The sequence below is a fragment of the Salmo salar genome, chromosome ssa24 (assembly GCF_905237065.1).
Source record: "Salmo salar chromosome ssa24, Ssal_v3.1, whole genome shotgun sequence".
Taxonomy (NCBI): domain Eukaryota; kingdom Metazoa; phylum Chordata; class Actinopteri; order Salmoniformes; family Salmonidae; genus Salmo; species Salmo salar.
Genome location: NC_059465.1, coordinates 30,706,367 through 30,843,378, shown reverse-complemented (window position 1 = coordinate 30,843,378; position 137,012 = coordinate 30,706,367). Strand labels below are relative to the sequence as shown.

At 41.4% G+C, this 137,012-nt stretch overlaps 6 protein-coding genes and 1 pseudogene across 13 annotated transcripts; 1 reads left to right on the top strand and 6 right to left on the bottom strand.

Annotated features, from left to right (window-relative positions):
* Positions 1–30,262: 30,262 nt before the first annotated feature.
* On the bottom strand, positions 30,263–40,375 carry ccdc180 (coiled-coil domain containing 180). 4 transcript variants are annotated; one of them, XM_014172066.2, is made up of 38 exons: positions 40,149–40,374; positions 39,824–39,914; positions 39,558–39,727; positions 39,246–39,334; positions 39,010–39,119; positions 38,680–38,808; positions 38,476–38,586; positions 38,297–38,392; positions 38,042–38,205; positions 37,739–37,858; positions 37,539–37,618; positions 37,357–37,445; positions 36,954–37,073; positions 36,682–36,855; positions 36,441–36,556; positions 36,180–36,312; positions 36,038–36,080; positions 35,808–35,935; positions 35,534–35,718; positions 35,262–35,437; positions 34,980–35,160; positions 34,708–34,854; positions 34,482–34,626; positions 34,247–34,363; positions 34,021–34,116; positions 33,780–33,866; positions 33,408–33,586; positions 33,114–33,184; positions 32,817–32,880; positions 32,594–32,671; positions 32,425–32,494; positions 32,124–32,268; positions 31,863–32,023; positions 31,315–31,452; positions 31,097–31,208; positions 30,907–31,012; positions 30,631–30,772; positions 30,263–30,495 (listed from the first exon to the last, which is right to left on the bottom strand). In XM_014172066.2, exons 2-38 carry the CDS (start codon positions 39,881–39,883, stop codon positions 30,361–30,363), a joined length of 4,467 nt encoding a protein of 1,488 aa, XP_014027541.2. In that variant the 5' UTR covers positions 39,884–39,914; positions 40,149–40,374; the 3' UTR covers positions 30,263–30,360. The 4 variants fall into 4 exon arrangements, with proteins under 4 accessions (XP_014027541.2, XP_045562962.1, XP_045562961.1 ...); XM_045707006.1 differs by having other exon boundaries at positions 33,408–33,544; positions 39,824–40,375; XM_045707005.1 differs by having other exon boundaries at positions 39,824–40,374.
* A 6,267-nt stretch (positions 40,376–46,642) lies between these two features.
* Positions 46,643–52,469, bottom strand: LOC106585631 (caspase recruitment domain-containing protein 9). Of its 2 annotated transcripts, none has more exons than XM_014172052.2 (11): positions 52,182–52,469; positions 51,788–51,925; positions 51,276–51,601; positions 50,947–51,126; positions 50,208–50,363; positions 49,741–49,866; positions 49,256–49,444; positions 48,737–48,782; positions 48,451–48,560; positions 48,132–48,205; positions 46,643–46,978 (listed from the first exon to the last, which is right to left on the bottom strand). In XM_014172052.2, exons 1-11 carry the CDS (start codon positions 52,378–52,380, stop codon positions 46,876–46,878), a joined length of 1,647 nt encoding a protein of 548 aa, XP_014027527.1. In that variant the 5' UTR covers positions 52,381–52,469; the 3' UTR covers positions 46,643–46,875. The 2 variants fall into 2 exon arrangements, with proteins under 2 accessions (XP_014027527.1, XP_014027528.1); XM_014172053.2 differs by having other exon boundaries at positions 50,208–50,360.
* A 974-nt stretch (positions 52,470–53,443) lies between these two features.
* LOC106585647 (snRNA-activating protein complex subunit 4) lies at positions 53,444–89,626 on the bottom strand. Its single transcript, XM_014172069.2, has 25 exons — positions 89,467–89,626; positions 72,730–72,870; positions 72,540–72,580; positions 72,347–72,452; positions 72,169–72,200; positions 71,916–72,056; positions 71,651–71,776; positions 71,486–71,564; positions 71,308–71,389; positions 71,020–71,121; positions 70,701–70,773; positions 70,437–70,601; positions 70,008–70,158; positions 69,517–69,623; positions 69,271–69,365; positions 67,076–67,167; positions 66,905–66,990; positions 66,358–66,813; positions 65,843–65,932; positions 63,546–63,726; positions 58,673–58,743; positions 58,262–58,318; positions 56,041–56,080; positions 53,969–55,503; positions 53,444–53,864 (listed from the first exon to the last, which is right to left on the bottom strand). The coding sequence occupies exons 2-25, from the start codon at positions 72,854–72,856 to the stop codon at positions 53,769–53,771; spliced, it is 4,131 nt and encodes a 1,376-aa protein (XP_014027544.1). The 5' UTR covers positions 72,857–72,870; positions 89,467–89,626; the 3' UTR covers positions 53,444–53,768.
* An 893-nt stretch (positions 89,627–90,519) lies between these two features.
* LOC106585650 (endosome-associated-trafficking regulator 1) lies at positions 90,520–104,299 on the bottom strand. 2 transcript variants are annotated; one of them, XM_014172077.2, is made up of 8 exons: positions 104,010–104,299; positions 99,896–100,002; positions 99,232–99,660; positions 97,020–97,093; positions 96,684–96,795; positions 93,337–93,399; positions 91,085–91,224; positions 90,520–90,896 (listed from the first exon to the last, which is right to left on the bottom strand). In XM_014172077.2, exons 1-8 carry the CDS (start codon positions 104,053–104,055, stop codon positions 90,806–90,808), a joined length of 1,062 nt encoding a protein of 353 aa, XP_014027552.1. In that variant the 5' UTR covers positions 104,056–104,299; the 3' UTR covers positions 90,520–90,805. The 2 variants fall into 2 exon arrangements, with proteins under 2 accessions (XP_014027552.1, XP_014027554.1); XM_014172079.2 differs by lacking the exons at positions 96,684–96,795; positions 97,020–97,093.
* On the top strand, positions 104,180–111,921 carry LOC106585648 (serine/threonine-protein kinase Chk2). 2 transcript variants are annotated; one of them, XM_014172075.2, is made up of 15 exons: positions 104,180–104,447; positions 104,995–105,245; positions 106,394–106,518; positions 106,622–106,754; positions 106,958–107,048; positions 107,157–107,256; positions 107,345–107,398; positions 107,652–107,716; positions 107,890–107,989; positions 108,560–108,646; positions 108,856–109,019; positions 110,004–110,122; positions 110,329–110,414; positions 110,555–110,647; positions 110,905–111,921. In XM_014172075.2, exons 2-15 carry the CDS (start codon positions 105,011–105,013, stop codon positions 110,962–110,964), a joined length of 1,512 nt encoding a protein of 503 aa, XP_014027550.1. In that variant the 5' UTR covers positions 104,180–104,447; positions 104,995–105,010; the 3' UTR covers positions 110,965–111,921. The 2 variants fall into 2 exon arrangements, with proteins under 2 accessions (XP_014027550.1, XP_045562823.1); XM_045706867.1 differs by lacking the exon at positions 104,995–105,245 and having other exon boundaries at positions 104,360–104,447.
* Positions 111,922–112,156: 235 nt separating this feature from the next.
* Positions 112,157–115,602, bottom strand: LOC106585624 (glutathione S-transferase theta-1-like; annotated as a pseudogene).
* A 3,338-nt stretch (positions 115,603–118,940) lies between these two features.
* On the bottom strand, positions 118,941–131,166 carry LOC106585651 (solute carrier family 2, facilitated glucose transporter member 11). Of its 2 annotated transcripts, none has more exons than XM_014172080.2 (12): positions 129,781–131,166; positions 129,171–129,269; positions 128,294–128,454; positions 127,863–127,987; positions 127,572–127,701; positions 127,311–127,459; positions 126,551–126,738; positions 125,848–125,958; positions 120,409–120,510; positions 120,062–120,137; positions 119,666–119,793; positions 118,941–119,525 (listed from the first exon to the last, which is right to left on the bottom strand). In XM_014172080.2, exons 1-12 carry the CDS (start codon positions 129,847–129,849, stop codon positions 119,328–119,330), a joined length of 1,536 nt encoding a protein of 511 aa, XP_014027555.1. In that variant the 5' UTR covers positions 129,850–131,166; the 3' UTR covers positions 118,941–119,327. The 2 variants fall into 2 exon arrangements, with proteins under 2 accessions (XP_014027555.1, XP_014027556.1); XM_014172081.2 differs by having other exon boundaries at positions 130,237–131,166.
* Positions 131,167–137,012: the final 5,846 nt, after the last annotated feature.

Genomic DNA, 137,012 nt, shown 5'->3' with positions numbered 1-137,012 from the left:
TGATGTGATTTGTGTCAAGGGGGCTATACATAGCAGTGAACATCACAGCAATCATAAGTGGACCGTAGGCAAGCATGTCCATATCAAGTCTCTCCCAAAGACTGAGGGTCTCCTCAATACCAAATGAAGCCCTTTCTAGCGCAAATACAAGATGGCACATTATCCCTTGACAGAATCAACCCTACCAGACCACAGATCCCTGTGCAAGTAAATAAAACCTGCAGTATTTCTACATGTGTGTGCATTATTTATTCCTCTGTCATAGTCATACCGTGCAGTGTGCAATTGGATGGCATCAAGTAAGCATAGAATGAATGGAGGGTCAATGGAGGTTTTCCTGATGAATAAAACATATTTCTAATGGCAATCATGCCTGAAATATGACAGTCAGAACATACTTGGAAAAATCTGTTCTGTGCCATTGGACAATTTTCTCCCCACTTCATTGAAGAAGTGAACCTTTGGAGTCTCAAATTGATTGCAGTACCAAAGACAGAGTAGAAGGAGCAAAGTCAGTGCACCGATGTATTCCAGTGTAACCACAGGAGATTCCCTAAAAACACACCACTTCGACACAGCTACAACCGGACGTGACTTTTTCGGAGCAAGTTAGAACTTACGCAGCAGGTTTGGAGAATTAGGTTAGGGTTAGCGAAAATGCTCTTCTAACCGTCTACAAAGGCACTTCCAGTCGTAGCTGTATCAAAGTTCCGTTTTTAGGGATTCCCTGGCCCGCAGGGCTGTCCATCCGTGAGACCATAAATTAGTAGTCGACTTGAGGGTCTGCTGCCGTGGAGACACCCTCTAATTGTCTAAACTTGGGGAGATTCTCATTTGGTCAAAAGACCATCCTCTCCTTGACGACTCAGTCCTCTCCTCCGTGACCTGGAAACCGATAAGTGGTCGAGTAGTGTCAATTAGTAGGCGAACAGAAGAGTGTCCTCACCTCCTCCCGCCGAGGAAGCACAAGGCCTTTCCTCATTTGGGAAAAAGTCTGTCCTCCATCTTTCCTCCGTAACCCGGAAACCGATAAGTGGTCGAGGAGATGTCAATTCATTAGTAGGCAAATGGAAGACGTCCTCCCCTTCTCGATAACTACCTGTCATCGAGGATATTCATGTGTATCCTGAGTCCTCCACAGAAGTGTTTTAAAATCTGCCACACACCCTTTGAATCAGCTTTTGTTTTGGTCGGAGGAAAGCATGCACATATTTAAAAACACATACTTATAGTTTTATCTATTAAATGTATGGCACAACTAACTTTTGTTTTTATGACTACACATTTATTCAGGGTTCTACCACTGTAAATGTAATTTGTGAGTTGAGTTATTTCATATAAGTGCATTTTCGTCCACATTCCGTCTCCTCGCCGCCTCTCCTTGATTGCCTTTGACCTTTTACAAATGGAGGCGAGAGGGGACGAAGGAGAGCGGACGCAGGTGTTGAGCAAATCAAATTGAGAAAAGGTGTAGTGCTATCTGGGATACCCTTCCCTCAAAATAAGTACTACTCAACACTACTTCCCAATATCTACACGGTTGCTTTTGAGATGTGTATAAACCACTGCTACTTAAGTCGTTTTTGTGGGTATCTGTACTTTACTGTTTATATTTTTTACTACTTTTACTACTTTTACTTTTTCCCTGACACCGAAAAGTACATTTTGAATGCTTAACAGGACAGGAAAATTGTCAAATTCACACACCTATCAAAAGAACATCCCTGGGCATCCCTACTGCCTCTGATCTGGCAGATTCACTAAACTCAAATGCTTAATTTGTAAATTATGTCAGTGTTGGCGTGTGCCCCTGACTATCCGTTAAAAAAAAATAAAAAATTGTGCGATCTGGTTTTCCTAATATGGAATTTAAAATGATTTATACTTTTACTTTTGATATGTAAGTATGGTTAAAATCAAATACTTTTACTCAAGTATAGCAGTTGGGTACTTTATCCACCACTGACCAGTAGTGATTTACACTACCGTTCAAAAGTTTGGGGTCACTTAGAAATGTCCTTGTTTTTGAAAGAAAAGCAAATTTTTTGTCCATTAAAATAACATCAAATTGATTTTTTTTATGGAATATCTACATAGGCCATTATCAGCAACCATCACTCCTTTGTTCCAATGGCACGTTGTGTTAGCCAATCCAAGTTTATCATTTTAAAAGGCTAATTGATCATTAGAAAACCCTTTTGCAATTATGTTAGCACAGCTGAAAACTGTTTTGCTGATTAAAGAAGCAATAAAACTGTCCTTTAGACTAGTTTTAGTATCTGGAGCATCAGCATTTGTGGGTTTGATTACAGGCTCAAAATGGCCAGAAACAAAGGACTTTCTTCTGAAACTCATCAGTCTATTCTTGTTCTGAGAAATGAAGGCTATTCCATGCGAGAAATTGCCAAGAAACGGAAGATCTGGTACAACACTGTATATTACTCCCTTCACAGAACAGCACAAACTGGTGCTAACCAAAATAGAAAGAGGAGTGGGAGGCCCCGGTGCACAACTGAGCAAGAGGACAAGTACATTAGAGTGTCTAGTTTGAGAAACAGACGCCTCACAAGTCCTCAACTGGCAGCTTCATTAAATAGTACCCGCAAAACACCAGTCTCAACGTCAACAGTAAAGAGGCAACTCCGGGATGCTGGCCTTCTAGGCGGAGTTCCTCTGTCCAGTGTCTGTGTTCTTTTGTCCATCTTAATCTTTTATTTTTATTGGCCAGTCTGAGATGTCTTTTTCTTTGCAACTGCCAAGTGCACGTTTTATTAACTCAAGTTTCTAACTAGTTATATCAAACAAGAAATAAGATTGTGCAAATGTATTTTTTTTATTTTATTAATTTGAGGCCTTGTCTTCATTCAGCTCTGACTTATGGTGCTGGTCCTATCTTGGTCCTGTTTCTTGTTGCAACCATATTTCTCCACCATGTAGCCTTTTAGAAAATAAAGACAAGTACAAGAGACAACCAACTAGAAGCCATTATCAATCATCTGCTAACAGAGATCACATAAGAAAACACAGAAAAACATTTGATAAACAATGTTAATCTTACCAACAATGGCCTCTAGTCTTCTTATGTGGAGGGCCTCCTTGGCAACAGGTAAACAAAAAAAGAGATAGTAGAATGGGTAAGTATACCAATATGAACATACTCTACATGTGCATAAAACACATAATTATTAGCTAGCGAACAGAAAACAGAGGCTACATAGCTACATTTCAATAGGTCCATGCTATCTGGGATCCTTGGGACATCCCTACCTCATTAATGTTGGCATAATGGGTAAGGGTTAGGGTAGGGCTGTACCTTCTTGATTACCTTTTAACTTTTTCAAAAGGGGGTGAGAGGACACAGGAGTTGAGAAAAACCAAATGAGAATCTCCCACGGAAATGCCTGGGGTAAATTCAGGCGAAAGTTTTGCGATGGTTTGAATGGTCAAAGATGGAAAAAGTACCCAATTGTCATACTTGAGTAAAAGTAATGATGAAATAATAAGTAAACAATTATTCAAGTAAAAGTGAGTCACCAAGTAAAATACTACTTGAGTAAAGTAAAAAATAACTGGTTTTACTATGAATCAAATTCCTTATAACCAGTTGAATGATATGTCAACATTTAGATTTCCCCCTAAATATACATACCAAAACGTCATTATTTTTCATGATGGCTATAAACAATAACTGGTCATGTTGCATAGTTTAAGAAAGGTCTTGAACTCACCTTCCTGGTACATTGTATAAATTGCTGAGGTGTACTCACTTTTGAGGACTCGATCTCAAGTACATAGTACAAATATTATGAAAAATGTTTTTTTTCCTTCCTATTCCAAAAAAAGTCAGCTTGAAATGACAGAAATTATTTTAATATAGTAACACCTTTCCCCTTTAATCATTTATTTTACGGTTATAACATACTTAGTGACAGTACAATTTTGGAACTATTTCATAACTGACAGCAGATCATTTTCTACTAAACGTCCTCCAAGCGGCGCAGACACCATTAAAATGTGTGCAGACTCGTTACAACTACAACTTTAAACAAGAAGTGCTTTTGTCCGTCTGTGACCAAGAGAAAGTGGTCTTACTCCAATTCTATTAAATTATTTAGTCATTTTTTTCATGTTGTGAGAGCTAAATCTGGCAGACAATATCACAGCGAGATGAAACCACAACTGTTGCATTCTCTAGACGGTTTATTTATTTAAACTAGGCAAGTCAGTTAAGAACAAATTCTTATTTACAATGACGGCCTATCCCGGCCAAACCTTAACGTAGACGACGCTGGGCCAATTGTGCGCCGCCCTATGGGACTCCCAATCACGGCCGGTTGTGATACAGCCCAGGATCGAACCAGGGTCTGTAGTGATGCCTCTAGCACTGAGATGCAGTGCCTTAGACCGATGCGCCACTCGGGAGCCCTTTTATATACTGCCTCCCAGGCTGGGCTCTGGCTAGGCCAGAAAGTCTGACATCACTCCCTATGCAAATGCAGAGGTAAGCAAACCGGACAGCACAATTATTAAAACATTTTTACATTTAAGGACAGCGAAGGGCATACTCCAACCCAGACACCATTTCGATCAGAGGCATTAGGGATGGCCGCGCGTTCTCTTGATAAGTCCATGAATTGCACCATTTTGCTGTCTTGCTTCAGAATTCTAAATGTAACAAGTACTTTTGGGTGTCAGAGGAAATGAATGGGAGTAAAAAGTACATATTTTCTTTAGGAATGTAGTGCAGTAAAAGTTGTCAAAAACATAAATACTCAAGTAAAGTACTTGTGCACCATTCTTCAACAGTATGAGGTATGTTGAGTATCTTTGCTCCCGTTTGATGGGTGTGGTGGGGAGTGCCCTGATCATATTGCTATTTACAGTGATGGGAAAGTACCCAATTATCATACTTGAGTAAAAGTCACCCAGTACAATTCTACTTGAGTGAAAGACAAGTATTTGGTTTTAAATATACTTAAGTATCAAAAATAAAAGTATAAATAATGTCAAAGTCCTTATATTAAGCAAATCAGACAGAAATATATATTTTTTATTTATTTATTTATTTATTTGCGGATAGACAGGGCCACACTCAGACATAATTTACAAATGAAGCATTTGTGTTTAGTGAGTCCGCCAGATCAGAGGCAGTAGGGATGACCAGGGATTGTCTCTTGATAAGTGTGTGAATTGGTAAATGTTCCTGTCCTGCTAAGCGTTCAAAATGTAAAAAGAGTACTTTTGGGTGTCAGGGAAAATGTATGGAATAGAAAGTACATTATTTTCTTCACAAAAGTAGTGGAGTAAAACTAAAAGTTGTCAAAAATATAAATAGTAGTACTTTAAAGTATTTTTACTTTACACCACTGGCTATTTATAAAAATCCCTCATCCATGCATGGATATGGATTTTAGTTTTCATGCCCAGTCAAATAAACAAAATCAATTATGTTTATTTAAATGTTTCTAAGAATATTTCTAACATAAAAGATAAAAAATGAGATGCCTACTTTAGAAAAGAAGAGGAGAATCTTTTTAAGTGTCAACTTTATTTGTCATCTCTCCTTAACCATTGAGGTTCTGCCTTCATTTTTCACACCGTCATTTTGATATGCCAAGTGAGTCCAAGTCAAAGCTTACATTTTATATGCATTTTTATGCTGGATAAAAAATCCAACGTCCGAATGTAGTGGAGGTGATTTTTAATTCCCACCAGTTTCCCAAGGTCAGTAGGACAGACATCAAATAATGCAGTGAGTTGAGTTCAAGTAGCATCTACAGAGGACTGCAGTCAAATATCCTGTATGTCAAACTAATGAGCAGGGACTCCTGTTGAAAAGAAATCCTCAAATATCTCTCTGTTGGACAACTATGTGGGCATCATGCAATATTCTCATAGATTAATCATTAATTTATTCAGCCCCCCCCCCCATAACCGTGTCTCCACTGGAAGTTGAAACATGTACTTCTCAATCTTCTGATGCCCACACAGGGTACAGTAATGTTTTGTGCATTCTCTCCATGCATCCTCTTAGGGTTTCATTTGTTTTGAAACATCAATAACAAATCACTGCACTTACATATTTTCTCCACAGTGTGTACTCTCCTATGACTGTTTAATGCACTTGCATCACTAAGCATTTTCTTCAGACAGGACACATAAACCCTGAGTGAATTGGAAACCAGTGGTGAAAGATTTGCCACTATTTTAGCAGTAATGTAGTTTCTTCCCCTCTGTGACTCCTCATATGCAATTTCATTATATGCTTATTCAGATTGGATTGCTGAGTGAAACATTTGTCACAATCCTGGCAGCGAAATGGTTTATCACCCGTATGAACCCTCAAATGCACTTTCAGATTACTTATTTCGGTAAAATGTTTGTTACAAAGATGACAAGGATGTGGTTTGTCTAATGTGTGGCTCTTCCTATGAGATTTCAGATTGCCCTTTTGAGAAAAACATTTTCCACAATGATGACAGCAATGCGATTTCTCCCCTGTGTGGCTCCTCATGTGCTGTGTCATGTGTGTACTCCTAGTGAATGCTTTGCCACAATCATGGCAGCAATAAGGCTTCTCCCCGTGTGGCTCTTCATATGACATTTCAGATTTCCAATGATGGTGAAATGTAGGTTGCAATGACGACTATGATATGGCTTCTCCCCTGTGTGGATCCTTATATGCCTTTTCAGAACTCCACCTCGAGCAAAACATTTTCCACAATCCTGACAGCGATGTGATTTCTCCTCTGTGTGGCTCCTCATATGGGTCATTTGTTTAGAGTTGGACCTGATAGGTGATTTCAGATGGGACACCACAGATTTCCTGCCCTCAGAGCTGATAAGGGAGCTTTGTACTTTTTCTGTCCGCATCCTTTTTGATTTCCGCGTCTTCAAAGCTGACAGAGGTCCTTCACTCTCATTCCAGTCAATAACTTCACTATTTTCACCCTGAGCTGCAGAACAGGCTGGATTTACTGCAGAGATGGGCTTATAGTCACTGGCTAGTTCTGATGAGTCCTCTTCCCAGGTTCTGTGATCTGTTCAGTGGAGGGGTCTCTGTCTTTGTATTCTTTACTTCGGGTTATGCTCAGATGTGAGGACTCGTCATACTCACTTTTCACACTGAAAGGAATGAATACAGAGTCTTTAGTATCATACTTCAGCTCTTGAAATGGCTCTTCTCCATGGCTGGTCATAAGTTCCTCCTGTTCCTCTTTAATCTGTGTGGGTTTTGAGTCCTGCTCCAGACTGAGGCTACATTCTTGTTCACAATGGTTCTGCTCAGGGGGAAACCTCTTCTTCAGAGACTGTGGTTTTCTGGAGATCTGAAGGGAAGGAGAAAGAATGTATTTGAAATAAGGGTTTCTGTAAACCTGGCAATATTTCAGGTGCAGCGAACAACTAAGTTACCATTAGAATGCACATGAAAAGCTTTGTATGCCTATTTGGACCATTCAATGTAAATTCTTCAATATCTACCTTCATATGTATGTTACTCGTTTGCAACGCTCATGGAATCACTAATGTAACGGAATGATCCCAAGGTTTATGTACACATCCACCCTCTAAAGCACCATAATCACAACGTTTTTCAACTGGTCGCCTCAGAACAGCATTGTTTCCGTTTAAACGTTGCATGTTGTGCCCCCTGGGTCATATTCATTAGAGCACACCGCAATAAACCGTAGCAAAACATTTTGCAATGTATACTCAATGTGGCCTTGGGTTCCCAAGAGCTCCCATAGCCATGTAAACTGGAACCTCAGCAGCAGAGCTAAAGCTTGTGTCTGAGGTCGTGCATTACTGTTTAGCCGCAATTAGGATATTTTCGATTAACCTTAACTTAGCGACGCTTTCTTCGTTCTCAATTTGAAAGTCGCCGATACTTGCTAAACTCCCATGGCTAATTGCAGGGGGAACGTTGGAATATAGAAAAGGATCTGTCATTAAATTTGTAGCAAAAATCTATTTAATTTAATAACATAGCATTTTCTAAGTCAAAACGTTCCAACTAGCAATGGGAGCAACACCGGTGTCTTCCAAGTCAAGAATGTAGAAAGTATTGCCATGTAAAGGTTAGTTGAAAAACAGCTGACGATGCTATTCATTACCTAAGCCACGGGTACTCAACTACTACTTGAGAAGGTCCGGTCACACAAATTTCCAAGATGGCAAAGTTCCAGATGGATATTGTTATTTATCGGCGTAGTAACAAACCCCCAACTCCTGACCCATGTGACGCCAAATTGTTCACACCCCTCGTTGGTGCAGAGAAGATTTAGCTATTTTAAAGCTAATTTCCTGCTATTCTACACACTTTGCCTATGTATTGTGTGTTCATACTGTACGATACGTGACACAACAAAATCAATGGGGGTCGAGGCCCCTGGACACAAAGGATGCATTCATCTGCCCAGGAGTTGCTGACGAATGCCAGATCTTACAATGCCAGGACAGGTATTTTACATATCAGCTAACTGCATCATAGTTATAGCAATCTGGTGCCTGACCGACAACACAGTCAATGACACGCATCCAATGACACGCATCCATTGGCTGATGCATGCAACGTCTGAGCAGGGGAATGCGACTGTAAACTGGTAATGATAACTACAAGATTTAGATAGTTGGTTAGCCCAGGGTTTCCCAAACTCGGTCCTTACTTAATTAGCTTATTTAGTTTTAACCAGCTAATCTGCCATGATGGATATCAGAAATTGGCTTCACTAAAGCACCCAAACAAAGCCAAAGGAGAGCAATGAGCAGCGATGCCGAGCTCCAGCTAGCTACGTGAGCAGAATCTAGCCCCCCTTCCACGAGCGCCAACATTTGTATTTATTAGGCAGCAGCTACTCTTCCTGGGTTCCAGAAAAATTAAGGCAGTTATACAATTTTAAAAACATTACAATACATTCACAACATATTTCACAACACATTAAGTGTTACTACCACATACAGTTGAAGTCGTAAGTTTACATACACTTAGGTTGGAGTCGTTAAAACTCGTTTTTCAACCACTCCATAAATTTCTTGTTGACAAACTATAGTTTGGCATGTCGGTTAGGACATCTACTTTGTGCATGATACAAGTAATTTTTCCAACAATTGTTTAAAGACAGATTAATTCACTGTATCACAATTCCAGTGGGTCAAAAGTTTACATACACTAAGTTGACTGTGCCTTTAAACAGCTTGGAAAATTCCAGAAAATGATGTAATGGCTTTAGAAGCTTCTGATAGGCTAATTGACATCATTTGAGTCAATTGGAGGTGTACCTGTGGATGTATTTCAAGGTCTACCTTCAAACTCAGTGCCTCTTTGCTTGACATCATGGGAAAATCAAAAGAAATCAGCCAAGACCTCAGAACAAAAATTGTAGACCTCCACAAGTCTGGTTCATCCTTGGGAGCAATTTCCAAACGCCTGAAGGTACCACGTTCATCTGTACAAACAATAGTACGCAAGTATAAACACCATGGGACCACGCAGCCGTCATACCGCTCAGGAAGGAGACGCATTCTAGAGACTAATGTACTTTGGTGCGAAAAGTGCAAATCAATCCCAGAATAACAGCAAAGGTCCTTGTGAAGATGCTGGAGGAAACAGGTACAAAAGTCTCTATCCACAGTAAAACAAGTCTTGTATCAACATAACCTGAAAGGCCGCTCAGCAAGGAAGAAGCCACTGCTCCAAAACCACCATAAAAAAGCGGTTTGGAACTACAGTTTGCAACTGCACATGGGGACAAAGATCGTATTTTTGGAGAAATGTCATAATGTCAAGTCCTCCTCTTGTTCACCATCCAAAGGACACAGGGACAACTCAATTTTCCAACTCAATCTTTTTTATTTTTAAGTTTGCCTTCAGTTGATTGGTTTAGCCAGTAAATTAGCCAGTAAATTAGGTTGTAAACCTTTAAAGAAAGAACAAAAAGTTACCATCTTAATTAAACATTTTAATGAACTTAAATTAGTTTAAACATTTAAATAACATTCTAAATAACTAAGATGAATTAACCATTTAAGCCTTTTACCATTGGCGTCTTTGGACTGAACCTGTGAGTGAACTTGGAGTTTTCCCTCTGAAGTTTGTTCTTCTGAATGACTGACGCCCTCCATGCCTTCACAGGTGCTCCAAATCAGTGAAAATGATTGATCAGGTGACAAGCAGCCGGTTTGCTGCTGCTGGTGCACTCTGGGAAGTGTAGTTCTTTGACTCACTCCTGATATTCAGCTCAACACCTCCGACTTGATCTCCTGGTTTATTTCAAATCCAGAGAGGTCACAAGCCCTTCACACCTCTGTTTGTTCTTCAATGGGTAGTAGAATGACAAGGCGTCTGACATCTCTATGAAGAATTGTGCCTGGGATTTTGGTTTGAAGCCTCTTTGTTCTTTCACCGTTTGCTCTTGTGGGCCCTTTTTTGCTGTTTGACTTTGATGTGAAAATGATAGCTGGGAAAAGTCTTCACAAGTACATCTCTAACGATGCCTTTGCTGTCAGCATTGACACCGACTACATCTCCAACAGCAACATTTCGCTTTTTGGTGTGCCATTTGTTCCTTATGAACAGATTAGGTCCAGCCAATTGGCTCCACTTCTTCCAGAAATGGCTTACCTCTGCTTGAATATGTTTAAGTCTTTTGTAAGGGTAGCCATCAAACTGGAAATCTCCAGGGTCTCCCTTTGGATTGGTACGTCCTAAAAGCAGAGAATTCGGGGTGATGTACTCTACACAGTCTTCTCTGCTTTGAGTTCTTGCATCGATGGGTCTCTCATTAGCAAGGTTGGCTGCCATGAAGAGAAAAGTTTGGAATTCTCCCCACGTAAAACCACCATCTCCACCAAGGTTGCTCAACGCCCGCTTCACTACTTTGACAGCTGCCTCTGCGGCACCATTCCTATGGGGAGAGTCTGCAGGGTGGATCTTCCATGACCATTCTGTACCATGCTTGGCAGCTGTGTCTTCAAGTTCAGACCTATTTTGTTGGTTAAAGAATTTTTGAAGTGCGGGTTTGGCTCCCACAAAGTTTGTGCCAGGGTCTGACCAGAGTTTCCTGGGGTGTCCTCTCAGTGAAGTGAACCTTTGATAGGCTAGCAGGAATCCTTCAGATGACATGTCACTCACCACTTCAGTGTCTATGGCTCGGGAAGCCATGCAGCAGAAGACTATTCCCCATACTTTGAGTCTAGTTTTCTTCTTGACCTCATCTTTCACTTCATAAGGGCCAAACAGGTCCATGGCGGTGAATTCAAAAGGTGCAGCTGGGCCTGTTCGCTCTAGAGGCAGGTCAGCCATGATTTGTTGACACTGTTTTGCCTTGTTTTTCCTGCAGACCACACAGCTGTCAACCATTTTCTTGGCAAGTCTACGGCCTTTTATTACCCAGGCTTTCTTCCTCATCCGGAGAAGGGTTCCCGCCACTCCCTCGTGGTTTGCTTTGTGGGATTCTTGTGCCAGCAGTGTAGACACCCATGCTTCAAAGGGTAAAACTGGCACTGCTGTCTTATCTTCGTTGAATATCTGAATTCTGCCTCCACAAACTAGCAGCCCAGACTTCACATCTTTGTACACTGTCAGTCTGCTTAGAGTTGTGTCTGAAAAATCTGTACCTTCTTGAGCTGCGAGAAAAAGGTATTTGAGTGCATCTTCATGTTCTTTGACAGTCGACACAGCTTGCGTGGGTGATCTTACCTCCTCTTTGCCTGTTTAGGGGCCCGGCCCTTCCTCTTCAGCCACTGCTTGGCTGCTAGACAAACCCAGGCAACGACTCTCACCAGTTTGGACAGGCTACTGAATCTTCTTACAAGATCTTTAACCCAACCAGTGGGCTTCCTTCTAAGAAGAGTTGGGTTCACCACAGGTATTCCCTCTTGAGTTTCACTCTTTGGACTTTCCTGAGTGCCTTGTAGGTCTTCTTTCTGCTGACTACTCCTCGCTTCAGCTCTTGTCAATGCACCTGAGAATGCCTTCCTCTGGAGCTTGTTACACTCTCCCTGGCATGAGCTGCAACCTCTCCAGCTGATTTTATAGGCCACTCCTCCACTGGCCACTTTAGGAACTCTGGTCCCTCTTGCCATGTGGAATTCTCCTTCAAATCTTCAGGAGCACCCCCTCTTGTTATGATGTCAGCTATGTTTAGATCCCCACGGATCCACCACCAGTCTTGCACTTGTCCAGCCTTCTGGATTTCACCCACTCTGTTTGCAAAGAAGGTTTTGTACCCATAACTGACTCTTTGAATGGCTCCCAAGACCGTTTGACTGTCAAGTAGATGGAACCATCTCTCGATCTTCATTCGAGCATGCTTTTCCACATACTTCCTGATCCTGGCTGCGAAGACGGCACCACAGATCTCAGCTTTTACAGCGTCTCCCTTCGGATCCAGGGGTGTCAGCTTGGCTTTTGATTCAACAAATCGAACTTTAGTGCCTTGACTTGTCTCCCATCTTAAGTACATTACAGCTCCATAGGTTTTATCACTTCCATCAGAGAATGTGATGCCAGCTGGTGTGAAGCTCCTGTAGAATTTCACCTCTCCAAGCTGCACATATTCTTCAAAAAGCTGGATGGCTTCTTCCCTGAGGCTTTCTGAGAGAGGTTGGTCCCAGGTTTCTTGGGTTAGTTTCCCACCCCCTCCCTCTTGGAATGCTTTTCGAACAAGAATTGCTCCCTTCTGTTTGGCAGGTGTAAGTAAGCCAATTGGGTCGTACAGTCCAGCCACTTGGCTTAAGAGGGCCCTCCTAGTCAGTGGGTTAGGTGTCTCAGTTCTCACCTCCTCCTTGAAGATTTTTCCAAACTGTCATCTTTTTCCTTTTTGAAAAGTTAACTGAGGTTAACATGTAGAGCTTGTCTTCATCCATTCGGTAGCCGATACCCAAGGCTTTGTTGTCTTCGTCCCTCATTTGATTTGGAAGAATTAAGGTTTTACTTTGTGCCTTTGATAGACCCTCCACCTCCATTCCTTGCCTCCCACTTTGCCCTGACCGGACCCATGGTTTGAGGAAGAACCCTCCAGCTTTCAAGATTTGCTGTGATTTTGTCAAGTTTATCCAGGTCATTTTGGGAGGTTAAGAGGTCATCCACATAACTGTCCTCTTCAATGACTCTGCGCTCATCCTCCAAGTGAAGAAAGTTGGGCAGGCGTGCTGTTTCCCTCATAGCCAACTGAGCAATGCAACCAGCAGGTCTGTCCCCAATGTTGACTCTGGTTATTGCATATTCACTTATCTCTTCAACTGGGCTGTCCCTCCAGAGGAACCTGTGAAGATGCATCTCACGCTCCTCCAGCCATACAGAGTTGTACATCTTTTTGATGTCTCCTAGAGATGCATACGTCCCCTCTCTGAACCTCAGCAAGACAGCTCTTTTAGGGTTGAGAACATCTGGTCCCTTCAGAAGAAGATCATTCATACTCACGCCTTTGTATTTCTGGCTACTATTCCATACAATATGAACCGGTGTTGTTACCGAATGAGGGTTTGGTGCCACCAGGTGGCTTACGTACCACACTGGTCCATTCCACTCGTCCATGATTTTGTTGGTGAGTTTTATGGCTGCGCCTCGCTCGACCATTTCATGGATTTGGGTAGCATATGCGACTTTCCAGTCTGGCTCTCTGCTTAGTTGTTTTTCCATCCTTAAGAAACAAGCCTGGACTGCACTTTTGTTATTCGGGAGAGAGGCTGGATCTACCGTCCAAGGATACTTTGCATCCCAATGTGGAGCCGGTGTGTGAGCATCCCCCTTCTCGTAGGTGAGGCCTCCTTTAATGATCTCCAGTTCCCTCTCCTCTGCCAGGGTCATTTCTTTTCCTCCCGGTGGACAGTTTCCACATAGGCATCCTCCACATCTTGGCTCACATGCAGCTCCGATGCAGTCCCAGTGCCACCACTCAAGGAACTCACGGTTACTGGCAGCTGTACATTTGGTCAGAGTCACATCCTCCTGCTGTAGCTGGGCTGTGTCAGTTGTTGGACTTGTGATTTCTTGATATTTGACAGCTGCTGTCCTCATGGAGCGAGCAAAGTGTGTTTTGGATTCATGGTGCAACCTCCACTTCTTCAAATAAGTCGGGATGTGCTCCACCCACTGTTTTCCCCAATGGACCCTCCCACAAGACGAGGTCTCCCATGATTTTTACCCTCTGGGGAGCGAGTTACCTCTCGGTGGCTAATGAGAAGTTCGACCTCTTCTGGCCTTTCCAATTCTGTAAGTTTGACTTCTGGGAAGAATTGTCTTCAACTTCTCAGGTTCAATTACTTGATGCACTCTGGCGATTTCATCCAAGCCGTAGCAGACCATTTCATGAGCTCTCTGTCCCTTTAGGTGTCTTGACTCTGACTTTGAGGAGATACCTTAGTGTGTTCACTTTAATGGGCATACCACCAACCCCATGAACAACTAAAGTTATCTTCTCATGTCTTAACCTCAGTCTTCCAGCAGCCTTATGGGTAATGTAGTTTGTCTGAAGCAAGGTCAATTAAAGTCCCAATCTTCTGCCCTGCGTTCGCCGTGACTTGCATCAACATCATGATGACAGGAAGTTCAGTGAGCCCATTTCTCTGCAGTAGCTCAGACTGGCCTGAAGCATCGAGTGTCACTGCGGTTTTGTTGGTGAAAGCCTTTCTGCATCGATCTGCCATTTCCTGGGAAAGTTCAGACAAGATCTTCTCTTGTTCCTCCGTTAGCTTGCTTTCACCTTTGCCGTCTCTTCCACTCTTTCTCTCTTCCCCTCTTTTGACTTCTCCTTTTGGGCAGAGGAAAAAATGGTGGTCTGGGGCACCACCTTCCCTTTTACAGTCTTTGTTTCTGCATAGGAAAGTGTCTCTGCAGTATCCATCTTCATCATGGCATCCGAGACATTTTCTGCATGCTCCCAGCTTTCTTAATACAGTTTTCTTTTCAGGTAGCTTAAGTCTTTTGAACTTTCTACAGAAGAATATCTTGTTGTTGTGCCCACTATCACCACATACACCATCAAGCTCTTCTTTCCTTGTGGTTTTTGTTGAGGCAATCTTTCTGTCATACTTCTTGTCCAAACGATCCGATTTTTCCACCTTCTCAGTTCTGAGCTGTTCGAGTCTCTCCAGTATTCCTTCTTGACTTTTCAGGAACTTCAAGAGCATGACAAAGTGGTTGTCTGATGTGAAATAATTTCTGGGTTCAACCATGAACATAACCCAGTCTCTTTTAATGAAGTCAGGCAACTTGCTTTCAATGGATCTAATTACCAGTGGGTTATTTATGGCTCCAGAGTTTCCTAACTCTGTGAGATCTGCTAGAGCCTTCTCCACTAACTGTATGAGATCAATGACCTTTCTTGGTTGGTTCCCTTTCACATGTGGCATCTTCTCCAGCTCTTCCAGGATTTCCACTATGATGGTACCTGTTCTCCAGGACTCTGAACATGTCATCGGCAGTGGTGTAGGTTGAAAGTCTGAGGTCTTTTGAGATTTTATCATCCACACTCTCCAGGAGTTGAATTTTCTTAACTTCAGTTGATCCAGATGGCTCTCCCTGCTTTTGCAGGCTTTCCCAGTCTTTCCTCCATCTGTGATATTCTCTCCTGTTTCCATTGAAGATAGGTAGAGAGATTGGCTTGATTCTCACTATTGGTGTGGATGTTGCCGGTTGGGGTAGTAGTTTCACTCCTGTGCCTCGCTCATTGGTCATCCGTGCAGTGGCAAATTCAGGTCTCCTTAACTCAAGCCTGTAGTAGAATGCTCTTACGTCCTTGACTCTTCCATCTAATTCGTCCTTTAATTCTACAGGGATCCATCGCTCCCATGATGACATTGCTGAGATGGCCTCTTTTATCCTCTTGTCCAAGAGAGCGAGGTGCACTTCATAGCCCTTTAAATTGGCACTGTCCACTGGTACATAAGCCGCTTTATCATTGGCTTTTTCTGCTTCCAGGATTGCCACCAGAAGTTCACCCCTTCCATACCTCGACCACAGGTTTGTTTGAACAATGTCTCTTATTTCTGCCAACTTTGTTTCACCTTCATTTACAGATCTATCAATGTCAGCCTCTTGCTGTTCATTAAGACCTGGTTCCTCAGTCATGTCAGCCTCCAGTCCAATCCTGTAGTCATCGTTGGCATCGAGCATCTTTCTGAAACAATCTGAAAGCTTAGCGAATTCCTCCTTTAACTCCACTTGAAGCATGCTGCTTGCTCCTCTTGAAATGAAGTTGGCTTGTCTGGTGAAGCTGCTTTTTGCAGTGGTCCTCTCCTTTGAGCTGCTGGACCGACTTCCCCAGGACATCTTCCGCCATCTTGACTTCCTCTGCGTCAACAGCATATTTCTGGATCTGAAGCCGTTTATCCTCAGGGCCAGGCCACTCCGCGTGGTTTACAACTGTCAAGTCCTCCTCTTGTTCACCATCCAAAGGACACAGGGACAACTCAATTTTCCAACTCAATCTTTTTTATTTTTAGTTTGCCTTCAGTTGATTGGTTTAGCCAGTAAATTAGGTTGTAAACCTTTAAAGAAAGAACAAAAAGTTACCATCTTAATACATTTTTTTAATGAACTTAAATTAGTTTAAACATTTAAATAACATTCTAAATAACTAAGATGAATTAACCATTTAAGCCTTTTACCATTGGCGTCTTTGGACTGAACCTGTGAGTGAACTTGGAGTTTTCCCTCTGAAGTTTGTTCTTCTGAATGACTGACGCCCTCCATGCCTTCACAGGTGCTCCAAATCAGTGAAAGTGATTGATCAGGTGACAAGCAGCCGGTTTGCTGCTGCTGGTGCACTCTGGGAAGTGAAGTTCTTTGACTCACTCCTGATATTCAGCTCAACACAATGACCATTTATGTTTGGAGGAAAAAGGGGGAGGCTTGCAAGCCGAAGAACACCATCCCAACCATGAAGCACAGGGGTGGCAGCATCATGTTGTGGGGGTGCTTTGCTGCAGGAGAGACTGGTGCACTTCACAAAATAGATGGCATCAGGAGGGAGGAAAATTATGTTGATATATTGAAGCAACATCTCAAGACATCAGTCAGGTTAAATCTTGGTCACAAATGGGTCTTCCAAATGGACAATGACCCCAAGCATACTTCCAGAGTTGTGGCAAAATGGCTTAAGGACAACAAAGTCTAGGTATTGGAGTGGCCATCACAAAGCCCTGACCTCAATCCTATAGAAAATGTGTGGGCAGAACTGAAAAAGCGTGTGCGAGCAAGGAGGCCTACAAACCTGACTCCGTTACACCAGCTCTGTCAGGAGGAATGGCCCAAAATTCACCCAACTTATTGTGGGAAGCTTGTAGAAGGCTACCTGAAACGAATGACCCAAGTTAATCCATTTAAAGGCAATGCTACCAAATACTGATTGAGTGTATGTAAACTTCTGACCCACTGGGTATGTGATGAAAGAAATTAAAGCTGAAATAAATCACTCTACACTATTATTCTGACATTTCACATTCTTAAAATGAAGTGGTGATCCGCACTGACCTAAAACAGGGAATTTTTTACTAGGGTTAAATGTCAGGTATTGTGAAAAACTGAGTTTAAATGTATTTGGCTAAGGTGTATGTAAACTTCCGATTTCAGCTGTATCTACAACACAAAATACACGTGTACATAGTGCGCGTGTGTGTATGCATGTGTTGGTCTCTTCACAGTCCCCGCTGTTCCATAAGATGTATTTCTATCTGTTTTTTTAAATCAAAATGTACTGCTTGCATGGCTCTGTAGTATTGTGCGCCTCCCATAGTGTGTTCTGGACTTCGAGACTGTGAAGAGACCTCTGGTGGCATGGGTGTCCAAGCTGTGTGCCAGTAGTTCAAACAGACCGCTCAGTGCCTTCAAGTCAATACCTCGCACAAAAACAAGTAGTGATGTAGTCAATTTCTCCTCCACTTTGAGCCAGTAGAGATTGACATGCATATTATTAATGTTCGCTCTCTGTATCCATCCAAGGGCCAGCCGTGCTGCCCTGTTCTGAGCCAATTGCAATTTTCTTAAGTCCCTCCTTGTGGGACCTGACCACACAACTGAACATCAATATGTTTTGACCATGACAGTTTACAAACCAAGGTTACTCCAACAGTTTAGTCAACTCAACTTGCTCAATTTCCACATTATTCTTTATAAGATTTAGTTGAAGTTTAGGGTTTAGTGAATGATTTGTCCTAAATGTTTTTAGTTTAAATATTTAGGACTAACTTATTCTTTGCCACCCATTCTGAAACTAACTGCAGCTCTTTGTTAAGTGTTGCAGTCATTTCATTTGCTGTAGTAGCTGGTGTGTATAGTGTTGTCATCTGCATACATAAACACTGGGTTTACTCAAAGCCAGTGGCATGTTGTTAGTAAACAATAAAAAAACCAAGGGGCCTAGACAGCTGCCTTGGGGAATTCCTGATTCTGCCTGGATTATGTTGGAGAGGCTTCCATTAAAGACCCCCCCTCTGTGTTCTGTTAGACAGCTCTCTTTATCCACAATAGAGCAGGGGGTTTAAAGCCATAACACATACGGTTTTCCAGCAGCAGACTATGATCGATAATGTCAAAAGCCACACTAAAGTCTAACAAAACACCCCCCCCGCAATCTTTTTATCAAAGATTTCTCTCAGCCAATCAGTCATTTGTGTAAGGGCTGTGCTTGTTGAATGGCCTTCCCTCTAAGCATGCTGAAAGTCTTAATTTGTTTACTGTAAAATAGCATTGTATCTGGTCAAACACAATTATTTCCAAAAGTTTACTAAGGGTTGGTAACATTTGAGCCAGTAATGGGAGCTTTACTATTCTTAGGTAGTGGAATGACTTTTGCTTCCCTCCAGGCCTGAGGGCACACACTTTCTAGTAGGCTTGAATTGAAGATATGGCAAATAGGAGTGGCAATATCGTCCACTGCTATCCTCAATTTTCCATTCAAGTTGTCAGACCCCGGTGACTTGTCATTGTTGATAGACAACAATTTTTTCACCTCTTCCACACTCGGAATTCAAAATGACAATGCTTGTCTGTCATAATTTGGTTAGATATACTTGGATGTGTAGTGTCAGCGTTTGTTGCTAGCATGTCATGCCTAAATTTGCTAATCTTGCCAATTAAAGAAAAAAAATTAAAGTAGTTGGTAGTATCAGTGGGTTTTATGATGAATGAGCCATCTGATTCAATGAATGATGGAGCTGGGTTTGCCCTTTTGCCCAAAATGTAATTTAAGGTGCTTCAAAGATTTTTACTATCATACTTTATATTATGCATCTTTGTTTCATAGTATAGTTTCTTCTTTTTATTCAATTTAGGCACCTGATTTCTCAATTTGCAGTACTTTAGCCAATTGGTTGTGCTTCAAGATTTATTTGTCATACCTTTTGCCTCATCCCTCTAGCCATGCAATTTTTAAATTCCTCATCAATCCACAGGGATTTAACCGTTTTTACAGTCATTTTCTTAATGGGTGCCTGCTCATTAGTAACTGGGATTAGCAACTGGTTACAGTTTGAAGCTTTTTCTTGAGTGGGCAGCTTGATGACCGGACGTGCTTGTTGCACCCTCGACAACTACTATGATTATTATTATTTGACCATGCTGGTCATTTATGAACATTTTAACATTTTAACATCTTGACTATGTTCTGTTATAATATCCACCCTGCACAGCCAGAAGAGGACTGGCCACCCCTCATAGCCTGGTTCCTCTCTAGGTTTCTTCCTAGGTTTTTGGCCTTTCTAGGGAGTTTTTCCTAGGGAGTTTTTCCTAGCCACCGTGCTTCTTTCACATGCTTTGCTTGCTGTTTGGGGTTTTAGGCTGGGTTTCTGTACAGCACTTTGAGAATATCAGCTGATGTACGAAGGGCTATATGAAAATAAATTTGATTTGATGAAAGCCAGTCAATATCGAAATCACCCAGAAAGCATACCTTTCTATTGATATCGCACATATTATCCAGATACTGACTGTTAGTACTTGGTGGTCTATAGCGGCTTCCCACAAGAATGGGCTTTAGGTGAGGCAGATGAACCTGTAGCCATATTACTTCAACAGTATTTAACAGGAGATTCTCTCTAGGCTTTAAAGGAATGTGGCTCTTAATATAGACCGCAACACCGCCCCCATTGGCATTTCTGTATTTTCTGTAGAGGTTATAACCATGTATTGCTACCACTGTAACATCAAATGTATTATCTAAGTGAGTTTCAGATATATGTCAGAATATGAATGTCATCTGTTACTAGCAAGTTATTGACTTCATGAACCTTGTTTCTTAGACTACATATGTTAATGTGGGCTATTTTTTAGCACTTTTCTGGGATGCTTGACTGTTTTCATTGCTTTACTGGGAAGCTTAGCAGAAGTAGACATGCTCATGCTATTTATGTTAATGCAGTGTGAGCTGCACACAGTGGACTTCCTACTAGGGCCCACCGCCTCAGTGTTAACAGCATAACTCTGGTTCATAGGCACATGATTACTGCATACAATAGCTGTGGGATCAGCAGAGGCATTCAGTTCAGTTAGAAAGACATAAATGATAATGGCTTCACAGCCCCCTGCACCTCTGACTGTTCCTGACGATCTTGGAACAGAGGAGACCGACATAGGTTAGCCTAGAATCCTACCCTACCCGCAGGTTCTGTCCAAAAAACGTTCACATTTTGACATTTGTCATGAGTCTTGTCCTGGAGGCAGAACTGAGCGATTTCCCCTTATATAGGCCAGCTGCAAAGTCAAAATTGGCTATATTGTAATACTCAGTTACTGCAGATGCAGTATTTTGTTTCCCAGGTCGAAAGTTCTGTTTTTGGGTCCAACGCAGACAAGGCCTTCACCCAATCCGGGTATTCTAACTGGAAGCATACTATTGATAGTACAAAAGGATTTGCTAGGCACACATCAAGCAAGAGAGTGCATTGCACTGTGGAAAGAAAAACAAATTCGAAATGCTATGGAACTGAGGTGTCAGCACTTAACGATGGCCAGCTGGCAAGAAATCGCATGTACTTGTTGGCAATTAAATTCCTTGTTTCAAACCAGCAACCAGTAAGGGGGACATTGAACGCGATACACTAGAGTCAAGGAGAGGGGGGAAATGGACTTTTGCTGTCTATGATAGAATATGCTCTCAGAAAAGAAGAGTAACTTAACAAGGGGTAAAACCATTTGAATTCAATCACTTTTTGACAGCATCCCTTTTGATTTAAACAAAACTTTCCATACATTTTGCCCATGGAAGAAGTGGTCAGAAAGTGACTTCTTGAACCTGAACACCAAAACATTCAGGAGATAAAAGGTTGACCCCAGCCAATCATCACTGGAAAAGATAAACGATTGAACTTGATATCATTTAAAAGCTTACAGAGTGTTGTCAAACAATTATTATTCTAGAACTGTTTTTATAAAAATGTCATTTTTAAACCTTTAACGTCAATTATCGAAAAACGTATAAACCCAAAAAATCATATGTCCATATGTTGTAGCTTAGACCCTGATTCACATCTTCTGAGGTTTTTGTGTTGTGCCCGCCATCGGTTGAGACAGAACATGCTCTTGAATACAGGGTGGGTGTAATTTCAGCATTCATAGACTGGACCTATCCCTTCAGTAACCGGAAGGTTGCTGGATCGAATCCCCGAGCTGACAGGGTAAAAATCTGTCGTTCTGCCCCTGAGCAAGGCAGTTAACTCACTGTTCCCCGGGCGCCGAAGACTTGGATGTCGATTAAGGCAGCCCCCCCGCACCGCTCTGATTCAAAGGGGCTGGGTTAAATGCGGAAGACACATTTCAGTTGAATACATTTAGTTGGACAACTGACTAGGTATCCCCCTTTCCTTTCCAACCACTGCAAATAAGCTGGTACACCACTGAAATGTACATTTTAACTTCTAATTACTACCACAAAGAAGATTGCCGGTCCAACCACCATCAAATGTCAACTTAAATAGTCATGTCTATTCTATTATCTATATTTCTATGATTTCAATAGGTTTCCTATGGAGTATTGAAGATTTAATTTAAAACAGGAATGTGCAACTGGCGGCTCCCCTTTATTAGAATACACAAGGTGCAATTTCAAAATTTAGTTGTGCATCAGCAGTTTCTCGTTACTGACAGTCACTCAATTAGCCCATGTCAGCAAAACATTTTTAGATTGGTAGTCTAGGGGCCAGCTATCTAAAAACTTGTAGTAATCATGATCGACTTACGGACCGGGCAACCCCCATTGGTTTTGCTAGTCACTCTCACTCAAATAAAACCGGCAAACATCTAAAACTGCAAATTTTTCTTTCCACCCAATGGCAAAACATGTAGAATTACATTACATGAGTTTTAAAATTGCCAAATTCTCTCTCCGCCCATGGCAAGTGTAGAATTGCAGAAAACGTACTTTAAAACTGCAACATTTTCTGTACCCCCCCATGGCAAATTGTGTAGAATTTCAGGAAATTTACTCTAAAACATCAATTTTTCTCTCCGCTAAAATGTTTTGCTTGCAAGGTGGCGGGGGCCCCTAAGCAACATTTTGCTTAGGGCCCCTCAAAAGGCTGGCTCTGAGTGCATGTGTGGGTATGGATGTGGGTACGCAGACCCGTGAGCCACTGCGGTCCCTCATGATGAGTTCAGATTTTTTGTGGCCCCCACACCCATCAAAGTTGCCCATCCCTGATTTACAACAATAGATATTCTCATTCAAGTCAACATTCTCTGATGTGTGGCCCTACAACCCTCTTTGTGGTACCATTTGAAAGTTGTTTTTAGAACATTTATCAGCTTAGACATGACACCCACCCTGTATTCAAGAGCATGTTGTTTCAACCGATGGTGGGCTCAACACAAAAACCTTAGATCTTTAAAATGGTCTAAGCTACAACAGATGCAGAAATTAATATTTTTTTGTTGTTGATCATTTTAAAAAGGTAAAAATAAATTTATATTTTTTTTAACTATTTGAGGAAATTCAGTCTCAACCGTTTTTCTTTTCCAGTGATGAAAAATGGTATGGTGGGTTATTATGCAAAATGAGTCAACTTTGGGCACCTCTATCTCATAAATGTTTTGGCATTCAAGTACAAAAAGTCACTTTCTGACCACTTCAACCATGGGCAAATATGTATGTAAAGTTTCATTCAAATCAAAAGGGGTGCAGTCAAAAAGTGATTGAAATCAAATGGAACGATCCCAAATGGATTATTTGCAAAATGGTCTACTGTAGCTCTGATTGGCGTAAACAGTTTTTATTAATTGTCCAAACGCACGGCCGCATTCCCACTCTATATTGCTATAGCATTTTCACAAACGCCTTAGTGTATGTAATACCCAAACATTAAGAATTGATGAACACTTAGATTTGGTCATTTTCAAGTTCTCGCCTGTCAGAAAATTATTTTAAAAAGTTTCATTCTTCCTGGGGCGTGTACATGAGCAGATTTTATCATATTTCATGCTGCTAAAACGCTGTCAGCTCCACTTTAAATCACTGTAGAGTAAGTGTGTATTTTGCATTTGAAATTATTTTGTAATGTGATATGAAAGTAGAGGGATTTATGTTTCTAGATACGTACCGCAATTGAGAATCGATTCATGTTTAGATGGAGTATTTGACTGTTTTGGCTTCCAGAGCCAACTCGCTTTTATAAAAGAATATGTAAGGTCCTTATTGGTACTAAAGGAGTAGCCTAACGTTAGGCTCCTTTAGTCCATTATTGGGCTAGGGCTACCCCGGTTCGACGCTACTGATCAACAAGAAATGACCCATGTTTAATAGCTAAATTAACGAATTGCCAATGTCTATGAAATTGTTTAGTGACGAGACGTAAAGTGTAACAAACCTGCTCTATGTAACTGTATCTCTGGTAGAAGGATGAAATCAAGCAGCCTCTTTACACAGTCGTTCTCCTCTTTCGATGGGGAAACATTTTCCTGGTACTCTGTTATGGTCTTTTCAACAGCTCTGAATAGTTTAGGACACGCTCTAAATCGTTCGTTGAAAATCAATCTCAACAACTCTATATTAGACATTTTCACACAATGGTTGGTAGCTATCTAGTTTGTTCTTTCTTCTTCTTTAAGCTTACATGGCAGACTACTACAACCTATTGGCGTATTGCCGCCCCCTACTGTGCGAGGTAGTGAATGAGATTATTTTTTTTAAACATTGCGGGAAATGGGAATGTTGTTCTTTTCCATGATATATAGAGAAGGGGGAAGATAGGAATCCCTGGGGCCAATGACACCCGATCAACATTTACTCTCTGTCTTTGGTACTGCAAATTCAGCGCTCCGATGTTTTCCAGACTAGCCAATCACAGGAGAGTCCCTAAAAACACGCCAATCCTGACCGGAAGTGACTTTTTCGTAGCAGATTAGGATAATGAACAATCCGTAATATTTTTAAAAGGAAGTCTCTATTTTTATATTGTAAGGGTAAGAGTGCCGACTTTTATTTAATTCAATAAACTCATGCCTGTTCCACAGATACTGCGTTTTGGAAGTGTCAATGGGGGAAGGATATTTGGTTTTCATTTGGTACCAATCGGTCAGCAGGTGTCGCTATTTTAAAAGGCAACTTTAAGGGTCATGGACAGTCATGAAGAAGATAATGCAGATATAATGCAGGGATGGATTATGCTATTGGTAGATGTCAACCAAATTAAATTCACTGTTGTGAATAATTATGCTACCAATAACAAGTTAAGTAACTGTATTTTATTTAGAGACATTGAGAGGAAAATAAGTCAAACTATGTCAAAATTTCTGTTGGCCAAAGTAATATGGGGTAGAGATTTTAATACAGTATTACATGATAATCTAGATAGATGGCCTCCTAAGGATAGCAACTAGGAATATATGTTTAAGGTTAGGTGTTTTAGATATTTGGAGACATAAGAACTTATATAAGAAGATGTTTACATGGAGTACCAAAGATGTATCTATTCAATCCCGTATTGATTTCTCGTTGATATGTAACGGCTGTCGGAAGAGAGAGTAGACCAAGGTGCAGCGGAGTTAGTGTTCATCATGATTTTAATTTAATAAAGAACACTACACAAAACGAGAAAACTGACAGCCAAACAGTCCTGTCAGGTGCAAAACACTCAACAGAAACAATTACCCATAAAACCCAAAGGAAAAACATGCTCCTTATGTGTGACTCCCAATCAGCAACAACGAACTTCAGCTGTGCCTGATTGGGAGCCACACACGGCCCAAAACAAAGAAATACAAAAAACCTAGAAAACGAACATAGAACGCCCACCCAATGTAACACCCTGGCCTAACTAAAATAAAGAACAAAAAACCCCTCTCTATGGCCAGGGCGTTACATGATATCTGAAGATATGGCTGACAAGATTGATACAGTCGCAATTTAACCATCGATTTTAACAGACCACAAAGGGATTTCAATAAAGATAAATATGCATGGTTTGTCAACAAAAAAAGTTAGTCAATTTTACTGAAAATGTAATAAGACTTTACTAGAAAATGAAGTATTTAAGAAGGAAGTAGCAGGAATTATTGATAAATATTGGATGCTTGTGAAATGAATACGTTTGGAAGTTACTGGGAACTAATGACATTTGGTATAAGGCTTTTGGCTATTTCAGTGTGGAAAGAAGTTGCTTGTGCCAAAAGAATATAACATCATAAATGGAATAATGGATTATACAAAAAAAATTGATCTAACTAATCAGGAATTACTGGAGCTATCATCCCTGCAAATGCAGTTAGACTGTATCTACGAGGAAAAGGCCCGGGGAGCATTTGTAAGATCAAGGCAAAAATGGATGGAAGAATGCGAGAAAAATGCAAAATATTTATTTAATTTAGAAGAAAAAGGCCGGCGAAATGAATTCCGTATGTAAATTAATGATCAATAATACTCCCAATGAAAATCCAAAAGAAATCTCTCAGCATGTTGCCCAGTTTTATCAGAATCTGAATACATTAGCCCAGTCAACTTCCAATATGGATTCTTTCTTAGACAATGTAGAAAGCATTGCTAAGAAGACAGATAATGATTTCAGGGATTTTTGTGATGATGAGTTATCTGAAATGGAAATAAAAGATTGTATTAAAAGCCTAAGGCACTGCATCACAATGCTTGAGGTGTCACTATAGACCTGGGTTCGAACCCAGGCTGTGTCACAGGTGGCCGTGACCAGGAGACCCATGAGGCAGCGCACAATTGGCCCAGCGTCGTCCGGGTTAGGGGAGGGTTTGTCCGTCTGGGATTTCCTTGTCCCATCGCGCTCTAGCAACTCCTTATGGTGGGCTGGGCGCCTGCAAGCTGACTCCGGTCACCAGCTGGTCGGTGTTTCCTCCAACACATTGGTGCGGCTGGCTTCCGGGTTAAGTGAGCAGTGTGTCAAGAAGCAGTGCAGCTTGGCAGGGTCGTGTTTCGGAGGATGCATGGCTCTCGACCTTCGCCTCTCCCGAGTCCATAGAGGAGTTGCAGCGATGGGATAAGACTGTAACTACTAATTGGATATCACACAATTGGGGAGAAAAAAAAACGTAAAAACTACCCACAAAAAATAAATCCTTAAGGACAACAGATTCCCTGGAAATGATGGTTTAACAAGAGTTCTATAGAACATTCAATGATCGATTGATTCCTTTCATTCTTGCTATGTTCCAAGAATCAATAGAAAAATGGGAGTTACCGGCATCTTTAAAGCAAGGTGTAATTACTTTGATTCCCAAACCTAATAAGGATAGTCTTTATATAGACAACTGGATGCCCATTAGGCTGTTGAATAATGATGGAAAGTGATTTGCCCTGGTATTTGCTAAGAGGTTGAAACAAGGCTTATATCATATAATTGATGAAGAACAATCTGGTTTTGTGCATGCTCGACACATTAGTCATAACATCAGGTTGATCTTAGATATGATTGACTATAATGACCTCATCCTTGATAATAGTTTTCTTATGTTTGTTGATACTTATAAAGCTTTTGACACTGTAGAACATGAGTTTATGTTCAAAGCAATAACTTTTTTGGGGTCTGGTGATTTCTTTTTTTTAACGCAGTCCCAACTTTATATAGTGGTTGTGCTAGCTCTGTGAAATTAGCTCACGGGACATCCCAACGATTTGATTTTGGCCATGGCATTAGGTAGGGCTGCCCAATTAGTCCATTTGTATTTTTATTGGCTACTCAAATTATGGCTCTTCATATCAAGAAAGGGAGTTTTCAAGATATTTCAGCACTTGGTAAGGAATTTAAATGATGTCATCTGGCTGATGATACCACCATATTTTTGAAAGACAGGAATGATGTTTCCTGTATTGACGACTTCCTTGGTTTCAGGTTTGAAAATTAATATCAATAAATCAGTCTTATTTCCACTCAAGGACTGTGTTTTACAGGAAGTATATGGTATCCCAATTAAAAACAAGATACACCGTGCTTCTTTGAGATATCAGCTGATGTAAGAAGAGCTTTATAAATAAATGTGATTTGATTTGACAGACAGTGACACATTCAATATCGCCTTGCACACTCTTGCGTGCATCTATCTGATCTAGGGTGTAATCATTAGTCCAAACAGTTGCAAAATGTAGTTTCTATTGGACAATTTCAGATAGGTCTATCCCGGTTTTGTTTGCTTCCGTTTAAGAAACGTTTTTCAACATGAATACACCCCTGATCAGGTCCTGACTGTTCTGCCGCCCTAGGCGAGACAAAACAATTGCTGACCCCCGCAAAACTAGAATAGTCCCAGCTAACTAACGGTACGCTTTAAATTCAATGAAAACTTTCTGACATAATTAGACACGTATAATATTTATGGGGTCAAATTGGGGTCATGATAGGGGCTGCACCAAATGTTTGATATATTATAATATATGATTATGCATATGTTGTATTAATAGAAGGGGAAGGGTTATAAGACCCCTCCCCCACTATATTTATAGGGTCCTAGACTACAGATTAACAATAAATATATATTCATTATAAGGTTTTAAAATTGTTCCACAGTCTTTTCTAAGTCTCTGCCTCTTATAAAGAAATGGTCTGAGATGTGTGTGATTATTGCATGGGTTCTGTGAGAAAGCACTTCAAAGATAAACATAGAGCCCTGCAGGGGAGTAGAAGAGATAAGATGCTAGTCAGACATACCTCTATAAATCAACTTGGGGGAGTGGACATTTACTGCTGAGGCCTTAGAAAACACTGAAACTATTGTATCTCTCTTGCAAGTTTGTATAGCTGTGTATGCATGGGCTTGGTCGGATGAGTAGCAGGTGATGACGTATGCAGTAACATCACTAGGGCTGGACTTCGGGCTTAATAAAATAACTTGGGACTTTTCCTATGGGGCAGAACTCATTAGAGACATCAGTTGTATATGTGATGTTTGATCTTTGACTGTCTACAGCTGTATTTTGATTAAAATTGTTATGATTTATAAGTGCACATTGAGTGTTCCTTATTTATTAAGTAAATAAAACGGAGCACAGAAAAACGGAACCAACAATATCTGGCAATGATCTCACTGCTTCCACCGGGCATTCCACTGTTTTCAAAACTCTATTAACTTCTTCCGTGGCAACTACACCGTTTCTTCCCCACCATTGTCATCAGAAGACTCCACAATGTCTGGTTCAATTAAAATGTTTTTGCCTAAATCAGGAATTTCCTCATGGTTCGATTCATTTTCAGAATCAGAGAGTCGGAAAATTATCCAGAAAGTAGTCCATCACAACTTCTTCCCACTGAGCTTTGTCAATAGCACTATATCACATCCGGCCGTGATTGGGAGTCCCATAGGGGGGCGCACAATTGCCCCAGCGTCGTCCGGGTTTGGCTGGCATTGTAAATAAGAATTTGTTCTTAACTGACTTGCCTAGTTAAATAAAGGTAAAATAAATAAATACAAATTCTGGTGACATGATGCTTGACTGCCGTTTTACAAATAAAAATATTCTCGCTCTTATCCATAATAATCTCATAATGTACAGTAGCCTACCAGCACTGTATCTGTGAGCTGTTGGCTAGAGTATATGTGCCAAGGCCAGCGTAGGCACATTTGCTATTTAATGCAACCGTTTTTGTGACAAAACTATCTGTAGAGTTGAAAATGCGATGGAAATACATTGAACTTTAGATTTTTATTCGGTATGTGAAAACTTAAGCGATAAAGTACATTTTGTGTGCACTGTCATCCTGCAATGACTTATCTGCAACAAGTCAGTTTGGTGGAAACGTACCACTGGTAGGAATGCGCATATTTACTTTATGCAGATTCTTATTGTTCTCCTTTTTCGTGATATCCAATTGGTAGCGTCCTCCGAAAACCTCCCATGGTGCACAGCTTCTTGACACACTGCTCGCTTAACCTGGAAGCCAGCCGCACCAATGTGTTGGAGGGAAGAAACACTGTACAACTGGAGACTGTGTTTTAACCCGGACGACTCTGGGCCAATTGTGCGCCGCGGGTCTCCCGGTCGCGGCCAAGAATCGAACCCGGATCTGTAGTGACGTCTCAAGCACTGCGATGCAGAGCCTTAGACCGCTGATGTTTTGGTCTTCCATGGCGACATCACCATGCGGTAAATTAGATAATAGACCAGGGGTAGGTAACCATGGTATGGAGTGTGCAGGCACTTAATGTTTTTTATTTAACCGACCTGGAAGACCAGGTGTGTTGAATTTAGTCAATCGCTGAACTGATCAATTAGCTCAGTTTGTCTGGTGTGGTGCCTAGTTAGATCAAAATTCTGTATGGTACATACCCCTGGAATAGACCCATAAGAAGAGTTCCAAACCTCTCTGCCAACAACATCTAATTTTCATTTTAGATTTCTTTTTGACCATTTTAATTGAAATCACAGTAAGGTACTTTAAATTGTTACCCAGAAATCATTTGATGATGGCATAAAAAATGGCTACATTGGACCTTTTAACCATTTCTTCATGTGGAATTATGAAGACCACAACACTTGAAATAAAAAAGAATGTATAACAACAACAAAGTTGCATTCATTGTAAAGAGTTAGTCCGGGATTCTATCCATAGCACAGCGCACTGGACAGTCGAAAATGCAGTTTTGATCTGACATATACAGCATTTACCGAACATTGCCTTTAAAAGCCATAGTCTACAATCTGCGATCTGATTAAATCCCGACCAGAATTAACAAAAATCTACGCTCTGTGTATTGAATATTGTGTTTTATAGCCAATCATGATGAATATAACGTTTTATAAAATACTAGTCACACATACACAATTTTGCCGAAGCAGTATTTTCAATCCCTTAGTGGCAGAAAGAGAAAGAAAAATGCAAACCATGAATTTATTTGTCACTGGAAATCTCATTTTAATCTAGTCTAGTCCTGCTGTAGAAAACGGTGAGCTCTGGTGCGGAGTTGCTAGGTGCTCACTCAGCGTTGAGCTGGGTCAGAGTGTTCAGTAAGCCTCTCCAGTGTTCCTCCCAGCACTGCACCTCCGTCCTCTGGACCTGGCTCTCCTGCACGGCCCGGGCCAGCTCCTCCCTGTACCGCTGCTCATAGCACTGTGGGCCCCAAACCAAACACACACATTACAACATCCTATTTAATTGAACATTCTAATATGTCATTCTATGTATTATATCTAGCCTCTGTGTGTGTCTGCTCACATGTCTAAGGTTAATGCCTTGGCCTCCTACCTGGTACATAGATTCACAGGCCTCCACTGCTCTCAGGTGGCCTAAGGTGGTCTTTGCAGTGGTGATGGAGGCTGTTTTGTTGCATGGTTGCTCCACTGGACCATCAGTACTGGATCCAAAGTAAGAGATTCCTGGCCACGTTCTACCACATAAAATGTCATATATGGTTACGTTTCCAGGACTGTATTAATCATATTTATTTAAAGAGGTGCACAATATGAACATATTACTGCAGTCTTTACTGTACCATCATATTGTGCTTTTCACTGCGTTTACCTGCTGCCTCGCTGTATTTGATGTGCACTTTGCTTCTCCTCTAGCGGAATACCAGCTTGTTTTCGGCGAATTAGAGTGGTGACATTTTCACTCTTCATTTCAGCTTCTACAATTCCAGATCAGATTAAACATAAGGCTGTTATTTAGACTTTTAAATCAACAAGGCATGCGAGGATGGATGGAGACTTACGGCCAACTTGGACCTCATCTACGGTCAGGAGGTTGTCCATCTGGAACAGCAGGTTCTCTGTCAGAGAGGTGAGTGATCTCACAAACTCCTCCCCATGTTTCCTCACACATGCCTGAAATCCACAAAATGATGTGCATCCATGAGACTCACAGCCACCGAATTGCCAACTCCCTACTGCTGATAAGGTGAAAACAGATGTGGATATGGTCAGTGCTTACTTGTAGCTCTTGCAGAGTGTTCATGATGGCATTGGTCAGCTCTCTTTGTCTCTCCTCTTCAGCACGATTCAAGGTCTCCAGCTCTTTCTCACAAGCAGGATGGCTCAGACGCACACTCAGCTTGTCACTGTGCTTTTTCTTGAAAGGACAAGTTAGACATGAATGCCTTTCCACACCAGGAGATTCACTAGCATGACTACCCCACCCCCAGTTGGAATATATTTTATAATGCATCTTTCCTCCTTTGAGATAATTACAGATTTCTGAGTGAATAGATTTAAAGGTGGCTCTATTCAATCCGCGCTGAAGGTCCGCTTTATAGCGCGATTGATAGTTAAAGACAATGTTCCCGCGGTCGCAGAGACTGAATTCACTGTAAATACTGCATATGTCGGCTCAATCGGAAATTGCCTTTAAATTTTAAACACAGACCTTTGGCGATATGGATTGAATCCAGCCCATGGTTTCCACTCTTTTGCTTTCACTAATCTTCCCTTGTCAGATCAGAGATTTCCTCAAGGAAAGACATTTAAACAAGGCGACAGTACCTTTCTCCCCTCGCTCTCATGCAGAGTGATGCCTAGCTGTTGACGGATGTTGTCCGTGTCTTGGCTCAGGCTCCCCAGGTGTTGTTCTCCCAGGTTAGAGATGAGCACCCCTGGCACCTTGGAAAGACCCTCCTCAATGTCTTTCAGCTGCTGTCGGAATTCTGTCCAAAGTCAGGGAACACGTGACAGGATGGAGAGGAAGGGGGAGAAAATGTGCCTCAACTGTACCCAATCGATGGAAATGCAAAAGTCCATGCTAACCTTGCAGACAGTTGTTGTGGTAGTCCTGAGTTTGGCCCTGGTAGACGAGCAGCCTTTTGTTAATCTCCTCAGCACATTGTTCAAACGTCTCCTGGAGGTACTGAGGCCTTGTGATAGGCCGGCGTTCCTTCTTCTTATAGAACTCCTGATCGCCACACACAATTAAATTAGTGTTACTGGCAATTAACATTAGGAAGATTGTGATAATTGGGAATATTAGACTTTACTATAAATAACATAGGATCAAATGACACATGGCAATATTGGGTTTAACTGCAGATTATAACGAATGAGCTGTTACCTCAGCAACCAGGAGAAGAATATCATTGGTCTTCCAAAGAATGCTGGTTATCAAACTTTTGAAAGTAGTTCTGAAAGAATGACAGATTTAAAGAGAATTTAAATCAGTATTGATCTGCAAAGCATTGATCTCAGTAAGGCATGCTGCTGTGCTATTAAGGACTACTCACACGCCATGTGTCTCTGGTTTGGGACCAAACACCTGGAATCTCTTGTCAAAGCGAGTGGGTTTAGAAAACCTCTTCACACTATAAAATAAATAGATGAGAGTGCTTAGGTCTCCATGTAAACTGACCAGCAATACTAAGCTATACAGTAACTCTACTGTTACTACAAGTGATTTCTGCATGATTGTGCTCCATTGATAATGACACAGAAAAGGTTCCCTCTGACCTTTGTGCACTGACAGATTCGGCAGAATCCCCTGACCTCTGCCCAATAGGAGACGACAACCTGACTACAAAGAGCACAGAGGGACAAAACATTACATTTTACTGGAATCAGCATGACTTTTGCATTTGTTCTTGGCTAGCCTTGGAGCCAGACAGACCACATAGTACGTTAGTATAGCTAAGTACAAACAGCAATATTGCTCAGAGTCTGGGCACCAGGCTAGGTCTTATTTGCTAGATTTAATTCCATCCTTCCTCTGAAGTATGTGACATCATTGTAAGCCAACATGGCTGGTACCTGTGACTGCTGCTGAGACCCTCTCTGTCGACTCTGAATTGGCTTCCTGGGTGACTTTAGGCTTGCTTAGCCTGAGGAATCATCAGAGTATGTCAGTTCTCCTCTTCACTGCATTTCTCATGTAAAAGATCAGTCATTAAATTGGCCTATTTGGACTTAATACTCGTCTTTGACCAGGGAGTTCTGACAGCCGCATTCCTAAATTAATACTGTCTGTATGAACATGATTCTCTATGGCCTTATAAACAGAGTTACCGATTATATTATTAGAGGCTGTGTGAGCTTCTCTCTGACCTCAGCAGTCCCCTGATGACCCCCACGGCCACATCATCCATGAAGGACACCCCCATGCGGCTGGGCTGGAGCAGACCGTCTATGGCAGGGCTTGCTGACTTGCGGGACTTGGGGCGTGCTGCTACAGCGAAGGCCCCCTGGAGAGGGCATTCAGGCATCAGTACTGCCATGGAAGGGTTCTGCACACAAAACACACTGCAGTAAACCCTAGCTGGACCTCAGCCATGGTCAATGCAACAATAAAAACTATGGATCAACAACAACATTGTAAAATCCGCTACATTCCATTTCTCATATAACAATGTGCTTTTGGGTAAGCTGTCTTTATGTATGTTTATATAGAAGACTTTATATCCATTGCAACACACTTACCAAAAAGCATTCAAGATAATGGCATCGTGCCCTCAATTCCTCTATTATAGACCACGTAAAAGTGAAAACATCATCTGTTGTCACTGTCTACAAGAGGGAAATTGAATGAACATATATTAGGACAATTAGTACAAATATGCTGTTATTGATGCGAAAAAATAATGTGCGATGCTCTGTCTAGTAGTCTTTTACAAGAGAAAAATATAAATCAATCAGCACACATTTGGATTGAGTTTAGTACCTTTTCTGGACTGCTTCTGGCACAAGTATCTACCATACTTTTTAACTCTGTCAGGAGGCTGTTGATTTTCTTATTTTGCATGTTGCTCTTTGTTGCCTGTAAAATAGAAGCAGACACATTTTGACCTGTGGGTGTATGTTAAGATATGAGTAATGGCAAGAGAGGGATGCAAGACGGTAAACGAGAGATATCATGAGAGGCGGGCAGAACAGATATAATAATGTACCTCTGTTTTTATCTGAACCTGTGTATTTGTTAGCATTCCTTGGATTTTCTCCAGAAATTTCAAATCCACTGTCAAAAAGTGGAATTTCTCCTCAAATCTGTTTATCACATCCTTCGCCTAAGGGGTAAATGCAACATTGGTATGGCAAAGCTCAGCACAAATATGTAACACTGAAATAATCTGGGTCAAAACAAATGTAATGTGACTTTTCTTTGGGCTTAGTTAAAGTTCATACCAGCTCCAGACACTTGGACTCTGTCCCCTCCATATCCAGCATTATAGCCTCATCGTTGGTGTCGATACGTTTAACCATTTTCTCAATCCGTTTGTGATGCGCCTCTATCTCTTTGGGTGTGAAGTTCCCTCCATCTGAGAACAGCCTGCAGGCATAAAGGCCATCATTTACAAAATAATCCGTACTTTGACACCCTATTAAAAAAGTATAGAGGAACAACTCCTACTTAAAGGATTTGATTAACTGGACGTTGGTCTCTCTTAGGCCATCCAGCTTGGACTCCAGAGTCTGTCTGAAGTTTCTCTGTGATGCCTGAATGATGTTCATGTGGCTCTCCAAATTGGATTGCAGCGTACCACATAGCCCAACCAGCCTGAGGACAGAGATGAGCAGTGATGCATTGATAAAGAGAAAAAGAAAAAGTACAACAAAATACATAATTACTGCTCGTAAATGGATGTTCTAAACGTTTTGTTAGATAACCACAAATGTCCTTACACGTCTGACTTGGTGGCATAGGTAAAGACATCCTCCATGCTGTAAATCTGGGATCTGAAGTCCTCAGTCAGTTTGTGCTGTCGAATCTGGAGTTCGTGGAAGTCCGTTCGGCAGTTGCCAAGGGCCTGCAAGATGCCTTTACAGTGCCTATCCACACGATCTCTGTGCAGTACCAGTTCTGCTAAAGAGGGCAGACAGACAAATGTACATTAATTTACAGTAAACTACTGGGACTCTTTATTTAGAGTGGACTTTGAAGGTGAGATGGGTTAATCTTCTCACCAGCACGGACATTGTGGATGTCCACCTCGATTCTCTTAGCCCGTGGTTGGTGGAGGTGCAGTCGGAGATCCTGCTCTGACTTCAGTGCTTCCTTCTTGGCTGCCACAATATTCATCGTGTTGGTGAGAGCAGTCTGATATCTCTCTTCGAGGTGGTTGAAAAACAACAGACGTATACTACGAGGAAAGAGGGACATTGTTCAGAAAGAGGCTATCCTTCAACAGTAACTAATGACAAGTACTACAGATAAATGGTTTTATCCAGGCCTGTACTCTTTTTGTAGATCCGCAAGAAGACTTCTGGGGAACACAACCAACTCCATCTCAGATGGAATGGGATCCTGCTCCGTGTCCCATTGAGAGACAAAGCTCTGACCGTTGTACACATTGCCTTTAGAGGTGCAGAATGACTCACTGGACTGAGAGTCAAGAAACTCCCAATGGGAATCAATGTCATCCTACAGCAAGGAGAAACAATTTATATTCCATGCCTACACTGCCATGGTAAAATAAAAGTAGCAGTTTGTGTTTTTGCATGGATTTGAACCTCAGTGTCAAATTCATCAAAGGATGAATGTGCTGGATTTGGACTTTTCTGGAATCCTCCCGGACAACGTTTCCTTCCCTGTACAGTGGTCTGTCTTGTCCTCTTCACACTGGCCCTCCCACTTAAATCTATTGATCCAACATCACACAAACGTTTGCTCATACATAGGATCCTGAAGTAATGTCACAGCATTGAAATTGACTGCTGCTAAAAGACAATATCCAACTCACCAAGGTTTATGACGGGATAAAGGGAGCGAAGTTCCTCAGAGTCCTGTGGTTAAAAGATAGACCCTTAAAGTGATTAACAAATCGTCTGTACAAGGCTAATCTTTATAGTAATAGTGGCTTGCTTTACATCTTAAATCCGTACCTGACTACCGGTATATATCTCCTTGACGTTGAAGAATCGACTGACAGCGGAGCTGTAAGAGTGCAGCTCCTCCAAGACCATGGCAGGATAACTCTCCACTGTGTCCACCTCTTCTTTGTAGAAGTGCATGTATCTACGGAAATCATACCACAGCTGTAGGAAACGCCTAGTCTGCATGTGAAGTTGGGACCATGCTAGGAAAAACTCCTTCTTTAGAGAAATACTATTACATTTCTGGAAAAACAGCCAATAGTAGCCTACACAAGTTTTATTTCATCCAGGGAGTGTAGAGTCTTCTCCAGCGTGATTTTGAGTGCTTCTTCAGTGCTCTCCTGTCTCAGTCTGTCCAACATAACATCAAGATGAGCCTCCTTCTTCTGGAAAACAGACACCAGTGGGAGTTATCAGGGGGCCTTGTTCTGCTATCAGTATCCTTGGTCCTTGTGGTGGCAGGGCAGTGCTGGGGGGGGGGCTGGTGGTGGGAACTGGGAATGAGGCTCACCTGGATTTCATGCTCCTGACTGTAGCGCACCTCGTCCAGCTGGTCTTGCAGCTGCTGCTCCCTCCTCTGCAGCCCGGCACTGTGCACCTCCCACAGGTGAGATGCCCCACGTGTGAATTTGAAAAGTGACTTACTTAGCACAGCAGCTCTCTTGGCCAAAGACTCAAACGCTCTCTGGGGTAAGAGACGGAAAGTCAGGGCATTACCAACCTTTAACAGGATGAATGAAAAACACAGTTCTGTTGTTGTCTTTGTCTTTTCCCAGGACTTACATCCATGGTGGCAAGGTGCTCCTCGGTCTGGCTCTGGCATTTCCCAATCAGAGGCAGGAACTCAGCATTAACAGTATGCTGGATCTCTTCTGGAGAAACCCCATATGTAGTAATCTCTTTCTAAGTAAACCAATGGAAAGGAAAATGTGACTTTGACATGGTTACAGGGTACATTTACAGATTAGCAAATTAAATGAGAAATATTTATTATTCAAAGATAATATAATAATATTTGATTTTATAGGGGCAGATACAATTAAAACATTGACACAATGAATTATCAAGAGTCAGGTGCATTGCACCATCATGCCTTAGCTCGTGCTAATTTCCAGAATCAGTCCCAAGATGGGCTTTAAATAAGATGATCTAAAAGGTGGAAAAGAAAAACATGACCGATATGTACCTTGACTTGTTCTACCTCAGCTAGGCATTCTTGCCAGGTATTTTCATAATAAGAATGTAGCTTCCTCATTGATTCAATGTGCATACAATCTGAGGAAACATAGAAATGTAAAACACAGAACGCGCATATAAACGTGTATATAAACATAATATTAAGAAAGTATAGAACAAGGATTTGCTCACCAATTTGCTCGTTGACAGATGACAAAGACTTATACCAGTCAGTGATTAGAGTCTTTGAACATCTTGGAGGTATCATGGCACTACAAATAAACCCAGACACAATGAATCAATCATTATCGTCATATCTGTCTAATGTATCCCGAACTAAGTGTGACATACTGACTCGTCTCACAACAAGGGGAAATTGCCTGCTGACTCACGTGAGTGACTGAAGAATTTTGATGCGTCTTTCTCTAAAAGATTGCTGTGCTGCACTCATGGTGTCCAGAATAGCTTGTACGTCCTTGGGACACTGGATTGGAGGGCTTCCCATGAAATCTCTAATGCCAAAAAGTTGATAGGATTTAGAAGTTAAGCAAGAATTATAACACCACTAAATATCACAACTCAAATATAAGGAGGCAGACTTTTTTTGGTAGTCAAAGTTAAAGACAGAGAATAGCCTACTAGATGTTCCATGGAAGAGATTAATGAATTTGTTGAACACTGAAGAAACAACCTACTTGAACCTGCTGACCACACCAAGGACCTTAAAGCTCTTCCAGTCTTGCAGTTTGTCCTCCCATCTGAGTCGGTGGAATACCTCCTTCTGTAGATCATTCTCCATCAGGTTCAGGTAGAGCTTGGCCACTGCTCGTCTATTTGCTAGAATAGCCTGGTTTATCATCTGCGGAGGGAGGCGACATGAGTGTCTCCGTGCACTGCAGTTAGTGTCATTTCTACACTACCTTGATGATAATGCACCAAGAACATCCTACCATGGCTTCTCTATTGATCAGTCGGTGGATATCCGAAGGCATTACGTAGCAGATCTTTTCCAGTTTCCCTGTGTATTTTCTCAGCAATGCTGCAATCTGGACAGCAATAGAAAAATGTCAAGAACAATATCAAGTAATTTACATAGTGATAATTTATAGTACTGTTGTATAAGACTCACCATGGCTGTTCTGTCAGACTCATACTTAGCCAGGGTATCATCCAGATCCTTGATCCACTTCCTCCTAATCACTGACTCTTGTTTCACTGTATCCCAGAAGTCATGAAGTCCCTGTAAGAGAAGTTGTGACAATTCAAATTGTTGCTGTTGGTTATTTATCCTATTGATGTCATGAAACGAGAAGCCATTTAAGGCTATTCTGACCTGTAAGGTGAACTTCTCCAAATCAGAAAGATTTTCAATCCTCTGCATTTGTCTCTCCACATTGCCATCATACACTGAGAGTTGGTGCAGCACCTCTTGCCCAGTTTTCCTGAATAATGTCTCATACTCCTGCGAGCAATAAGGCATTGTGTCACTTCTAAACTACTAGAATTATAGTAATAATTATAATTACTAAGCCATTACATTGAATACCTCAAAATTGTATTGTACTAACTTACAGTAAATCACTTTTTTTTTATTATACTATGCCTATGACTGCTTCAATATATAAACTCAAACTTGACACCGTAGTGAATATGAGGTGCCTACCACACTGAGCACAGAAAGGTCCCTGTACAACTGTGCCACAGCCTCTAGGTGGTTCCTCTGCTTTTTCTCCATCAGGCGTTCAATGATGTCTGACCCTGGCTTTTCTGCCACTGCGGAGATAAGAAGGAAGGGATCAATAACCTCAGGCAAAACAAGCACAAGTCTGCATTCGCCTACCATCATTCATCACCCACCCTCTTATGTTTAAGCCTGCAAAACTTTAGTGTGCTACTTGCCAACATGGTCAGGTAGTCCACGGATCTCCTCCTCAACAAGCTGCTCCTCAGTCGTCTGGCAATGCTTGATGCCTGAGAACAGTTGGTACCTGTGGTGTCAAACAGGGTCAGACAGACTCACACACCCTTCAAAAGTACATGCATATTACAAATTGACAATACGCGATGACCCACTGGGCACACACTGGTTCAATCAATGTTGTTTCAATGTCATTTAAATGAAATTAGGCATAGCATTTACATCTGTGCCCAGTGGGGAATGTGTTCTGAGTATGTATGAAGGATGCAACTTGTATTCCACAGTGCCTGTACCTAACAGCCATTTCCTCTGAGCATTGGTGGGTTTCAGTCTGAAGACTTCTAATCTGCTGCTGCAGACCAGTGTCTGTGTCCCTACTAAGAGGAGGGTTGTCCCTTGGTAAGAATCCTTCATTAGTCTCACGTTTCCTCCGAGTATCATGTAGAGACCTTGACAGCTGAACCTGAGGATAAAATTGATGCGTGGCATTAACGTGCAACAACATAGACACTACGAAACTTTTAAAGCATTTCATATCAATAAACAACCTATAGCCTACCTGGGCGTCAAACATCTGGCGGTAGACTTTCCCACTTGGAATGACACGAGTCTCAGCCATAATGTCGAGACAGGAGTTTTGCGTAGCTTACCTAAACATGCAATGTAATCAAGCAGCTACTGTAACGTTAGCTAACGTTATTTGCTACTTCAGTAACGTTACTTTGCAAAACAGCTCAAGCGCCAAGCCTAGTCGTAGTTGAAAATATACATTGCATGACAATACATTGTTCTCTATTTTAGCTTTATAATATAGAGTTAATACTTATTTGGCTATCACGTTATTAGCTCAAGTTCGATTGAGTTTAGCTAGGATGCGAACTCACGATTCCATCTGACCCAGGCAGAGCGTCCATTCGTCGCTATGACAACAGATCCTCGAAGCTATCTCGGGTTCATTTGTAACAAGTAAACACAGAGTTTCTAAACCCAGAGACGCAACATCGAGAGACTTCCAGGGAGGCTTAAGCAGACCAGGCTGGGCTTTGGGGGTTGAGAAATCATTTACATTTACATTTAAGTCATTTAGCAGACGCTCTTATCCAGAGCGACTTACAAAATGGTGCATTCACCTTATGATATCCAGTGGAACAACCACTTTACAATAGTGCATCTAAATATTTTAAGGGGGGGGGGTTAGAAGGATTACTTTATCCTATCCTAGGTATTCCTTAAAGAGGTGGGGTTTCAGGTGTCTCCGGAAGGTGGTAATTGACTCCGCTGTCCTGGCGTCGTGAGGGAGCTTGTTCCACCATTGGGGTGCCAGAGCAGCGAACAGTTTTGACTGGGCTGAGCGGGAACTGTGCTTCCTCAGAGGTAGGGGGGCCAGCAGGCCAGTGGTGGATGAACGCAGTGCCCTTGTTTGGGTGTAGGGCCTGATCAGAGCCTGAAGGTATGGAGGTGCCGTTCCCTTCACAGCTCCGTAGGCAATCACCATGGTCTTGTAGCGGATGCGAGCTTCAACTGGAAGCCAGTGGAGAGAGCGGAGGAGCGGGGTGACGTGAGAGAACTTGGGAAGGTTGAAATCAATAAGAGATGTGAAAATTCTTCCTTAGCTGTTCATTTTCTCAAAATCTGAAGGCACATCCTAGATTCGAGACAATGTCTTAAGTAGTTGAACATGTTATTACTCCAACCTTGTGAAAGTTACAAACTGACCCGTTTTCATTTTCCTCAAAAATAATGTTATTATATTGAAGGAGTGCATTTGTTTTGAAGGCCTGCATAAGCGGAGATTGATGCGAGAGACCCGATGACGTCAATCTACGCATGCGCTTAGCTAGCCAAAGTCGCCATGACGTCCCCTACAAAAGTGATCGGGGATTTCTATTGGAGAAGCAGTTTCTTCCTATCTTCATACTGTACTGTCTTTGAAGCAACGTTTGTGAAAATCTTTAATTCCGTGCCACAAAATTCAAACCAATGATGCAAACATTGCAACCGTTTGTGTGCATAAATTCCAAACAGTTTGCGCATTTAGTGCACTAGCTTTCTCCCTCACTAGCTTTAAGCACCAGCTATCAGAGCAGCTCCCAGATCACTGCACCTGTACATAGCCCATCTATAATTTAGCCCAAACTACTACCTCTTCCCCTACTTTATTTATTTTATTTATTTTGCTCCTTTGCACCATATTATTTATATTTTAACTTTGAACTTTCTTCAAATAACAAATCTACCATTCCAGTGTTTTACTTGCTATACTTTATTTACTTTGCCACCATGGCCTTTTTTGCCTTTACCTCCCTTATCTCACATCATTTGCTCACATTGTATATAGTCTTATTTTTTTCTACTGTATCATTGATTGTATGTTGTTTTACTCCATGTGTAACTCTGTGTTTTTGTATGTTGTCGAACTGCTTTGCTTTATCTTGGCCAGGTCGCAATTGTAAATGAGAACTTGTTCTCAACTTGCCTACCTGGTTAAATAAAGGTGAAATAAAAATAAATAAAATAAAGTGTGTACCACACCTCTTCACCAAATAATTCTATACAAATTGTAGTTTAACTTACATTTTACATTGACATTTTAGTCATTTAGCAGACGCTCTCATTCAGAGCGACTTGCAGGAGCAATTAGGGTTAAATGCTTTGCTCAAGTGCACATTGACAGATTTTTCACCTAGTTGGCTCGGGGATTCGAATGAACTACCATTCATGGTCGACGGGGTCAAGTCTGACTCCTTACAGTTACTTAAAGGGGTCCCTCAGGGTTCAATAATTGGCCCACTATTGTTCTCACTTTATATAAACAACATTGGTGATGATGTCAGATATTGTAAATTCCATTTATATGCAGATGACACAGTGATGTACTCTATTGCTCCAACAGCGGACCAAGCTTTAATGCAGTTGGAGTCTGATTTTAGGATACTACAGGGGTCTCTTTTACAGCTTAAACTTGTTTTAAATGCTAAGAAAACAAATGTCATGTTTTTTTCTAGGTCTAATTTCTCAGTTAGAAACACTTTTGTAATCACTAGCTTGGATGGTACTCAAATCAAACAGGTCTCTGCATATAAATATTTAGGGGTATGGTTAGATGATAGGCTTTCTTTTAAAAAACATGTTACTGAATTGGGAAAAAAGCTCAAATTCAAGATAGGGTTCCTTTACAGAAACAGGGCTTGTCTGTCCTTTGTAAATAGAAAACAAATTGTGCAGGCTACTTTTATGTCCGTTTTAGATTATGGTGATATTATCTATATGCATGCATCGGCAAACATATTAAAACCACTGGATGCTATTTACCATTGTGCACTCAGGTTTATCACGGGTGATAGTTACAAAACTCATCACTGTATCCTATATCAACATGTGGGTTGGGCCTCTCTATCTGTGAGGCGAGAGCAACATGCTCTCTTGTTTATTTATAAAGCGCTTCTTTTAAAACTACCTCCATATACAGTGCCTTGCGAAAGTATTCGGCCCCCTTGAACTTTTCGACCTTTTGCCACATTTCAGGTTTCAAACATAAAGATATAAAACTGTAATTTTTTGTGAAGAATCAACAACAAGTGGGACACAATCATGAAGTGGAATGAAATTTATTGGATATTTCTAACTTTTTTAACAAATAAAAAACTGAAAAATTGGCCGTGCAAAATTATTCAGCCCCTTTACTTTCAGTGCAGCAAACTCTCTCCAGAAGTTCAGTGAGGATCTCTGAATGATCCAATGTTGACCTAAATGACTAATGATGATAAATAGAATCCACCTGTGTGTAATCAAGTCTCCGTATAAATGCACCTGCTCTGTGATAGTCTCAGAGGTCCGTTTAAAGCGCAGAGAGCATCATGAAGAACAAGGAACACACCAGTCAGGTCCGAGATACGGTTGTGGAGAAGTTTAAAGCCGGATTTGGATACAAAAAGATTTCCCAAGCTTTAAACATCCCAAGGAGCACTGTGCAAGCGATAATATTGAAATGGAAGGAGTATCAGACCACTGCAAATCTACGAAGACCCGGCCGTCCCTCTAAACTTTCAGCTCATACAAGGAGAAGACTGATCAGAGATGTAGCCAAGAGGCCCATGATCACTCTGGATGAACTGCAGAGATCTACAGCTGAGGTGGGAGACTCTGTCCATAGGACAACAATCAGTCGTATACTGCACAAATCTGGCCTTTATGGAAGAGTGGCAAGAAGAAAGCCATTTCTTAAAGATATCCATAAAAAGTGTTGTTTAAAGTTTGCCACTAGCCACCTGCGAGACACACCAAACATGTGGAAGAAGGTGCTCTGGTCAGATGAAACCAAAATCGAACTTTTTGGCAACAATGCAAAACGTTATGTTTGGCGTAAAAGCAACACAGCTCATCACCCTGAACACACCATCCCCACTGTCAAACATGGTGGTGGCAGCATCATGGTTTGGGCCTGCTTTTCTTCAGCAGGGGCAGGGAAGATGGTTAAAATTGATGGGAAGATGGATGGAGCCAAATACAGGACCATTCTGGAAGAAAACCTGATGGAGTCTGCAAAAGACCTGAGACTGGGACGGAGATTTGTCTTCCAACAAGACAATGATCCAAAACATAAAGCAAAATCTACAATGGAATGGTTCACAAATAAACATATCCAGGTGTTAGAATGGCCAAGTCAAAGTCCAGACCTGAATCCAATCGAGAATCTGTGGAAAGAACTGAAAACTGCTGTTCACAAACGCTCTCCATCCAACCTCACTGCGCTCGAGCTGTTTTGCAAGGAGGAATGGGCAAAAATTTCAGTCTCTCGATGTGCAAAACTGATAGAGACATACCCCAAGCGACTTACAGCTGTAATCGCAGCAAAAGGTGGTGCTACAAAGTATTAACTTAAGGGGGCTGAATAATTTTGCACGCCCAATTTTTCAGTTTTTTATTTGTTAAAAAAGTTTCAAATATTCAATAACTTTCATTCCACTTCATGATCGTGTCCCACTTGTTGTTGATTCTTCACAAAAAATTACAGTTTTATATCTTTATGTTTGAAGCCTGAAATGTGGCAAAAGGTCGAAAAGTTCAAGGGGGCCGAATACTTTCGCAAGGCACTGTATATCATCATTAATTTCCACTAGATATACAAATTTTAAAACCAGATCACAGATGTGGATTACATTAGAGACTCCTGCGGTCTCCACAGAGTTGGGTAGGACTGCCTTTAGTTCCTTTGCGCCTTATTTATGGAACAAACTGCAGATCTAACTTAAGTTAGACACTCTGGAGGATCAATATGATGTTGTCTGTGATTGTTTCTGTTGAATTGTGTCTTTGTTTTGTATGTTTGAAATATTCTTGTCTGTATGCCTAAAACTGTACATGTCAACATGTTTACACAGGGCACAGCCGTAAAAGAGATCCAGGTCTCAGTCTGTTTTCCCTGTTAAAATAAAGATTTTTAAAAAATTCGGTTCCTGGCCCAACGCTCTTAAGCGCTAGGCTATCTGCCGCACCTCTTACGTCACTAGTTACCACAGACACAAGTCATAAACCACGGCCATTTCTAAAATGTATCATCTTAAAATATGATTTTAAAACAAAACTGAATCCTAACCTTAACCACACTGCTAACCTTATGCCTAACCTTAAATTAAGAGCAAAAAGCAAATGCTAAGTTTTCTTGAATTTTTACAAAATACCTAATTTTGACTTTGTGGCTGTAGTAACTAGTGACAAACCATTCAACTTTTCTTTGCCTTTCGTACTAGCTACATTATCCACTTTCCTCTGCTTTTGCATGACAAAAAATGCACATTAAGAAGTACAAGCAAAGATATTAGAGGAAGGCTTCTATACCGTCTCTGGTACAAGTAACTTGCATACAGAAACACATTCATCATGCAGTCACAGTTCAAAATATTGCAATTTTATTAGAACAATACAAAGAGTAAATATATACAGTAACATTCAAAAGTTTGGACACACCTACTCATTCAACGGTTTTTCTTTATTTAGACTTTTTTCTACATTGTAGGATAATAGTGAAGACATCAAATCTATGAAATAACACATACTGAATCATGTAGTAACCAAAAAAGTGTTCAACAAAACAAAATATATTTTATATTTGAGATTCTTCAAAGTAGCCACCCTTTGCCTTGATGACAGCTTTAAACACTCTTAGCATTCTATCAACCAACTTAATGAGGTAGTCACCTGGAACGCATTTCAATTAACAGGTGTGCCTTGATAAAAGTTAATTTGTGGAATTTCTTTACTTTTGAATGTGTTTGAGCCAATCAGTTGTATTGTGACAAGGTAGGGGTGGTATACAGAAGATAGCCCTATTTGGTAAAAGACCAAGTCCATATTATGGCAAGCACAGCTCAAATAAGCAAAGAGAAACAACAGTCCATTATTACTTTAAGACATGAAGCTCAGTCATTCTGGAAAACATTGAAAGTTTCTTCAAGTGCAGTCGCAAAAACCATCAAGCGCTATGATGAAACCGGCCCTCATGAGGACTGCTACAGGAAAGGAGGACCCAGAGTTACCTCTGCTGAAGAGGATAAGTTCATTAGAGTTACCAGCCTCGGAAATTGCAGCTCAAATAAAAGCTTCACAGAGTTCAAGTAACAGACACATCTCAACATCAACTGTTCAGAGGAGACCGTGTGAATCAGGCCTTCATGGTCGAATTGCTGCAAAGAAACCACTATTAAAGGACACCAATAAGAAGAAGAGACTTGCTTGCCAAGAAACACAAGCAATGGACATTAGACTGGTGGAAATCTGTCCTTTGGTCTGATGAGTCCAAATTTGCGATTTTTGGTTCCAACCGCTGTGTCTTTGTGAGATGCAGAGTAGGTGAACGGATATTCTCCGCATTTGTTGTTTCCACCGTGATGCATGGAGGAGGTGTGGTGGTGTGGGGCTGCTTTGCTGGAGACAATGTCAGTGATTTATTTAGAATTCAAAGCACACTTAACCAGCATGGCTATCACAGCATTCTGCAATGATACACCATCCCATCTGGTTTGCGCTTAGTGGACAATGACCCAACACACCTCCAGGCTGTTTAAGGGCTATTTGACCAAGAAGGAGAGTGATGGAGTGCTCTATCAGATGACAGAGCACTCCACAATCACCCAATCTCAACCCAATTGAGATGGTTTGGGATGAGTTGGACTGCAGGGTGAAGGAAAAGCAGCCAACAAGTGCTCAGCATATGTGGGAACTCCTTCAAGACTGTTGGAAAAGGATTCCAGGTGAAGCTGGTTGAGAGAATGCCAAGAGTGTGCAAAGCTGTCATCAAGGCAAAGGGTGGCTACTTTGAAGAATATATTTTGATTTGTTTAACACTTTTTTGCTTACTACATGATTCCATATGTGTTATTTCATAGTTTTGATGTTTTCACTATTATTCTACAATGTAGAAAATAGTAAAATAAAGAAAAACCCTTGAATGAACAGGTGTCCAATCTTTTGACTAGTACTGTACATCATTTCAACAAAATTATTATTTCAATTGATTTAATAATTCAAATATTTTTGTTAAGGAAAGTAAACTAGCCTATGATTCTGAAGGACCTTGCCATGTCCCCCAGCCACTCCTCTGCCCCCCCTCAGTCACATCCCATCCGTGTCAGTGTTGTCACTTCCACAGCTGTTGTCCAGGACACAAGGTTTGCATTCCTTGCATGTGGCCTTTGACCTCCTAAGGGCACGTTTCCTGTTGTTAAGGAATGAAATCATTATATATATGTATATATATACTACCGTTCAAAAGTTTGTGGTCACTTATCCTTGTTTTTTAAAGAAAAGCAAATTTTTTGTCCATTAAAATAACATCAAATATGATCAGAAATACAGTGTAGACATTGTTAACGTTGTAAATGACTATTGTAGCTGGAAACGGCAGATGTTTTATGGAATATCTACATAAGCGTACAGAGACCCATTATCAGCAACCATCACTCCTGTGTTCCAATGGCACGTTGTGTTAGCTAATCCAAGTTTATCATTTTAAAAGGCTAATTGATCATTAGAAAACCCTTTTGCAATTATGTTAGCACAGCTGAAAACTGTTGTGCTGATTAAAGAAGCAATAAAACTGTCCTTCTTTAGACTAGTTGAGTATCTGGAGCATCAGTATTTGTGGGTTCGATTACAGGCTCAAAATGGCCAGAAACAAAGAACTTTCTTCTGAAACTCGTCAATCTATTCTTGTTCTGAGAAATGAAGACTATTTCATGTGAGAAATTGCCAAGAAACTAAAGATCTCGCACAACGCTGTGTACTACTCCCTTCACAGAACCGCACAAACTGGCTCTAACCAGGATAGAAAGAGGAGTGGGAGGCCCCGGTGCACAACTGAGCAAGAGGACAAGTACATTAGAGTGTCTAGTTTGAGAAACAGACGCCTCACAAGTCCTTAACTGGCAGCTTCATTAAATAGTACCCGCAAAACACCAGTCTCAACGTCAACAGTGAAGAGGTGACTCTGTGATGCTGGCCTTCTAGGCAGAGTTCCTCTGTCCAGTGTCTGTGTTCTTTTGCCCATCTTAATCTTTTCTTTTTATTAGCCAGTCTGAGATATGGATTTTTCTTTGCAACTCTGCCCCAAAAAATTGCTTTTCTTTCCAAAAACAAGGACATTTCTAAGTGACCCCAAACTTTTGAACGGTAGTGTGTATATATATATATTTACAAAGAACAGGATAACACAAGCAGCAGAAAAGTCACTTTACATCACTCCCATACATAACCCATTGCAGGGCATAGCAGTTTTACCCCTATGGAGACAATTTATGACAAAATACAGATACTGCATTTTCAGTAAATGTCCTTATGTGGTGTTCTCTAAAACATATAAACTTGCCAACCTTCTGTAGTAGAAGTTACACCTCTCTCTGGGCTTGCTGCAGTCTGAGGGCTCATCCTCTGATAAAGCTCTTTCCTGTCACGTGGAGCAAAGCAAAATACATATACAATACACAGTAACCATAAACTTCATATTATTTTCCTTTTTAAACTGAAATATGTTTTTCTAGGGGCTAAAATGTGAAGTGTGTTCAATGCAGATAATTGAGGTTCAGTTGCTGTTACTACTATAACAAGTGGCTTATTATATAATAAGAAAACCTCACAGCCCCAGGCCAGACACATGTGAACTAGTCAAGAGAAACAATTGAAGGTACTTACTCCTGAGATATTATCCTCCGGGGACCCTTCTGCACACAACGGGTGGACTTGCAAAGCAATGCACACATCATACTCCCCCGATGTCTGACATTGCAGGTCCCCACTACTAGCTGTGATAAAGATTTTTTTAGTTAACAACATAGAATGCTGGGAGTTCAAAAAGCATGGTGAAATCGTATATCAAGCTAAGCTTATGATAACCATGAACACAAAAAGTATAACTTTTCTGATCATTGTTGAATTTTTTGTTGTCGTGATTATTTGTCACTTGTCATAGACTTCTTGCCTTCGGTTAATGTATCTCTGCAGTCTTCCTCACTGGTCTGGCTTTTCTGTTGCAGAGAACACACAGAAAGAGAACACTCAATAAAGTGGGTTGCAGAGACAAGCAAACACGAGCTGCCAAAGTGGATGGATTATTGCTGGTAATTTGTAATAGAGGAAACACAGAGAGGTCAAAAGTAGAAGTAGAATTATTCAGATCCCTGAACATTGCAAACATAATAATACTGCATGGACAACATTTGTTGTAAATCAGGAAGCAAATTACATTTACAATATCAGCAAGGAACCATTCTCAAAGTCTGACATCTGAGAGGGAAACCATAAATCAATATAAATACATTTCCAAAATCAATAGGATATCCTACGCTATCCTTTATAAACATAAAAAAACAGAAACAAAAGCGAATTAAGATAGAATCTGATAAACTAGCAATGCCAGTTCAGTGATTCTGATGACATATTTTATGTTTGAGTTAAAAGACAGATCTAAATGGAAGTGGTTGGTGGAATCCATTCTCACATCATGTGGGGAGCAGGTGTTAATGTGAAGCCTGGTCTGTAGAGCCATAACCTCTGCCTCAGTCCGGAACAACTGGACCTGCAGCTCATCACAGCGCTCACCCAGCTCCCGAATCTGCTTCCGGTACTGGTCCTTCTCCTGGAGGCTCCGTGAATTCTCCTGGTGGTACTCCTCTCGAGAGGCGATGGCCTACCGCAAAACAAAAGCTTTGGTTTGCTTTGCTGTAATGGTTTATATGAAACAAATGGCAATGGTGCGGATGAGCTTCTGATCACAACCACACAGATAGTCAACTCTTACATTTTTATCAAAAGAAGTCAAAATTCTTCTAGATGAAAGAAATACGCAGTATGGGGTGAATCCTAACCTTCACTGATGTTGAATTTTCACTTTGATGTCATTTGGAGACTAAGTAAAGGGGAAGTTGGGATTTCCAAAGACAGTGAGGTCCAAGAATCACAGTCCTAAAATCACACCATGTTCACCTTGTCTCTCTCCCTGATAACCTCATCCATCTGTTTCAGGATGTCCTCCATTCGGTCACGATACATTTTTGCATCTTTCTTTAATGTTGTGCACTTCAACTCAAGAACCTCCTTCGCCTCCAAGTACTGCAAGAACAAATCAAACCTATATATTACAATTGGAACACCATAACTTGTGACATTGGAAGACACCACTTGAACAATTTAACTACGCACAATCAGCTATTCCAATGAATGAGGAACACGCTTGGGCAGATTACAAAAATAAGGAAATATATTCATCCTGATGCTCAAGATCATCATTTTTGAGGAAATAATATAATTTGTGTTTGGAATTTTTTGTTCCTCCTGCACTTGTGTTGAAAGAGCAGTTGAATAGCTTATATTTTAGAAATTCAATGTAATTAGTAGTCTTCTCCTACAGCTATTCCTAAGCAGTGCTCAGTGCATCAGGCCGTGATGTGTACCCGATTCCGTAGTGCCTCAGCATCGTGCAGATCTCTGCGTAGGTTGTAGATGTTGTTGACCAGCTCCTGGTGCTGAGCCTGAGAGTGCTGCTTGTAGTTCTCCAGACTCTCAACGCTCAGCTTCTCTTGATCCAAGGGGGCTGGAGCTGTCCCCTGCTGGAACATATAGATTAATCCTGTCACACTACTCACTCAATCCAATACATTTTTCACACTACCGTACCGACATGAACTGTAACTGTGCTGGCTCATATTTTCTTTTCACGTTGTCCTTTTGAGCACAGTTCCAACAAACTATAGTGGATGCCTAACCAAGCCAGCACAACTTGGCTCGGCTTGGCTCAGTAATGTAAAAATGGTACAATTCTGCATCTGAACAATCACTTTATTTGTGAAGACATTTTTCTTGTGGTGCACAAAAGGCTACTCCTAGCTATTATTCCAAAATGTGTCCAGTGCAGTGCAGTGTCCTTTTTATTTCACTGCATATCTAAACATTTACTGAGAAATGATCACTGAAACAAAATCCCACTCCAAGCTGTTATTCTTTTTTTTTTTAAATTGTTGTCGACTGACTTTGTGCTGTTCTATAATGAATGTCTCAACATGTCCGGCAACAGAGGTCTTTCTATACTTAAAATGTAAACCAATAGTTAGTGGTTTTGCCATAAGTTGATGTGTTTGGGTTTGCCAGAGCTGCAGCCCCCCCCGAAACTGATTGAGAACAGATCAAACGTACCTGAGCTGAGCTCTCCAGCTCCTGGATGCGCACTGTGAGCAGATCGTTGTGTCTCTGGAGCTGCCAAATCATGTCCTGACTGGGTCTCTCCTCAATGGCATTCTTCAGGTTCACAGTTTGCTTGCGTTGGATTTTCGAGTCACTCTCTGCCTTCATCAGGCTGTGCTTCAGCTTTTCTATCTAGTGAGCAATGAAAATCCCATCAAAACTGTTTTCGTTGTTGCGGATTGACTTTGTGCTGTTCTATAACAAATGTCTCCACTGGTCGGACTGCAGAGGGTTTTCTATACTGAATGTAAACCAATAGTTATTGCCCCCCCATATCTCACCTCCAATTGCAGATCCCGGTTGGACATGAGAGCACTATTCTTCTCTTCGCTCAGCTTGGTTAAGTTGTGCATCAGGCTGTAGTTCTCGTCCTTCAGGTGGCATACCACCTCCCATTGCCGGTCCCTCTCCTCCCTCATACACTGCACGCGCTCCTGCTGCTTCCGCAGCTCCCTCTCCTTAACCTGCTGCTGCCGTAAGGAGTCCTCCTGCGTGGCTGCAGCCCATGTGGCCTCTTGTCTGCGCCGGCGTTCTTCCTGCAGGCCCTTCTGCAGACGTGTGACCTCACTCATCAAGAACTGAGTCAGTCCTGACTCACCCACCGTGTCTATGATGTCAGAGAGGACAGGATGTTTTGTTTATAGGATCAAATCCATTGTCATAGATGCCAGCACTTTGAAAGATCATGGCAAAAAAATTCTACCTACAGTATATCTTACACAAATATCTACAAGCTTGCATGATAGACACACAACATGTCTATAGAAACACGTCATGTTGTATAGCTACTCACCAACTAGTACAGAAAAGACCCGGGCAGGTTCTTTGCCAGTAATTTTGCGATACAATCGAGGATAGTCCAGCTCCAAGCTCTCGAGGAATGTCACATAGCCTTTGTGTCCAGTTCTTTGAAGAATATCCAATAGTACACCTGTGAACATGGATCCGAGGTTTATAAATAAGGTACTGACATGAATTGCAGGAGATTGTGGGCACATTCCAGGTCATATTTATTTAGCAGATTATCACATCCCTTAATGCCTGAATTGATAATAGCAATCTTCTGAGAAGCAGTGTGCCTGCAATACAAACCTGGAATTCAACCACATTATTGTAGTTCAAAGTAGAAAGTGTAACACTTGACCCCTTGTTTGCTCAATAACCTGAAATAGAGGACAGTGCCTTACCTACTTTGCGTTGACGGGTGACCAGACTGGGGTCATTGAATATCTGCTCCTCATCCTCACTGCTTAGCACCTTACAATGACGCAGGTAAGGAGTGATTCGCGACGGCTCAATGGTCTTTATCAGCAGCATTCTGTAATCCTCCAGCTGGACCCAGCACTGCTCATCCTCCATATCTGACACACTCTGACTGTCAGTCATGATTGTCTCAGTGTCCCTGTACGTTCAACAACTCCTTCACTAAGGGTTTATCAACTGGGAGCAAAATCTAGATGGTTAAGTGGTTCCAATCCAAATGTGGAACTGTTATGTGGAAATACTGTTTTATGACACAAGAGTCAAGTTCCTTTTTGTAGAAGTCATTTCAGTTTTTTCATTTCCCCCATTTTATGCCACAGTGTGCCGAGTCAAACTCTTCAAGAAAATAATGTGCAATTGTCAGTGTGACAATAGTAGTACCTTCTTGAGTGGTTGTGAATAATCTACCTACCAACATGTTCTTTTATTCTCAATAAACCAACACCAAATAATGGAGTGACTAGAGTGATAAGAGTATTGGCAGCAGTACACACCTCTTGTTCAAGGACTGTGAGGCAATGACTCAATCACTTCCTTCCCTCATTTGTTAAAAAAAACTTCTGCTGATGAAACAGTATTACACTGACTTGATTACTGTAGTTTCTAAAGTTAAGGTACAATATATTTTTATTGTAAATAATATAGAAAACAGGTTACTCGCCCATCAGGGAGAATATTGTTTATAAATATGTTTGAGTATTGACTGGTTTATGTACACAATGTAATATTAATCCATTTAACCAGGGTTGCAAAATTCCAGTAACTTTCCCAAAAGTCCCAGCTTTTCCAGAAATCGTGGTTTGAGAATTCACGACTTCCTGTTTATTCCGTCTTGATTCTGAAAATCTTTCAACCAGGACTTCTGGAAAACCTGAGGATTTTGGGAAAGTTACCAGAATTTTACATCACTCATGAAACTGCATAATCCTTTGGGCTAATAAATATTTGCATCCTTAGTTTGAGGCTAATAAACTTTTGCATCCTGGCTAATAAACATTTATTCACAGGCAAGGTTCACCCCTTTGAGGACATTTCTGGCCAAAAATAAAACACAGTGACAGAATATAATGAGTTTTATAGCTAGTATTTTCTGACAGATTTGAACTATTATGCACCATGAAAATGTCACCCTCGGTGACCACTATGTGGTCTGCAAAAAAACTGGTTGTTGAGGTTCGATCTGACCAATGTGCTCTGCAGATACAATGTATACGCATTTATTAACAAGTAGAATGATTTATTACAAAATATGTACAGGTCAACATAACTCTTTACACAATGTATAAGAATAATTAAATTATGAACAAAAACAAGTACAAATATGAACCATTCATTAAGTACAATTTCAACAGCAACTATACTGTATTGAGTGACGTCATAGAATACAGCTACCTTCTCTTTCTAGTAACATCCCTTTTTATGACAGTGACATCACAACAAAATTGGCAAGAACTTTTAAACACAAAAACCTGGTTTAACACGTAAGATGACACATTCCAAAACCATTCCAATTACTCCATGTCTAGGTCACGGCTTTTATTTCTTGTGGTGATTCCGGAGAAGAAGGTGGCAGGAGATCCTGTTCCATCAGTGCTTAGCAGAGGGGCCTGAGAAAAGAACATAAGATCCGCTCAAAGGTTCAGTGAGAGAAGAGGACAGAAAGGCAGTGTATCGAACATATGAAGGAGGATTGGTTTGAGACTGAACTCACCTGGAGTGTTGTTGGCTGTTCATACACAGTATAATTCTGCATCCCTGGACAGTTCCTGAAAGGTTCCTCCTCCACATCACTGTGGTCCGTGGTGGGAGACATGGAGAATTTGACTGGATTGATAGTAGCCAGAAGAGCAGGCATGGTGAAACAAGACAAGAAGCGAGCCTTCAGGAGAAGGTAACCCGGGTTATGGATGAAACGCTCTGCCACGAGGCTCCGCACTGCCGCTACCTGCTGCTCCTCTTCCTGATTCTCTTTCTCCTCTGGGCGCAGGACCAGCATGGCACTAATTGCCAATGTCGTTTTACATTTCAGGAGACTCGAAAAGGTATTCAGGCTGCTGACAAAGGGGGGAAGGTAGGGTAGAGTGACATCCAACTCCGGAAGCGCAATTCCATTCTTGCCATTCAACCACTCGCTCACTTTGGCCGGGTTCTCCATGAACATCAGGTTGGGATCAAACTGTATTACTTCTGGATTGCGGGGTGGAGGGACACGTTTAGGGGGGTAAAGCTGCACGATTTGGAAGGCTCCCTGAGGGAATGAGGCCGGAAGAGAGCCTGGAGGGACGTTGAGGACGAAAGCCTGTGGTGGGCCAGTCTGTGGTCTAATGGGAGCCGAGATGACCGTGTTCATGGGAACAGAGAGAACAGGTGACACTGCATTGAGCTGGGGACCAGTGGTTGCCACAGTCTGCAGGACTGGGTTAGTCATTCTCATGCTGTTCACTGGGTTGGTCATCCTTGGAGCAGTGTTGCTTATGAAGGTAGTGGAGGGAGAGGAGAAAACAGATGGGGAGGCAGTTCCCTGTGCTATGGATGAGGCAGAGGGAGATGGGCAGACATGGGTTACATCGGAGGAGGCCTGTGCTGCAGCAGCATTTAGTGTTAGAGGGACTTGCTGGTTGATAATAATAGGAGATGGACAAGCAGGTGCAAAAGCATTTGCTGGTAGATTCTGAGGTGTCATCTGAATGCCAATGCCACTGATTGGCACAAGTCCATTGCGCGTCAGGACCCAGGCAGTTTGTGGAGGGGACAGAATTACGTTAGAAAGTTGGCCAACCAGGTTTCCTTTGGGAGGACTTTGTGTACGGGCTTTCTTGCGTTTAGGCGACTGTTCCACTGACTTTTCAGCAATTGCAGCATCCTTGACCTCTTTGGGGGCCTGTGATTTCTCAGTAGGTTTGAGATTGCGTTTCTTTGCTGAAAGATTCTCATTTACCTGAACATTCACCCTGTCTATTATGGTTGAGGATTGGACAGGAGCAGGGAGTATAGGTTGGCTGGGGGTAGAGGGTCCGGGTTGGGTAAGTGTGGAAGGCATGAGTTGTTGTCTGGAAGTTGGAGTGAATGGGACTGTAGGATGTCGGATGGACTGTACTACAGGCTGTCCAATGACAAAGGTCTGAGGGATCATCATCACAAGTTGACTGTTCTGTTGCTGGCTGTTCTGCTGCTCGTTTCCCTTCTGGTTCAGCATACTGGCTACCGTTCTGGGACCATGCCGTTGCTTTGGTTTTTTCAATAAAGCTAGAATAAAGTAAATAAAGAGGCATTTATGTTAAACATAATTCACATATGGGTGTAATTACCACAATTATAAAAATAAATGATACATTTAATATCGATGAATAGATTTGTTGTTTTTAAATACTTTGCAGTTGACCATCGCTGATCGGGGTGCTGAAGCTCTTAGCTAATTAATAAGTGATTTTTGGTGGCGAGAGCATGCAAAGAAAGTAAGCAGGAAGTGACTGCTCCTCAGCCTTGAGTTTCTCAACTTTTGTAGTTAAATTCTTTTTTTGTCTTCAACGTGGAGGAACATAGTACACGGGTCTTCAAGCGCAAAAACATCATAAAAGGTATCTGGTAGAGGTCAATTCATCCACAAACACAAATATAATTTTATATACATTTTAAAATGGCTGCATTTTCATAAATTAAAAAATAATAACCACGAAGCCCATTCAAAACAGCATGGGAAACGATACGGAAGTAAAGCGGAAGTGGACATCACTTTCACAGGGTATGACATATTCAATGCGATATACAAACATAATATGTTACCCTGTTTCGCTTCCCAAGATCTGTGTCCCATGAGTACCGCCTGAAACAGATAAATTGACATCACAATTGCTCTGTTCAAATTGCTTATACAGTGCATTTGGAAAGTATTCAGACCCCTTGACTTTGTCCACATTTTGTTACCTTACAGCATTATTCTAAAATTAATTAAAATCCCCCCCCCAATCAATCTATACACAATACCCAATAATGAAAAAGCAAAAACAGCTTGACATTTTTGCGAATTTATAAAAAAAAGGAAATATTACATTTACATAAGTATTCAGACCCTTTACTTTGTTGAAGCATATTTGGAAGCGATTACAGCCTCAAGTCTTCTTGGGTATGACGCTACAAGCTTGGCACACCTGTATTTGGGGAGTTTCTTCCATTCTTCTCTACAGATCCTCTCAAGCTCTGTCAGATTGGATGGGGAGCGTCGCTGCATAGCTACTATCAAGTCTCTCCAGAGATGTTCGATCGGGTTCAAATCCGGGCTCTGGCTGGGCCACTCAAGGACATTCAGAGACTTGTCTCAAAGCATTTACATTACATTACATTACATTTAAGTCATTTAGCAGACGCTCTTATCCAGAGCGACTTACAAATTGGTGCATTCACCTTATGATATCCAGTGGAACAACCACTTTACAATAGTGCATCTAAATCTTTTAAGGGCGGGGGTTAGAAGGATTACTTTATCCTATCCTAGGTATTCCTTAAAGAGGTGGGGTTTCAGGTGTCTCCGGAAGGTGGTGATTGACTCCGCTGTCCTGGCGTCGTGAGGGAGCTTGTTCCACCATTGGGGTGCCAGAGCAGCGAACAGTTTTGACTGGGCTGAGCGGGAACTGTGCTTCCTCAGAGGTAGGGGGGCCAGCAGGCCAGAGGTGGATGAACGCAGTGCCCTTGTTTGGGTGTAGGGCCTGATCAGAGCCTGAAGGTATGGAGGTGCCGTTCCCTTCACAGCTCCGTAGGCAATCACCATGGTCTTGTAGCGGATGCGAGCTTCAACTGGAAGCCAGTGGAGAAAGCCACTCCTGCATTGTCTTGGGTGTGTGCTTAGGGTCGTTGTCCAGTTTGAAGGTGAACCTTTGCCCCAGTCGGAGGTCCTGAGTGCTCTGGAGCAGGTTTTCAAAGATCTCTGTACTTTCCCTCGATCCTGACTAGTATCCCAGTCCCTGCCGCTGAAAAACATCCCCACAGCATGATGCTGCCACCACCATGCTTCACCGTAGGGATGATGCCATGTTTCCTCCAGACGTGACGCTTGGCATTCAGGCCAAAGAGTTCAATCTTGGTTTCATCAGACCAGAGAATCTTGTTTCTCATGGTCAGAGTCCTTTAGGTTGTTTTTTAGCAAACTCTAAGAGGGCGGTCATGTGACTTTTACTGAGTGGATTCCATCTGGCCACTACCATAAAGGCTTGATTGGTGGAGTGCTGCAGAGATGGTTGTCCTTCTGGAAGGTTCTCCCATCTCCACAGAGGAACTCTGGAGCTCTGTCAGAGTAACCATCGGGTTTGTTAGTGACCCAAAACCCTCCTCCCCGATTGCTCAGTTTGGCCAGGCGGCCAGCTCTAGGAAGAGTCTTGGTGGGTCCAAACTTCTCCCTTTTAAGAATGATGAAGGCCACTGTGTTCTTTGGGACCTTCAACGCTGCATACATGTTTTTGTACCCTTCCCCAGATCTGTGCCTCGACACAATTCTGTCTCGGAGCTCTACGGAAAATTCCTTTGACCTCATGGCTTGGTTTTTCCTCTGACATGCACTGTCAACTGTGGGACCTTATATAGACAGGTGTGTGCCTTTCCAAATCATGTCCAATCAATTGAATTTACCATAGGTCGACTCCAATGAAGTTGTAGAAACATCAAGGATGATCAGTGGAAACAGGATGCACCTGAGCTCAGTTTTGCATCTCACACGAAAGGGTCTGAGTACTTATGTAAATATTTCTGTTTTCATAAATGTGCAAACATTTCTAAAAATACGTTTTTTCGCTTTGTCATTGTGGGGTATTGTGTGTAGATTGATGAGGGAAAACATTATTTAATCAATTTTAGAATAAGTCTGTAACGTAACAAAATGTGGAAAAAGTCAAGGGGTCTGAATACTTTCCGAATGCACAGTAAGTAGCAATTATTATAGATGCAAAAACCTAAAACTGTAAAGGTTTTAAAGTATGAGTTATTTTTGTTATATGGTGTAGTAAATTATACTCACTTGTTTGTTACGCATTTTAATTATCTGCTTACAGCCCTCAGCATCCACACGGAGGACCTATTTCAGATCGCATTAGAAAATGCACAATGTTCATATGATCGGCTGACAATGGATTCAAAATATGGCATTATCAGTTAACCCTTTTCAGATATTCTGGACTGAGGTTATGATGCATTAATTGTGTACCATAATAGCTAGTCATGTGCTCGATATGCCAATAAAGAACTTATGTGTTCCATTTTTCCTGTATGTAGCTTGAAGTCATTCGTGTTTGTCTATCAGCATTAGAATACGTGCCAGAATTTCTGCATAGGCCTAGGTGCTCGCATCCATAAGAAAAATCCAACTAACATAATGGCATTATTGTGCTCATTCATATAAAAATGTTGCCCCCCCGGGTTCATTCCCTACCTGCAGAAATAACAAGAACACTGGGGTCTTGGTGAGTCCAATGCTCTCTGATCTCTCTCGCACCATGTCAGCTACAAAAACAAGAGAAAGTAAGATCAATTTAGAGTCATATACACTGACTATATTAAACATTAAGAACCCCTGCTCTTTCCATGACAGACTGACCAGGTGAAAGTTATGATTCCCTATTGATGTTAAATCCACTTAAAATCAGTGCAGATGAAGGAGGGTAGAGGAGATGGGTTAAAGAAGGACTTTTATGCCTTGAGACAGTTGAGACATGGATTGTGTATGTTTGCCATTCAGAGGGTGAATGGGCAAGACAAAATACTTAAGTGCCTTTGAACGGGGTATGGTAGTAGGTGCCAGGCGCACCATTTTGTGTCAAGAACTTCTAGGTTTTTCACGCTCAACAATTTCCCGTGTGTGTCAAGAATGGTCCACCACCCAAAGGACATCCAGCCAACTTGACAACTGTGGGAAGCACTGGAGTCAACATGAGTGATAAGGGAATGTATATGTTTAAAGTAATGACTAAAGAATTCCACCCTGAAACGTAATTAACAAAGTGAAATGTATTAGAATTAAAAGACTATAATCCAATAAAGGTATGGTGGAGACAAGTTAAGGGTGAGAAATGTGTAGTTGAGAAAATAGAGGACAATTGAACTACACATGACCTGGTTGGAACTCTGAAAAACTTACGACAGGAAAGAGGCCCTGTCAAGCCCCCTCTAATCTAGGGAGGAAAGGAACGGCAAGGAACTGCCAAGCTGGTAGAATAGTGATAAACGAGGAATGTGAACTGTGGAAAAAGATATAGCCCACCTATTGTTTGTGTGTGTGTGTGCGTATATGGGGGTTATAAAGACTGTTCACATTTTGGTTAACTTTAGAGCTCTCTGAATAAAGAACAACGAACCTTTTGCAGAATCTGAGTCTTTGCCTAATTATTATTAAACACAGGGTCTTACAAACCTCGGGGATTGGTCAAAGCTTAAATGATTGTTTAGTTATCATCATTGGGATTAAAAATTCTCGCGACAATGGGCCAGTATATGGAATGCTTTCGACACATTGTACACTACCGGTCAAAAGTTTTAAAACACCTACTCATTCAACGTTTTTTCTTTATTTGTACTATTTTCTACATTGTAGAATAATAGTGAAGACAAACTATGAAATAACACATATGGAATCATGTAGTAACCAAAAAAGTGTTAAATCAAAATATATTTTATATTTGAGATTCTTAAAATAGCCACCCTTTGCCTTGATGACAGCTTTGCACACCCTTGGCATTCTCCAAACCAGCTTCATGAGGTAGTTACCTGGAATGCATTTCAATTAACAGGTGTGCCTTCTTAACCTGTTAGGGCTAGGGGGCAGTATTGACACGGCTGGATAAAAAACATACCCGATTTAATCTGGTTACTACTCCTGCCCAGTAACTAGAATATGCACTCCAAAGTTTCTAAAACAGTTTGAATGGTGTCTGTGAGTATAACAGAACTCAAATGGCAGGTCAAAACCTGAGAAGATTCTGTACAGGAAGTACCCTGTCCGACCATTTCTTGGCCTTCTTTGCCATCTCTATCCATTACAAAGGATCTCTGCTGCTACGTGACACTTCCTACGGCTCACATGGGCTCTCAGAAGGCGGCAAAAAGCTGAATCGTGGCTTTGCAGGCTGTGGCTGAAAAAAAGTAGCGCGTTTGGGTAGTGGCTGGTTACAGTACTGTGAGACTCAGGCGCGTGCCCGCGTCGACCGAATGCTTTGTTTTCTTTCCTCTGTTTACCTAAACGGAGATTCCCGGTCGGAATATTATCGTTTTTTTACGAGAAAAATGGCATAAAAATGGATTTTAAACAGCGGTTGACATGCTTCGAAGTACGGTAATGGAATATTTAGAATTTTTTGGTCACGAATTGCGCCATGCTCGTGACCCTGATTTACCATTTCGGATAGTGTCTGGAACGCACGAACAAAACGCCGCTATTTGGATATAACGATGGATTATTTTGGACCAAACCAACATTTGTTATTGAAGTAGCAGTCCTGGGAGTGCATTCTGACGAAGACAACAAAGGTAATCAAACTTTTGTAATAGTAAATCTGACTTTGGTCAGGGCTAAACTTGGTGGGTGTCTAAATGGCTAGCCGTGATGGCTGGGCTATCTACTGAGAATATTGCAAAATGTGCTTTCACCGAAAAGCTATTTTAAAAATCGGACACCTCGATTGCACAAAGGAGTTCTGTATCTATAATTCTTAAAATAATTGTTATGTTTTTTGTGAACGTTTATCGTGAGTAATTTAGTAAATTGTTAGTAAATTCCCGGAAGTTTGCGGGGGGTATGCTAGTTCTGAACGTCACATGCTAATGTAAAAAGCTGTTTTTTGATATAAATATGAACTTGATTGAACAAAACATGCATGTATTGTATAACATAATGTCCTAGGTGTGTCATCTGATGAAGATCATCAAAGGTTAGTGCTGCATTTAGCTGTCTTCTGGGTTTTTGTGACATTATATGCTAGCTTGAAAAATGGGTGTCTGATTATTTCTGGCTGGGTACTCTGCTGACATAATCTAATGTTTTGCTTTCGTTGTAAAGCCTTTTTGAAATCGGACAGTGTGGTTAGATTAACGAGAGTCTTGTCTTTAAAATGCTGTAAAATAGTCATATGTTTGAGAAATTGAAGTAATAGCATTTCTAAGGTATTTGAAAATCGCGCCACGGGATTCAACTGGCTGTTGCGTAGGTGGGACGAATTCGTCCCGCCTAGCCCAGAGAGGTTAAAAGTTAATTTCTTTCCTTCTTAAAGCATTTCAGAAGGAAACGTTGAGTTGTGACAAGGGGGGGGGTTATACAGAAAATAGCCCTATTTGGTAAAATACCAAGTCCATATTATGGCAAGAACAGCTCAAATAAGCAAAGAGAAACGACAGTCCACCATTACTTTAAGACATGAAGGTCAGTAAATATGGAACATTTCAAGAACTTTGAACGTTTCTTCAAGTGCAGTCACAAAAACCATCAAGCGCTATGATGAAACTGGCTCTAATGAGGACCGCCACAGGAATGGAAGACCCAAAGTTACCTCTGCTGCAAAGGATAAGCTCATTAGAGTTACCAGTATCAGAATTTGCAGCCCAAATAAATGCTTCAGAGTTCAAGTAACAGACACATCTCAACATCAACTGTTCAGAGGAGACTGTGTGAATCAGGCCTTCATGGTCGAATTGCTGCAAAGAAACCACTACTAAAGGACACCAATAAGAAGAAGAGACTTGCTTGGGCCAAGAAACACGAGCAATGGACGTTAGACAGGTGGAAATTTGTCCTTTGGTCTGGAGTCTAAATTGGAGTGCGTACGTGGTGTGCGTGTATGGATTATCTCTGCATGTGTATTTCATACCGTAATGCATGGAGGAGGAGGTGTTATGGTGTGGGGGAATTTTGCTGGTGACATTGTCTGAGATTAATTTAGAATTCAAGGCACACTTAACCAGCATGGCTACCACAGCCTTCTGTAGCGATACGCCATCCCATCTGGTTTGGGCTTAGTGGGACTATCATTTGTTTTTCAACAGGTCAATGACCCAACACACCTCCAGGCTGTGTAAGGGCTATTTTACCAAGGAGGAGAGTAATTGAGTGCTGCATCAGATTACCTGGCCTCCACAATCCCTCGACCTCAACCAAATTGAGATGGTTTGTGATGAGTTGGACTGCAGAGTGAAGAAAAAGCAGCCAACAAGTGCTCAGCATATGTGGGAACTCCTTCAAGACTGTTGGAAAAACATTCCAGGTGAAGCTGGTTGAGAGAATGCCAAGAGTATGCAAAGCTGTCATCAAGGGAAAGGGTGGCTATTTGAAGAATCTCAAATATAACATTTTAATTTGTTTAACACTTTGGTTACTACATGATTCCATATGTGTTATTTCATAGTTTTGATGTCTTCACTATTATTCTACAATGTAGAAAATAGTAAAAATCAAGAAAAACCCTTGAATGAGTAGGTGTTCTAAAACTTTTGACCGGTAGTGTAGAGTCCATGCCCTGATGAATTAAGGCTGTTCTGTGGGAAAAAAAGGGGGTGGGGTGCAACTTAATATTAGGAAGGTGCTCCTAATGTTTGGTATACTCAGTGTATATATCGAGTTTAGCCGATGCGGTATATATCTGAATGTTCCGAGAGCGCCACTTTTCTCCTCCATAGCTGTTGCTAAGTGATAAATTAAGCTTCTGCATTGTGCTGTTTATTTGCAATTTGTTGACATCACAACACAGTACAGACTTGGATACACATTACCCCGAATGCTAATCAATAAAAACATCTGTTAAATTCGCAGCTCTGTTTTACTTGTTTACAGTGGGTAATTTCAGAGGGAACCGTCAGAGGCACTCTCGTATTGTTACATCACCAACATGTATAGAATAAAGGCGATAACATAGCAGCCATTTTAAAACCTGGCCAAACTACCACCATACCCCGTTCAAAGGCAATTCAATCTTTTGTCTTGCCCATTCACCCTCTGAATGGAACACACACAATCCATGTCTCAATTGTCTTGAGGCTTAAAAATCCTTCTTTAACCTGTCTCCTCCCCTTAATCTACACGGACTGAAGTGGATTTAAGAAGTGATATCACTTAGGGATCATAGCTTTAACCTGGTCATTCTACGGCATGGAAAGAGCAGATGTTCGTAATGTTTTGTACACTTACTGTATATAACTCAGGATCAAGTCAAGTCCTTGGTTCAGTCTTCCAAAACCCATTATTTAACAACAAGAACACTCATTTTACTTATCTACAAGTGAGAGAAGTTAGGATGTATTGCCTGTGACAACTCATAAAGTACCTTCACTGAGCTTGTTTGAAGAGATTGGTGGGGGCATAAGCACATTGCCCACCCAGGGAGTGACTGCTAACTGAAGGGAATAGTTGAGAGTGGTGTAGGTTTCACTGTTGGCAGATGAGTCCTTTTGCCTTGAGCAATTGTGAGGCATCCCCTGGTCACTGCTCGTAGACCCACTGTTTTTCTTCAGACATATACAGTACCAGTCAAAAGTTTGGACACACCTAATCATTCAAGGGTTTTTGTTTATTTTTTACATTGTAGAATAATATTGATGACATCAAAACTATGAAATAACACAAATCAAAATATATTTTATATTTGAGATTCTTCAAAGTAGCCACCCTTTGCCTTGATGACAGCTTTGCACACTCTTGGCATTCCCTCAACCAGCTTCATGAGGAATGCTTTTCCAACTGTCTTGAAGGAGTTCCCACATAGCACTTTTTGGCTGCTTTTCCTTCACTCTGTGGTCCAACTCATCCCAAACCATCTCAAATTGGTTGAGGTCGGGTGATCTGATCTAGCACTCCATCACTCTCCTTGGTCAAATAGCCCTTACACAGCCTGGAGGTGTGTTTTGTGTCATTGTCCTGTTGAAAAACAAATGAAAGTCCCACTAAGCGCAAACCAGATGGGATGGCGTAATGCTGTGGCAGCCATGCTGGTTAAGTGTGCCTTGAATTTTAATTAAATCACAGAGAGCGTCACCAGCAAAGCACCCAACACCTCCTCCTCCATGCTTCACGGTTGGAACCACACATGCGGAGATCATCCGTTCACCTACTCTGCGTCTCACAAAGCCACGGCGGTTGGAACCAAAAATGTCAAATTTGGAATCAGACCAAAGGACAGATTTCCACCAGTCTAATGTCCATTGCTTGTTTTTCTTGGCCCAAGCAAATCTTCTTATTGGGGTCCTTTAGTAGTGGTTTCTTTGCAGCAATTCGACCATGAAGGTCTGATTCTGAACAGTTGATGTTGAGATGTTACTGTCTGTTACTTGCACTCTGAAGAATTGATTTGGGATGCAATCTGAGGTCCAGTTAACTCTCTGAGAGTCAGTTTTATCATAGCGCTTGGTGTTTTGCAACTGCACTTGAAGAAACTTTCAAAGTTCTTGAAATGTTCTGCATTGACTGATCTTCACGTCTTAAAAGTAATGGACTGTCGTTTCTCTTTGCTTATTTGAGCTGTTCTTGCCATAATATGGACTTGGTATTTTACCAAATAGGGCTATTTTCTGTATAACCCCCCTTGTCACAACTCAACGTTTCCTTCTGAAATGCTTTAAGAAGGAAAGAAATTAACTTTTAAGAAGGCACACCTGTTAATTGAAATGCATTCCAGGTAACTACCTCATGAAGCTGGTTTGGAGAATGCCAAGAGTGTGCAAAGCTGTCATCAAGGCAAAGGGTGGCTATTTTAAGAATCTCAAATATAAAATATATTTTGATTTAACACTTTTTTGGTTACTACATGATTCCATATGTGTTATTTCATAGTTTGTCTTCACTATTATTCTTCTGTATACCACCCCTACCTTGTCACAACACAACTGATTGGCTCAAACACATTAAGGAAAGAAATTCCACAAATTAACGTTTAACAAGGCACACCTGTTAAATGAAATGCATTCCAGGTGACTACGTCATGAAGATGTTTGAGAGAATCCTATGGGTGTGCAAAGCTGTCATCAAGACAAAGGGTGGCTACTTTGAAGAATCTCAAATATATTTTGATTTGTTTAACACTTTTTGGGTTACTACATGATTCAGTATGTGTTATTTCATAGTTTAGATGTCTTCACTATTATTCTACAATGAAGAAAATAGTAACAATAAAGAAAAACCCTTTAATGAGTAGGTGTGTCCAAACGTTTGACTGGTACTGTACATAGAACACAGAAGACACACATCACAGGCTTTACGAGGAGAAGACCTCTGTATTAACAAAGCTCAATCTCCATCATCGATTGAGCTAGATAGGATATGCAACGAAACCTTAGAGCCAACAACTATTTTAACACACTGTCCTTACCTAGATTCAAGCTTTAACTATATTAATTTATATGAAACAGTAGGATTTATTGATGGATTCTAATAATCAAACATTCTATCAACATTTCCTTTAAAAAATATATCTAATTTTCACTAAATCTATTCTGACAAATGAACAAAAATGTATCCACTGGAATCATTTTTGTTTGGGATAAAAAGCAATTGAAACATGTTTCACCACATAAAGAGAGGCTAAATGAAAATATTGTTGTAATTTTTGAGTGTCACCTGGCGACTTACATGTTTTGTGGCATTTGTTTTCTTCCAAGTGATCAGGTTCCTCACCTCTCCATAGCATACCTGGAGCATGGCCAGGTCACTGTTGCAATCCTTTAGAAGGAACACATACAGAGAATGTCACATGCTGCTTTACTTAAGTCAAAGCAGGAATCAATCGGTTAGCCAGCTAACTTTACTACATATTCTAAAATAAGAATCATATTTCTGAGTTCATAAACAAAGAGACTCACTTTAAAATGAGCTACACAGCTGATGAATGTTTATTAAATATTAACTGCCTAGTGATCCCATTTTGTGATATATTCAGATGAAGTTAATATGTAGCTATGGTTACTGATGCAGATCTAGTCTGCTTTATGATGGTGGTATTTGGGAACAAAATGACAATGGTTGCATTCATTTTAGGTTGACAACTTCATAAAGGCCCGTCTAGGGACGGGTGTTCAAAATCTGCATACGCTATACACATAATGGTGCAACAAATCACATGACTGTTAATACATAAATGCTGGTACCTTCTTTGCCAGGATTGGGGGGTTTTGTCCAATGACAGTGGCAGCAGGCTTGCCAAAGCGGTCCAGGACGGTGGAACGTACCACCATGAACTTGCGTGCTGCGGCCTGGCTGTCCGTCGCTGCCTGCTCTTGCGTTGTGTCCTTGCTGGGCCGTTTAACCATCACACTCCTCACCATCCCTTCAAACTGCTTCTCTCGCATGGGGATCCATTGCTCCATGTCTGGTTGGGTGTAGTCTTCAAAAATGTCACTTTCCTGATCAGATCCGTACAGTTCAAAGAACTTCTGTTTCTTCTCGTCGTCACTGTCCATAAATTCCATCTTGACGCTCTCCTCTTCATCGGCGCTTGAGTGCACATCATCGTCTAGCCTCTTCAGCCTACTCTTGATGCTCCTCACAGCCACTGCCTTTCTCCTCTGCAATCCTCTTCTATTTCTGTCCCTCCGAGGTCTGGGCTGTGTACAAAAATAAGAGCGTAATTAACTGTATGTCCAGTGTTACAGACTGAGTTGAGAAGGACAATAAGGCTACATAGTAAACACTCACCTTGTACCCTGTCATTCTCCTCCACTGTTGAAGGACCTGGCAGTCAATTCTGTTAGGCATTTCAGAAGCTATCTTAGCCCATTTAACTATAGAAAAGGACAAAATAAATTGTTAAACCTGATTATGTTGATATAGTTTCTATGCGAGTCAGCTTTCTATAGCAGTTCCTACGTCCATATTTCTCCACCAATTGTCGGAGTTGCGCCTTTTCCTCCTCGTCAAAGGGCCCCTTCTTCACGTTCCCAATCAGGACGTCCACATACCTACAGAATGAAACAACAGTTTGTCAGTGACCGTATGTTCTAATTAAGCAAGGCCCGAGGGGTGTAGTATATGGCCAATAAAGGGCTTTTCTTACACACAATGCAACGCGGAGTGCCTGGATACAGCCCTTAGCCATGGTATATTGGCCATATAATACAAACCCCTGAGGTGCCTGATTGCTATTATAAACTGGTTACCAGCGTAGAGCAGTAAAAATATTTTGTCATACGGTGATATACGATCTGATATACAATGGCTGCAGGGTCTAAAATTAACACTCCGCCACCTGCGGGTAGATTTTGGCATTGGCGTGTAAGATGTCCATTTCACCAGCCATGTTGGCGGGTGGTCAGGGCTCCACAGTGCGAGCATTTCACTTGCATTTGTGAATAAAAATAGTCAAGTATGATCACATGCATAGTCAAATAAAAGCTGCAGTAGCTGTTTACAAAGTATTTCCGCAGTTTAGTTTCATAGCTGGTAAATTAGTCGCACATAGTCAAACTACGAATCCTATACAGCCTATTGCACGTCGAGCAGAAACATTGCCTGGCTGGGGGCTGTGCGCATGTAAAGGGCTGAGTGCACATAGGCATAAAAGGTAGTCTTATTTACTTGAAACCAAAATCTACTGAAGTGAGATTTTGTCCTTGTGTTTCTAGGCTATTTCCATTGTTTTGTTCACAAGCTAGGCTGTTTTTCTATGTTTGAGTTTCAACTGCTAGGGAAGAGAAGACAACGCTTCTACTAGTCAGACTCTCACAGGCACAAACATGACTGGAGTCGCACTACCATGGTAACCTCATTTTTTGTCTCATCTATGATATTTTGGTTAAAAAGACTCCGGTCACAAAAAAAATGAAATTAAACAATATACCACGTTACGTCTTACTAGTAATACATTTGTTTTATAAACATTACAAAGCATGCTCATCCATTTTTTTGTGTTTTGTTGGTGTAATTTTAGCTGAATTTTGTTCACATTTTTTGGGGAAAAAGGCAAAACTTCACTTAACGCCCAGCGTCATAACACATTATGACAGTCGTCATAACCATGTCATAACAGCTACACAACTTGTCATAATATGGTCATAACACTTATGATATTTAGACCTGTTGTGACTATATTGCATTATTTTATGGAAGGTTATGCCACACACATAAGAGTGTGAAAACCCACAAAACCTACCAAACATGGCAAAACATTCAATTTCACCATAGCCTACTTGTCAATAATATGTTTGCTATAAAACATTTTATGACCATATTATATTATCATTGTAATTGTGTACAATTTGATGTCAGACATGCACCTACCCCAATGCGCTGATACTGATGACTGGGATGAACACAGGAGCAGATTTCAGGAGCAGGACTAGACACCCTCTTTTTGACTGATGACTGACATAAGGGCATGTACGTGATAGGCCTATCTGGCTTATATATGGTCATAATGATTCTTGACAGTGTCAAAGTGTATTTTCTTAGTCCAAGTAAAGAGACACAGGATGGTCATTATACTTCATCATGAAGTGTATTCTCTGCAACTTATTTAAAATAAGATGGAAAAAAAAGTGACTAAATAATTATTTACAACAACAACAAAGGACTTCAGAAACAAACCTTCAAACTGACGGAAACTTCTCGGCAGGGAAAAAATCTATTTGAATAAATGTGGGTTTTCACACTCTTATGTAGGGGTCATAACCAGCCATAAAATAACACAATATATGTCACAACAGGTGTAAATATATGGGTCATGACAGTGTTATGACCCTATTATGGCAGGTTATGTCAACTGTTATGAGCATGTCATAACGTGTTGACGCTGGGTTTCAAGTAATGTGTTACCAAAAAATCTGAGTGGCTGGTAGATATTTTGATCTACCTGGCACAGTGGCTGGTGGACCAAAAACATTTATTTTATGCCCTGCATGGCTGTCAGCCAATCAGCATTCAAAGCTTGAACCACCCAGTTTATAATACTTTTTCAAGTTTGAGTTAACTAGAATAGGGTGGCCATCAGGGAGACTGTCAGCGAATGTCGTGAGAGTTTGGTCAATGCATTGGCTCTATCGATCAGAGTCAATATTAGTCTTCACCTGTCCCTACACTGGCTATCATTTCTGCCAGGCACATCCTGACGTATCTTCCACCAGTTCCCCGCCCCGTGTTTAGCCACTGCTCTCAGTAGCATCTGCAACAACAAACAAAAGTCACAGCACAACTTATATTATCAAATATTTATACTGTACATATGGGGACATCACAAAATGTCCTTGGAACAGATTAGATGAAGCTAAAGATACTATTCCCAACAAAAAAGCCAAAACCCCTCCTGCCCATACCTCATCTTCTTCTTTAGACCAATAGCCTTTCGTGAGGGTCGGGTCCAGAACCTGAGTCCACCGATACATCAGCTGGCATGAGTCCCGGCCCTCCATGAAATAGGAGACTGGAGTACAACAGAAATCATGGAGAAAGCAAGCTGAATTCCCAGAACCCAACACACGATGCACTACCATGACAAGCTATAGTATCTTGTATTGAACAAGCACTTTTTCTAAAGAGAAAAATCAGTAGAGTAGAGCAGTGGACAGTATCCTGAGCGCTTTGCATTTATATTTACATTTGAGTAATTTAGCAGATGCTCTTATCCAGAGCGACTTACAGTAGTGAGTGCATACAATTTAATCAGTTATCAGTTCACGCTCCTACTGGAGCCTTACAAAGAAGGGGACATAAGCTGGGGACAACAATAACAACTCATCGATGTGCACCAACAATAACATAGATAATGAGTAAAAGCCAGGGTGTACATTGGGTGGTGGGGACTTACTCTGGGTGTAAGGGATGTAGTTCCCTATCCGCATCTTCTCCACCAGCTCTCTAAGGATGTCGTCCTCCAGTCCGCCCCACATGCTCCTCTTGAAGTTGGTGCAGATGTAGCGTTGGTATGTCTGGAGACACATGAAGGCTGTCCTGTTGGTCTGTGTGTGACATACAGGGGAGAGGACATGAGTTCAAAATGGATAAACCTGAATAGTTTACACATTCAAAGAAATTGGTCATGTTAGGACGTTCATGGAATTACACTTGACCTACCTACTACCGAGAAACTGAACGGTTCAGTATCAGGTACTTCGCTCTAAACAAAGTCCAATCAATCAAACTGTACAAATCAGGATTAGAAATATCACCTCTGGAACCCACTGATAGGAGAGCGTCACAATCATGAGGCTATTTGACCAATATTGTCTGCTCTTACCCCAAGTTTATCAGCAATCTGATCCCAGTTGTGGTGCCCATATTTCACAGCAACTTTCTTGAGCATTTCAATTTCGTCTTCCTTCCAACTGGCTTTGTTAATGGAGGGATGCAGGTAGTTCTGCCAAAAGCTTTTTATGTCCTCAGCTTCACGGATGCCTTCAAACTGGATAGGAATAAGATGTTAGCGTCAACATTTAAGCCTTTTTAACAATAGCAAAATAAACACATGAATGGAGGAGAAGATAGCAGTTACTCGACCCACATCAATATTGGAAATCTTTTGCCAGTCATGGTCATCATAGCGGCCACCCATCAGCTTATCCTCCTTCAGTGCACTGCAAGGGAAAGCACATCCGGCAACAGTTACATAGCAATGGTTTGACTCAGGAACCACAAAAGGAGTTGGAGTTTATGAACGTTACAATACAATACATATGGATTAAACAATTCAATCCATTTAATCTATTCATGTAAAGTGAGAACAAAAACAAAACAGACATGTCTGACAAGATAACCGGTGTCATCTTGGAATTAATAGGCTAGATTGTTATTTCCCGTAAAATAGTTATGATGGTAATCACCTGATGGCCTCAATGTCCTTTTCAATTTCAGTGATTTGTTTCTGCAGGATTAGCTTCTCCACGTTTTCAGCTTTGGCCATTTTCTGTGTAAGGTATTCAATCCTATGAGACAAAAATCATGTCATTCATGTAGGCCAATTTGTTAACACCAATCCTAAAAATGTTTACCTACATTTCATAAACCCTATGTAAAAAGCTGAAGTTTTGCTCCTGTGCTTTTCAAAATGTAGCAAATAAGACATTCCCATTATCAAAAGATACCATTCAGGGGAAAACAATCACCCTTACTTGGACAGTTTGGGCTGTATCTTGCGTTTCATGCTGTCTTTGACCACAGCATTAATCAGCAGAGTCTTCTGCCACCCCTCCCCTGAAAAATCAAAAAGTCACTCTCCGATAATGGTGATGTCACTTAACAAGGATGCAAGGAGCACTAAGGTCTAACAATTATTATTTTTAGGCTCACATCTTTTCATCTTGAAATCATCAGTAGGTCTGATTCTTTTACTCATCTTCTCCCTGGTTTCTGGATTAGCGGGTGGGCCCTGTGGGAATTAGAGACAATGTAAAATCATGTAGGTATAACCCCTTGACCATGCTCATATTGTACTGAATCAGAACTCATCCCTACCAGAAATGTGACTTTATCTCTGAAATAGGGATTCAGAAAGCTCCCCAAGAAAAGCTTCAGTGTGGGTTCTCCAGATGTGGTAGCCTGGGGAGTTCCTGTGGCAGATAGCTGAGACATAATCTCTTTCTGTAGGGAAAAACCACAAAAATTATTACATCGCATGGACATTGCACAGCTCAGAGCAAAAACTTGAAAATATTCATTGAACAGATTTCAGACTGCACCTTTAAGAGAAGCTGTGGGCTTTTAGTTATTAGTCTCTTACTTGCTGCTGTTGATTGTCTGTTAACAGTCGCTCCAGATCCTCTAATTTCTCTTTCAACACTTCCTGATAAACCAGGTTAATTTGCAGACATGTATCTGTGTTCTGGGGTAGGTCCAGCTCCTCAGCACTGTCATCTTCGCTCTACCAGACATGGGAGAAAGGAGAGCACAAGGCCATGTTACAGTAACCTTACATCATGTGACAAACTGAAAACTGGAGTGCTGGAATTGTGAAAATGCTAATCAATACTAACCAATTCTGTTGCACTTCCTTGGCCATCCACATCTGTTTCAACACATTATAAAAGGGTTCACACTCACTCCCGGTATACATGTATACTAGCAGGAAAACTTAAATCCGTGAAACAATGAATAACCTGTCGAAACAACAAATAACCTGTTGAAACAACACATGGCAAGGGCCTTAGCTACCTGAAATAATCTCAGCATTAAATGCACCTGGACCAAGAGTGCACTCCAACTCTTCAATCTCTCTCTGTATTCGCTCCCGCTCTGCCTCCAGGTTCCCCGGAGGACCCTAGAAGAGCAGGTTGACATTATTTCTCAATTCACCTGAAATAAATCATGGTCACAAGGTAATATTGGTGATGTCAATAAGTCTTACCAAATCTTCTGGTTGAGAAGTATTGTCGTCTGATCCATCATCTGACAACAGTGAAAACAAATGACAGATTTAAGAAGCATGCCTAGGAGTTTTGAAGACTAAATTGTATTCTATGATTAGTGCAGGAGTAAGGGTGTCCTCTCTATACAAGCACACTGCAACAATGTTTTAACATGCTTTAGATACCAACCAGATGCACAACTATCTGAAGATAGTAGTTCAATGCCGGAATTGCATTCGGATCCAAGGTTTTGCTCGAGCGCCAAAATCTGGCGTTCGATTCTCTCCCTCTGTGCAAGAAGGTCATCCGAGGACATAATGAATGAGGCACCTTTTAAAAACAATGGGTAATGAATGATAACAAAACCAGGGACCAGCTAACAGCACAAAATACACTGAAAATACAGTAGCTAGCTAGTTAAGTTAACCTAAACATTACACTAGTAACAACATAGCTACAGATTGTTTCACCAGATAATGTGATTTAACCAAAGATGTTTGGTTTCCATTACTGGGAGTTACAGATTGGGTAGTGTTTGTAACCCCTTCGTAGACGCTAACATACAGTGAGGGAAAAAAGTATTTTATCCCCTGCTGATTTTGTACGTTTGCCCACTGACAAAGAAAGGATCAGTCTATAATTTTAATGGTAGGTTTATTTGAACAGTGACAGACAGAATAACAACAAAAAAATCCAGAAAAACACTTCAAAAATGTTATAAATTGATTTGCATTTTAATGAGGGAAATAGGTATTTGACCCCCTCTCAATCAGAAAGATTTCTGGCCCCCAGGTGTCTTTTATACAGATAACGAGCTGAGATTAGGAGCACACTCTTAAAGGGAGTGCTCCTAACCACAGCTTGTTACCTGTATAAAAGACACCTGTCCACAGAAGCAATCAGATTCCATTCTCTCCACCATGCCCAAGACCAAAGAGCTCTCCAAGGATGTCAGGGACAAGATTGTAGCCCTACACAAGGCTGGAATGGGCTACAAGACCATTGCCAAGCAGCTTGGTGAGAAGGTGACAACAGTTGGTGCGATTATTCGCAAATGGAAGAAACACAAAATAACTGTCAATCTCCCTCTGCCTGGGGCTCCATGCAAGATCTCACCTCGTGGAGTTGCAATGATCATGAGAACGGTGCGGAATCAGCCCAGAACTACACGGGATAATCTTGTCAATGATCTCAAGGCAGCTGGGACCATAGTCACCAAGAAAACAATTGGTAACACACTACTCCGTGAAGGACTGAAATCCTGCAGCGCCCGCAAGGTCCCCATGCTCAAGAAAGCACATATACATGCCCGTCTGAAGTTTGCCAATGAACATCTGAATGATTCAGAGGACAACTGGGTGAAAGTGTTGTGGTCAGATGAGACCAAAATGGAGCTCTTTGGCATCAACTCAACTCGCCGTGTTTGGAGGAGGAGGAATGCTGCCTATGACCCCAAGAACACCATCTCCACCGTCAAACATGGAGGTGGAAACATTATGCTTTGGGGGTGTTTTTCTGCTAAGGGGACAGGACAACTTCACCGCATCAAAGGGATGATGGACGGGGCCATGTACCGTCAAATCTTGGGTGAGAACCTCCTTCCCTCAGCCAGGGCATTGAAAATGGGTCGTGGATGGGTATTCCAGCATGACAATGACCCAAAACACATGGCCAAGGCAACAAAGGAGTGGCTCAAGAAGAAGCACATTAAGGTCCTGGAGTGGCCAAGCCAGTCTCCAGACCTTAATCCCATAGAAAAGCTGTGGAGGGAGCTGAAGGTTTGAGTTGCCAAACGTCAGCCTCGAAACCTTAATGACTTGGAGAAGATCTGCAAAGAGGAGTTGGACAAAATCCCTCCTGAGATGTGTGCAAACCTGGTGGCCAACTACAAGAAACGTCTGACCTCAGTTATTGCCAACAAGGGTTTTGCCACCAAGTACTAAGTCATGTTTTGCAGAGGGGTCCAATACTTATTTCCCTCATTAAAATGCAAATCATTTTATAACATTTTTGACATGCGTTTTTCTGGATTTTTTTGTTGTTATTCTGTCCCTCACTGTTCAAATAAACCTACCATTAAAATTATAGACTGATTATTTCTTTGTCAGTGGGCAAATGTACAAAATCAGCAGGGGATCAAATACTTTTTTCCCCTCACTGTAAGTGCTTTCAGAAAGTATTCAGCAATATTTCCCGCATTTTGTTACGTTACAGCCTTATCCTAAAATGGATTAACAAAAAATAAATCCTCAATCTACAGGCAATACCCCATAAAGACAAAGAATAAAACAGGTTTTAGAAATGTTTGCAAATGTATTAAAATTTAAAACCAGAAATCTTATTTACATAAGTATTCAGACCCTTTGCTATGAGACTAAACATTTTGCTCAGGTGCATCCTGTTTCGATTGATCATCCTTGAGATGTTTCTACAACTTGATTGTGGAGTCCACCTGTGGTAAATTCAATTGATTGGACATAATTTGGAAAGGCACATAACTGTCTACATAAGGTTCCACATTTGACAGTGTATGTCAGAGCAAAAACCAAGACATGAGGTCGAAGGAATTGTTCGTAGAGCTCCGAGACAGGATTATGTCGAGGTACAGATCTGGGGAAGGGTACCAAAAAATGTCTGTAGCATTGAAGGTCCCCAAGAACACAGTGGTCTCCATCATTCTTAAATGGAAGAAGTTTGAACCACCAAGACTCTTCCTAGAGTGGGCCGCCTGGCCAAACTGAGCCATCGGGGAAGTAGGGCCTAGGTCAGGGAGGTGACCAAGAACCCGATGGTCACTCTGATAGAGCTCCAGAGTTCCTCTGTGGAGATGGGAGAACGTTCCAGAAGGACTCCACCAATCAGGCCTTTATGGTAGAGTGGCCAGACAGAAGCCGCTCCTCAATAAAAAAAACACATGACAGCCCACTTGGAGTTTGCCAAAAGGCAGCTCTCTCGTCTGATGAAACCAAGATTGAACTCTTTGGCTTGAATGCCAAGCGTCACGTGGACTTGAACCCAATCGAACATCACTGGCGAGACCTGAAAATAGCTGTGACGCTCCCCATCCAACCTGACAGTGCTTGAGAGGATCTGCGAAGAAGAATTGGAGAAACTTGAGGTTGTAATCGCTGCCAAATGTGCTTCAACAAAGTACTGTGTAAAGGGTCTGAATACTATTGTAAATGTGCTAAAAGAGTGCTAAAAATAAAAAACTGTTACTGTTTTTTTTTTTTTAATGGGGTATTGCAAGTAGATTTATTAAGTAAAAACAATTGAATCCATTTTAGAGTAAGACTACAACGTAACAAAATGTGTAAAAAGTCAAGGGGTCTGATTACTTTCCGAATGCACTGTACCTTCAGTGCCTATTGACGATAGTTTCTTCTGGCCTTGACTTTTGTTAAGAGTCCAGACGCTCGTTCTGAACGTTAAAACCAGAACAGAACAGAAAACTGGACAATAGAAAAAATGTTCTAGGGACAAAATCAGAACAAAAATAATTTATACTGTTCCGGAATAGAACCGTTATTTTGAAAGCATGGGAACTGGTTAATAACTTTGTTTTACGTTCCAGGCATTTTTTTCCAGTCCTTCAATAAAATGAAATAAAGCACCTATGCAAAGCCCTCACTCCAGTGTATGTCTGCCTGCCAGCTGAAAATCTTTGCCAGTGTGTGTGTGTAGGCTACCAGCCTCTCCAAAGCATAGCCTGCTGACGTTACAAGCGTGATTCAGAAATTAGGGAGAGAGATACATAGAGAAGAATGGATTAACTTTTTCAATGCTAGTTTATTTTTTTAAAATGTACCTTCATTTAGCTGGCTAGGCAAGTCAGTTAAGAACAAATTCTTATTTACAATGACGGCCTAGGGGGTTAACTGCCTCGTTCAGGGGCAGAATGACACAGTTTTACCTTGTTAGCTCAGGGATTCGATCCAGCAACCTTTCAGTTACTGGCCCAACGTTCTAACCACTAAGCTACCTGCCACCCCAAGAATACTATAGTTACGTTTCACATTTTATTTATTAACTACTTTATTATTTAAAAACTATAATAATCTGGTGCCGCTCTGCACACACATAAGCTTGTTAACTAACTACTTACATGCTGTTTACTATGACATGTAGCCTATTTGAAATTATGTTCGCTTCTTACATTTCACCTTTTTATGTAAATTCAAATACTTTACATTCAAATCCATATGGTTTGGTTTCAATACTTAAGCCAATTGGTAGGTCCACCATCGACAGCATCCTGACTGGTTACGTCACCGCTTGGTATGGCAACTGCTCGGCCTCCGACCGCAAGGTACTAAAGAGTAGAGGTCGACCGATTAATCGGAATGGCCGATTAATTAGGGCCGATTTCAAGTTTTCATAACAATCGGAAATCGGTATTTTTGGACGCCGATTTGGACGATTTTTTTGGTAATTATTTATTTATTTATTTTTAGACCTTTAACTAGGCAAGTCAGCATTCTTATTTTCAATGATGGCCTAGGAACGGTGGGTTAACTGCCTTGTTCAGGGGCAGAACGACAGATTTTTTACCTTGTAAGCTCAGGGATTCAATCTTGCAACCTTACGGTTAACTAGTCCAACGCTCTAACCACCTGCTTTACATTGCACTCCACGAGGAACCTGCCTGTTACACGAATGCAGTAAGAAGCCAAGGTAAGTTGCTAGCTAGCATTAAACTTGCCTTATAAAAAACAATCTATCATAATCACTAGTTAACTACACATGGTTGATGATATTACTAGTTTATCTAGCCTGTCCTGCATTGCATATAATCGCTTAGGTACACGTTGCTCCAACCATAAACATCAATGCCTTTCTTAAAATCAATACACAAGTATATATTTTTAAACCTGCATATTAGTTAATATTGCCTGCTAACATGAATTTCTTTTAACTAGGGAAAATGTGTCACTTCTCTTGCAAGCAGAGTCAGGGTAAAGGCAGCAGTTTGGGCCGCCTGGCTCGTTGCCAACTGTGAAGACTATTTCTTCCTAACAAAGACAGCCGACTTCGCCAAACGGGGGATGATATAACAAGCGCATTTGCGAAGAAAGCACAATCGTTGCACAACTGTACCTAACCATAAACATCAATGCCTTTCTTAAAATCAATACACAGAAGTATACATTTTAAACCTGCATATTTAGCTAAAAGAAATCCAGGTTAGCAGGCAATATTAACCAGGTGAAATTGTGTCACTTTGCGTTCATTGCGCGCAGAGTCAGGGTATATGCAACAGTTTGGGCCGCCTGGCTCGCTGCGAACTAATTTGCCAGCATTTTACGTAATTATGACATAACATTGAAGGTTGTGCAATGTAACAGGAATATTTAGACTTAGGGATGCCACCCGTTAGATTAAATACGGAACGGTTCCATATTTCACTGACAGGAAAAACTTTTTGTTTTCCAGATGATAGTTTCCGGATTCGACCATATTAATGACCTAAGGCTCGTATTTCTGTGTCTTATTATGTTATAATTAAGTCTATGATTTGATAGAGCAGTCTGACTGAGCGATGCTAGGCAGCAGCAGGCTCGTAAGCATTCATTCAAACAGAACTTTCGTGCGTTTGCCAGCAGCCCTTCGCAATGTATTGTGCTGTTTATGACTTCAAGCCTATCAACTCCCAAGATTAGGGCTGGTGTAACCAATGTGAAATGGCTAGCTAGTTAGCCGGGTGCGCGCTAATAGCGTTTCAAACGTCACTCGCTCTGAGACTTGGAGTACTTTTTCCCCTTGCTCTACATGGGTAACGCTGCTTTGAGGGTGGCTGTTGTCGATGTGTTCCTGGTTCGAGCCCAGGTAGGAGCGAGGAGAGGGACGGAAGCTATACTGTTACACTGGCAATACTAAAGTGCCTATAACTTCGCTAGGGCCAGTGGGATGATTTCGTCCCACCTACGTAACAGCCAGTGGAATCCCGTGGCGCGTTATTCAAATACAGTGGGGGGAAAAAGTATTTAGTCAGCCACCAATTGTGCAAGTTCTCCCACTTAAAAAGATGAGAGAGGCCTGTAATTTTCGTCATAGGTACACGTCAACTATGACAGACAAAATTTGAAAAAGAAATCCAGAAAATCACATTGTAGGATTTTTAATGAATTTATTTGCAAATTATGGTGGAAAATATGTATTTGGTCACCTACAAACAAGCAAGATTTCTGGCTCTCACAGACCTGTAACTTCTTCTTTAAGAGGCTCCTCTGTCCTCCACTTGTTACCTGTATTAATGGCACCTGTTTGAACTTGTTATCAGTATAAAAGACACCTGTCCACAACCTCAAACAGTCACACTCCAAACTCCACTATGGCCAAGACCAAAGAGCTGTCAAAGGACACCAGAAACAAAATTGTAGACCTGCACCAGGCTGGGAAGACTGAATCTGCAATAGGTAAGCAGCTTGGTTTGAGGAAATCAACTGTGGGAGCAATTATTAGGAAATGGAAGACATACAAGACCACTGATAATCTCCCTCGATCTGGGGCTCCACGCAAGATCTCACCCGTGGGGTCAAAATGATCACAAGAACTGTGAGCAAAAATCCCAGAACCACCGGGGGGACCTAGTGAATGACCTGCAGAGAGCTGGGACCAAAGTAACAAAGCCTACCATCAGTAACACACTATGCCACCAGGGACTCAAATCCTGCAGTGCCAGACGTGTCCCCCTGCTTAAGCCAGTACATGTCCAGGCCCGTCTGAAGTTTGCTAGAGAGCATTTGGATGATCCAGAAGAGGATTGGGAGAATGTCATATGGTCAGATGAAACCAAAATATAACTTTTTGGTAAAATCTCAACTCGTCGTGTTTGGAGGACAAAGAATGCTGAGTTGCATCCAAAGAACACCATACCTACTGTGAAGCATGGGGGTGGAAACATCATTCTTTGGGGCTGTTTTTCTGCAAAAGGACCAGGACGACTGATCCGTGTAAAGGAAAGAATGAATGGGGCCATGTATTGTGAGATTTTGAGTGAAAACCCCCTTCCATCAGCAAGGGCATTGAAGATGAAATGTGGCTGGGTCTTTCAGCATGACAATGATCCCAAACACACCGCCCGGGCAATGAAGGAGTGCCTTCGTAAGAAGCATTTCAAGGTCCTGGAGTGGCCTAGCCAGTCTCCAGATCTCAACCCCATAGAAAATCTTTGGAGGGAGTTGAAAGTCCGTGTTGCCCAGCGACAGCCCCAAAACATCACTGCTCTAGAGGAGATCTGCATGGAGGAATGGGCCAAAATACCAGCAACAGTGTGTGAAAACCTTGTGAAGACTTACAGAAAACGTTTGACCTGTGTCATTGCCAACAAAGGGTATATAACAAAGTATTGAGATAAACTTTTGTTATTGACCAAATACTTATTTTCCACCATAATTTGCAAATAAATTCATTAAAAATCCTACAATGTGATTTTCTGGATTTCTTTTTCTCATTTTGTCTGTCATTGTTGACGTGTACCTATGATGAAAATTACAGGCCTCTCTCATCTTTTTAAGTGGGAGAACTTGCACAATTGGTGGCTGACTAAATACTTTTTCCCCCCACTGTACCTTAGAAATGCTATTACTTCAATTTCTCAAACATATGACTATTTTACACCATTTTAAAGACAAGACTCTCGTTAATCTAACCACACTGTCCGATTTCAAAAAGGCTTTACAACGAAAGCAAAACATTAGATTATGTCAGCAGACTACCCAGCCAGAAATAATCAGACACCCATTTTTCAAGCTAGCATATAATGTCACATAAACCCAAACCACAGCTAAATGCAGCACTAACCTTTGATGATCTTCATCAGATGACACACCTAGGACATTATGTTATACAATACATGCATGTTTTGTTCAATCAAGTTCATATTTATATCAAAAACCAGCTTTTTACATTAGCATGTGACGTTCAGAACTAGCATACCCCCCACAAACTTCCGGTGAATTTACTAAATTACTCACGATAAACGTTCACAAAAAGCATAACAATTATTTTAAGAATTATAGATACAGAACTCCTCTATGCACTCGCTATGTCCGATTTTAAAATAGCTTTTCGGTGAAAGCACATTTTGCAATATTCTAAGTAGATAGCCCAGCATCACAGGGCTAGCTATTTAGAACACCCAAAAAGTTTAGCCCAAACCAAAGTCAGATTTACTATAAGAAAAATGTTATTACCTTTGCTGTTCTTCGTCAGAATGCACTCCCAGGACTTCTACTTCAATAACAAATGTTGGTTTGGTTCAAAATAATCCATAGTTATATCCAAATAGCGGCGTTTTGTTCGTGCGTTCAAGACACTATCCGAAAGGGTAAAGAAGGGTGACGCGCCCGATGCATTTCGTGACAAAAAAATTCTAAATATTCCATTACCGTACTTCGAAGCATGTCAACCGCTGTTTAAAATCTATTTTTATGCCATTTTTCTCGTAAAAAAGCGATAATATTCCGACCGGGAAATCGTGTTTTAGTACAAAGAGAGAGAAAATAAAAACATGGTGTCGCCCCGTGCACGCGCCTCAGTCTGATGGTCCTCTGATAGACCACTTACCAAAGGCGCTAATGTTTTTCAGCCAGAGGCTGGAATTAAATCATTCAGCTTTTTCCCGGGTTCTGAGAGCCTATGGGAGCCGTAGGAAGTGTCACGTTACAGCAAAGATCCTAAGTTTTCAATAAACAGAGCCAAGAAGCCCAAGGAATGGTCAGAGAGGGTACTTCCTGTACAGAATCTTCTCAGGTTTTTGCCTGCCATATGAGTTCTGTTATACTCACAGACACCATTCAAACAGTTTTAGAAACTTTAGGGTGTTTTCTATCCAAAGCCAATAATTATATGCATATTCTAGTTTCTGGGCAGTAGTAATAGCCAGATTAAATCGGGTACGTTTTTTATCCGGCCGTGTAAATACTGCCCCCTAGCCCTAACAGGATAAGAACATCCAATAGTCAAAGGTATATGAAATACAAATCGTATAGAGAGAAATAGTCCTATAAGTCCTATTATAACTACAATCTAAAACTTCTTACCTGGGAATATTGAAGACTCATGTTAAAAGGAACCACCAGCTTTCATATGTTCTCATGTTCTGAGCAAGGAACTTAAACGTTATCTTTTTTACATGGCACATATTGCACTTTTACTTTCTTCTCCAACGCTTTGTTTTTGCATTATTTAAACCAAATTGAACATGTTTCATTATTTATTTGAGGCTAAATTGATTTTAGCCTCAGAACATGCACAATGTATTATATTAAGTTAAAAGTGTTCATTCAGTATTGTTGCAATTGTCATTATTACAAATAAATGTAAAAAATAAAAATATAAAATTATAATATATATATATTATATATATATATAATAATATATATTTTTTAAATTTAAAAAAAATAAAATCGCCCGATTAATCGGCAGCGGCTTTTTTTTGGGTCCTCCAATAATCGGTATCGGCGTTGAAAAATCATAATCGGTCGACATCTACTAAAGAGGGTAGTGTGTACAGCCTAGTACATCACTGGGGCCAAGCTTCCTGCCATCAAGGACCTCTATACCAGGCTGTGTCAGAGGAAGGCACCAAAAAATTGCCAAAGACTCCAGCCACCCTAGTCATAGACTATTCTCTCTGCTGCCGCATGGCAAGCAGTACCGGCGCGCCAAGTCTAGGTTCGAAAGGCTTCTTAACAGCTTCTACACCCAAGCCATAAGACTCCTGCAAAGCTAATCAAAGGGCTACCTGGGCTATTTCCATTGTCCCCACAACACCCCGCCATTTTTACGCTGCTGCTACTCTGTTAATTATCCATGCACAGTTACTTTCCCTCAACATATTACCTCAATTACCTTGCCTAACCGGTGTCCCCGCACATTGACTCTGTACCGGTACCCCCTGTATATAGCCTCACTACTGTTATTTTATTGTTGCTCCTTAATTATTTGGTAACTTCAGGTTATTTTAGTCAATACTTTAACACTTTTGTTTCTTAAAACTGCACTGTTGGTTAAGGGCTTGTAAGTAACCATTTCACAGTAAGGTCTACACCTGTTGTATTCGGTGCATGTGACAAATAAAATTTGATTTGAGGTAGTCCAAAAAAATAGATGGGTGTTGGTTAAATTGTGATTTTAATGAGCTTTTTGAGCATGGAGCGTTTTTTTTAGGAGTGGTAGAAAAGGACATGGAGCACCAGAGCAGTTACTCACCGCTCATTGGATTTCCAATCGCTCAACTCCGCTCACAACTCTAATCTGCACTGATTGGTGAAGTAAATTAATGTTGCGCTAAACCCCCCACCCCCCAAAAAAATACACTTCAGAGGTTTAAAAAGGAACAGAAAATAACGATATAAACCGTTACTTTTTGGGGGTTTGAACCAGTTCAGAACTTTATTTTGCTGGTGGGAACAGTGGAACGGAATTAAACAAATGATGGTTCTGTTCAGAACGAAAAGATTGGAAAATAATTTAACCCATGGTTTAAACGCATCACTTGCGGTACTGTTTTGGAAACACAAGGAAGGTATCTTTCATATCAGCGAGAAATAATACAAATTTAAAAAAGGTTAAATTACTACACACCTTTATAAGGTTAGTGTTTCCATACAGCCATATCTTCATGTTACAGTGCTTGTTACTGGAAGACAGAGGGAAGACAGCCGCCACCTGTGATTATTAGCCATCTAGTGAGTAATATTCATATGTGAATACATACTGAATTATAATTGGATGCATTTTACCGCCGTATCATACTGTGCGGTGATTGGTTAAGACCACCCAGACGGTTAGGTCATGGGCAGTTGATCGTGGTTGGAGATAGGCTAACATGTAGTTGTAACTAGTTAATAAAGAGTTATGTTAAGAAACATCCTGTAGTTCTGCGTTTTATTATTTTGTACAAAGTGTACAAAACAAAACATGGTGTCAGAGTAAATGGTCTTAAAAGATGGATTTTTCTGGAGTTCCTTCACCTCGAATGGACTGGGAGTCTACAAACTTACCCGATGCATGGCGTAAGTACAAACAGCATGTGGAGCTAATGTTCACGGGTCCCCTGAAGGAAAGAGGAGAAGAGGGAAAATGTAGCTACCTGCTCCTCTGGATCGGTGAAAAAGGGAGAGATATTTACAACACATGGACACTTACCGAGGCTGAATCAAAGGTACTGAAAACATACTACGATCGTTTTGAAGCATATGTTGTGCCGAAGACTAATACAATTTTCGCTAGGTACAAATTCCATGAGAAAGTACAGGGAGTTAGCGAGTCTTTTGAACAGTTTGTGACTGAGCTGCGTCTGCTTGTGAAAGACTGTGATTATGCAAACAAGGATGAGATGGTCAGGGACCGTATTGTATTTGGAATACACTCACCGCGAGTGAGAGAGAAACTTTTGAATGTTGGGTCTGAGCTAACGCTGGACAAAGCTATCGACATAGCCAGATCTCACGAGCTAGCACAGGCTCAGATGAAAACCATTTCGCGCCGCAGCACGAGCGCATCACGTGAACAAGCAGTGCACGCAGTCAGGCAGACATCAAAGCACACCTCCGGTGCCCAGAGAGAGCGTTTCAGAACGGAGAGAGACATAACTCCAAAACAGAGCGACACAGACTCAAAACGCCCCAAAACATGTGGATATTGTGGATACAAAGTGCATGGCGAACAAGGAAATTGCCCAGCTAAAGGCAAACAGTGTACTAAATGTGGTAAATGGAATCACTTTGCAAAAGTGTGCAGAGCTTACCGTGGAAAAACAGTACACACAGTGAGTGAAGATGAAATGTCAATCAAAGAGTCAAATGATGATGAACTGTTTATTGATTCAGTGACACAGAAAAGTCACATATCAGAGACAGAGCAAGCCTTTGCTGACATTGAGATAGGAACACAAGGCACAAAGCTAAAGTTCAAACTAGACACTGGTGCACAAGTAAACATTATTCCTCTGAATAAGTACCGCAGCTTGACATCTGAGTGCGAGCTACAGCCCACCATGCGCAGACTGACCGGTTATGGTGGTGAACAGCTCCCAGTAAAGGCACATGCACTTTCAAATGCAAATACAAAGAAAGTGACATGATGTTGGACTTTACGTTGTTGACACTAGAGCACCTGCAGTGCTAGGTCTTAAAGCATGTTTAGACATGGACCTCATCAAGCTAGTTTTATCAGTAACAGCACCAGTAGAGACAGAAAATGTACTGGAGGAGTTTGCTGATGTCTTTACAGGAATAGGATTATTCCCAGGAGAATGTACCATTCACCTTGACCCAGACGCAACCCCTGTGGTCTACCCACCGAGAAAGATTCCCCTTGCTCTCCGTGCCCGTCTGAAGAAAGAGTTGGAGAGCATGGAGCAATCTGACATAGTCACCAAGGTTACAGAACCGACTGACTGGGTAAACGCGTTAGTGGTGGTGGAGAAACCACGCACAGGCAAGCTCCGAGTATGCCTCGACCCAAGAGACTTGAACAAGGCTATCAAACGGCCCCATTACCCTTTACCGACGCTAGATGGTATCACGCACAAGCTAGCGGGAGCACGCTTACTTCAGTGTCATGGACGCTAGATCAGGCTACTGGGCTATCAAGCTCACAGAAGAGTCATCTAAGCTCACAACATTCAACACACCGTTTGGACGCTACAGGTTCCGTCGCCTGCCTTTTGGGATTATCTCAGCCCAAGACGAGTTTCAGCGAAAGATTGACGAAGTATATGAAGGCCTCGACGGAGTTGTGGCAATTGTGGACGACATCCTTGTTTATGGTCGAACCAAAGAGGAGCACGACCGAAACCTCCGCGGCGATGCTGCAAAGGTCCCGCGAGATAGGAGTCCGGCTCAACCCCGAGAAGAGCACAGTCAGCGCTACAGAGGTCAGCTACTTCGGACATCTTCTCACAGCGAATGGAATCAAGCCAGATCCACAGAAGATCTCAGCCATAAAAGAAATGGAGCCACCAAAGAACCGTGCAGAGCTGGAAACAGTGCTTGGCATGGTCAACTACTTAGCCAAGTTCGCACCCAGCCTCTCCAATGCTAATGCACCCCTGCGTCAACTGCTAAAGCAGTCCAGTGAGTTTCTTTGGGACAAGCAACACGACATTGCTTTCCAGAATGTGAAAGACTTGATCACGAGAGAACCAGGACCAATCCTTGCCTACTACGACCCAAACAAAGAGCTCAGACTCCAAGTGGACGCGTCGAAGTATGGACTAGGTGCAGTGCTACTGCAAGAAGGAAAGCCCATCGGCTACGCTTCCAAATCTCTCACAGACTGTGAAATCAACTACGCCCAAATCGAAAAGGAGCTCTATGCCATTCTGTTCGGATGTAAACGTTTCCATCAGTACGTATATGGACGACAAGTCATTGTGGAATCCGACCACAAGCCCCTTGAGTCAATCATGAGGAAACCACTAGCTGCAGCCCCGCCAAGGCTACAGAGAATGATCCTTCAACTACAAAAATACGACTTCACAATCACTCACCGTCCAGGCAAAGACATCCCTGTCGCAGACACACTCTCCAGGAAGTTTCTTACCTACAAGGACAGCAGCCTCAGTGAGGGCATGGACATGCAAGTGCACACTGTGTACAGCAACTTACCAGTTAGTGACACGAAACTGAAGGAGATCCAAGCTGAAACAGACAAGGACTCACAACTCACACAGCTGAGGAAAGTCATACAGGATGGATGGCCTGAGGAGAGGAGAAAATGCCCTCAGAGCGTCTCAGAATTCTGGAACCATCGTGATGAACTATCACAGATCAACGGAATCATTTTCAAAGGAGAGAAAATCATTATTCCTACCAGTCTCAGAGAAGAGATTTTGACAAAGATCCATGCTGGACACATGGGCATGGAAAAGTGCAAACAGAGAGCACGGGACATTTTGTTTTGGCCTGGAATGTGCAAACAAATAGAGGACATTGTTGGTAGATGCACCATCTGTCTTGAAAGACGCCCCTCAAACACCAAAGAGCCAATGTTACCTCACTGTATCCCAGACCGACCCTGGCAGGTTGTGGCAACCGATCTGTTCACCTGGAACAACGAGGACTACATCGTAACAGTGGACTACTACAGCAGATACTTTGAACTCGACAAGCTTCACAGCACCACATCTGCAGCTGTGATACACAAGCTGAAAGCAGCCTTTGCCAGGCATGGCATTGTAGAGACTTTAATATCTGACAATGGGCCCTGTTACAAATCAAATGAGTTTGAATCCTTCACAAAAGCATGGGAGTTCACACATGTCACCACAAGCCCACATTACCCTCAAAGTAATGGCCTTGCTGAAAAATCTGTGCAGATTGCTAAATCACTCATGGACAAAGCAAAAGCAGACAAGAGAGACCCCTACCTCAGTCTCCTTGAATACCGCAACACTCCAGTTGACAATTTCAAATCACCAGCCCAGCTGTTGATGAGCCGCAGACTTCGCTCAACCCTTCCCAGCACCAACCAGCAGCTGCAACCTGAGGTCGTCAGCTACAAGGAAATGCATGAAAAACGTGCACAGAGACAACAACAACAAAAGCGATACTACGACAGGTCAGCTAGACCACTGCCACCACTGATCGGGCGGAGAGTCAGTTAGAATCCAGGAGCATGGCCTCTGGAAACCAGCAGTCGTCATCCAGCCAGCTGACACTGAACGTTCATATCACGTCCGCACAGCAGAAGGAGCAGTGTACCGCCGCAATCGTCGTCACTTACTGAACACAAAAGAACAACACACTGATGAGATGAACTGTTCCCCTGAAAGAGAATGTGATGGACTAAACACACACACAGCACAACATACACCATACTTACCTGCAACACCACAAGAGCTGTTGACTGACACAGAAGCATGCTCAACATCATATCGCACAAGGTCAGGAAGAGAGGTCAAGCCCAGAGCTCTCCTTGACCTATGAAATGTCAAAGGGTGTAGGCGGATCGCTGCCCTAAAAGAGTTCCAGACTGTAAACTTGTTATTGAAAGTTGACTTGACATGCTTTGGTATTGTATTTGTTTGAAATGTTAAGATGTAATTTCTACAGTGAAGCTGAGTTGCTGAGAATCCCTTGTTTGAAAAGTTGGATCATTGTTTCAGAGTCTATGTTGATTCAGTTGGTGTATTATGCAATATAAATGGTTACTTACCTTGAGTTCAAACTACAGAGCATGTATCCAAAAGAAAAGCTTAGAATATGTAAAACATTTGTTTAAAAGAAGGGGGATGTAATATTCATATGTGAATACATACTGAATTATAATTGGATGCATTTTACCGCCGTATCATACTGTGCGGTGATTGGTTAAGACCACCCAGACGGTTAGGTCATGGGCAGTTGATCGTGGTTGGAGATAGGCTAACATGTAGTTGTAACTAGTTAATAAAGAGTTATGTTAAGAAACATCCTGTAGTTCTGCGTTTTATTATTTTGTACAAAGTGTACAAAACAAAACATAGTGAGTAAGCGTAACTGGGGAGAAAGTATAGATCGTCAACTGGAGGCACACAGTTTATAGATCTGTGCAAAACTGCTACAGTAAGTGCATCTTTTTTATTTGAAAGATTCTTTCTCGCTGATATGAAAAATGTGGCATATCAGCATATACTACCGTTCAAAAGTTCAGGGTCACTTAGAAATGGCCTTGTTTTTGAAAGAAAAGCACATTTTTTGTCCATTAAAATAACATCAAATTGATCAGAAATACAGTGTAGACATTGTTAATGTTGTAAATGACTATTGTAGCTGGAAACGGCAGATTTGTTATTGAAAACTACATAGGAGTACAGAGGCCCATAATCAGCAACCATCACTCCTATGCACTAGCGGTTCGGGGGGGGGGCAGTGCCCCTGTGAAGACAATTTTGGACCTCCTTGTGGCCCCCCTAAATGTGGAGTATGAAATAATTTTTACATAACACATTTTTGCTATCATTCTTTTTTTACATCCGTTATTAGACAGTGGCAACGATGATTATGAACATGGTCTTTTGCCTGCAATGCAGTGAAGAAAATGATATGACAACAATAATGTCTAATGTAACTGGCCCCTCTAACAGTACAACTGGCCCCAGCTTAGCCCCCCCAGTTGAAATGGTCTAGAACCGCCACTGCCTGTACGGCGCTACAGAGGGTAGTGCGTACAGCCCAGTACATCACTGGGGCAAAGCTTCCTGCCATCCAGGACCTATATAATAGGCGGTCAGAGACTCCAGTCACCCAAGTCATAGATTGTTTTCTCTGCTACAGCACAGCAAGCCGTACCGGAGCGCCAAGTCTAGGACCAAAAGGCTTCTACCCATTTTGTACGCTGCTGGTACTCGCTGTTTATTATGTATGCAGTCACTTCACCCCTACCTAAGTGTACAAATTACACACACTGACTCGGTACCCCCTGTATATAACCTCGTTATTGTTACTTTAGTTTACTTGGTAAATATTTTCTTAACTCTTCTTGAACTGCACTGTTGGTTAAGGGCTGGTAAGTAAGCATTTCACCGTAAGGTCTACACTTGTATTCGGCGCATGTGACAAAAAGTTTAATTTGTCAATAGTTACCACATGCACAGTCATAAACCCCGCCCATTTCTACAATTTTTCTTAATTTGGTTTTAAACCTAATTTTAACCACACTGCTAATCTTATGCCTACCCTTAAATTAAGACAAAGTGAATTTTTACAATATAGCCAATTTTGACTTTGTGGTTGTGGTAGGTAGCTCGCAAACTAGTGGAAACTCGAGTTGGTGGGGCGTGCTGGAATCCAAACTCATGCGCGAGCAGCAACGATAACATTTGCAGCTAATTCAGTAACTAACAAACAACACCTGAAATAACCCTAATGCAAAAGCAACATCCCTCAATTTCAGCATCAGTCAAAAAGTCTGGTCTAATTTAGCTCGACTTACCAAAAGCAGACAGGTTAACAGATGTCTTGTTATGATTTACAAAATATGTGGTAAATATGATAACAAATATATTAAAACAAATAACTGTCTCGCTAGCTAAATCACAATGAAATTGATTGGCATTCTGTTTCGTTGAACATCTCTACGCGCCGCAAACAACACGGCTGGAACATTAACATATTTCCCAGCATGCAATTTTGAAGGAACAAAGTTGGTTGTTTTAAATATCGTGGCATTCATAAACAATTTAGATTAATGAATGTTCCAACTCAATTCCTTGATTAAAACAATCAAATGTAGCATTGTAATCTTCAAATGCATTAAATACCCACAATGCAACACAAGCGCCACAGTAAACGTTACAGGCTTTACACAGCAGCTCCAGTTTTTCAACGTTACTCGCTATCCGGAACCCCTGGGATGACCTGTAAAATGGTTAATTAAAGGTTAAGGTAAAGGGTTAAGGTTAGGGATAGCACTAACCGTTTCTAAACCCAGAGCATTTAAAAAATAAATATATTTAGACAGGGAGTCAATGCTAAAACCAAATTCTATTTTCTAGATTAGTCCCGTTTAGCACACATTAAACTACACATACACATTTGACTAGAGGGAGTGGAGTTATGGGTTGAGATCCTGTACAAGGTGGTGGCTGGTGGGATCATCATAACTATTATCCAATCAGAACCCCCCAAAATGCTACAGACAGTATGCAGGCATTCATGAATACCAATGAAATGAATGCCAAATGCCCACTTGACCTAGTATAATAATGTATTTATGTATTATTTAATACTGTAATACCAGTACAATTAACAACTATCAAAGACACTCATTACTAACCTGACTCTGACCGTCTTAGCAAAAGTGGATACAATACCATTTCTGATTTAAAAATGTAGTGGTTGGAAAACTTAGCAAGCAATTAACTGACAAGTAGCTACAGAAAGTCTCCTGAATTCCTACTACGAATAGTAGGACTACGTTCAAGCTAAGATTGTAGAACATATGCAGTGTAAAATGTGTAAACAATGCTCACAAAATAAAACAAACAACTTTGAGTCGCATTTATTAATCGAAATCTGAGTCATATTTGCCTCAGCTTTAAATACAGCTGTTAGCATATTGTTTTCAAATAGCCTGTTAAAGTGGTTCAAAACTAAACATTTTATGAAGTACAAGTAAAAAAAGCAATATGTTTTATTTTGTCACAAATCAGTGCACACACTACAACTTTAGATTCTCTGTGAGTGTTGAGTGACACTGACACGCCATAATTGTTTTCCAGTTTCTTGATGGATGGTCCTAGATCTGAATTCTATAGCCTCCTTAAACTCCATCAGCCTTCATTGTGAATCTCAGATATGTTGTCGATGGACTGCAGCAGTTGAGATACTAGACAAAGAGTTTCTGCTCCTGTAAGTAATTGCCTGTGGACAGAATCAAACCGAAAGCCTGGTCATAGAACTTGGAGAAAATACCACAATGTTTAATTATGGTTAGAAAACATTATGAACTGAACTTGCACGTTGCATTTTACCAAATACCCACACAATCAATATGAGGAACTGTGTATTCACATCTGGATGTAGATGACACTATGGAAGAGAAACCTTACTTGATGGAAGTCTCAGCATTGAGTGCTGCTTTGTTAAGGTACTCCGAGGCCACTTGCGCGTTATGTTTCATTGTATTTAAGGCAGCTGTCTCTCTAGCTCGAAGTCTCTCATTCTCATACCGGCACCCCTCTACTTGGCCCTGCAATATAAAGAGTATCACATTATGCAACAATGTTTCCTCTAGGATTTTTTTCAGCAGTGGTGGCAAAGGTTGCGCTACTAGCATTAGCGCAATGTCATGCTAGCTATTTCCATAGATACACTTCCAGTCATTGAGCCACGATTATCCATTTGAATACGTGTCTCATTAAAAAAATATATATATAACATACATACATACATACATACATACACTGAGTGGACAAAGCATTAGGAACATTTTCCTAATATGGAGTTGCACCCCCTTTTGCCCTCAGAACAGCCTTAAATTGTGGGGAATGGACTCTACAAGGATGTTGGCAAACATTGACTTCAATGCTTCCCACAGTTGTGTCAAGTTGGCTGAATGTCCATTGGGTAGTGTACCATTCTTAAAACACAAGGCAAACTGTTAGTGTGAAAAACCCAGCAGCATTGCAGTTCTTGATACACTCAAACCGGTACGCATGGTACCTACAACCATACCCCGTTCAAAAGGCACTTAAATCTTTTGTCTTGCCCATTCAACCTCTGCATGGCACACATACACAATCCATGTCTCAATTGTCTCAAGCTTAAAAATCCTTCTTCAACCTGTCCCCTCCCCTTCATCTACACCAATTTACGTGATTTAACAAGTGACATCAATAAGGGATCATAGCGATCACCTGGTCAGTCTATGACAAGGAAGGAGCAGGTGTTCATAATGTTGCGTACACTCAGTATGTATGCATGTACAAAATCGTTCAAAAGTTTAGGGTCACTTAGAAATGGCCTTGTTTTTGAAAGAAAAGCAATTTTTTGTACATTAAAATAACATCAAATTGATCAGAAATACAGTGTAGCCATTGTTAATGTTGTAAATGACTATTGTAGCAGGAAACGGCAGATTTGTTTTATGTAATATCTACATAGGCGTACAGAGGCCCATTATCAGCAACCATCCCTCCTGTGTTCCAATGGCACGTTGTGTTAGCTCATCCAAGTTGATCATTTTAAAAGGCTAATTGATCATTAGAAAACCCTTTTGCAATTATGTTAGCACAGCTGAAAACTGTTGTTCTGATTAAAGAAGCAATAAAACTGACCTTTAGACTAGTTGAGTATGTGGAGCATCAGCATTTGTGGGTTCGATTACAGGGTCAAAATGGCCAGAAACAAAGAACTTTCTTCTCAAACTCGTCAGTCTATTCTTGTTCTGAGAAATGAAGGCTATTCCATGTGAGAAATTACCAAGAAACTGAAGATCTCATACAATACTGTGTACTACTCCCTTCACAGAACAGCGCAAACTTGCTCTAACCAGAATAGAAAGAGGAGTGGGAGCTCCGGTGCACAACTGATCAAGATGACAAGTATATTAGAGTGTCTAGTTTGAGAAACAGACACCTCACAAGTCTTCAACTGGCAGCTTCATTAAATAGTACCCGCAAGAAAGAAAATGCCATCTCTCAGACTGGCCAATAAAAAGAAAAGATTAAGATGGGAAAAAGAACACAGACACTGGACAGAGGAAGACTGGAAAAAAGTGTTATGGACAGACGAAGTTTGAGGTGTTCGGATCACAAAGAAGAACATTCGTGAGACGCAGAAAAAAATGAAAAGATGCTGGAGGAGTGCTTGACGCCATCTGTCAAGCATGGTGGAGGCAATGTGGTGGTCTGGGGGTGCTTTGGTGGTGGTAAAGTGGGAGATTTGTACAGGGTAAAAGGGATCTTGAAGAAGGAAGGCAATCACTCCATTTTGCAATGCCATGCCATACCCTGTGGACAGCGCTTAATTGGAGCCAATTTCCTCCTACAACAGGACAATGACCCAAAGCACAGCTCCAAACTATGCAAGAACTATTTAGGGAAGAAGCAGTCAGCTGGTGTTCTGTCTATAATGGACTGGCCAGCATAGTCACCTGATCTCAACCCTATTGAGCTGCACTTAGAAAGGACATTTCCAAGTGACCCCAAACTTTTGAACGGTAGTATATATATATATATTTTTTTTGAAATACCACATTTGTTGCTGCGTTGGCCACCTCTGCTAAATTAATATAGGGGAAACACTGTGCAAACATATGTCAATGGAGCTAATCATGCAGTAACACCAGTAAGAGTCAAACCTGTAATTGATGAAGCTCCTCTTTGAGTTTTGATACAATGTTTTCAGCCTTCACTGCTCGTTTCTGTCAAGAAGAAAAGGTCCAAGTAATGAATAAGACTTCATATCAACACACTTCTGTTTAGTAACTAATCATGACACTTCCTTGTAATCTTAGTGAGATATACATTGCATTGAGAAAGTATTCAGACCACTTGACTTTTTCCACATTTTGTTATAGCCTTATTCTAAAATTGATTAAATTCATGTATTTCATCGATCTACACACAATAGTTGAAACGGGTTTTTAGAATTTTTTGCAAATTTATGAAAAAAAAAAAAAACTTATTTAGAGTTGTCGGAAGTTTACATACACTTAGGTTGGAGTCATTGAAACTAGTTTTTCAACCACTTCACAAATTTCTTGTTAACAAACTATAATTTTTTGCAAGCCGGTTAGGACATCTACTTTGTGCATGACAAGTACTTTTTCCAACAATTGTTTACAGACAGATTATTTCACTTATTCACAACTCCAGTGGGTCAGAAGTTTACATACACTAAGTTGACTGTGCCTTTAAACAGCTTGCGAAATTCCATAAAATGATGGCATGGCTTTAGAAGATTCTGAAATGCTAAATTACATAATTTGAGTCAATTGGAGGTGTACCTGTGGATGTATTTCAAGGCCTACCTACAAACTCAGTGCCTCTTTGCTTGACACCATGGGAAAATCAAAAGAAATCAGCCAAGATCTCAGAAAAAATATTGTAGACCTCCACAAGTCTGGTTCATCCTTGGGAGCAATTTCCAAATGCCTGAAGGTACCACGTTCATCTGTACAAACAATAGTACGCAAGTATAAACACCATGGGACCACGCAGCCGTCAAACCGTTCAGGAAGGAAACACATTCCGTCTCCTAGAGATGAACGTACTTTGGTGCGAAAAGTGCAAATCAATCCCAGAATAACAGCAATGGACCTTGTGAAGATGCTGGAGGAAACGGGTACAAAAGTATCTATATCCACAGTAAAACGAGTCCTGTATCGACATAACCTGAAAGGCTGCTCAGCAAGGAAGAAGCCACTGCTCCAAAACCGCCATAAAAAAGCCAGACTACGGTTTGCAACTGCACATAGGGACAAAAATCGTAATTTTTGGAGAAATGTCCTCTGGTCTGATGAAACAAAAATATAACTGTTTGGCCATAATGACCATCGTTATGTTTGGAGGAAAAAGGGGGATGCTTGCAAGCCGAAGAACACCATCCCAACCGTGAAGCACGGGGGTGGCAGCATCATGTTGTGGGGGTGCTTTGCTGCAGGAGGGACTGGTGCAATTCACAAAATAGATGGCATCATGAGGCAGGAAAATTATGTGGATATATTGAAGCAACATCTCAAGACATCCGTCAGGAAGTTAAAGCTTGGTCGCAAATGAGTCTTCCAAATGGACAATGACCCCAAGCATACTTCCAAAGTTGTGGCAAAATGGCTTAAGGACAACAAAGTCAAGGTATTGGAGTGGCCATCACAAAGCTCTGATCTCAATCCTATAGAAAATTTGTGGGCAGAACTGAAAAAGTATGTGCGAGCAAGGAGGCCTACAAACCTGACTCAGTTACACCAGCTCTGTCAGGAGGAATGGGCCAAAATTCACCCAACTTATTGTGAGAAGCTTGTGGAAGGCTACCCAAAACGTTTGACCCAAGTTATACAATTGAAAGGCAATGCTACCCAATACTAATTGAGTGTATGTACACTTCTGACCCACTGGGAATGTGATGAAAGAAATAAAAGCTGAAATAAATCTTTCTCTCTACTATTATTCTGACATTTCCCATTCTTAAAATAAGTGGTGATCCTAACTGACCTAAGACAGGGAATTTTTACTAGGATTAAATGTCAGGAATTGTGAAAAACTGAGTTTAAATGTATTTGGCTAAGGTGTATGTAAACTTCCGACTTCAACTGTTCATAAGTATTCAGAACCTTTTCTATGAGACCCTTTGCTATCAAATTAAATGGATTGAACATGATTTGGAAAGGCACACACCTGTCTATATAAGGTCCCACAGTTGACAGTGCATGTCAGAGCAAAAACCAAACCATGAGATTGAAGGAATTGACCGTAGAGCTCCGAGACAGGATTGTGTCTAGGCACAGATCTGGGGAAGAGTACCAAAAAATGTCTGCAGCATTGCAGGTCCCCAAGAACAGTGGCCTCCATCATTCTTAAATGGAAGAAGTTTGGAACCACAAAGATTATTCCTAGAGCTGGCCACCTGGCCAAACTGAGCAATCGGGGGAGAAGGGCCTTGGTCGGTGAGGTGACCAAGAACCCAATGGTCACTCTGACAGAGCTCCAGATTTCCTCTGTGGAGATGGTTGTCCTGGAAGGTTCTCCCATCTCTACCAATCAGGCCTTTATGGTAGAGTGGCCAGACGGAAGCCACTCCTCAGTAAAAGGCACATGACAGCCCGCTTGGAGTTTGCCAAAAGGCACCTAAAGACTCTCAGACCATGAGAAACAAGATTATCTGGTCTGATGAAACCAAGATTAAACTCTTTGGCCTGAATGCCAAGCCTCACACCTGGAGGAAATCTGGCACCATTCCTACGGTGAAGCATGGTGGTGGCAGCATCATGCTGTGGGGATGTTTTTCAGCAGCAGGGACTGGGAGACTAGTCAGGATCAAGTAAAAGATGAACTGAACAAAGTACAGAGAGATCTTTGATGAAAACCTGCTCCAGAGCGCTCAGGACCTCAGACTGCGGTGAAGGTCAACCTTGCCACAGGACAACAACCCTAAACACATGGCCAAGACAACGCAGGAGTGGCTTCGGGAGAAGTCTCTGAATGTCTTGGAGTGGCCCAGCCAGAGCCCGGATTTGAACCCGATCGAACATCTCTGGAGAGACCTGATTAGGCGATGCAGCGACGCTCCCCATCCAATCTGACTGAGCTTGAGCTGATCTGCAGAGAAGAATGAGAGAAACTCCCCAAATACAGGTGTGCCAAGCTTGTAGCGTCATACCCAAGAAGACTCGAGGCTGGGACTGCCAACGGTGCTTCAACAAAGTACTGAGTAAAGGGTCTGAATACTTATGTAAAAGTTTTTATTTTTAATACATTTGCAAAAAAATGCTTTATCAGTATGGGGTATTGTCTGTAGATTGAGAATGAAAAAACAATTTAATCAATTTTAGAATAAGGCTGTAACATAACAAAATGTGTGAAAAGTCAAGGGGTCTGAATAATTTCCGAATGCACAGTATTTCACATCTTCTAGATGATCAGTGAACAAAACATATTCTTAAATCCTTGATAAACTGATGAAGTAGGAGAAAGAGGAACAGGTGCATACGGTCATTAACTGCAGGTTCTGCTCTACGGAGTGGACCATGGTCTCTAAAGCCTGAGCCTCCCTCTCCTCCTGCACTCTTCTCTTGTGCAACTCATCTGTGAGGTGTCGAATTCTATGTGTCAGTCAGAGACATGATGATGAGCATAGGTTAAACGTTCTTTATAGAGCATGAACATGTGTACAATTAACATCTTAAATCTACATCTAAAGAGTGATATTCAAAGCATTACTCCCATGCCATAACATAATATAAGGGCTTTAACACCATCCCCTAAATCCCTCTCACACTCCAGGAAGGTCTGTTCTCAGCAGACCATATCACTTCTGTCCACCTACCTTTGATCATCCTTCTCAGACTTTTTCACAAGATATTTAATGTTATTCCTGAGCTGCGTATTTTCCTCCCTCAGCTTTAAAAGAAAAACAGAAAATACAAAATAAAGGACTTGTGGCCAATCACATGGGGGGTATACTACAAAGTAGGATCCGTGAGTTAGCCAGCTAACTTTGCTAAAACAACCATTGATAAGCAGCCTCAGATCCACTTTAATAACTTTACCTACACGTACAGTCGTGGCCAAAAGTTTTGAGAATGACACAAATATACATTTTCACAGTCTGCTGCCTCAGTTTGTATGATGGCAATTTGCATTTACTCCAGAATGTTATGAAGAGTGATCAGATGAATTGCAATTAATTGCAAAGTCCCTCTTTGCCATGCAAATGAACTGAATCCCCCAAAAAACATTTCCACTGCATTTCAGCCCTGCCACAAAAGGACCAGCTGACATCATGTCAGTGATTCTCTCGTTAACACAGGTGTGAGTGTTGACGAGGACAAGGCGGGATATCACTCTGTCATGCTGATTGAGTTTGAATAACAGACTGGAAGCTTCAAAAGGAGGGTGGTGCTTGGAATCATTGTTCTTCCTCTGTCAACCATGGTTACCTGCAAGGAAACACGTGCCGTCATCATTGCTTTGCACAAAAATGGCTTCACAGGCAAGGATATTGCTGATGGGTAAGATTGCACCTAAATCAACCATTTATCGGATCATCAAGAACTTCAAGGAGAGAGGTTCAATTGTTGTGAAGAAGGCTTCAGGGCGCCCAAGAAAGTCCAGCAAGCGCCAGGACCATCTCCTAAAGTTGATTCAGCTGCGGGATCGGGGCACCACCAGTACAGAGCTTGCTCAGGAATGGCAGCAGGCAGGTGTGAGTGCATCTGCACGCACAGTAAGGCGAAGACTTTTGGAGGATGGCCTGGTGTCAAGAAGGGCAGCAAAGAAGCCACTTCTCTCCAGGAAAAAACCATCAGGGACAGACTGATATTCTGCAATAGGTGCAATAGGTACATTCTGCAAAAGGTACAGGGATTGGACTGCTGAGGACTGGGGTAAAGTCATTTTCTCTGAATCCCCTTTCCGATTGTTTGGAGCATCCGGAAAAAAAGCTTGTCCGGAAAAGACAGGGTGAGCGCTACCATCAGTCCTGTGTCATGCCAACAGTAAAGGATCCTGAGACCATTCATGTGTGGGGTTGCTTCTCAGCCAAGGGAGTGGGCTCACTCACAATTTTGCCTAAGAACACAGCCATGAATAAAGAATGGTACCAACACATCCTCCGAGAGCAACTTCTCCCAACCATCCAGGAACAGTTTGGTGACGAACAATGCCTTTCCCAGCATGATGGAGCACCTTGCCAAAAGGCAAAAGTGATAACTAAGTGGCTCGGGGAACAAAACATAAAAAATGTGGGTCCATGGCCAGGAAACTCCCCAGACCTTAATCCCATTGAGAACTTGTGGTCAATCCTCAAGAGGCAGGTGGACAAACAAAAACCCACAAATTCTGACAAATTATGCAAGAATGGGCTGCCATCAGTCAGGATATGGCCCAGAAGTTAATTGACAGCATGCCAGGGCGGATTGCAGAGGTCTTGAAAAAGAAGGGTCAACACTGCAAATATTGACTCTTTGCATCAACTTCATGTAATTGTCAATAAAAGCCTTTGACACTTATGAAATGCTTGTAATTATACTTCAGTATTCCATAGTAACATCTGACAAACATATCTAAAGACACTGAAGGAGCAAACTTTGTGGAAATTAATATTTGTGTCATTCTCAAAACATTTGGCCACAACTGTAAATATTACCTCAATTACCTCGACTAATTACCCCCGCACATTGACTCTGTACCGCTACCCCCTGTATATAGCGTCGCTATTGTTATTTTACTGCTGCTCTTTAATTATTGGTTAAGGGCTTGTAAGTAAGCATTTCACTAAGGTCTACACCTGTTGTATTTGGCACGTGACAAATGTTGATTTGATAAAATAACTGATTTTCTGCTTAATTAAAAAACCTAACTTGGATTTGTGATTTTGTTTGTTGAGTCAATTAGACCATGCCCATTTCAAGCTTGTGTTTCAAAAACATGTAAAGTTATTTTAGAATATTTTGGCAATTTAGCTGACTAACTAATTGATACCCCTATGACATCCAGTTTGAAGGGAAGTGCATCTGTAAGCAAGATACGAAAATAACCTTTTGTTGATCCCTATGGCCATTCTCTGTACTACTCTTCTTGGTCTTGTAGGAGAGCTCTGCCATGGATGTCTCGTCATCTCCCTCATAGTTCACTGGTGCCCTCCTGTACTGGGGGGCCTTTGGTGAGAATTCTTCATCCACCTGCCATACAGATAAGGAAGTATCCTCTTCTTCCTCGGTGCACAGGGAAGACTGACCCGAGTATGTGCTGCTGTCTGCTGCTGCAGTGCCACACAGTCTAAATTCATGCACCTCCTCAATGGCTGATGGCTGGTAACTCCCAGCCCACTCCTTTGTCTCATTGTCCAGAGACTGAGGAAACGGTGCGGGGTCTACGTAAAAGTGACCCTGGAAGTCTTGATCGAAGCTCTTAGGGCCAGGGATAGTATATTCCCCCTCTGCCAGGAATGTGCTCCCATATGCCTCCTATAACACAAAATGCAGCAGTAAGAATGTAGGTCACCTTCACATAAAAATTACATCAAAAGTAATAATCTGAACAGTCTGACCATCTTTTCAGACTTTGAATATTATGCTGTGACATTTTTCCAATGAATGAACACCTCCAAATTACATGCACCACCAAATTACATGCATATGCTTTGTAACAGTTCATCTCTGGGATTGAATGTAACACTGGTTCATTTAAAATGATCAGCACCTTTCGCGTTGGGTACTTCTTCTCATCTGGATCCCCTTGGTTTTTACTGCGGATGAACTCTTTAAAGGAGAAGGGATTCATATCATCACCATCTTCTCGAACGTCATCTATGAAATAAGACACATCGGTACATATTTGGATTAGAGGTCGACCGATTATGATTTTTCAACGCCGATACCTATTATTGGAGGGCCAAAAAGCCGATCCGATTAATCGGCCGATTATTATTATGATTTTTTAAACACACACACACACACACACACACACACACACACACCTGAAGTGACAACGATACTGAAGAGTCTGCTTAGGAGACAAATACTCTCAACTGTTTGAATAATAAAAATAGAGTTTAAGTTACCTGTGATGAATGCTGAAAACAAAAACTGTAATTTCTGTATGCAGGAAATCCTATTTTAATAATGGGCATGGTAAGAATTGACTACCAAAGTGCGAGTCATAATTCCCATGACACCTTCTAGCAAAATCTGAAAAGCGGTTCCTTCATTTATTCCATAGGATATTTTTAGATTAACTTAAAATAAGGTCTGTGTTTAGTTTAGGCTTACACCACCTTGCCAATTTTATAACTGTGTAGATATCCATAGGATATAACTCTGATCAATATAAGCGAAGATACATTTTTTTGTAGAGTGGATTTATGAAAATATGTTGACAAACGTTACCTAGTGAGATTTACACGGGTATCAAAACGCCGAGGCGGTTTAAGCACAAAACACAGACCTTATTTGAAGTAGATCAAGACATTCTCTATGGAAGACATGAACGGTAAAATAACGAAGGAACCCCTTTCAAGTTCAGATGCAAGTTATTACAGGAATTATGACGCGTCGACTATTTCTCTCTAAACCATATATCTTTGACTATTACGAGCCTGCTGCTGCCTACCACCGCTCAGTCAGACTGCTCTATCAAATATCAAATCATAGACTTAACTATAATATAATAAACCTTAGGTCATTAATATGGTCAAATCCGGAAACTATCATCTCGAAAACATTATTCTTTCAGTGACAAACGGAACCGTTCCGTATTTTATCTAACGGGTGGCATCCATAAGTCTAAATATTCCTGTTACATCGCACAACCTACAATGTTATTTCATAGTTCCGTAAAATTCTGGCAAATTAGTTCGCAACGAGCCAGATTCTGTATACCCTGATTCTGCGTGCAACGAACGCAAGAGAACTGACACAATTTCACCTGGTTAATATTGCCTGCTAGCCTGGATTTCTTTTAGCTAAATATGCAGGTTTAAAAATATATACTTCTGTGTATTGATTTTAAGAAAGGCATTGATGTTTATGGTTAGGTACAGTCGTGCAACGATTGTGCTTTTTTTCGCAAATGCGCTTTTGTTAAATCATCCCCGTTTGGCGAAGTCGGCTGTCTTTGTTAGGAAGAAATAGTCTTCACAGTTCGCAACGAGCCAGGCGGCCCAAACTGCTGCATATACCCTGACTCTGTTTGCAAGAGAAGTGACACATTTTCCCTATTTAAAAGAAATTCATGTTAGCAGGCAATATTAACTAAATATGCAGGTTTAAAAATATACTGCTCAAAAAAATAAAGGGAACCCTTAAACAACACAATGTAACTCCAAGTCAATCACACTTCTGTGAAATCAAACTGTCCAGTTAGGAAGCAACACTGATTGACAATACATTTCACATGCTGTTGTGCAAATGGAATAGACAACAGGTGGAAATTATAGGCAATTAGCAAGACACCCCCAATAAAGGAGTGGTTCTGCAGGTGGTAACCACAGACCACTTCTCAGTTCCTATGCATCCTGGCTGATGTTTTGGTCATTTTTGAATGCTGGCGGTGCTTTCACTCTAGTGGTAGCATGAGACGGAGTCTACAACCCACACAAGTGGCTCAGGTAGTGCAGCTCATCCAGGATGGCATATCAATGCGAGCTGTGGCAAGAAGGTTTGCTGTGTCTGTCAGCGTAGTGTCCAGAGCATGGAGGCGCTACCAGGAGACAGGCCAGTACATCAGGAGACGTGGAGGAGGCCGTAGGAGGGCAACAACCCAGCAGCAGGACCGCTACCTCCGCCTTTGTGCAAGGAGGAGCAGGAGGAGCACTGCCAGAGCCCTGCAAAATGACCTCCAGCAGGCCACAAATGTGCATGTGTCTGCTCAAACTGTCAGAAACAGACTCCGTGAGGGTGGTAGAGGGCCCGACGTCCACAGGTGGGGGTTGTGCTTACAGCCCAACACCGTGCAGGATGTTTGGCATTTGCCAGAGAACACCAAGATTGGCAAATTTGCCACTGGCGCCCTGTGCTCTTCACAGATGAAAGCAGGTTCACACTGAGCACGTGACAGATGTGACAGAGAACGTTCTGCTGCCTGCAACATCCTCCAGCATGACCGGTTTGGCGGTGGGTCAGTCATGGTGTGGGGTGGCATTTCTTTGGGGGGCCGCACAGCCCTCCATGTGCTCGCCAGAGGTAGCCTGACTGCCATTAGGTACCGAGATGAGATCCTCAGACCCCTTGTGAGACCATATGCTGGTGCGGTTGGCCCTGGGTTCCTCCTAATGCAAGACAATGCTAGACCTCATGTGGCTGGAGTGTGTCAGCAGTTCCTGCAAGAGGAAGGCATTGATGCTATGGACTGGCCCGCCCGTTCCCCAGACCTGAATCCAATTGAGCACATATGGGACATCATGTCTTGCTCCATCCACCAACGCCACGTTGCACCACAGACTGTCCAGGAGTTGGCGGATGCTTTAGTCCAGGTCTGGAAGGAGAACCCTTAGGAGACCATCCGCCACCTCATTAGGAGCATGCCCAGGCGTTGTAGGGAGGTCATACAGGCACGTGGAGGCCACACACACTCCTGAGCCTCATTTTGACTTGTTTTAAGGACATTACATCAAAGTTGGATCAGCCTGTAGTGTGGTTTTCCACTTTAATTTTGAGTGTGACTCCAAATCCAGACCTCCATGGGTTGATAAATTGGATTTCCATTGATTATTTTTGTGTGATTTTGTTGTCAGCACATTCAACTATGTAAAGAAAAAAGTATTTAATAAGATTATTTATTTCATTCAGATCTAGGATGTGTTATTTTAGTGTTCCCTTTATTTTTTTGAGCAGTGTATATACTTGTGTATTGATTTTAAGAAAGACATTGATGTTTATGATTAGGTACACGTCGGAGCAAAGACAGTCCTTTTTCGCGAATGCGCACCACATCGATTATATGCAAAGCAGGACAGGCTAGATAAACTAGTAATATCATCCACCATGTGTAGTTAACTAGTGTTTATGATTGATTGATTGTTTTTTATAAGATAAGTTTAATGCTAGCTAGCAACTTACCTTGGCAACGTAAAGCGTTGGGCTAGTTAACGTAAGGTTGCATCCCCAAGCTGACAAGGTAAAAATCTGTCGTTCTGCCCCTGAACAAGGCAGTTAACCCACCGTTCCTAGGCCATCATTGAAAATAAGAATGTGTTCTTTAACTGACTTGCCTAGTTAAATAAATGTTTAAAAGAAAAACACTAAAAAATAATAATTATATATATATATATATTTCTTTTAAATCGGCAAATCGGTAGCCAAAAATACTGATTACCGATTGTTATGAAAACTTGAAATCGGCCATTATTATTCGGTCGACCTCTAATTTGGATGATAGTAATTTTCAAACTGTCTAGATGTCATTATTGGAGAAATACAAGAGTTGGACATTGTTGTGGATGTGTGGGGGCCAATGCCCCTAATCCAAGTGTCATGTGATTTGTGACCTGTGAGTCCAGAATGTCTCAATAAATGACAGCACCGTGTCAGTGTACTTTGACCAGGGGGAAGCGTGCCCCCTACTGGCCATCCAACGCCACGCCAGCAGCATGATTTCAAACAACCACCCACACCAAACACAACACAGCAGAGGTTTTAAACCTAACACTAATAACACACGCTGATTACTCTTCGATGGCGCTGAATAGATGTGCCCCTGCTTTAGATAGATGGGATGTGTTGTCTCATACAATGATGTGAATATTAAGTAGCCTATGTCATCTGGACACTGATCAACTAGCTACTATACTGGATTAGCTATGGAATTAACAACTTACCATGTTCAATTATAAGAGTTTTTGCAGATGTTTTATGCTTTGCCATGTTGTTGGTTAATCAGTCAATCGGCGATGGAATGGTAGCTAGCTAGAACAGAAAGCTAGCGTTAGCTAGCTAGGTTGCAGAAAACAGAAGTGTGACACGGTCCATTTGATTATTAACTCCCGAAATAATGCAGCTACTTGCTAATAACTCGATGTAGACAAAATTACTTCCTAAGAATGGTAATTGGTCAAAATGACATGGTCCAGATCAGATGTGTATATCCATGCAGCAAACGCTAGCTAGCTGCTGAAAATCACGTGGAAAATCCTAAACTTCTCACTTGCTAAAATTCAGGTGACGTATAATGAAAAACAAACAACATTTCCCACGAGTCTCTAGAGATCCAATTTCCCCGGAAAATCTACACGTGCCGCGATTAATTCGAAATCCCGGTAAGTGTATTTAAATGGTCATTCTTATCAATGTCATGTTTAAAATATTGTTCAGTTGCACACACTGTAGCTAGCGAGCCGTCACATTTCTTCGGCAACCAAACAACCACTTAATTTCGCAGACGTGCTAGCTACGGAAATTGGTACACATGTGAAACTAATTTAGTGTTGTGCTAGCTATCCATGTGTGGTGAGGATAGCTCGAGGGCCGGTTACCAGATAATACTACGCACTGTTAGCAAGAAGCTATAAATAAGAAACGTATTTGTATAGAGATGGAGCATGGTGAATGAATTCCATTTAACTTATGGAGTTGCCACGATCATGGATTTTCCAGACACCGCACATTGTGAATTCATAATCATTCGTTCATATCATTGTCATGCATTCATACTGCACGACGCCCTATGTAGGCCTAGTATTATCACATGCAAGTTATAAGGACTTTGCTAAGTTTAGGGATGTGGGGCACATTGTTTGGAAAATTGAAAGATGTGACGATCACCTGAGTGGTGTGTTTATTATTTACTTTAATATACTCCGACAGAGGAGAAATATTGACCATGTCCCAAGAGAAGCCAGACGCTTACAGCCAGACCCAGTCGCAGCCTCAGACCCAGTCCCAGAGTGGCTCCAGCTCCTCTGTTCCAGGCTCTGCCAGCCAGTCATCCTCTGGGTCTGGCACAGTCAGTTCAGTGGACACCATCCCTGTTAGGGACCTGGGCTCCATACCAGAGGAGCCTGAGCCACAGCCCTGGGGCCTCCTGCTGCCTATGCAGAGAGGCTTCAGAGCCCACAGTGAGTTCAACAACCACATGATGTGCACCTGTTACCTGGGTGGTTAGGATGCCTTTAGGCAGTGAGTACTGGGGTATTTTAGTTGATTTAAATGTTTTGCTGCAGTTTGTACTGAACAACACGTTTTCCACAATAGTGCGGGAACATTCTTTTGAGGTCTGTTTGAGCCCATGTGGTGGAGTATGACCAGGGCCCGGTTTCTCAAAAGCATCTTAAGGCTAAGTTCACTGTTAGAACCTTCGTAGGAAGGAGCATCATTAAATCTGAGCTGTTTCCCAAAACATCATTATTAACGTTGCACTTGAAAGCGCTTGTAATCTAACGCCTGCCTCAGACCACTTGTAGAACAGCTAAGTGTGTCGTTAATGCTTTTTTTGCCCTCACGCATCACTTTCTACACAAGATCTCTGCTAAACATAGAATAAAAATATAAACAGTAGGCTATAGGCCCATTTCAATCATATTAAAAATGCATTTCATGTTCAGTTGAGTTTTATTTTGCTACTTGTAGGCTAACGTCTGTAATTTCTCAATATATTTCATGATGTGTAGCCTAATATGTGCACAATGATGTCCCAAATCGCTGATTTTGTGCATTTTTATTCGGTAAGCATTAGAGTAAGCCACTTCAGTATTTGCAGCAGTAGGTGGTAATATCTTTCTAGGAGATATTACCACCTACTGAGAAAACAACGCACTGAGAAAACAACGCACTGAGAAAACAACGCACTAAGTGACCGTTTTTCTCTCTGTGGTGTTTTGGGAAACGCATGTTCAATTTTCGGCCATTGTAGGAAAGATGCATTGTTAAAACAGCCATAAGCCTAAGTTCCATCGCTATCAGGAAATCGGCCCTGATCAATAACTGTGTGACCATTTGAAATCGTAAAACTACTGCAGCAGCACACTACAACATCGTCCTCTGAGCCGCCATAATCAGTAATCACAATGTTCTTCAAGTGGTCTTTCAGATCAGTAGCATTTCCGTTCATTTAAACATTGCACAATGTTGTGTCCTGCTGAAAGTGGCCCATATGGCAAATGTGAGTGAGATTTTAAAAATATTTTTCAACTAGCACTAGCATCTGTATATTGTCTTCTCTTAGCCTCTATTGAAGTGATGGTTTTAGTTTTACTTTTTTCCCCAGACTGTGTTGAGGACGACGCTTGGTTTGGTCGGCACACTAAATGCAACTATTCCTTTGATGTCCCCATACTGAGGGAATCATCCAGATTTGCTGCATACAGCAATAAACATTTTAGGATATTCCGAGTAGGTCGATTCATTTTTCACCACTATCTTATTTTATTTAAGGAAGTCCATTGTTTTGTTAATCAGTGTGCTCTGTAATGACGGTCAGATCTTTACCTTGCAGGAGAAGAACATTGTCTATGTCTTTGACAACAGTAACAATGGCACGTTTGTTGACGGTAACGTTATTGGAAAAGGAAAAATGTTGCCACTAGCAAACAATGCAGTGTTGTCCCTTGCTGAAGAACGCCACAAAGGTACCTTTTTTTCAGAGGATTATTTCAATACATTTCTGTTTAGGTCACTGATACTTAAATAGCAGCAAGGAGGCCCTATCCATCATGACACTATATTCCATGTATCTCTAAACATTAAGTATGCTGCATCATTCCCTTAATGGTGATGTCGACCTTAGTCTTTGCATTAATAATCAATTCAACTGATTTTCTCCCTTCAATAGTGTTTGTGTTCATTGATCTCATGGCGGATGAGCAGTCCAACCTACCCAAAGAGTTAAGCGAGAAATACATGATTACCAAAAAGATTGGAGTGTAAGTGAGCATTTTATTCATTTTAACTTGTGTATTTTACTAAATCTTGTTACTCATGATTTTGTTTTGAATTACAGAATAACATTCTAATATGATTTGTTATACCAGTGGTGTGTGCGGGGAAGTGAAGCTGGCTTTTGAGAGGGCCACTTGCAAAAAGGTGGCCTTGAAGACTATTAACAAGAATGATTTCCCGGCATCTGTTGGCGTAAGTCTTATCACCTTTTTCCTCCTGTTCTAGTTTATGAATAATAACTACTGCAATAAATGTAACACTCATCTTTGTTCAATTATAGACTGCCACACGAAGTGCAGAAAGAGAGATCCAGATCCTTCAAAAGATTGACCATGTAAGTATTATATCTAGAACTTATTATGATGTAATAACTGCCAAGGAGCCTAGTAAAGCAATAGCTCTTCATGTCCAACAATGTTTTCTTTCCCTGGGGTAATCAAGTGCCATAGAAGTAGTCATTTTCAATGCATGTTTTCTACTGGACAAAGCCACAGACATCACACTTTTCTACCACTTTGTATCAAAATGTCCTCTAGTATTTGCCTGCTAAATTTCTGTGTGTAACTTTTGCCTCCTGTCTTTTCCAGCCATGTCTGATCAAAACAAAAGACTTCTTCCAAACAGATGACTCATACTACATTGTTCTAGAGCTGTGAGTTCAGTTTTTCATTCAAGCAGCCACTTTTTTTTTATCAATGAGAAACCATTATAATTTTCGTTGCGTCTAATAATTTCTGTAGCCTTACGAAGAAATATAATTGTCACAAGCATAGTATTTCCCTTCCCCTTTGTTTTCTGTTTCAACTGATAGCATGTGTGTTTCAGCATGGAGGGTGGAGAACTCTACGACAGGGTCAAAAGCAAGCAACAGATCAAGGAGCCAATTGCCAAGCTATATTTTTACCAGATGTTGAAAGCAGTAGAGGTGGGTGGATTGATGTATTTCTCAATTTTTCCTTCAGAATTTTTAGAATAGTGATATTTATGGTTTGCCTGACGACTCACACTGAATGCTTCCGCTGCTTTATCAATTTCTACATACTTCAGTCTGAATCTGCCATCATTGAAGTCGTTTGTGGTGACGATGGGTGTTGTACAAAATAAAGTCATCAGCAATTGGATCGTCTCTAACCAGAGTATCAAAGCCAATGACACATTTTCAAACGTCACTACCCACTTGTTCTGGCTCTGGATTTCTAGGACCAGTCAGACGGTCTGAATGTGTTCGTGTTCTAGAAGGGTCGGGGAGGGATTCAAATCCAGACTCATTGAGGAGAAGAAACAAACGCTTGTGGGTGTGGCATTTGGCTGGAGCAATGAATCTGGGTAGCCAGGCAAATTCATGGTAGGATTTATTAAATATATTCCGGTGTGATGTTGAAATGTCAAAATACACCATACCTTTACACATCTTGTTTTATGCTGGAGATACTGTCGCTTGAGTAGATATTCAACTGCTTCCTTATGCTGGTTTATCTCGCATTCCTTCCACTAGTACCTTCACAACAATGGCATCATCCACAGAGACCTCAAACCTGAAAATGTGCTGCTTTCGTCTCACGACGATGTTTGCGTCATCAAGGTAAGGTTTCTCAAATCCCAATGTGGGTCTTTCTTCCACAGTGAATGATCATAGTAGATCAAGAGTATGTGAGGGTAGATAAAGTTATCCACTTATTCATTGCCCTCCTGAAGTGGATCTCTAGACACACTAGATCTGGAGAAGGGAAAAAAGCTTGGTTGAATAGCCTCACTGAAGTGAAGAGTTACAGGCCTCTCTCTCTGTGACAGATCACAGACTTTAATCAGTCCAAGATACTGGAGGAGTCTGCCCTGATGAGGACCCTTTGTGGAACACCCACATACCTGGCACCAGAGGTGTTCACAGACGCAGTCACTGTGGGCTACAGCAGGGCTGTAGACGCCTGGAGTTTAGGGGTCGTCCTGTTTGTGTGGTAGGGATCCATGTTCCTGATGCCAGGATCACAGACATAACAGTGCTGCTTGCTCTGACTGTAGTAGATATACAGGACTGTCAGCTTTAATTTGAGGGTATTTTCATCCATATCGGGTGAACCGTTTCGAAATTACAACACTTTATGTACACAGTCCTCCCATTTTAGGGGACCAAAGTATTGGGACAAACTCGCTTATGTATATTAAAATAGTCAAGTTTTGTATTTGGTCCAATATTCCTAGCACGCAATGATTACATCAAGCTTGTGACTCTACAAACCTGTTGGATGCAGTTGCTGTTTGTTTTGGTTGCGATTCAGATTATTTTGTGCCCAATAGAAATTAATAGTAAATAATGTAGTGTGTCATTTTGGAATCACTATTGTGAATAAGAATATAATGTTTCTAAACACTACTACATGAATGTGGATGCTACCATGATTATGGAAAGTCAGGTATATCCCTAATCATGGTAGTATCCTCATTCATGTAGTAGTGTTTAGAAACATTATATTCTTATTCACAATAGTGATTCCAAAATGACACACTACATTATTTACTATTAATTTCTATTGGGCACAAAATAATCTGAATCGCAACCAAAACAAACAGCAACTGCATCCAACAGGTTTGTAGAGTCACAAGCTTGATGTAATCATTGCGTGATAGGAATATTGGACCGAATACTACACTTTTTACTACTTTAATAAACTTGAGTTTGTCCCAATACTTTCAGTTCCCTAAAATGGGGTGACTATGTACAAAAAGCCCCCCAAAAAAGTGCCACTGTCCCAATAATTTTGTTGCAACTTTAAATGTTTCCAGGCTTATCAGTGTACTAAAAGCATTGTAATGCAACTATTTCAATCAATTTGCAAATAACTTGGGCCAAGATTACTTTTCAACAGCACACAGTTTTCCTGTTCACAGATTCACTTAGTGTTAATACTTTTATATGTGAAGTTTAGTTCTCTCCCCCTCAGTTTGGCAGGCTATCCCCCATTCTACCCTGATGCACGAATTGGTTTGTCAGTCAGTGATCAGATCACCCAGGGAATATATACATTTATTCCATCAAAATGGGACGGCATCTCCGATGATGGTAAGGGACTAATGTAAATCCTCATCAAATTGACCTAAAAATGTACTGCATGCATGTTTGGCTCTGTCATACGTGTGCTAGAGAACATAAATTTGAAATGGATTCCACCTGTCTTGGGTTTGTAAACAACTTTTGCTACTTTACTACAGTTGTATGGATAATTCAATGATGTCCGATACTTCTTTTACTTATCCAATCATGTCTAGCCAAAGATGTTGTAAAGAAACTGCTTCGAGTGGACCCCAATGTCCGCCTCACCATTGAGGAGGCTTTACAGCATCCCTGGCTGATGGTAAGGTTTATTGCTGTCTCATTGCCTGGCCCCAGTGCCATCAATGCGGGTACGTTTACTACATAATGGGTATTTTGGGCTAGGCGGTGTTGTAAGTGGCAATGGCGAGTAATCTCTGATCCCAACGATCTCCATCTCAGGATGAGGCAATGAAGGAGACCGCTGAAGGCATCATGTACCCCAAGGACTCCAGAGATGCCGATGGCACAGCAGACTCTGGAGATGCCACAGTAGTGAGAAACAATGTCATTCTACTACAGTAGTTTCCCACCCCTCTCCTGGGGGACCACTAGACAGTCCACATTTTTGTTCTAGCCTGATTTAACTAAGCAAGTTCTTGGTGTTTAGTTGAATTAGGTACTTAAGTGCAGGGTAAGAACAAAAATGTGAACTATCTGATGGTCCCCGCAGGAGAGGGTTTGCCATATGTCAATATTGTCCAGAGTATGGTGTTGCTCACAAAATTGAAGTATGTCTCTTATTACTTTAGGCCTCAACCGGAAAGAGGTCAAGAGAAGATGAGGAAGAGCAGCAGCCAACCAAGAGGTGACCAGGCCCATCCACAGAGGCAACATGATCCACATTCCACCCTCGTTACCCCATTGGAGACTCCCCTGATATTTTTCTTCTGGCAATTGGGCCTACTTTAAATCAGTATATTGCATTTCATCACGCATCACTGTAATCATTCCCATAATGTCCCTGTTCAGGATACTGGAATTTACTTGATTACTGCATGTTGAGTTCCAACTCGTGGGCACATGCGGCGCTAGCTCCACATTGTTACGGTGGTGATATGTGAATGCTTCCATACAGCAGTTATACATTAGCTAGTGTAAAGCATAGCAGGCCAATTTTCAACTATCCTGTTCTTGGCGATACTTTTCTCCAGAATTGAGATGGACAAAAGTATCTTCTCGATGTCCAGTTGCAGGTGGTTCTCCAAAAATATATTAAATCCACGTTTGCACCGAGTGAGGAGTTCCCTCGCCATTTTAGCTGCATCTTGCGTTTCCCCAAGAGCTTTGCAGGAACTAGATGTTTCTATGTGACACGGCCACATGTAGAAGTAGGTGACGGCGCGTCACACAGTGAGACCAAAACAAAGATCTGCAGACATGCAAGAGGCATTTGCATTTCTCACTCGATACAAAACGATGATTTAATATTTGTTTGAATATTCATTTTTTTAGGGGGGAACCACCTGCAACTGGACATTTATAAGATGTACTTTTCTCCCATATCAAGAACAAAAAAAGTATCACCAAGAACAGGTTAGTTGAAAATTGGCCTGCTATGCCTTACAGCCGCTACACATTAGCTAGTATATGGAAGCATTCATAGATCAGCACAACAATGTGGAGCTATACTGGAAATTGCCTCCTGTTTTGTAAATAATTGTTTTTGTACAAAAATGTTATTTACCACTGGGTTTTTATTGTTGTGCATTCCATAATTCCTGACTTGTATATCATTAAAAAAAATCTTACTCTATTGAACATCTTCACCCCAGGTCAAGGTTCTTGTTCATTAACCTGAACCATCTATATAGCTACTAATTTTGCATCATATCATACAGTGGCTCATGTAAGGCACTCTGATCACTCACCCATAGAGCCTTTAAACAGAACAATCTCTAGGTCAACAAGGGCCGCACAAAGTATAATCAGTGCATTAATCTGTGAGTAGTGATGCTGTTAATCATTGTGCAAGCTTTTATATCAAACCATATTCAGATTATTTCATAGCTTGGCATTGGACCTGTCCCAGAGACGGTACAGCACTGTGTGTACCTCGTCAAAAGAGCCCCCCACTGGACTCTTCCAGCTCAACAGCTTGGGGCGATCCTTCAGGATGTCTCTAACGCCACCTAGGGGCTGAGAGCAAGCAGTCAATTTATTTAGGCCGACTCTCGTGATTCTGTAAATGGGTAGCAATCCATAAATCTAAATATACTGTAGTATGTGGTTAAACAGACAATGTTCCTTGACTGCGTTGTAGGACCATATTTTCAGCAGAAGTGTATGCTTCACCCAGTGATTGAACTCTGCTGGAGAAGTTGGTCCACTGCTCCTCACCTGCATGAGTTCACACACAGCCAGCAAGTCAGCCAGGCTGATGTCATCTCCACAGAGGAAGGGCTGCCTCTTGAGGAACATGTTCTCCAGCTTCTCCAGAGTGTCACCCAGGTCTGCTAAAGCCCTCTCCACCTTCAGTGGGTCTGTGAGCTACCCTGTCATACGGGGCAGTAAAACCTACACCACAAAGCAGCATTGTGTGCCAGCAACAACAGACACAGAACATCAGCTATAACATTGCCTACAAAAGTCTATTGCAATTATGTGTAATATCTAGGCTGCAAAGAGATGGTGGCAGTGGGACTAGGCTACATTTTACCTGCCATAAAGCATACAGTGTGTTCCATGAGCGAGCCTTACCTCCATGATAAAGACCTTGGCTGCATGTGGTCGTGTGTTGGTATGGTGCCAGGCTGTGTACTCATCCACTCACCCTCCTCTCCAGGTGGCGGGGATACCGGTTACTTGGGACATTGTATTTGGTGGGCAGGTATTTTAATATGGCATCACTATAACAAGATGAGGGAGAGGAAATGTATTTTTATTTTACATTTTTCAACCCTTCAACTAGTAGGATCTGACCGTGAATTAAGAATCTTATCTCAGAACAAAGTCATTGTCGACCATCTGCATGGGATTGAGTTTTGTCCTGAGTCCTATTCTCCCCTATATATATAAAAAGTTGAGATATGTTAATTTATTTTTAACTAGGCAAGTCAGTTAAGAACAAATTCTTATTTTCAATGACGGCAGAACGACAGATTTTTACTTTATCAGCTCGGGGATTCAATCTTGCAACCTTCTGGTTACTAGACCAACGCTCTAACCACTAGGCTACCTACCACCCCATGATGACGGCCTAACCCGGACAACCCCTAACGACACTGGGCCAATTGTGCACCGCCCTATGGGACTCCCAATCACGGCCGGTTGTGATACAGCCTGGAATCGAACCAGGGTCTGTAGTGACGCCTCTAGCATTGTGACAAATCTAAATACACTTCTAATGCCTTTCTACCAGCCATTATAAACGTATTTGTATTCTTAACTAGATACTAGGTACTGTAAACTACTTAGCCACCACCAAGCACTGCCACCAAGTGAGTCAAACAAAAGCCGTGCAAGCATATACTCAGTGCGTGCTAGGCTAATCAATGGATGGACTAGCAGCAGACAGTGTTGCCAACTCCTCAGTAAGGAAAGTAGCTATTGGCTGTCCTAAAAGTCGCTAGAAGTCGCAAAATAACCCCATCACCTAATTTGCATAATTGACCATGTGCATGTAATTGTGATGGATGCTGTAGGAGAGAGGAATAATATCGTGGGAGAGACAAAAAGTGAGTACAAAACACCCTAAATATGTTTAGAACTACAAATTAACTTTGTTGTGTCGATTCTTGTTTTTTTTTATGTCACAATTCCAACCCTACTCCTTAATCCGGGTTTGGGACCTTTAAAAGTGACCTAAAAAGACAATCTGGCGGAGTTACTTAGTTTTAATTTTTTTAAATTATTATTATTATTTTTTGGTTTAGTTTTCTTGATTTGGTTTGGTTTTAACCTTATGGTCCACTTAGGAGCCTACAACAAGTCACAGTAAAACATGAACATTTTTAACCATAACATAAAATTAAAAAAAAATGTATACAATCTACATTAACGATCTAAATGGACCAAAAAGAGACAATAGAAAAAACTGTCAATGTGAGAAAATTATGGTAGCTAGTCTGGCCCTAATTCAGGTTAATTGTTTTTTAATGTAAACCAGGGCGGGATGAGCCAACGGCAGCTTCCTGCATGCGCGATTCATTTGCAGTCTGGACGCGGAGGGGTGAATATCTCCTGCTCTGACTGCTGTTGGGAGGGACTGATGCGTGAGGACTGGGCCGCCTGTGAGTGCTTTGGGACGGGGTGGGGTCCACGGCAGCACCCGCTGCTCGTTGAGAAGAGTAAGAACGATAGGTGCTTTCACGTCAGTCTCCAAAAGTCTCCAATAACACCAGAAAGAGTTGCTAGATTTGAAGCTAGTCGCTTTTTTGAAAATGTGTTGCTAGAGGGGTCTGAATACTCGCTAAATATAGCGACAATGTCGCTAAATTGGCAACACTGGCAGCAGATTGCCCATGATCATTTTAGATTTTATAAAAAAGTACATGTTAGTAGAACGACAGAACAATTGGCTATAAAATCGTTGTTAGAACGGTTTACATCTCATTTCTAAGTAAATATTTGCAGGTTATGCTCAGTTTTCAAAAGTAGATCATATGGCTGTAAAAACAACATTATGGAAGTTACAAACCGTCAGTTTGGTATTTTATTACGATCCCATTAGCTTACTCTTCTTGGGGTCCACTCAAAACATGAAACATTACATTATACAGAACATTAATTAATAGACAACACCTTAAGGATATAATTATCTACAAGCATTTCGCTACACGCAATAATATCTGCTAACCATGTGTATGTGACCACTAAAGAATATGATTTGATCAATTTAAAACGTCTCATACAGCCTACATATCAGTACATACACAAAATATCTAGGTCAAGTAGGGAAGATGCATTGTGCCATGAGGTGTTGCTTTAGCTGTTTTTTTTTAAATCAGGTTTTCTGTTCACTTGAGCAATCTGAGACGGAAGAGTTCTATGCAATCATGGCGGTACGTCTTCTTGAATTTGTTCTGGATTTGGGGACTGTAAAAAAACCCTGGTGGCATGTCTGATGGGGTAAATCAGTGTTGTGTGTAAGTTGACTATGCAAACAATTTGGAATTTTCAACACATTAATGTTTCTTAGAAAAACAAGAAGTGATGCAGTCAGTCTCTCCTCTACTTTTAGCCAAGAGAGACTGGCATGCATAGTACTGGTATTAGCCCTCTGATTGCAGTGAATAGCGAAACGTGACGCTCTGTTCTGGGCCAGCTGCAGTTTTTCTAGGTCCTTTGCGGCACCTGACCATATGACTGGGCAAAGTCAAGATAAGATAAAACTAGAGCCAGCAGGACTTGCTTTGTGGAGTGTGGTGTCAAACAAAGTTTGAGTATCTGTACTTTCACAAGATACACTTCCTATAAAAAGTCTACATCACCTTGAACTTTTTCCACATTTTGTTGCATTGCAAAGGGGGATTGAAATAGATTTAGTAGCGATTATTTTTTTTGTAATTGATCTACACAAAATAAAATGTAAAGCTGTAATGTGTAACTTTTTGGACTACCTGACCAAATTCACATAGAAATATGAGTTATAGAAATGTCATTCTCATCAAAAGCAAGTCTAAGAAGCAGTTGATCTGTTCTATGTGCGCTATTTCTATGCTTCCTGTTTTTAACAGCTGAAGATACTATCTTTTTGGTTATTGAAAATATATTTTGCATCGGTTTAGATGGTAAAATGATTCTCTACACTACACATTGCTTGTTTTGTCACATAAACTGAAATTAGGTGAACTATTTGAATTTTAGCAACCAGGAAAAAGGGGAGTGATTTCTGCATATTGCACCTTTGCACCATATTGCACATCAAAGATGCAGTCTTCCTTCTGAACTCAGTTGCCGGAGAGGAAGGAATCCGCTCAGGGATTTCACAATGAGGCCAATGGGGTCTTTAAAACAGTTAGTGTTTTTATTTTTTTATTTAACCTTTATTTAACCAGGTAGGCCAGTTGAGAACAAGTTCTCATTTACAACTGCGACCTGGCCAAGATAAAGCAAAGCAGTGTGACAAACAACACAGAGTTACACATGGGATAAACAAACGTACAGTCAATAACACAATAGAAAAATCTATATACAGTGTGTGCAAATGTAGTAAGATTAGGGAGGTAAGGCAATAAATAGGCCATAGTGGCGAAGTAATTACAAATGATCAATTAAACACTGGAGTAATAGATGTGCAGAAGATGAATGTGCAAGTAGAGATACTGGGGTGCAAAGGAGCAAAAAAAAAAATAACAAGATGGGGATGAGGTAGTTGGGTGTGCTATTTACAGATGGGCTGTGTACAGGTGCAATGATCGGTATGCTGCTCTGACAGCTGATGCTTAAAGTTAGTGCGGGAGATATAAGACTCCAGCTTCAGTGATTTTTGCAATTCGTTCCAGTTATTGGCAGAGAACTGGGAGGAAAGGTGGCCAAAGGGGGACTTGGCTTTGGGGAAGACCAGTGAAATATACCTGCTGGAGCGCGTGCTACGGGTGTGTGCTGCTATGGTGACCAGTGAGCTGAGATAAGGTGGGGCTTTACCTAGCAAAGACTTATAGATGACCTGGAGCCAGTGTGTTTGGCGACGAATATGTAGCGAGGGCCAGCCAACGAGAGCATACAGGTCGCATTGGTGGGTAGTATATGGGGCTTTGGTGAAAAAACGGATGGCACTGTGATAGACTACATCCAATTTGCTGAGTAGAGTGTTGGAGGCTATTTTGTAAATTACATCACCGAAGTCAAGGATTGGTAGGATAGTCAGTTTTACGAGGGTATGTTTGGCAGCATGAGTGAAGGATGCCTAATGGCTGTGATAGGAGAAAACTGAGGATAGATCAACAACATTGTAGTTACTCCACAATACTAACCTAATTGACAGAGTGAAAAGAAGGAAGCCTGTACAGAATATAAATATTCCAAAACATGCATTCTGTTTGCAACAAGGCACTAAAGTAATACTGCATAAAATGTGGCAAAGCAATTCACTTTTTGTCCTGAATACAAAATGTTATATTTGTGGCAAATCCAATAAAACACATTACTGAGTACCACTCTCCATAATTTCAATCATAGTGGTGGCTGTATCATGTTATGGGTATGCTTGTAATCGTCAAGGACTGGAGAGTTTTTAATGATAAAAATAAACCGCAAAATCCTAGAGAAACTTGGTTCATTCTGCTCTCCACCAGACAGTGGGAGATGAATTCACCTTTCAGCAGGACAATAACCTAAAACAGGGGTTCGTAAACTTTTTCACTCAGGCCCCCCTTCCAGCATTGGGGAACATCCCGCGCTCCCCTTGTGCGCACGCCACGTCTAGTTCTATGGGCACAAGCACTGTTCGTGACACAAACTGTTCAAACAGTTTTGCAAAATATTTTGCAGGTTTGCACTAACCAATTTCGCAATTGTACCTTGTGCATTCTATTATTATTACATTCTATTAGTAAGTTGAAAGCCGGACTGAGTGCGCCAGTTGGAGCGCTCCCCCTTGCCCACAGTTTGGGAACCACTGACCTAAAACACAAGGCCAAATCTACACAAGTTGCTTACCAAGAAGGCAGACAGTTTTGACTTAAATCTACTTGAAAATCTATGGCAAGACCTGCAAATTGTTGTCTAGCAATGATCAACAACCAATTTGACAGAGCTTGAAGAATTATTTTAAGAATAATGGGCAAATGTTGCACAATCCAGATGTGGAAAGCTACTTAGACTTACCCAGAAAGACTCACAGCTGTCATCGCTGCCAAAGGTGCTTCTGCAATGTATTGACTCAGGGGTGTGAATACTTATGTAAAGGAGATATTTGCAAACATTTCTAAAAACATTTTTTCACTTTGTCATTAGCTAATTTCTTTATTATATTTCAATATTACCACTTGTATTATATTATAATGCTGCAATGGCATTTTTTGCCCTATTGACCATGTGTCACGTCCTGACCAGTATAAGGGGTTATTGTTTATTGTAGTTTGGTCAGGACGTGGCAAGGGGTATTTGTTTTATGTGGTTCGGGGTTTAATGGTATATGTATTTATGTAAGAGGGGTGTTTTGATTTATGTGTTCTGGGGTTTTGGGGTAATGTTCTTGTTTTGTATTTCTATGGTTTTCTATGTTGTGTATTTCTGTGTTGGCCTGGTATGGCTCTCAATCAGGAACATCGTTGTTGCTGATTGAGAGTCATACTTAGGTAGCCCTGTCACCTGTCCCTTTGTGGGAAGTTGTTTTTGCACTGCTGTGCTAGCCTGCAATACTGTTCGTTCGTATGTTTTCTTGTTTTGTTTTGTTTTGTTACGTGTTCAATAAAAGATCAAATGAGCACTCAACCCGCTGCGCCTTGGTCCAGTATATACGACGACCGTTACACCATGAATGATTCCTTTGTTCAGTTTCTAGACAGCCTCATTATCACATGCCCTGGCCTGGCCATATGGCTGTGATTCTGTTGATTTTTAATCTCGGTAATCCAACCTCAAATGTTGAGTAAGTAAAGTAACACATTATGACTACACTACAATATGATGCTGTAAGTGTGTAAGCACAAAAACATTGAACTGAGTGCTGGTTTGTTTGGAGATTATTTGGTTGGGAGTATGGTATGGTCCAGTAAATCCTGAAATCATAGAGTGCCTCATATATAAAGTGGGCTGCAAACTTGTAAGCCTCTCTCCATGTGTTCATTTAGGAGACTGACATGTTGTGGACAGATTTTATTGGAAATACGGACTTGGAGGATAGTCATTTTTATGTATTTTATTCATTCAAAATGTTAATTGACAGATGTTGGCAGATACAGATATAAATCAAATGTCAACACATTTTCCAGTAAAATTCTTAATGTAATCCTGAGCAGCTAATACCATATTACCAGTATGTTAAACTACTGAGCCTTAAATAATTAGTGTTTATAACCTATATATTTGTAAAAATGGATCCAATATGTTGCGGATCTGGACTTAACAGTAACATTAACAGCACCAAATGTTGTTTCCTGTGTTCCGGTTATCATAATGTTTACTCTTCAAAATCACGATCCCTGACAAAGAATGAACATTCTGGAACTTTAAAAAAATCCATGACTGGGAGATATTCATAGTGTGGTAGCAACACTGGAGCTGTGTTTCACAGAGGGGTTGACAACATTGTTGTCCTTGGGCTGTGGTCAGCTTTGGAAGCCTTCCTCTTTTCTCCAGACTGGAACTCTGTTTGGATCTCCAGGAAGGTTTTGTTCTTTGTCTCGGGGACTACCAGGAATATGTATACAGCCACCAAGACACAAACAACCAAGAACACCAGGAAACAATACTGCTGCAACTTAGTCTGTGTGGGTAGAAGAGCAGACCAAATCCATCTAAAGCCAGCTCCCAAAACAACCATATCATAATTCCATGTCAGTCGTATAACCTAACAGTAACCACCTTATTTTAAAGGTTAAGTATCATGAAACAGTTGGAACCTACCACAATAAATGGAAACGCCATGCCAATGAAGAAGAAGCTGAGCCAGTTCACGGACCCTCCGATCATGTACGCAGCAGGCCGTGTGGTTTGTGTGAATAACTCTGTGATCAAGATGTTTGTCACACCACCTGCAAAGGACAAAGTGAAGGTATAGCAGGGTTGGGGTCAATTCCATTCAATTCCAGTCAATTCAGAAAGTAAACCAAATTTCAATTCAAAATGTTCTAATTGAAAAGCATTGACAATAATTTGAATTTCAGTGTGCTTCCTGAATTGACCTAAAACCTGAGCTAAAGTGTTAGTTTTAAATTGATTTATAATCAGATTATAAATAATATTGCTGCGAGATCACACCATACTGGCATAGATTAGTTATACGTAAGTTCTGTCGGTTACCTGGTCCCATGCCAAAGCTCAGTATGAAAGCAAAGACGCATCCCATACTAAGATAAGGTATCCATGGGCCTGCTCCCTGTGTTCAAGGAAAGAACACAACAATAAAATCATAAACAAACTAATGTTCCCAAAGTGGCCACCTAAGCCACATTCAGGGTTGGTAACACCAACGTGATTTATTTTATATCATTATTTTTATGGTAACACACAAGGGTATAGAAACATACTATTGCTGACATTACAGAAACTAGCAAGTCACATTTAAAAATGCAGAAGTGCAATACATGTATCTTTTTCTGATTAAAACATTCACACAAAATGGAATTGTTAGATCAAAGATGCTTTACTTGGAAGGTGAGGGTCAGAGTGAAGCAAATACACCAGAAAGCCATAAGGGTGTACCCTCCGATGATAAGCACTTTTCGTCCCAGAGATTCGATCAGCATGCCCTGAAAGACACAGCAACTCACATGACATACCAGCAGACAAGCCGTGGAGAAATATATGATCTTCTTAGTTGAACAACCTAATTAACACGTTTCCAGTCACACCTAGTATCACACCACTGGTATCTTCATTAAATACAGTGCATTCGGAAAATATTCAGACACCTTCACTTTTTCCACATTTTCTTACGTTATAGCCTTATTCTAAAATGGATTAAATTGTTATTTCCCCCTCAATCTACACACAATAACCCATAATGACAAAGCAAAAACAGAAATTTTTGCAAAAGTATAAAAATAATTTTAAAAAACGGAAATATCACATTTACATAAGTATTCAGACACTACTCAGTACTTTGTTGAAGCATATTTGGCAGCGATTACAGCCTCAAGTCTACTTGGGTATGATGCTACAAGCTTGGCACACCTGTATTTGGGGAGTTTCTTCCATTCTTCTCTGCAGATCCTCTCAAACTCTGTCAGATTGGAAGGGGAGCGTCGCTGCACAGCTATTTTCAGGTCTCTCCAGAGATGTTCAATCGGGTTCAAGTCCGGGCTCTGGCTGGGCCACTCAAGGATATTCAGAGACTTGTCCCAAAGCCACTCTGGCGTTTTCTTGGCTGTGTGCTTAGGGACATTGTCCTGTCAGACTGTGGCGAAGGTTCCTCTTCCAAGGTCCTGAGAGCTCTGGAGCATGTTTTCAAGGATCTCACTGTACTTTGCTTTGTTCCTCTTTCCCTTGATCCTGACTAGTCTCCCAGTCCCTTCTGCTGAAAAACACCCCCACAGCATGATTCTGCCACCATCATGCTTCACCGTATGGATGGTATTGGCCAGGTGATGAGCGGTGCCCGGTTTCCTCCAGACGTGACGCTTGGCATTCAGGCCAAAGAGTTCAATCTTGGTTTCATCAGACCAGAGAATCTTGTTTCTCATGGTCTGAGATTCCTTTAGGTGCCTTTTGGCAAACTCCAAGTGGGCTGTCATATGCCTTTTACTGAGGAGTGGCTTCCGTCTGTCCACTCTACCATAAAGGACTGATTGGTGGACTGCTGCAGAGATGGTTGTCCTTCTGGAAGGTTCCTCTCCACAGAGGAACTCTGGAGCTCTGTCAGAGTAACCATCAGGTTCTTAGTCACCTCCCTGACCAAGGCCGTTCTCCGCCGATTGCTCAGTTTGGCCCGGCGGCCAGCTCTAGGAAGAGTCTTGGTGGTTCCAAAGTTCTTCCATTTAAGAATGATGGAGGCCACTGTGTTCTTGGGGACCTTCAATGCTGCAGAATTTGTTTGGTGCCCATCCCCAGATCTGTGCCTCAACACAATCCTGTCTCAGAGCTCTAAGGACCAATCCTTCAACCTCATGGCTTGGATTTTGCTCTGACATGCACGGTCAACTGTGGGACCTTATATTGACAGGTGTCTTCCTTTCCAAGTCATGTCCAATCAATTGAATTTACCACAGGTGGACTCCAATCAAGTTTTAGAAACATCTCAAGGATGATCAATGGAAACACAACTGAGCTCAATTTTGCGTCTCGTAGCATAGGCTCTGAATACTTATGTAAATAAGGTATTTCAGTTTTTTTGGCTTTGTCATGTGATATTGTGTGTAGATTGAGGATTTTTTTTATTTCATCAGTTTTGGAATTAAGGCGGTAATGTAACAAAATGTGAAGGGGTCTGAATACTTTCTGAATGAACTGTATGTTAATCCATCGGATGAATAGTAACATTCAGTGCCTTGCAAATGTATTCATAACCCTTGGATTTCTTCACATTTTGTGTTAAAAGTGGAATTAAAATTGAATTAAATTGAATCTACTCAAAATAATCTGTAATGTCAAAGTGGGAAAAATCTTAGTTAAAGGTTAATAAAAATGGTATAACTAAAGTATAGTATTCAGCCCCTTTGTTCAGGCAAACCTAAATTAGTTAAGGAGTAAAATTTGTGTCACGGTTGTCGAAAAGAGGAGCGGACCAAAGTGCAGCATGTGTGTTGTTCCACATTTTATTTACACTGTGAAACTATGCAATACATATAAATAACAAAAACAACAAACCGTGACGCAGAGGTGAAACATACACTGACTCAAAGATAATCTCCCACAAACCCAGGTGGAAAAAAACCCTACTTAAGTATGATCTCCAATTAGAGACGAGGACCAGCTGCCTCTAATTGGAGATCATCCCAAACAAAACCCAACATAGAAATACAAAACTAGAACCTGACAACATAGAAAAACTAAACTAGAAAACCCCCCCTGTCACGCCCTGACCTACTCTACCATAGAAAATAACAGCTTTCTAAGGTCAGGACGTGACAGTACCCCCCCCAAAGGTGCGGACTCCGAACGCAACAAAATAACCCCCCTCCCAAAAAAAGGGATGGTTACGGAGGGTGACAAATGTCTATGGCGGCTCTGGTGCAGTAGGCAGAACCTTCTCATCCAGCGGATCCTCGGGGCGTAACCCCCGCTCCGCCCGCTGATCCCTCTGCTTTTGTGCCCCCGGACCGGATCGTTGTCGGAGGAACCGGACCGTAGATCGTCGCCGGAGGCTCTGTGCTGCAGACCGCCGCTGGGGGTTCCGGACTGGGAACTGTCGCCGGGGGTTCCGGACTGGGAACTGTCGCCGGGGGTTCCGGACTGGGAACTGTCGCCGGGGGTTCCGGACTGGGAACTGTCGCCGGGGGTTCCGGACTGGGAACTGTCGCCGGGGGTTCCGGACTGGAAACTGTCGCCGGGGGTTCCGGACTGGAAACTGTCGCCGGAAGCTCTGGACTGGGAATGCGCACTGGAGGCCTGATGCGTGGGGGTGGCACAGGTGGCGCCCGACTGGTAACACGCACCTCAGGGCGAGTGCGGGGAGCAGGAACAGGACACCCCGGACTGGGCAGGCGCACTGGAGGCCTGATGCGTGGGGCTGGCACAGGTGGCGCCAGACTGGTAACACGCACCTCAGGGCGAGTGCGGGGAGCAGGAACAGGACACCCCGGACTGGGCAGGCGCACTGGATATACTGGGCCGTGGAGGCGTACTGGAGGTCTCGAGCATAGAGCTGGCACAACCCGTCCTGGCTGGATGCTCAACCTAGCTCGACAAATGCGGGGCGCGGGCACAGATCGCACCGGCCTGTGAATGCGCACTGGCGACACAGTGTGCATCACCGCATAACACGGTGCTTGCTTCGTCACTCGTTCCCCACAGTAAGCACGGGGAGTTGGCTCAGGTCTCCAACCTGACTCTGCCAATCTCCCCGTCTTGGGGGGGGGCTGCCTCTCGCACTTGCCTCGTGGTTGGTATAGTGCCTCGTAATATCGCCGCTCCGCTTTAGCTGCCTCAATCTCCTCTTTCGGACGGCGATACTCCCCAGCCTGACTCCAGGGTCCTTTCCCGTCCAGAATTTCCTCTGAAGTCCATTCCTGTTTCTCCTGGGCACGCTGCTTGGTCCTTTGGTGGTGGGAGATTCTGTCACGGTTGTCGAAAGGAGGAGCGAACCAAAGTGCAGCGTGTGTGTCGTTCCACATTTGATTTACACTGTGAAACTATGCAATACATATAAATAACTGAATAACAAAAACAACAAACCGTGACGCAGAGGTGAAACATACACTGACTCAAAGATAATCTCCCACAAACCCAGGTGGAAAAAAACCCTACTTAAGTATGATCTCCAATTAGAGACAACGAGGACCAGCTGCCTCTAATTGAAGATCATCCCAAACAAAACCCAACATAGAAATACAAAACTGGAACCTGACAACATAGAAAAACTAAACTAGAAAACCCCCCTGTCACGCCCTGACCTACTCTACCATAGAAAATAACAGCTTTCTAAGGTCAGGACGTGACAATTTGGCTTAACAAACCACACAAGTTACATGAACTCACTCTGTGTGAAATAATAGGGGTTGACATAACTAACTCTTCCTCTGTCCCCCATGCATACAACATCTGTAAGGTCCCCCAATAAAGTATTGAATTTCAAGCACAGATTTAACTACAAAGACCAGGGAGCTTTTCGAAAGCCTCATTGAGAAGGGAGATGATTGGTAGATGGTAACAATAACAAATCAGACATTGAATATCTCTTTAAGCATGGTAAAGTTAATGATTATGCTGTGGATTATGTATTAAACCACCCAGACACATCAAAGATAGTCATCCTTCTGAACTGAGCTGCAGGAGAGGAATTAAACTTCTCAGTGATGTTACCATGAGGTCATTTGTGATTTTAAAACAGTTACAGAGTTCAGTGGCTGTGATGGGAGAAAACTGAAGGTTGATCAACGACATTGTACTGACTCCACAATAATGACTTAAATGACAGAGTGAAAAGTTGAATACAAATATACAGCATAAAAAAAAATCCCAAACATGCATCCTGTATGCAACAACGCACTAAAGTAATACTGCAAAAAAAACATACTGCAATACTGCAAAAAAAACATGGAAAAGGAATCAACTTTTTGGCCTAAATTCAAAGCCTTTTGTTTGGGGCAAATCCAACACAACAACACATCACTGAGTAACTACCTCCTTATTTTCAAGCATGTTGGTGGCTGCATCATGGTATGGGTATGCTTGGCAAATACTGGGGAGTTTGTCAGGATTTAAAAAAATGGGATGCTGCTAAGCACAGGCAAAATCCTGGAGGAAAACCTGCTTCAGTCTGCTTTATACCAGACACTGGGAGAGGAATTCACCTTTCAGCAGGACAATAACCTCCAACAAAAGGCCAAATATACACTGGAGTAGCTTATCAAGAATACAGTAATGTTCCTGAGTAGCCAAGTTACAGTTTTGACTTAAATCTGCTTGAAAATATATGGCAAGACTTGAAAATTGCTTTCTAGCCATGATCCCCAACATCTTGACAGAGCTTGAATAATTATGAAAAGAATAATGGGAAAATGTTGCACAATCCAGATCGCTGCCAAATGTGATTTTAACATGTATTGACTCAGGGAGCTGAGTAGTTATGTAATGACCATATTTTTGTTATTTCATTTCTATTAGTCTAAAAAATACAATAAAAATAGTATTTTGTGTGGATTGTTGACAGAAAATTACAATGAAATCCATTTGAATCCGACTTTGTAGCACAATAAAATGTGAAGAAATCCAAGGAGTATGAATACTTTTGCAAGGAACTGTAAATCAGAATAAATATGTTCTATGAGAACAGTATTGTGGGAATACCACCATGGCATGATGCAATTTGTGATCAGTCATGTGGAAAAGAGGCATGGGGTTGCGTGACAATACGCAATATACTCCATGCATGCTTCTAAATACTTGGATATAAAGTATCTGTACTCTGAGCAATAGTTGACACTTACACAGGTAAGGGCAGTGAGGCATTCACAGGCTCCTGTGCCCACAGTTACGTAGGGTATGTTAACCTCTGGAATTCCAGCCTCCTCAAACACATAATCTGTATAGAAATAAATCTTCAAGAGCGAGAGAACGAGAGAGAGAGTTATAGAAAACTAATTAAACACAGGGGCTTCATACTATACCCTATATTGTATAGTGTATACCATACCCTACACTCTGACAAAAATAAGCTTTCAAAAGGGTTCTTTGGCTGTCTCCATAGGAGAACCCTTTTCGGTTCCAGTTAGAACCCTTTTTGGTTCCAGGTAGAACCCTCTGTGTACAATATTCCATTTACAGAACTCTCGCGTTAAGTTCAAATAGCCTCCAGGACATGCAAGTTGTTATAGAGTATATAGACTATACAGGGTATACATACACTCTTAGGAAAAAAAGTGCCAGAACCTAAAATGGTTCTTTGACTGTCCCCATAGGAGAACCCTTTGTAGAATCCATTTTGGTACTAGGTAGAACCTTTTGGGGTTCCATCTAGAACCCTCTGTGGAAAGGGTTCTACATGAAACCCAAAAGGGTTCTAACTGAATGGAATATTGTACATTTAAACCAACATCTTCTCATCTTAGCTGACTTGAGTTTATACTGAGAAACGTTGCAGCCCTGAGGGCTCATAGGGTCATGTGGTGAATTGGTCTGCTGCTGACGTACAGCGTTGATGCCGTTGAGCTGCTGGGCGGCGTTGATCACGATGATGGTGAGGACTTGCCAGCGGAGGCTGCGGTCCATGAACAGCTCCCAGGGCTTTTTGGGTTTGATCCCCATAGCGCTGATCCTCTCTCTCTCCATGTCCTCCCGCTCGCGGTCAAAGTTATCTGTGCCGTGGAGTTGCTTCATCGCTGTCCACAAGGAACACAAGACACAGCTCACATGGTCCCTCTCCTCTCCACGGCTAATTTGTTATCCCTCACACTCATAACAAACAGGAATCCACTCATTCACCCAGCCAACGAAATCAGACACAGTGGGATACACAGTAATATTTCTTTAAGAATCAAGGATTGTGTGACTAGAGAGACATTGCCTAGCAGTGTAACCTTCTGTTATAGTATGTACTGCAGTCATATGCTTGACCCAGTAAGTCTCAAGGGGAAATATTTGTGCAATTGATGTTTCAGAGTTCCGACCCTTCTGATCTGAGATAAAGGTGGAATGATCACCCTCTCCAAAGTTTCCACCCTGTGCACCATGTCAAATAAATGTTCAGGGACTGAGAGTGACACAGCTCAGCTCTCTTTTTTAGATCAATGATTGTAGGTTACGATATAGGTTTGCACACTTTGTTCCTTCCTACTTTGTCACTGAAACAACTTTTTTTCTGTCAAAATAGTGTAAAGCACGATTCATGTTTTTTTAAGACAATTTGTCAGTTCCTAGGTGAGAGGGATTTTTACATGTGATTGAAACATACCGGTTCCACATCCAACGTCATCCCCTCTGTCGATCAGCAGGTAGCGAGGGCTCTCTGGGAACCAGGGTAGTATGAGGAGCTGCAGGAACGCTGGGATACAGGTGGTGGAGAGTAGGATGGGCCAGTACTCTTCTTTACCCAGGAGCTCACTGCAGGATCATAGACACATTTAGTGTGGGAACGCAGACAAGACATTATACACAGTCTTCATTTCAAAGTACTCTGCGAGGTAGGTTTTAGTCCAGGATGATCTTAACTTACTTAAGCCCAATCACCTGTCCAGTAAGGATGCCCCCAGTGATGAAAATAGAGGTCCCCATCGCCATGGCGCCACGAAGTGCTCTTGGGGCGATTTCCCCCAGATACAGTGGCTGAACGCATATGCCAATGCCTGCAAATCAGCAGATTGTTAAAACAAAGTGCGGCACATTGACTTACAAGCAAGACAGAACCTTCAATACATCTATATTTTTCAACACACTCATCTTAGAAATAAAGACTGCAAACTGCTGATGTCAACACTTCACTTGACTAACTAACTGACATATTTACCCGCATTTACTCCTGTGAAAAATCGTCCAATTATGAGCAGTTCAAATAATCCAGTGGGATAGCTCAGGCCCATCAACAGAGCAGCCAGTAAGGCAAATGCATTGTTCATCATCAGTGTCCCTTTTCTGTGACACAGAGAATATTTGAAAAATTAAAGGAGAGCCGTACACTCTAGGAGCTCAGATGCAATAATTGAATAACCTAATATCCAATGTTTCAACAGACAAGCTGTCTGCATCAGGGTATAGAGAATATTTGCCATTAATACAACATTTATTGAAAGTGCCTTGTTCGGATAGAAAAAATACTTACAGTCAAATGGATATAGCTAAAATAGTAATAATAGCCTATGTGTAAAATTGGGGACTGACACAAATATCCAAATGGGAATTATAGCCAGTAGCCACTATTAACAAAACACTTCTCTATACCTCCCAAATCTAATTGCCAGTGTTCCACCAATAGTCGCTCCAATAAATCCACCTATTGTGAAAATGGACACGATGCTGGACCACAGTAGAGTGAGGTATTGCTCTGAGATGTTCTCTTCATAGCGCTCCAGCCAGGTTTGGTTGATGAAATTCTGCACAGACTGGACAAAGAAGGCATCCCTTACTCAATACTGCCTTGAAAAGAGAAGGCATTGCTCACAGCTGGAATGTAATCATAATTTGCATTATTTTAGTATTATTATACAGTTGTAAGATCTTAATTCGATCACTGTTTTGTTGCTGAGAATCTTCCTGCACTGCAGGAAATGCTGATGAGCTTTGATTTACATAAATTCATTGAAAACCTACAGTTATATTAATAGTATTGTACTTTTCATGTAACCTACTTTTGGCAATACAGCTAATAGCATAACCACCGATCAAGCAACATTATGCGCTAAATGTTCAAATCCTGTTAATGCAGGATTATTTTGTTGTGAACATATAGATCAAATTAAAATCCTACATCTGTGCCCCTGAATGTGTGTGAGAAATGTACCAACCACACAACAGTTACACAACAGTTACACAAGGCTACTGAAATTACATGGTAGAATTCACATTTTTTTTACTCAAATGATTAGTCAAGATTCCCTTGTAGTGTGACCTAAGATTGAAATGGAATATCGTCACCAGGGTTGCATGTGACTGTGACTGTTTTCTGAACACACAGGCATGGTTCAATGAGGGAAAAATACAAATTATTATCCAATGTCCTCATCATCATCTCATCAGTTCAATAACAACTAAACCTCTCCTCTTTAGCTATCTACGTATAGTCAATTTAAGTAGACAAATATTGACAATAATGTGTTACCTTGGTGGGGGAATTGATGATGGAAATATTATAACCATATTGAAAGGTTCCACCGATGCAAGCTGCACAAATTGCCAGTAGAAGGGATGTGTTAGGACACTGAAACCAATAACACACATAATTGGTGGATTAGCATTCCATAATATGTACAGAATCTGTGCAGTAGTACTCTTCAACATTCATTATTAACAGAAAAAGGATACCTTCAACAAGAGCAGCCTAATCATTATCATATTTTACTATTAGATAGCTTTCAGAAGTTCAAATGAGGCACAAGTACAGATCACCTATATTTTAGCTAAGGTTATTAATTACAATAGCCAAGTGTAGACAATGAAGTAAACTATAGGTTTCTTTAAATAAGTTAATAATCATTTCAGGCCCCATTTGCAGATGAAGGACACTTAAAACAGTGGGCTTAGTTGATATGCATTATAATACATTTATGTAACCTATAATTCTCTTTTAAACTGTCATTACAAGCAATTGTAATAATAATAATAGTAATCATAATAGTAGTAATTATAATAAATTATCATTACTGTTATTACTGTTGTCATTATTATTACTAATATAGTAATAACACATGTTATTGTATTATTATACGTACCTTAATTTTCTGTTTTGTTTCTGTGATACCTTCAAGCAAAGGTTGATATTCCGTATCTCTTTTAGTCATTTTGAGTCCTATACTTTGTTTAATGTATAGATTTTGCTGTCAAGCAAAATACATTTATCTTACAAGTGCAAAGTTTGCTCTAGCGTACTCATCCTTAAGCAGAGTGCCTTTCGAGAATGTGGTTGGATGCGCAGAAAATATACTGATTATAATACAATTGATCAGTTGTTTTAATCAGTGTCCCATCGTCTGAGCATAACATCGAATTACAGTCTAAGTTCATTCTGCACTCTTTACACAGCAACCATTGATTATGACTGTGTGAAAGGCATTCCTCTCTCACACACCGGTTACAGATAATCCATTCTGTGTGGATATCGTCATCAAACAGGCAACATTTTTTATTTGTCATTATATCAATAAATAAAGAAAATCTGTTATGCCTACCCTTTTCTTTAATTCTGAAGACTCTTCATTACTATCCATTTTTGGTTCATTGAGCCAGAACATTCAATAGGCACCATTAATGAAAGTTAGGCAACTGCAACCTAGTTATGGATTAAAAAACCTAGGCTCTTTATGGCCTGGTAACAGCCAAGGGCACACAGCAGTTCTAATGTGTGATTCCATTGTAGCCTAGGCTGTATAATTATCACAAGGGCGTTTGACAGCACACATCAACATTATTTTACTCTGTGCTACCAGTAGGCCTATGCAGTACATTTACCTCAAGCTGATGTGAAACAAGTTAAGAAATTGCACTCTCCACTGAGGTTGACTATCCATTATTTTGATCTAAAACCATGTACAAAAACTAAAAAATAAGAGGTAGAATATAATATGGAAATATGGGATTTCACCCATTTTCATTAGTGAGGCAATTTCCCTCTTTGATCATAAAGACCTCATTGTTTGTGAAGTCAAGTGACCAGCAAAGCTCATAAGCCTCTTCTTGGTCAGCAGCATGGTCATTTAACTGTTGCCAGATAGGCTCTACATGTTTTTGCTATAATATCAATCATTTCAATTTCTAAATACCTTTTCACAATGGGAAAAAACTGAAACATATTTATTCAGTATTGACTAGCATATTGAGCCAATGGGGACTAGATACCTTTCATTCTATCCTATAATAACCTTGCAAGTTTACACAAACATTAGACTTGGAATATCAAAATGTCTAAATTCTTAGCCAATTTGTAGACAAAAGAGACCCTTGCATTAAGTTACTTATATTATTTAATGTATACCCTACTAAATGAATACTGTAAACCGTGCTACTAGAGTTTATAAACCGACGCGCAACATCGCGAGACTTCCGGGAATGTTTGTGAAGCATTCCAAGCATACCCGGCTGGGGGTTTGGGGTTAGAGAAGTCAAAGAGATACGCAAAACTTTCTTTCCTTAGATGTTCATTTTCTCGAAATCTAAAGGCACAACCTAGTTTCGAGCCAAACTTTTATGTAGCTGAACATGTTATTACTCCAACCTCGTGAAAGTGATAAACAAGTTTTGATTTTCGTCAAAAACAACTATGCAACATATGCAGTTCGGCGCGAGACGAGACAACATGACATCGCCTACAAGCGTTATCAGGGATTTCTATTGAAGAAGCAGTGTCTGCCTATCTTCATACTATACTGACTGTCATAGGTACTACTGTCAGACATTTGCCTGGCAATCCAGACTCCTTGCACCAGCCAAACGCTATTCCATGCCCACGGACATTCGTTTCTTTCATCCAAACTGCTCGCGCGAGCAACGCGCGTTTGCGTAGAACTTGATTCTATTTTTGACACTTGATGCGCTGCAAGTCCCGCCTCTTCCATCCCCTCATTGGTTTGTAGGAGCACATACCAACGTGGGTGATTGAAAGACGAATTGAGGTCCCCACTCCTGTCCAGTTGGTGGTGGTAATGCACCTTAAAGTTGGTTGCCAACCGCCATATAATGTCCAAAGAAGAAGAAGACCGAAGGAGGAGAGATTACTAGAAACTAACTAGCTTTACCATTTTATCTGTGGATTAATTGTTGGAGTAGAGGACATTGAAGAGGAGTGGGACAACATTCCTCGGGCCATAATCAACAGCCTGACCAACTCTATGTGAAGGAGATGTGTTGCGCTGCATGAGGCAAATGGTGGTCACACCAGATACTGACTGTTTTTCTGATCCACGCCCCTACCTTTTTTTAAGGTGTCTGTGACCAACAGATGCATATCTGTATTCCGTTCACGTGAAATCCATAGATTAGGGTCTAATGAATTTATTTCAATTGACTGATTTCCTTATATGAACTGTAATTCAGTAAAATCTTTGAAATTGTTGCATGTTGCGTTTTATATTTTTTGTTCGGTGTATTCTTTTGATGAAAACCGAATTTTGCTTCTCAAGTTTTTACATTAAGTTGATATTCCGTCTTAATTGGCTCGGTACCCTTATGGGAAAAGGGTTTATTGTATAAATGTGTCAACCAGGGTCTGAAATTAACACCCGCCAAGCACCAAATGCGGGTAGATTTTCCGTTTGGCGAGTAAATCTCAGAAGGCTACCCGCCACACTGGCGGGTAAATGTACCAAAATAGTAATGTAATAAAATATCTGGCATGATGGTTCGGAGGAAATTACTGATGTTTGCCAGCCACAGACCGTCTCTACTGCTCCTAGTTTCGTGGCCCTGTTTACCGTACCAGACATCAACTACCTGACATCGCTCACTTGCCACGGGTGGCGACATTTACCTGGAGTAAGCCAACCTTTTGAAACGAAAACCCACGGATGAAAAGGAGGACGAATCACATAAAAAAAATCAAGTTGTTAGAAATGGAGGTTTGGAGATAAAGGAGTTTCAATAGGCTGGCTACAGTATGATGCTGAGGCTGTGGTGATGAGTTGTTCTGTGTGTCGCCAGTATGCTAAAGATAAAAGCAGAAACGACTCATTTGTCATCGGAAAATAAAACGATGAAGCTGGAGAACATTCGTGACCACGGACACAGCAAGTGTCATATTGCCTGCGTGTCTGTGTCCCGGGTCAATCGGAGCCTCTCCTCTTGACACCCTCTGTGACAGCGCTAATGGCAAGGTCAGAGCAGACCAGCACGAAGATGAACATACTGTTTAGGACTGTACATGCCATTGGCAAGAAGGCAAGACCACTTTCTGACTTCGAATGGATGTGCGAGTAAGTGAAAATGTTGTTACTCTTGTAGCTAGACTAGTACTTTTGTAGCAAGTTTTTTCAAGTGTATTTAGCAGACATGGTCCAGTATTGTAGGTTATTTCTCAGCTCTTGATAAGCTTTGGTTCACCTCAAAATAGTGTATAAATACCATAAAATGATAGGCCTACTGATGCCGACATGGATCTCCATGCTTTCCTATTGCTCTGTAACATTCTATTTTAATGTTTGTCTCCAGATGCTGTTTACATTTTAAAGCATTGTGACACAATTTACTTTACCAGCCTTATAGTGTTGATCCTCAAGCAAACAAAGGGTAGAAGGCTAATTTAGCACAATCACCTGCCAGCTATATTGGATAACATGATTGTATATTTCATTATTATTGAATTAAGTTGATGTTAGATTTTTGCAGTTTGGATGGAAAAAAAGGAATCGCTGTGGGCTCAACATATACAAATGAGGAGCAGCCCAAAAAGTTTATGCACCATAATGCAGAGGTGGTGAGAAACAACATCCGAGAGAATCTGAAAAACACCACATTTCTCTCCATCATGTCAGACAGTTCTGTGAAAGACGAGGAGTTAGTTTATGTCAGATTCTGTCACAAGGGAAAGATCGAGTCGAAGTTTGTTGGCGTCAAGTCGGTGGAGAATGCAGACGCGGCACACATAAGCAACGCCATCAGTGCCATCATGGAGGGAGTGTGTGATGAGTGGGGGAGTAAGTTGGTCGCTCTGGGAACAGATGGAGCTGCTGTGATGACCGGATGCCAAGAATGTCAGCCGGCTGAAGGGGGACAGGGCCTACATCATCAGTATCCACTGTATGGCACACCGCCTTGAACTGACCTTTTCTGATGCTATCCGGTCCAACGTGATGTTTCAGAAAGTAGAAGACCTCCTCAGTGGACTCTACACCTTCTGCCACACCAGTCCACTGAACAGGGCAAACCTGGTAAACAGCTTCCAGCCTCTTGGGCACACACCACTGAGGCCCACCAGAATTGGCAGGACCCGATGGGTAGGACACCTAATGCATGCACTGGACCACTTCCTGTGAGGTTACCAGGGGCTTGTCCAGCACCTGGAATAGGTAGGGGCAATAGATTGCTATGCTAAGTACTCCAAAAGTCATCAATATGTAATGTCCTGTGAATAACAACAAACACAGTTACAGTTGGTAACATCATGTTTCAATGCTTTATGCACTAATAAAATGTGTCAAATGTAATATATATTTTTTTGACAGCAATTAATTGTCTATTTGTATGTATTTGTTCTTTATGTATTTCAGATTCAATCTGCTGATGCCCGAAATGTCAGAGGTGTCCAGCAGGCCAAGGCCAGGAAATACGACAGTACTGCAAGGGAGGCTGTTGTTATCTGCTTCTGTGGCTTCCTGCAACAGCACCTGAGCAACCTGTCCACCTGTCTGCAGAGGTCCACTATCACTATCACCATAGCAGAAGCCCACAGCTCCTTCGGCTCAACACAGGCAGTACTTAAGAAGTACAAAACCAAGTATGTTTATTTAAGCTGCAATAATAAATACTTACCTTAAGAAAATTAGGAGAAAGGATTACGTCATTAAGAGAGGGAGAGAGAGTGTGAGTGAGAGTGTGATGTAAAGGAAAATTCTGAAAGGATGGTAAAATGAACCTTGTATCATCAGGAAAGGGTCCATGATGAAGGCCACAATGGCCAACAGATATGAGTGAATTTCACTGACCAGAGGTGACAGCAAGACCCTCGTCACCTCACAGGACAAAATGCTTGACAGGCTAGTTGAGAGTATGACTGACAGGTTCCAGGACACCAGTGTAGGGGTCCTGTGTTCCACCAAGCTGGTCAGCTTCACCAACTGGCCAGAGTCAGGAGATGCCGCAGCAGGTTACATTATGTTTTGTATTACAGGACAGTCAGGTTAGGTTCAGACTCATTATCATATTTTTATAGTTTGAGAATTAAAACTGCATTGTGCTTGTTGTAATGTATACAATTATTCTAGATTTTGGTGACACTGAACTGGAAACCCTGGTGGACCACTTCAAGCCTGTCCTGGAGATCTCTGGCATCCATGTTGAAAGGATCCCTGACCAGTGGACTGTCCTGAAGGTGCTGATGTACCAAGAGTCCCAGTCCCTGCAGAAGATGTCCTGCTTCCGTGTCAACAGGAGCCATCAGCATTCCTGCTGTGATTTGCTGGAATTGGTTGACCTGCTCCTGTCCTTCCCTGCCACTGCAGCTGGATGTGAAAGAGGTTTAAATACCATGAAACAGGTGAAAACCGATTTGCCGTCCAACCTAAATTCTGATACACAGTCAGATCTCCTTATGGTCCAGCTGTCCTCTCCAGAGATCAGGTAGTATGATCCGATAAAAGCTGTGATCCTGTGGCACCAGGACTCTGTTAGAAGCAGGAGGCCAGACTTCATGGACCGTGTAAAGAGGGTGATTGCGGTAGAGTGAGGAGTCTGATGAGGAGGTTTACGTTTATTAAAATTATTAAGCATCTGATAGGTTTGCAAAACCTTCAAATGTAATTTTATGTTTGATCCTTAAGTACATTTAATAGCAAATACTTTTTTTGAGTTCAAGACTTCTTCAGTTGTATTCAGGCTGGGAAATTAAATCTAGCCACAGCCTAAATTAACCAGCATCTGATAAGTCTCTATTTTACCTGTATTTTATCAGAGTATTTCTACTAAAAGTAAAGGATTTGTAGACCTGCTTCCCCTGTTTCCCCTTTGTATCAGGAGAGCACCAGTTCTATGTCTACTGCACTTCTCATAATTGTATCTTATCATTGTTGTTGCCCTGTTTTGACTGCTATGTACTCTTATTCATTGTTTCTGATATGTTTTGTTTATTTCATTGTGTGCCCACTGTTTGGCATTTTTGCACTCTACACTTGTTTTAAAATGTGCTCTACAAATAAACTTGATTTGATTAACCGTTGATCAATATATTAAAATAATTTTGTTTCATATTTTGCTCTGGCCTCTTAACTTTGTATTCAACATAATACCTTATTTTCTCAATGAAATGTACTGAAATGAATGTATATGTGAAGTGAAGTGAAGGTGTTGATTCATACCTTCACCACCTGGGGGCGGCCTGTCAGAAAGTCCAAGACCCAATTGCACATGGCGGGTTTGAGACCCAGGGCCTCCAGCTTAATGATGAGCTTGGAGGGTACTATGGTGTTAAATGCTGAGCTGTAGACAATAAACAGCATTCTTACATAGGTATTCCTCTTGTCCAGATGGGATAGGGCAGTGTGATAGCGATTGCATCATCTGTGGACCTGTTGGGACGGTATGCAAACTGAAGTGGGTCTAGGGTGGCCGGTAAGGTAGAGGTGATATGATCCTTAACTAGTCTCTCAAAGCACTTCATGATGGCAGAAATGAGTGCTACGGGGCGGTAGTCATTTAGTTCAGTTATCTTTGCCTTCTTGGGTACAGGAACAGTGATGGCCATCTTGAAGCATGTGGGGACAGCAGACTGGGATAGGGAGCGATTGAATATGTCTGTGAACACACCAGCCAGCTGGTCTGCACATGCTCTGAGGACGCGGCTAGGAATGCCGTCTGGGCCAGCAGCCTTGCGTGGGTTAACACGTTTAAATGTCTTACTCACTTCGGCCACGGACAAAGAAGGTGTTTAGTTTGTCTGGAAGCAAGACGCCGGGGTCCGTGACGTGGCTGGTTTTCTTTTTGTAGTCTGTGATTTCCTGTAGACCCTGCCACATACATCTTGTGTCTGAGCCGTTGAATTGCCACTCCACTTTGTCCCTATACCGACATTTCGCTTGTTTGATTGCCTTGTGGAGGGAATAACTACACTGTTTATATTCAGCCATATTCCCAGTCCTCTTTCCATGGTTAAATGCGATGGTTCACGCTTTTAGTTTTGCGCAAATGCCGCCATCCATCCACGGTTTCTGGTTAGTGTAGGTTTCAATAGTCACAATGGGTACAACATCTCCAATGCACTTCCTTATAAACTCACTCACCGAGTCAGTGTATAGATCGATGT

What these genes read in the sequence shown, in the direction of transcription:
- ccdc180 (XM_045707005.1), bottom strand. Translation starts at nt 39,883, where the DNA reads ATGGCTGAGACTCGTGTCATTCCAAGTGGGAAAGTCTACCGCCAGATG. An exon ending in AGCACCTTGCCACCATGGAT is followed by an intron (nt 36,856 to 36,953) that starts GTAAGTCCTGGG and finishes CTCTTACCCCAG; the next exon opens with AGAGCGTTTGAGTCTTTGGC. An exon ending in GTCAGGAGCATGAAATCCAG is followed by an intron (nt 36,557 to 36,681) that starts GTGAGCCTCATT and finishes TCTGTTTTCCAG; the next exon opens with AAGAAGGAGGCTCATCTTGA.
- LOC106585631 (XM_014172052.2), bottom strand. Translation starts at nt 52,380, where the DNA reads ATGACTGACAGTCAGAGTGTGTCAGATATGGAGGATGAGCAGTGCTGG. An exon ending in GGTCTTTTCTGTACTAGTTG is followed by an intron (nt 51,602 to 51,787) that starts GTGAGTAGCTAT and finishes CTGACATCATAG; the next exon opens with ACACGGTGGGTGAGTCAGGA. An exon ending in AGCTGGAGAGCTCAGCTCAG is followed by an intron (nt 50,364 to 50,946) that starts GTACGTTTGATC and finishes TATATGTTCCAG; the next exon opens with CAGGGGACAGCTCCAGCCCC.
- LOC106585647 (XM_014172069.2), bottom strand. Translation starts at nt 72,856, where the DNA reads ATGTCCTCGGATGACCTTCTTGCACAGAGGGAGAGAATCGAACGCCAG. An exon ending in AAGGACATTGAGGCCATCAG is followed by an intron (nt 70,774 to 71,019) that starts GTGATTACCATC and finishes TTTCCCTTGCAG; the next exon opens with TGCACTGAAGGAGGATAAGC. An exon ending in GGTCTAAAGAAGAAGATGAG is followed by an intron (nt 69,366 to 69,516) that starts GTATGGGCAGGA and finishes TTGTTGTTGCAG; the next exon opens with ATGCTACTGAGAGCAGTGGC.
- LOC106585650 (XM_014172077.2), bottom strand. Translation starts at nt 104,055, where the DNA reads ATGGCAAAGCATAAAACATCTGCAAAAACTCTTATAATTGAACATG. An exon ending in AGAAGTACCCAACGCGAAAG is followed by an intron (nt 99,661 to 99,895) that starts GTGCTGATCATT and finishes TTTGTGTTATAG; the next exon opens with GAGGCATATGGGAGCACATT. An exon ending in GCCATAGGGATCAACAAAAG is followed by an intron (nt 97,094 to 99,231) that starts GTTATTTTCGTA and finishes TTTCTTTTAAAG; the next exon opens with CTGAGGGAGGAAAATACGCA.
- LOC106585648 (XM_014172075.2), top strand. Translation starts at nt 105,011, where the DNA reads ATGTCCCAAGAGAAGCCAGACGCTTACAGCCAGACCCAGTCGCAGCCT. An exon ending in TCCTTCAAAAGATTGACCAT is followed by an intron (nt 107,399 to 107,651) that starts GTAAGTATTATA and finishes TGTCTTTTCCAG; the next exon opens with CCATGTCTGATCAAAACAAA. An exon ending in GGACGGCATCTCCGATGATG is followed by an intron (nt 110,123 to 110,328) that starts GTAAGGGACTAA and finishes AATCATGTCTAG; the next exon opens with CCAAAGATGTTGTAAAGAAA.
- LOC106585651 (XM_014172080.2), bottom strand. Translation starts at nt 129,849, where the DNA reads ATGACTAAAAGAGATACGGAATATCAACCTTTGCTTGAAGGTATCACA. An exon ending in GGACAGGTGATTGGGCTTAA is followed by an intron (nt 127,460 to 127,571) that starts GTAAGTTAAGAT and finishes ATGATCCTGCAG; the next exon opens with TGAGCTCCTGGGTAAAGAAG. An exon ending in GAGCTTTGGCATGGGACCAG is followed by an intron (nt 119,794 to 120,061) that starts GTAACCGACAGA and finishes TGTCCTTTGCAG; the next exon opens with GTGGTGTGACAAACATCTTG.